This window comes from Pelodiscus sinensis, chromosome 1 (genome assembly GCF_052426305.1).
Source record: "Pelodiscus sinensis isolate ZL-2025 chromosome 1, ASM5242630v1, whole genome shotgun sequence".
Classification (NCBI taxonomy): Eukaryota; Metazoa; Chordata; order Testudines; family Trionychidae; genus Pelodiscus; species Pelodiscus sinensis.
Window position 1 is genome coordinate 328028790 of NC_143052.1, and position 143473 is coordinate 328172262.

The 143473-nt window shown below is 47.8% G+C and overlaps 2 protein-coding genes, 1 long non-coding RNA gene and 1 other non-coding gene across 9 annotated transcripts; 1 reads left to right on the forward strand and 3 right to left on the reverse strand.

The window, feature by feature from the left end:
- Positions 1 to 459: 459 nt before the first annotated feature.
- On the reverse strand, positions 460 to 71968 carry CEP295 (centrosomal protein 295). Of its 6 annotated transcripts, none has more exons than XM_075919300.2 (30): positions 71833 to 71968; positions 71489 to 71533; positions 69720 to 69875; positions 66406 to 66606; positions 63259 to 63383; positions 61141 to 61234; positions 58162 to 58275; positions 55091 to 55231; positions 51975 to 52158; positions 50763 to 50936; positions 49194 to 49418; positions 44319 to 44422; positions 40509 to 40718; positions 38260 to 38357; positions 37029 to 38145; positions 34985 to 35165; positions 34706 to 34858; positions 33052 to 33270; positions 25172 to 25281; positions 23744 to 23882; positions 21807 to 22046; positions 21085 to 21239; positions 20641 to 20803; positions 18242 to 18921; positions 16543 to 16716; positions 14004 to 14121; positions 12288 to 12491; positions 11702 to 11801; positions 4978 to 5077; positions 460 to 888 (listed from the first exon to the last, which is right to left on the reverse strand). In XM_075919300.2, exons 3-30 carry the CDS (start codon positions 69825 to 69827, stop codon positions 850 to 852), a joined length of 5670 nt encoding a protein of 1889 aa, XP_075775415.2. In that variant the 5' UTR covers positions 69828 to 69875; positions 71489 to 71533; positions 71833 to 71968; the 3' UTR covers positions 460 to 849. The 6 variants fall into 6 exon arrangements, with proteins under 6 accessions (XP_075775415.2, XP_075775416.2, XP_089631878.1 ...); XM_075919301.2 differs by having other exon boundaries at positions 18242 to 18918; positions 71833 to 71967; XM_089775752.1 differs by having other exon boundaries at positions 71837 to 71879.
- On the reverse strand, positions 24126 to 24208 carry LOC112544604 (small nucleolar RNA U2-19). The gene has a single exon (XR_003087945.1). It is a non-coding gene; the product is annotated as a small nucleolar RNA U2-19 (small nucleolar RNA).
- A 9212-nt stretch (positions 71969 to 81180) lies between the features above and the next one.
- LOC142826544 (uncharacterized) lies at positions 81181 to 84842 on the reverse strand. The gene is made up of 3 exons (XR_012900744.2): positions 84715 to 84842; positions 83677 to 83742; positions 81181 to 81582 (listed from the first exon to the last, which is right to left on the reverse strand). It is a non-coding gene; the product is annotated as an uncharacterized LOC142826544 (long non-coding RNA).
- Positions 84843 to 122847: 38005 nt separating this feature from the next.
- On the forward strand, positions 122848 to 126173 carry LOC149525969 (uncharacterized). Its single transcript, XM_089778405.1, has 3 exons — positions 122848 to 123004; positions 124337 to 124819; positions 125633 to 126173. Exons 1-3 carry the CDS (start codon positions 122848 to 122850, stop codon positions 126145 to 126147), a joined length of 1155 nt encoding a protein of 384 aa, XP_089634531.1. The 3' UTR covers positions 126148 to 126173.
- The last annotated feature ends 17300 nt before the right edge of the window (positions 126174 to 143473 follow it).

The window sequence follows — 143473 nt, forward strand, 5'->3', positions numbered from 1 at the left end:
CTGGCAGTTTTCTTAGAAAGTTTGTTCCTGTAGTTAGTCATCTAAAAATCTAAGTTAACTTTGAATGTCTGGCTTCATCAAGACAGTCCTATAGTACTTGTTGTTTTCTTTTCAGGGAAGTGTGGTTAAGCATAGCTCCCCTACAGCCTTTCCAGAGTATACTGTTTACCATTCTGTATCACAGGACTCAAGTTTCAGTAAAACACAGTTGGTAAGATTTTCAAAACCAAGAGGCATTAAAGAGTCTAAGTTGAAAATTTCAAAGATAAAAATGGCAGCTTAATTCCCATTGAAATTAACAGTAATAGGCCTAACCACCATTTCCATTTTTGAAATATTCTCCCCTGAAGTGTCATTGAAAGGGTGTTTGCATCCATCATTTTAAATCAATAGGGACTACGCAAATGCGAAAATTGCATCCTTTGATTTTCCAATAAAATAGACACTTGCACATAAATCCCAGGTTTCATTACAAAACTTTATTAAAAAGATTCACCTTACTCTTCACTTTTAAGTGCAGACCTTCCTCAATTAAAAAAGCTTTTGTACAATAATCTAGAGCTGGTTAATCTGAGTCATAATACAAGTAGAAATGGAGTTTAAACTGGCAGACTAAATCTGCAATTAGGGAAGCTTGGGTAGTGGTTATCACTCAAATCTTGGGAATACACTCTAGGTTGCTACATTATTTAAATTATCAATTTTTCACCTATATAAAAACTCAGTACATTAGTTACATAATGGTATTGCTTAATGTGACTCTGGCCTTCTGATACGTTTCTTGGATTGACCTGAGAAAGGAGTCAAGCACTTCTTTTATTCCCAGAAGTCTCTTAAAGGATCTGGTGTTCAAGGAGTCTTTTTGGCTCGTAGTTTTTCCAATGTTTTCTGTAAGCAAAAACAGATGCTTAAGTATCTAGCAAATCGATTTAGATTTGAAGTTCCTAAATAACAGTTGTATGAATAAGTTAAAAGCTTAATAGGGAAGGCATTAAGATTCAATGCAGTATTGAATACATGCCACTACAGCAGATTGGATTAGGCAGACAATGAGATATTTAAAAAATGGTATTCAGAATGCTCAAATACATCAGTGTATATTGGCACCAGGCAATATTATGTAAATAATGGAACAAGCACAGTAAATATTATTATTATTCCCCATTCCAGAAAGTCAGGAAGTACATGCTCTAATTCAGGGGTGGGCAATAATTTTCATTGGGGGCCACTCTAAGATTTTGATAAGTGATCAAGGGCTGCAGTTCTATGGAGGACATGGGGGTCAGGGATGGTGGATGGGGTGCAGGAGAGGGAGTTATGATTAAAGATAGAATCATAGAATAATAGGACTGGAAGGGACCTCAAGAGGTCATCGAGTCCAGCCCCCCGCCCTCAAGGCAGGGCCAAGCTCCGTCTACACCATCCCTGACAGATGTCTATCCAACCTGTTCTTAAATATCTCCAGAGAGGGAGATTCCACCACCTCCCTTGGCAATTTATTCCAATATTTGACCACCCTGACAGTTAGGATTTTTTTCCTAATGTCCAATCTAAACCTCCCCTGCTGCACTTTAAGCCCATTACTCCTTGTCCTGTCCTCAGAAACCAAGAGGAACAAATTTTCGCCTTCCTCCTTGTGACACCCTTTTAGATATTTGAAAACCGCTATCATGTCCCCCCTTAATCTTCTTTTTTCCAAACTAAACAAGCCCAGTTCATGAAGCCTGGCTTCATAGGTCATGTTCTCTAAACCTTTAATCATTCTTGTCGCTCTTCTCTGCACCCTTTCCAATTTCTCCACATCTTTCTTGAAATGTGACGCCCGGAACTGGACACAGTACTCCAGCTGAGGCCTTACTAGTGCAGAGTAGAGCAGCAGAATGACTTCACGAGTTTTGCTTACAACACACCTGTTGATACAACCTAGAATCATATTTGCTTTTTTTGCAACAGCATCACACTGTTGACTCATATTCAACTTGTGGTCCACTATGACCCCTAGATCCCTTTCCGCCATGCTCCTTCCTAGACAGTCGCTTCCCATCTTGTATGTATGGAACTGATTGTTCCTTCCTAAGTGGAGCACTTTGCATTTCTCTTTATTAAACCTCATCCTGTTTACCTCTGACCATTTCTCTAACTTGCTAAGGTCATTTTGAATTATGTCCCTATCCTCCAAAGAAGTTGCATCCCCACCCAGTTTGGTATCATCTGCAAACTTAATAAGCGTACTCTCTATCCCAATATCTACATCATTGATGAAGATATTGAACAGTACGGGTCCCAAAACAGACCCTTGAGGAACTCCACTTGTTATCCCTTTCCAGCAGGATTTAGAACCGTTAACAACAACTCTCTGACTACCGTTATCCAGCCAATTATGCACCCACCTTATCGTGGCCCTATCTTAGTTATATTTGCCTAGTTTATCAATAAGAATATCATGCGAGACCGTATCAAATGCCTTAGTAAAGTCTAGGTATATGACATCCACCGCTTCTCCCTTATCCACAAGGCTCGTTATCCTATCAAAGAAAGCTATCAGATTAGTTTGGCATGACTTGTTCTTCACAAACCCATGCTGGCTATTCCCTATCACTTTATTACCTTCCAAGTGTTTGCATATGATTTCCTTAATTACCTGCTCCATTATCTTCCCTGGGACAGAAGTTAAACTGACAGGTCTGTAGTTTCCTGGGTTGGTTTTATTCCCCTTTTTATAGATGGGCACAATATTTGCCCTTTTCCAGTCTTCCATGATTTTTCAAAGATCATAGCTAAAGGCTCAGATACCTCCTATCAGCTCCTTGAGTATCCTGGGATGCATTTAATCAGGACCTGGTGACTTGCTGACATCTAACTTTCCTAAGTGATTTTTAACTTGTTCTTTGTGTATCCTATCTTCTAAACTTACCCTCTCTCTGCTTGTATTCACTACGTTAGGCACACCTCCAGACTTCTCGGTGAAGACCGAAACAGATGTTAAAGACTAGTCGACTATCTGATAAGCAAATGCTTATCGGATAGTCAGTCAACTAATTAACCCCCCAGCAACAAAGGAGGGGGGAAGAGTGGGCACTTCAAAGGGCAGCGCCACACAGCTGCAGCACTGCCCCCTGGTTCAGCTGTGAGGTGCTGCCCCTTTTTGCATTTTGAAGAGGCAGCGCCACCTGGAGCCAGGGGTCAGCTGGTCTGTTGTGCATAGTATCCCTGAGCTGTCCAAATCAAAAACCACAACACATCACTTTACACTTGCAATTCTATTTTTTACTTTTGTTAAGAAAAAATAACATGATTACATGGTCTGGTCTCAGCCTGGACTAAAGCCAATTAATAGTAAGGCCAGTGCCAGAAAACATGTTCTGAAGGCACAGAGGTTCCTGGAATGCACAGGTTACTCTTTGCTAGTTTTCATGCCTTGGAAAACGTGGGGCATTCATCTTCCACCATTTCAGTGGACTGCATTCCAATGAAGGGCAAAGCTCCCTGAAGTAATTATCTAGTTCATTTTCCACAGTATTGTCCTCATCAGGATCCTTTTCAGTGTAACCTTCACCTAGAAAAGTGGTTCCCAAACTTTTCGGCATCACGCCCCCTTTTTGAAAAACCCTCAGACACCCCCCACCCCCCCAGCAAAGCAAAACTTGCTGGGGGGGGGGGGGGGGGAGGAGAGGGAGAAAAAAAAGGAACTGACTGGGGCAGCAAAACTTGATGGGGGAGGGTGGGCTGGGTTGCATTGCCCCTCCCCCCAGGGGGGCACGCCCCTCAGTTTGGGAACCCATGACTTAGAAGCATCAGCATGCCACTTGTCTTTTTCTTTGGCGCTGGCTTTGTTGGCTGATCTGGCTCAGCACCTCTCAGTTCAGCCCCAACACTTGGAAGTTCCTCTGTTTCCAGTCCTAATGCAAGTTCAAACTTTGCCTTGGTAGCATCCTCGACAGCAGATGAAAGAAACTGCATGTACTTATGGCATGGTCCTAACAAGGAGGCAATAAGTACCAGTTAGGCAGTTATGTTAGGGTCACTGGGTGTCATGCAAAGCTCCAGAGAGGGACCAACATCATTTCTGAAGGTATTGACAATTTTATTCTCAGAAACAGAATCACTTTTCAGGTGAGTGTGGAGAAGACTGTTGCAAATTGTGTAAATATTTGAAATTGACTCTGTTCAGCAGACATGACAGTCATGTAGTAAGATGAAGGCCTAAAACAAAGCAGGCTGGCCCCTGCTTATAGAACGTAGCATGAACAGGGCTGAGAGCAAAACACCAATTGGTCCAGGTATAGAACAGGAATTGGTACTGGTCATAACTTGAAAGTACATGGTACCACCAGCTCATTAAAAAAGACCTTGGTAAACACTCCCCACAGATTATCAAGTTTGGTACTTATCAAACAACTTATCAAACTTGGCTACTTTTGGGTGACCTTTCACTAGAATGACAATTGGCTAACTCAAAAACCATGCTCCTACCAAATTGAGTCCCTACTCTAAAATCACGAAGCTACTCGAACTTCTTAAAGAAAAGGTAACTAGGGTTTTAACATGTCAAAATGATATTTTCCTCTAGTCTCATTCTCAGAAACAGCTGAAAGGTTTTGACTGACAAGTTAATTTTTTTTTTGTTTAGCAAGAGGGTTACACCAGAAAATGAACAATTTCAGCCAAACAGTTATTATAAGCAATTGAAAATGGGTGTCTTATAATAGAAAATCTCAGACAACCTTAACTGATGGTACTACCAACTATGCTTACAATATTTTCAAAAGTTGCTGCAAGTAGTTATTCAAAACGTAAGATCCAAATCTTCAGATGAACTCCAGTTTTTAGCAATACTATGTAGATAGCAGGCTCATCAAAAAAAGGGACTGCACAGATTAGATTGTTCAGTACAATTAGAACTGCTCAAAACAACAGGCATTAAAATAGGGAAATGCTAGGCCAAGAGGTTGAAGATACTTTACCACATGCAGTTACCTTTTGAAACTCTTTGGCCTTTTCCCTGTTTTTAGCATAGGTTTCTTGTCTTGATTTCTCTTCCTTTCTGCTTTTCACTTCAGCTAGTTGATTATAAAGTCTGCCAAACAATAAAAAATGTGTTTATTTCAATTGTAACAACTCAAACAGACCACAGAAAGGGAAAAAGAGTTTGACACTGACTATGTCAAAACTCTTTTCACTAACTTTAACAGAAATAATTTATAATTACGGATAGCGAATGAGCTCAGATGCAGCAACAGTTAGGTCTTGGCCTAACTTTCCCTAGCACGAGAGTTGTTTTGCCATTTTTTTCCCTCTTACATAGGTCAGATTAAATAAAGCTACTGCTAGCTAGATAAAAGGTTATGTTTTGTTCATGGAATATGTTGCATTAGATTTTTGGTACAAGGAAAAGTTAGTGTAATAAACGTACAGCCTTGTAATGCTAAAAGTAATGTTTACTGGGAAAATTAAGGACCACATGACAACTGTATAAACAGAAAAAGTTGTGTAAATTGAAGCTTACACATGCATACTGTGTGCATTACAGAACAGTGGCATAGCCAGATTGGGACAGGTAGGTGGGCAATGATGTCGGGGGGAGGGAGGGGGGGGAGAGGGAGGGAGGAAATAAGAGTGATGCCGCCCTCCCCCAAGCTGGCCTTGGAAGAGGGGGAGGGATAGATGATCTGCCCTGGGGTGCTATAAGAATGTGCCCCTCCCAATCCCCACCCATTTTGCCCTCCTTGCTCCGCCTCCCTGACAGGAGGGCCTGGCAGGCAGGGTCAGTACATTGGGACTTGCCCTGATCTGCATGCTGGCGGGAGGGAGGTTAGGTTCCAGGAGTTTGCCCTGGTCTGTGCACCTGGTGCTCCTACTTGGGAGCGGGGTCAGGGCATGGAGGCTTGCAAGCCCACAACCCCGCTTCCTAGCAGGAGCATGAGGTGAGTGGAACAAGGCAAGCCCCCAAGCCGTCTCCCCTGGTCCAGCTGGAGCACCAGCTGGAGAAGGGCAAGCCCCTGCGCGCCAGTGGGAGCAGACAGAGGACTAGGGGCAGCTGGGCCTGTATGTTAAGTGGGTGGGCCCTGACCCATTCCTGGGTATATCCCTGTTACATAAGAACACTTAGTGCTGACTGGAGAATAATTAAATTCATATATATGTAACAAAGACAAGTATAAGAGTGCAAGTGAAGGGATAGAGGTAGCACCAAACTGGAGAAATACTTGAGCGGAAACTGGAGGGAGGAAGTAGCCTGACAGATCAGACCAGGGATTGGAGGTGGCGATGTAACCTATAGAACTAACCTGCTTCCTTGCCTATAGATATATACATTTATTATTGCCTTATGGTTTTGATTATAGGTTTATTATAATCAGGGCTTGCTGAGCTGCAGCGAGACCCGCTTGCCAGCCGCGCTGTCCGGCGATCTGCACATGCGCAGATCGTCCGAACCTGGCTCTTCCGAGTTGTAATCTACTCGCCATGGGCAAGTAGATTACATAGATTGTCGAGCCCTGATTATAATGAGTTACAGTAGGTTTATACTGGCAGCTTGGCTGTAACACAAGAGACTTACAGGCCACTTCCTAAAAACTGAGTTAAGGCAAAGTTAGTATTTTTGTCTGGGAGCTTTCATCCAGATAGTACAGTTAACTCACATATATTCGGGGTCTTTCACCTAGATAGATGGCGGTAAGATAGAGCAGTGTTTCTCAACTTTTTAAAATAAAGTACCCCCCTTTTAAAAACAAAATTATAAGTACCTCCAGAGCCAGGCACGCTCAGGTCCCCCGCTCTAACCCACTGCCCCTTCCCCAGAGCCAGGCACAGGAAATACGGTAACCCTACCTTTGAAGGCCCTGCTTCCGCCGCCCGGCCCTGCCTTGGTGGCTTTCTGCAGGGAGCAAGTGGCCCACCAGTGCCAGGCTCACTGTGTATGGCTGTGCACTCCCATCCCATCCCAGCGCCCCTCTAGCATGGCGCTCGGGGGCAACCCTCCCCCCCGCCACTACATCACTGATCCGGGGGGGCAGGGGCGGTTCTTTTTGTGCAAAGCTTATTGTGCCACTTCACCGCCTTTTAGCTCCTCTCCGCAGAGCCACGGCAAGGGGCAACGGGGATAAGTTGTACTGAGCTGCTGGCGGGGGTGGGAGTAATGCATGTCTCCAGGTTCAGTCACCCTCCCTGCTGAAGCACCTCGGGGAGGCTGCCGGAGAGGAAACGAACTAGGAGAGGTGGCCGTGGAAGTGATTTTTTTTCCTCCCCACTCAAACCTGCCCCTCAATTTGGAACTGCCCTGGGTCTCACAGGAGCCGCCCCAGCCTGTGAGTCTGATGTTATAGATTCCCACTGTGGAAGGAAAAGCAGTAAACTGTGGGTTAAAAAGGTGGCCATGTTGTGTTGTTGCTAGATCATGAGGGAGGTCTTGCAGACCCTCAACCACATCTTCAAATTTGCTGCTTAGAGGATTGAGTAGTTGGTGGGTGGCCCTGGTTACGGCACCTCCTCCGAAGTCGTTGTTTCAGCCTGGTGTCTTCATAGGGCCTCTCTGGTCGGTTGTATTGTCCATATGTGTTATATGGGATGTACCATCTGCCTTTGTAATGCGTGTGTACAGCCCAACATGTGAAGTGTGGTTTTTGAATTCTTACTGTTGTGGAGCATTTCATCTGTAGAAGCGGCAAATAATTTTTGCTTGTCAAATGGCAAGTCTTCTACTTCGGGCTGAAGTTCTCTGGGGAACTCCGGATAACTGTAGCCAGAAGTTATGCACATCACTACCACCATAGCTGTAGTTCTGGCTGCAGTGTCAGCAACATCCACTGGAGTCTGAAGAGTGGTGCGAGCCATCGCCTGGCTTCATGGACTTTCGCTTTCAAGATAGGTCTTTTGGACTCAGGAAGATGTGGTATCAGTTCTAACTTCAAATAACTGTCGAAATCATGATTTGCTATGAGAGCAGAATAATTTGATACTCTTAGTTGTAGGGTGGAAGAGGAGTATATTTTCTTGCCAAATAAGTCTAGCTTTTTAAGGTCCTTGTCTGTGTTGCCAGTCCTTTGCTCTTTGCTGTGCCGATTCGACAACTAAAGAGTTTGCTTGTGGATGTGTAAACAGAAAGTCAAGTTTGCTTGTGGATGTGTAAACATTGTCTTTTGGTGGAACGAAGTACTTTGTCAATCTTCTTATTAGTTGGTTGAATGGATGTGGGTGTCTTCCACAGATCCTCTGAAGTTTCCATGATTGCCTCGTCTATTAGTAGGGCAATCTTGCTATGTAATGTAGGATGCAGGTTCTTTAGCAGGTGGTGTTGTTTCTTTTGTACTTCTTGGAGGGAGACATGTTGACTTGTTGCTACTCTTTTGAATAATTCTTGAAATTGTTTGAGGTCATCAATCGCTAGGGTATCTGATGGTATAATCAAGTTGTCTTGTTGGGCACTTAGATTGTCAGAGTGTGTGATATTTATTGAGTGAATGTCTGATTTGTTGTCTGAAATTTGTTCCTCCTCCTCTGCGTGTGTTCCAGGAGGTAGGGCCCTGTGGCTGAGGCAGGCTCCTTCAGGATGGTGTGGAGTGGACTGAGGACCAGTGTCTATATGGGTCCCAGCAATCCCAGGCCCCCATTGTGGTGGGTAAGGTGGGGGTAGATAAGGCCAGTAGGAGTGCCATGGGCTTTGTTGTGGTCCAGCCCTATAGTAGTAAGAGCGAGACCTCCTTGGCGATGCGTACCTCAAAGAATATATCACGTGCCGGTAATCATCAGGTAAGGAAGCGCATTGAAAGGACATTGGAGATATAGACCTGGGAGGGGACTCTCTTGCTAAAGACCTCCCAGGTGAGCAGTCAGTGGGAGGCAGGCATGAATGCTGTTGCCGGCTGCGAGTGTCAGATGCTGCCTGGGGCTGTTCTGTAGCAGCCTCATCAGGATGTTTCTCACTGTCTGCTGCCGGTGGCAGTGTGGAGATCTGGGGCACAGTTGTAGCCAGTGCCGGCTTAGATGTATGGGGTTTCTTGTGTTGTGGTGCTGAGGCTTTAAGCGGTGCCGCCGCTTTCAGTGGTGCCAGAGCTTTCAATAGTGCCACAGTTTGAAGCAGTGCCAGCCGGGTGTTTAGAGTGTTCCTGGGACCGCTTGGAAGCAGTGCACACTGGTCCCGGTGCGGAATGCGAGGATCTTCCCACTGCTTTATTAGCAGGGGTCCTCGTACTTCCATGTGTCTCTCCCCTGCTTTTCAGGGAGGAGGAAGTAGGAGAGAGAGTGAAGGTGAGGCTCTCTGCCTTGTTACAGCTTTGGGTGGCAGGGGGGAGGGTGTGCGTGTTCCTGCTGCGGTTTCCCGTGTTCCTCTGTAGGCTGTAGAGTCTTTTCAAACAAAATCATCCTCAGGCGGAGGTATGCCTGGAATGAGGCATACCTGGGAGGTTGACAAATGCCTTTGATGTTGACTGCAGAGCATCCAGACTACTGAGCTGAGCCGACAAACAGCGGATTGGCTCAGTACGGCAGCCATGTAAATTTAAATGAAGCGGCGATTAATTAAATTGCCACTTCATTTTCCTATGCCGGGTAGTCTAATCTACATGCCTCTGTCACTAGAGGCATGTAGTCTAGACGTACCCCTAGTGTGGAGCACCCACGGGGACACTACACAAAGAACAACTTAGCAGGTACATTGTTATTTAGAAAAACCCAAAATAACTGGTTGAGACCAGACTGAATAACTGAGTAGGACAGAAACAATAAATGTGATAGACAACCACAAAAGGCCCATGGTAACAAACTGACATATATAATAAGTTGAGATCAATGATATACAGACCTATTGGAAAAAGATACTTTATTAGTAAGGGGAGGAAATACAAATAAAGAAAAAAGAACACACCCCCTACAGAATATACATCAAACATAGCATCAGAGTAACATATGATAAAAGTGGCATCCCAGCCTAGGTATTGTAGTAGGAGATGCAGTCCTTAGGGAAGTGCCAGAATGATGGCCGCAGGTGATGATGAAGATGATGGCTAACACTTCAGGTTATTCTAGAAGGAATAATGTGAGTATATGTATAGAAATATAGATGTACATTCCCTATTTATCTTAGGGAATTGGGTGGTTTGTGACTGTGCTAAATGTATGAAGAGACTATATTTGAAAATATAGAATAGTTCCTATAGTGCAGTGTTTACCAACCAGCAGATCGGGATCTACTGGTAGATCTTGAAGCCTCTGACAGCTGATCCTGACTGGTTTGGCCAAGAGGCTATCGAGGTGCTGGCACTTCAACTGCCTCTCCCGCCTATTTCTGTGCACCTCCTGCCCTTTGCCTTGGAGCTGCCTCCCCCCACCTCCGAGAGCCTCCTGCTCGCTGTGCAGGGCAGGGGAGGAAGAAAAGGGGTGCTGATGTCAAGATGCCCCCTCTTCCACCCTGTATCCTATCTCCACAGAGCAGGACAAGGGGGACTAGGATTTGGGAGGGAGTTTGCTGGCTGCTTTTGGGATGGTACCACAATCCAGGAGCTACCTGAGGTAAGAGGTGCCCAGTTGGAGCCCACATCTTGAAACCCTACCCGTGTCACGATCCCCCTTCTGCACCCCCAGTCCCTACCCTAGCCCTAAGTTCCCAGTATCCAAACATTCTCCCAGAGCCTGCACCTAGAACGCCCCCTGACATCCCAACTGCCTGCCCCAAGCTCAGCTCAGAGCCCCCTCTCACACTCCAAATCCTTTAATCCAAGACCAGAGAATGCAACCCAATCCGCTATCCCAGCCTGGTGAAAGGGAGGGAGGGAAGATGGAGTGAGCAGGGGCAGGGCCTTGGAGAAGGGGCATGAAGGAGGCAGTGTAAGGGGGTATTTGGGTTTGAGGTAGATCTTGGCTTGCACTTAAATTCAAAAGTGATCTCATGCTTGAAAAGGCTGGAGACAACTGCTATAGTGTGTGTGTTCCATTTGTACACTTCAGGGTTCCCAACCATAGAAAAACTGCATACCGGGCCTGATCCTGGGACAAAGGACCTGTCAACCCTAAAGGTGGTAACTGGAAATTCATAAGCAATCTTTGATCAGGCAACAGTGATGATCACCATAAAATACAGGAGAACTTCTTGGTAGCTCAGAATTTGGTAACTTGGGTCTCTATTTTATCTTACTCATCATCTATACCTGAAGTTTTATAAATAAAGGTGAAAATGATTAAGCCTGAATTGGATAGATTCAGACTCAGATTTTAAGGTCAGAAGAGACCAGCATGATCTTCTAGTCAGAACTACTGAGCCATTAGAAGCCACAAAACCGTGCCCCCTTTCCCCTGTAATAGGCCCATGACTGAGTTACTGAAGTCCTCAAAACCTGATGTCAAGACTTCCAGTTACGGGGAAGCTACCATTTACTCTAGGTCATTTGCTGGTTTGAACTATGTCCCACATTGCGGAAGGCAGCAAAAAAATCCCAGTGTCTCTGGCAATCAGGCACAAAGACAAATTCCTTCTTTATACCAGTTTCCTACCACGCAACTCCCAACAACAAAAAGCACAAAACCTTTTTCTCATGAGTCTCCATGAGAATTCATTTAATTTTTGTCTACGGGTCTGGGAAATAAATAAGAGATTAATCTAGATAACCACTGCTAAAATTAAGGCTCTATATTACTGCAAGTAGTATTACTTCAGAAACAGAAGTAGTTTACATTAGTCTAATTTATCCTAACTATATTCACACAATACCTTAAAGTGCGCTGCTGTATTTCAACATCATCAGACCTTTTCTCCTCTGGAGAGCAAACTTTCACTTCCCCCACTTTCTTCAACTGATTGACAACTGTACCTTTGTATTAAACAAAATAGTCTTTAAAACTTTAAAAATGAAACTAGGAGGCCAAAGATCAGATCATACAGATCAGTGACAATGAAGTAAATAGTGGAAGTATGCACTATATAATTTTTAGCAGGACAAGTTTATGCCTTCTACAAAATTGTTTTTCATGATTGACAGATATCAGTTTAAAAAAAAAAAGCCCAATGAACACTAGTCTCAAAAGGTAGTAAGATCTGAAACAAAAACAACAGAGATTAAATCACATTTCCTATTTCAGAGAAAACAAGTTTGAAAAACAAAAGGCTGGCAGAATGGATTCTATGGGGCAGACTTTCTTCTTTTGAGATCCAGGCAGGGAAAAAATGTGAAAACCCTGTGACAGAATATCCTAATCTTCAAGAGCAAAGATCCAAGAACAACAGAATCCATCCTGTTTTACAGAATAATTACAGGAAGAATCCATAATGCTTTATTCTACTTCCAAATGAAACGTACCAGAAGTAGGAGAATGCTCCTTCAGCATATGAAATCTTTTAGCCTTTTCCCTTTGAAACAACATAGCTTGAGGTTTTTCAGAATGTCTCTCTTTATTTTTTATTTCTTCCACTCTTTTAGAGGACTTCTGGATAAAGTTTTTTTTTCTCTTTAAAAACGATTCTTGTAAAGTACACGGTGTGGATGTGAACTCTAACAACATGACTGTGAAGGAGGAGGAAAGGTCAGTCTCAGCACTTCTGATTTTATCACTGATAAGATAATCACCTGCAGAAACCTATTAATATAGATAACCATCCAAAAAATGAGCTTTACTATTTTCATGGATTGAACCAGGTTGGAGAATTAAGAAATTTACTAAAACAGTAATTCAGATGTACAGTTCCTACATTTATAATAAAGCTAACCATCACGTATATATAATTGTATATTTTCTACATCTGTTATTACATCTTATTATAAACACTAGGGTCCAAACTACAAACACTCAAAAGCACCAGGCAGAGTTTGTCCAATTCCGTCTTTCATACTGCTTATAGTTCTAATACCTAGCTTGTCAGAGGATACTTATTTTAATAATTACCCAAAGTGTACTAGACACCCTTCATTAGAGGACTACACGATTAACTGATAAACCTGGGATTATTAGCTAATCCTGCTTACTACACACATTCCCACCCTCTCTCTCGTTGCCTCTGTGCCCCCTCTTTGCTGCTGTCCATGTGCTGGCTCTGTGAACCCACCTGCTTCCACTTGCAGCCTCCTACAGAGGGTGAAGGGGGCAGGAGGGGAGGCTGCCTATTAGAGGCAGCAGCATGCGGGTAGAGTCGGGGCGGTGGCAGGGGAGGCTGCTCTGGCATCCCATGGAGAGAGCTCCCCATGGACAGGGGCTGCTGCTGTGCAAAAGCTTCTGTCCATGGGGCACTTGGACACCTCCCCCTCAAGACAGAGGTTGCTGCCACCCTGCGCTGCTGTCTCTATATCAGAAGCAGCAGTGCGGGGCAGCAGCCAGTCTGTGCAGGAAGCCGATTTTTAAACCAGCTCCCCTTGCAGACCATCTCCCGCCTGCTACTCTGTGCTACTGCCTCTGACAGAGAGGCAGTAGTGCGAGGTGGCAGGGGACTCCCCGGGAGTGGAGCTGGAAGCGGAGCAAGGAGTGCACTGACTGCCAGTCCTGCTTCCAGGGACTATCTAATAGTTCTGTAACTGCTAAAATTTGATGCAGTTACACAACTAGGGATGTAAAAGAGTAGTCAAATACTCTTATTGGGTAGTAAAAGCCCAGGCTTATCACGTAGTCGAGTTGACTATATCAGAGGCATCAAGGGGGGCAGGGAAGCAGGAGCTGGTGCTGGGGGAGCCAGCTTAAAAGCTGGTTCTCCACAGCATCGTCCCCGTGGTATGGGGAAGAAAGGGGCATGGGAGGCAGAGCCACAGCATGGGAGCTAGTGCGAGTCAGGACTGAAACTCGCGCCAGGTGCAAACCTACTCTCACTCTGCAGTTTAATGAGTAGGAGCTGGACTGCCTGCATGCCCAGCTCCTACTACGTTTAAACTGCAGAGCTGCAGTAGCCCTTTACTGACTAATCATGTGCTGGATACAAATTATATCAAGTAAACGATTACTCATTTACTTGATACTTGACATCCTTGTACATGAAAGGTAGGGATGTTAGATAGTGTGTGATTGAATGTACAGAAGTTACACACGAGTACCTGCAGATTGGTGTAACAGAGACTGATCCTCATTAGGAGTCTGAGCTATTGCAGAGCAGTCAGGAAGCATGGAAACCGAGTAATCTGCTTCTGGGTTTAAAGGCAAAAATTCTCTCCCCTGTTCCAAGACAGAAGAATGGATTGGTAAAATGTACTTAGAACACGCATCTATTTTAGTGAAGTAATATTAATGCAGCTCTATTTTTGTCAAAGAGCAAACAATTAAGGAGTGAATGGAATTACATCTTTCATTATTAGCACAGATGCAAGAAAAATTATTTAGCACACAACAGCCAGGCTCTTGGCACTAAAAGCCATTTTATTAAATAAAATTAACAAAAAAGCTGTGCCTTCCCCACGAAGTTCAAATTTCTTATTTTTGCTTTTAGGACTCTGCAGTTTCCCCTCATTTACTTTGCTTTTCTTCCTGTTTGCTTTTCTTCCTGTTCCATCTCTAGCTCCCTTATGCTATCTCAGAGTATGTCTAGACTACATCCCTCTGTCGCCAGAGGGATGTAAATTAGACATACCAACATTGAAAATGAAGCGGGGATTTAAATATCCTGCGCTTCATTTGAATAAAAATGGCCGCCACATTTTGCCAAGTCAGCATTTTGTCTGCAAAAAGCAGCTGTCAAGACAGGGATTGGGCGACAAAGAAAGCCTTTGTTGGCCGATCCTGTAAACCTCGTTTTATGAGGCATAAGGGATCAGTTAACAAAGGCTTTCTTTGTCGCCCGATCCGTCTTGACAGCCGCTTTTTGCAGACAAAATGCTGACCCGGCAAAACGCGGCGACCATTTTTATTCAAATCAAGCCTGGAATATTTAAATCCCCGCTTCATTTGCAATGTCGGTATGTCTAATTTACATCCCTCTGGCGACAGAGGGATGTAGTCTAGACATACCCTCACACAGTTTTTTCTCCTTCTATTCTCAGATGTTATTTCACAATGCTGCCACAACTGTCTATTTCTCAAACTCTTCCAGAATCTAATTGCTTCTTGAAAGCCACCTTCATGACCCAGGAGCTATGCCCTTTGTAACTGAATTATTGTCACAATTCCTGGAATAAGGATATTAATTTGAATGTAGGTGACCTTCTATACAAGTGCTCCTTTATAATACTAGCTGGCACCAACTATACTGCCATCATCCACATAGTCTTGAGACAAGGTATCTTCTTTGAATAAATTACCTTCTTATCATCCACTGTCAGAATGGTTTAATCCTAACTGGCATTATTTGTCGAGTTTGGCAATGGCAAGGGACAATTTGTGGGCAACATATGAGCATCTGATAAGGACAGAATGATGTAGGTCAAAGAAAACCCAACTTTATCATTAGCATCCTCATGGACATTTTGAGAGCTATTGAAAAATCCTGAGGGTAGAACAGTTGCTACAGTAGCTCAAATCATTTTGTTTCCTACATTAGACTAAGACAGCCTGAAGTCAGAACTGAAACAGCATACTCACGCCAATTGGTTTAATCATTCACTACCCACAGGCATTTGAGGACCTCATTCATTTAATCTGAGCAAAAAAGAGACACCAAAGGATACTACAAGTTCAAATATCAGAGGGGTAGCCGTGTTAGTCTGCACGCATCTGATGAAGTGGGTCTTTGCCCACAAAAGCTTATGCTCCAACACTTCAGTTAGTCTATAAGGTGCCACAGGACTCCTCGCCACTTTTACAGGTTCAAACACTCTTAACTGGGATTCTCTGGTCCAGCAACGTTTTCGGCATGGATGCTGCAAGACCAGAGAGTCCCGGTGAAGGGCCAGCAGTAAGGATCCCTGTGGGGCCGACAGTGCAGTGGGCTGTCTAGCGCATGGCACTGCCTGGGGGAGCCCCAGTGCCAGTCTGCCTGGCAGAGTCAAGACAGCGAAGGCTGCCCAGCAGGTCGACAGGGCCAGCAGGATGTGGGGAGCTGGCTGGGAGGCCAGCGGCCAGTGGCAGGAATCCAAAAATGACCTCTTCTGGTACAGCAAAATCCCTTATCTGGGACCAGTCGGGTCCCGAGGGTGCCAGAGACAGGAAGGTACAACCTATATAATAGAAGACTACAGCAGTAATGCAATTCGCCCACCTTCTTTTGTCTACCTGAGAACTGCAGATAACTCTGAAGCATGCATCTATCCAATACCGGGATTCCCTTTCTCTAGTAAGATAAAAGGATTTTTGCTTTTCCCATCAAGTCGTCCAGGAATGGGTTACTGCTTAGCCTTAATATTAATGTCAGGACATTTCTGTTCCCCTGACAATTTGAACTTTGGAGTACTCCATCTCAACTGAGCTACAGAGGTCTAAGTGAAGGAAACGAAATGAGTTTCAGTTCTCTGCATTAGTCCAATCTACCAGCTTTGGCATTACCACTGAAGGGCTCAAACATCTGCAAATCAGAAAAACTCAAAACATGCTAAAGATCTGAAATACTATTATATCCTTTAAAATGTTTAAGTTTCTTCTTATACTTACTAAATCAAAAAATATCAGCAGTACCAGGCTCAAAATGATTAGAGAATCAAGATTTACCTCAGAACAACTTTTAAGTTCAGTCTGACCAGAATATGCCAGACTATCCAACTTTTTTTTTCTTTTTTTCTCTTGGCTAATGTGTTCACAGTCTGATTCTGCAATACTGACGTCATTTGAGCTTAACAGCGTCAGTTCAGGTTCTTCCATAATACCTTGCCCTGACTCTGTCTCCTAGAAAACACAGAAGACAGCATCAAGGTAAAAATCAGTATTTCTTGAACAGCAACATTTGTTAGCCTGCCAAAAGAAAAGGGCTGTTCAACATATAGATAAGAAAATCTGCTCCACGCAGTGAAAGAAATACCTCAGACAAAATGGTCTCCCCACTTTTTTAAATATAGTCAGAACTCCAAAGGAAACCAATCCAACTTAAATATTTATTTGCCATTGTACAAAGCCTCCCTTCCACACCTCTCCTAAACTGGAACGTAAGTTACATAAGAACGGCCTTACTGAGTCAGACAAAGTTTCATCTTCTGATAGTGGCCAATGCCAGGTGCCTCAGAGAGAATGAACAGAACAGGTAATGATTAAGTAATCCATTACCAGCCCTGATAAGCAGTGGCTAGAGATCCCATCCCTGCCCATCCTGGCTAATATCTATTGATGGGATGATTCTTCATGAATGTATCTAGTTCTTTTTTAACCTGTTAAAGTTTTTGCCTTTACAACCTTCTTTGGCAGGAAGTTCTACAGGTTGACTGTGTGTTGTGTGAAGAAATACTTCCTTTGTTTGTTTTAAACATGCTGTTTATTAATTTGTTTTTGATGACCTCTAGTTCTTGTGTTATAAAGACTAAATAACATTTCCTTATTTACTTTCTCTGAATCAGTCATGATTTTATAGACCTCTATCATATCTCTCCTTAGTTGTTTCTTTTCCAAACTGAAAAGTCCCCGTTTTATTAATCTCTCCTCATAAGGCAGCTGTCATTACCCCCTAATAATTTTGTTGCCCTTTTCTGAACCTTTTCCAAGTCCACTATTCGTTTTTGAGATGAGGGGACCACATTTATACAGTATTCAAGATGTGGGCGTGCTATGGATAAGATGCAATAAGATATTTTCTGTATTATGTATCCCTTTCTTAAAGATTCCTAACACTGTTTGTTTTGACTGCCATTGTACATTGAGTGGATGTTTTCAGAGAAATATCCACAATAACCCCAAGATCTGTCTCTTGAGTGTGGTAATAGCTAATTCAGATATCATTTTATTATATATTTGGGATTATGTTTTCCAATATATATTTGCATTTATCAACACTGAATTGTATCTGCCACTTCGTTGCCTAATCACTCAGTTTTGTGAGATCCCTTTGAAGCTCTTTGTTTCAGTCACATCCCGAAAGCTAGTTTTTGGAAAACAAAAGTAGTTTTTGTTTGATCCTTATGGGAACAACATTTATAGCACAGCTTTGTTATTTTCTTACAATACTAAATTAAACATTTTAACTGTATCACCCTTTACCATAATTGCTAATCCCTTCTCAATTAAAATCTAGATCTAAAATGACTAGGATCAGTATAATTTCAGATTAAATTATACAAGTTTTGAGAAGTCAAACACTAAAACTGTAAAGTGAACTTTGTAAAATTTTCAAATGACAGTCTAAAGAAGTTTGAAACAACTGGCTGAAATCTGCATGGCATTTAACTTGCTAACAATTACTTTGTGAAATCTTTACTTTACTCACCCAGACTGGCACACGACTTTGTGAAGTATGAGAGCCTGAACTTATTGTAATCACTGAATGAGAATTTTGATTTTGGGGTGTTTCTGGCAAACAATTTTGCAGTACAGCTACTTGCGAAGGGCTGCCCAAAATTTTTGACTCCATTTCTGTAGGCATTCTAGAGGATATCTGTACTTCTAGAATGCTTTGCTCTTCATTCAATATATTTATACTGCATTGCGAATGGTCCCCTTCTACAATCCTATTTGCTTCATTTCTAAGAACTGGGGTTTCAGTAAGCTGAGTGTGCTTAGTGGATGCCACAACAGGTAATTCTTCAAAGCACAAGTTCTTTTCTCTCAGTTCCACAACTTCTTTTACTGAACGTTCAGTCAAGAGAATCTCATTTTCTGTAGCCTGTGTTGTAATTAGTTGGTGAAATGAATCCTGTTCTGCCAGTGAACTTGAAGTTGGACTCTGCAGATTTTCTACTGAAGACTGAAGATTAGTGTTCTCTATATTTCTCATTAGCTCCTCATACTGGTCTCCAACAAGTGAAATGTAGGCCCCATTCTGTGATTTTTTAATTTTAGAATTTTGTTCAGATACAATGCAAAGACCTGTGGGTTGTTCAGTACTCTGGCTGTGCTCATTCAGGGTAGATTCCAAGTGAAGAGGGTGAAAAGATTCTTCAGAACCTGCTAGAAAAACCAGACTATCAGAAAAGTCTAACTACACACTATTTTCAAAAAGAAGCCATAGTGTAGAAAGTAGCTATTTATGCATTTCAACAGAGAGTTAAGACAAGCATAGTAAAATAGCCATAATGTTTTAAATACAGTAATTTAATTCCAGTACATAATGTTCACATGTATTAATATATTATGGTGTTTTATGTCAATATGGTGTATCAGAATTAAATTCTTTCTACATAGCCAAATATCCAAATAGTATTAAACATGAAAGTACAATTTAAAAATACTTGTTACATAAGTATGTTATACAGAAGAATTTTGGTTTCTTTTAAACACTATCTCTAATAGCTTTATATATTTCTTGACATAGTAACATGTCTTTTTCCCTGAATGTTTAGAACCATACCCTCCACTGGTATAAACTGGCACAGCACCACTGAAGTCAAGGAAGCTGCACTGATTTATACCAAGCAGAGAATTTGGCCTTTGGAGGCCATTATTAATGAGAAATCCTTAGCATTTAGGCCTCTCAAAAGAAAAAAAATATTGGTGCTGTATACATTAACAGATGAAAGCATCCAAATCAGAACAGGGCCTGAAGTTTTCCATAAAGACCAATTACAGCAGGTGGGTTACTCCCATTTCAATTTCCCTTAAGATCTGTACACACAAAACAGATTATATTTAGGGGGCATTTAGATATTACAACAATGGAATTATGTCTCATAAGGGTTTTTTATTCTATTTTTTTTAACTGAGAATATTTGGAAGTTAACAGAAACATTCTTTCAAATCCGTGTCTCAAAGTGGTAACGTTAAGACATAACTGATAAACAGATTCACATCATACAAACAGATTTTGTGATACGCAGATGACGTTCAAAATATTTCCTTATAGCCAAATCCTGCAAGCCTTTACACAAGCAAAATATCTATAGTTTTACTTGTACAAGGAGTCATCTCACAGTGAACAGAAATAGCAAAAAAACTGAAGGTCACAGGAAAAACTAATACTTTCAGATTAGTCATTGATTAAAAAGAGACTTCAGATAATAGATTAAAAATTGATCAGCTTTAAAAATGGCCACAGTAATGCAGGTCACAATTTTATTTGTTGTATTTTCAGTACTTTGAAATAATTGGTTTTGGAGAGAGAGACTTTATTAGAATTAAACAAAATTAATGATTTAAGCTAAAATTACAAAATTTAAATTCAATCCTTCAATAATTTCATTATGTCTAGCTATTGAGCATCATACATTCTGCATCTGGAGCTCTGTAATACCTAAAGACAGCAAGGTTAGACAGACAGTATGGATGTCCACAGCTTTTAAAGTGAACAGTATATTTTTCCTATTGTTTGAGAGCACTGTATCAGTAAATAAGCAATGCACATTACAGAGTGGCCTGAATATAAAAATTACATATTTCCTTTGAGAACATATGTACCAAAGTCAGTGAATTTTAATCACTGGGAAGGCAAAGAACTGAACTGTGCAATTCCTGGGAATATTACCCAAAGCAGAAAAACTGAAAAAACTCATCTGTGGACCCTCTGCTGTTTAACAATACTATGTGGGCACAGAATAAACAACTGAGCTATGACATTATAAAAAGATGGCGTATATAACTAACAGCTAGCACTGTCACACTAACTTCAAAAGAACAATTGCAGGTGACCAAACTACAAATATTAGTGTTTAGACATTAAAAACAGATCCATACCTAGAGTAACATGTTCCTTAATTGATTCCTCTGCTTGTGATGTAGTATTGTTTAGCTTGTTTCTATTGAGACAAGAATGCAGATTGTAACTTGTTTTCAAGCTAGAGGTTGTGGCTTGAGGAAATTCAGGCGTGTCTTGACTTTGAGTTGAGATGGCTAAACTCTTGTGGCATAAGAATCACAGTAAAGAGTTTTGTTATTGATCATGATTAAATATTCTCAGAAATAAGAGAAAAATTGCAACAGTAATTTTTAACTTTTCTTTCCATCACAAATAGCAAATTATTTAGCTATGAACTGCACTGTCAATTTTAGATAAAAACACAAACTGCCCATTATATATCCTATAAATGTCAAAAGATTAAGTTTCTAATCACAAAACACTGTAACCTTATATAAACCGCATGGCAAAACATTCCCATATTTCAAAACTTTGTGTAATACCTTGCTGAAGTCTCTGCTGTCTTGAGAAATCCTATGCTGAAAAAGGGATGAGGTGGTACCATAGTCAGGACTTGGTTCCAAAGGCTGAAAAAGCTGACGTTGAAAGTTAGGGAAATGTCTTTCCATATCAGAAAAACTGAGTCCAACTGCGGGAGCTTTTAAAAAAAAAAAAAAAAGTGGAAAATTTATTATTTAAAAAAAAATCAAACCTGGCATCTATACCTCAGGTGCTATAAAGGTAATGCATAAAACTTAAATGTATAAGTATATAAATAGTTTTTGCAAAGTATTTTGTGTTAAAACAGGCTGCGTATATCACTGTCTCTCTGAAGTGATGCATGTACATACCATATCAATAGAAACTGTGCTGAGTCAACTGAAAGTAAAAACTTAGATTGTTTTCAAGTACTCCAGGACGGTGACAAACTAAAATGCTGAAGTTAAACACTTGGTAGTAATGAGGGATGTAAGCAACTAGTCAACTACCCGATAAGCAAATGCTTATCGAGTAGTAGAGTGGCTAGTTGCTCCCCTTTCACTCTCCCTGCTGCCTCCATCAGAGAGAAGGATCAGGGGGATGGAGAGAGTGGGAAGGAGCACAAGCCAGTGGAGGGGAAAGCCAGTTTAAAAGCCACTAAAGGCATGTTCTTGTTAAACTCCTTTGCACGGTATATTTTTAGGTCTTGTATTCAGTCTCCATATTCTAAACAGGTTATTATTACCATGGAAAGATGTACTCTTTTCAGGTAACCAGTTCCAATCTTTTGTGTATTTGTCTATGATCTGCTGAATTTGACTTCTGTTAGAGATAAAATTCTCTTCTGCAGACAGATGACATTCAGAAACTTCAGAAGAATTCTCATGCCTCTGCTGAGCAGTGGTAGGTGTTGAAGCTGAAGAGTCCCAAGGGCTGCTTGCTGTTTCTCTCAATATCCTATCCTCTGCACTATTGGAAGACAATCCTGGAAGATAATTCATAAGTCTATAACACCCAGTTTTGAAAATAAGCTAATGAAGTGAACTTGTCTGAAAAAATTTGTGAGACAGCATAAAACCCTGAAACAATGTAAACTGAAGATTTTTTTTAAAACAATTGTCTGCTATCACAATTCTTTCACATGCAAAACTTAATCAGCAATTTATATTAATCTACATAATGCTTGATGAAGCTTGGTAACTTTAAAGAACCAAACACACTCTCTCAGGTACATAGATGCTGTGGCACTGTGGGCCATCTGAGAGACTCTCAGTTTTTTAATGTATCCTTTATGTAGTGGTGTCAGTTTGCTATTTAAAAAAAAAACCACAAACGTCAAATATTTTGAACAATTTTAATCAGAAAACTATATTCAAAAAGAGTAAAAGAATGCTATGTCTCATAATGCTAACTCAATAGTCACATCCATATCCCTGTTTTGTATTTACTAACCTATCATATCCTGAATATTCAGGAAAATATCTGAAGTATATTGTTCACATTCACATTAACTCAAGACTGTGAAATTTCTTCCCCAAAAGAGATTTCCTCAGAAAATTATGTACATACTTACTGTGTGCTGATTAGCAACATCTGAAATGTTAAACATTTTTGTTCTGAATAAACATCAGTTGCCATTTGCCAAAACTACCATTGCTGTAGTTAACATACTACAGTAAAACTCCATTAGTCCGGCATCCAATGCTCCAGGACTCCTGATGGTCCAGCACCATCAGGAACCCGGAAGTGCTGGGGCAGCCGGACAGGCTTCCCCCATTCAGCTGCTGCTGAAACTGACCAGCAGCTCAATCGGGGAAGCCGGGAGCAGAGCAGCTGGGGTGCTGCAGGGTTGGTCTCATAGCGCTGCCCCTTGGGGCTGCGGGACCAACCCGGCAGCACCCCAGCTGCTCTGCCCCAGGGGTCCTCGATTCAGCTGCTGCTGAAACAGATCAGCAGCTGATTCCAGGAAGCCCAGGGCAGAGCAGCTCTGCCCCGGGCTTCCTGGAATCAGCCGCTGATCTGTTTCAGCAGCGGCTGAATCGGGGACCGCTGGGGCAGAGCAGCTGGGGTCCTGCCGGGTTGGTCCCGCAGCCCCGAGGGGCAGCGCTATGGGATCAACCGGGCGGTACCCCAGCTGCTCTGTCCCAGACGTCCCCAAGAGCAGCTGGAATGCTGCTGGGTTGGTGCCATAGCGCCGCCCCTTGACACTGCGGGACCAACCCGCAGCTGCTCTATTGCAGGCATCTGCGATTCAGCTGCTGCTGAAACTCACCAGCAGCAGCTGAATCAGGGGCGCCTGAGGCAGAGCCAGACTATCGTAAGGGGGGGCTATGAGGGGTCTGGGGTGGCATCCCCTCCCACCCCACTCCAGACCCCTCATAGCCCCCCCTTCTGATAGTCCGGCATATCTGATAATCCGGCACCCCCTGGGTCCTAAAGGTGCCGGATTATCGGAAGTTTACTGTAATATGTTTAGCTTACTAGATTTGAAAACAAAATAAAGCGACAGCCTTAGAACAGGCATTATGAGTGTTTATGCTCTATTTCAGAGGGCAAAACTAACAAGGCTTAAGTCAAGTTTCACATTAATCTTCTTTTAAAAGACCTCACTAATGTTAGAGTATTAGATTCATTTTCCTTTACAACATTGTAAATAAAATCCAGTTAATCAAAAATATTTACCAGTATTAGCAGGGCTTAAATCTAACTTTTCACTGGGTAAAAAACTGCCACTAGAAATTGTTGTTGAAGACAAATAACCAACGACTGCCTCTCGTTCCTGCAGAGCAAAGCTGGTTGACCATCCTTTAGAAAGTGTTACCTAGGGTCAAGAAAATATGTCTGTATGCAGTGCTACAGTCCAGACAAACAAAAATTAAAATACAAACACTTAATTTTGAGCTCAGTTCAAGTGTAGAAACCTTCATGATTTGAACAGTCAGGCAAAACGAAGGTTCATCATTGCTCAGTAGAAAAATCTCACACACACGCTCAGTAGAAAAATCACACACACACACACACACACACACACACACACACACCCCCCCCTCTACCCCATATTGCTTCCCAGAACTGTACGGAGATCATACACCATGTAAATCAGGTAATCTACTGGTGCTCAGATTTGGCTATTTCTCATCATAGATCTGCTTGAGTAACAACAGTGCAGATCTCAGAGGAATGTAAGTGCAGTATAGGAAAGCATGTTTATTTTATAGATGACTTGCAGAGTTAGACTCATGGGTTTGAGCCTTTTTTGGTTCTGTGTTTCATATACATGAATTAAAAGGGACAAATTATTTGAATAGTTCAAAGACTTTGCTGCTGTCTTTTTAAAGTGTTAAAAAAACAGGTTTCAATGACAAAATTAGGGCTGTCAAGAAATTAAAAAAATTAATTGCGCGATTAATTGTGTGTGCTGCCCTTTTGAAGCGCTGCCACAACGTTCCAAAGGGGCAGTGCTGAAGAAGCCTGGGATCAGCTGGAGTCCTCAGCTGACCCCAGGCCACGTTGTGCTGCCCCTTTGAAATGCCTGAGTGGCACTTCAAAGGGGCAGTGCCACACAGCTGACCCCAAGCACTGCCCCTTTGAAATGCTGCGGTGCATCAAAGGGGCAGCTCTGCTCAGAGCCCGGGGTCAGATGGGGACTCCAGCTGATCCCAGGCTCCTATTGTGCTGCCCCTTGGAAACGCCCTGGCAGCGCTTCAAAGAGGGCAGCGCTGCTGAAACACCTGCAATTAACGAATTACAAAAATTAACATGTTAACTGTGTTCTCTGTTAACTGTAGGTGTTAATGCGTGTTGACAGCCCTACTAAAAATCCTCTATATTCACACTACTTCTCCAGTAGTCTATGAAAACTTTCAGAAAATAAATAATAAACAAGACCTGAAATTCTACTGAAAAAGGAGCAAAAATGTATGCATGTTTTATACATCATAAAGCAACAAAATTATGGCATAAATAACTCCTTCCTTGCACATAACACTTTGTACCTTCAATTTCATATTTAAAATTAATAAGAAAGGTTTAAGAAATAATAAGTCAATAGAATTTAAGTTAGTATAGTTATTTTAAAGACATGATACATGAATTTCTAATATAACTAACCGTACTATCAGGTATACATGATGGCCCAGAATCTGTAATTACTCCCCTTCCACCATCAGCAGCACAAACTGGTAAATCTTGACTCATGACAACAGACTCCTTGGGGAAGGCTAAATACAAAAAATATTGCAAAAGTAAATCAAGACCAGGGAACAGCTACAAATCCAATATTACCAAATTTTAACACTAGATGGCTACAATACATTAGTCTTGCTGCCACAGTTCCTATAGAACAAGGCTATTCAACTATGGAAGCCCTGGGAGCCACAATGATACTTACAGCACATGCGGAGGGTGACAACTTAAGTGTGGTTGCATGTACATGCAAATATATATATATGGATATATATGTGCAAAAACCTTTTCACACTGATAGGCATGAACACACAACATACAGGCCCCAGTTAAGTCAGTTCTGCTGATAATAAAATGCAATATTTACTCATTTCCACCCATGTGACAGCACTTTTGATGAGCAATGACAGTCCAGGAATTTAACTACTAAAACACATATCAACCCAAATTGCACCATAAATCCAAACTGCATCGTGGGCCGCAAACAAACAGGCTGCAGGCCGCATGTGGCCTATAGGCCACATTTTGAATAGCCCTGCTATAGAACTTGTTTATTTGTGTCCATGTCTACTACTTCTTTATCACTTTTAAAAGACTATCTGCTCTACTGTGTTACTTTCAAGAACAGTAACTGCACTGATAAATACAGGGTGGGTTTTCTTAGCTGGCTTTTTCACCGGTTGCTAGGGATATGTTCTCTTCTGCAAAATATTATCTGAAGAACTTAATCAGCGGGGGAATCAGCAGGGGAAGTGTACCATCAAGAGTGAGAAGAAAAAAACCGTTACCCCCTTGGGGTATGTAGAGGTCTTCCAGGGAGTACCTCAACTCATCTAGAGATTTGTCTAGTTTCAGAAAAGGCGACATGAAAAATATTAGCAAAGTTAGTACAAACTAAAATTTCATTTTTTTATTAAATGGTAAAAATAAGAAAGGAAGCAACTTTTCAACAACAGTGTACTGTGACACTTCCATGTTTATGTCTGATTTTGTAAGCTAGTAGCTTTACGTGAAGCAAAATGTGGGGGGATATACATGACAAATAAGCCTCTTGAAAAAGATGGCAGGCTGGAAAGGTTGATAACCACTGAATTAAAAGATCAAGAGCTCTCCATTTAAGGCCTACTAGTGAACAGACTCTCAGCTCACCTCCTATATCTCTACAGTAAGAAGCGGATGATAAATGTTGGTGGAGTAATAAATAATAGGGAAAAGGCAGTAATACAAAGTCATCTGAAACGCCTGGTAATCTGGGCTCATTTAAAAAAAATGTGATAATGTAGCCAAATGCAAAGTTCTACATGTAGGAACAAGGCGTGCATGCAAGATCTATAGAATGAAGGAATATATTCTAAAAAAGCAGTGACTCTGAAACAGGATTTAGGGGTCAATAGGAGTTCCCAGTGTGATGCTGTAGCAGAAAGGACTAATGCAATTCTTTGATAATTAAACAGAGAAACAGTAATGAGATGATTTTACCTCTGTTTATAGCACTGAGGAGACAGATACTGAAAGACAGTGTACAATTTTCATGTCCATATTTTCAACTAGATGTTGAAAAATTGAACAGGGTACAGAAATGAGCCACAAAAATTATTCAATGTGCCTTACAGTGAGATATGAGTTCAAACTACTTAGTTCATGAAAAAGAGAGACATGATTTGATCACAGTGTATCTGTGCCCTTTACAAAGAGAAAACACCAGGTGCTGAAGAGTTCTTCAATCTAGCAAAGAAATGCATAATAAAAAAAAGGCTTAGAGCCAAAGCCAGACAAATTCAAACTAGGAGCCAGGCAAAAACAATTTTAACAGTGATGGCAATTATCCATAGGAACAAACACCAAGGAAAAGGATAGGAGTCTTCCTCTTGAGATCTTCAAATTAAGACAGGATGCTTTTATAGATAGCATGCTTTAACTAAACACAAGTTATGCTCTGCCCCCTACTCAATGTGCTCTTGTGGGGGCTAGGCTCCCAAAACTGGAATTTTCTGGTCCAGCAACATCCATGGTACAGCAGGACCACAGATGTTCCTTCATCAGAGAACCCCAGTAGCTTATTGGCAGGAAGGCAATTCAGGAGGGGCCACGCTGAAGCAGTGGGAGGGGGCAGGAGCTGGCAGCAGCCCCCGACAGCCTGCAGCACTGGGACCGGGTCAGGGCAGTCCCTGACAGTGCAGGATCAGGCCGGCGACAACTTGTGGAAACGGGACCAAGGCTGGGTCTGGCAGTAGCCCCCAGTAGCGTGGGGCTAGAGCCCTGGACAGCCCACAGAAGCGAGGCCATAGTCTGTGGGCTGCCACAGGGCAGGAGCCAAGGCTCTCGGCAGCCCGCAGCAGAGGGTCCCTGTCTGGGGCTGGAGGAAGCCCCAAGAGCATGGGGCCTGAGCCCTGGACAACCCATGGAAGTGGGGCCAGAGCCCGCAGGCTGCTGCGGGGCTGGATCTGGAGCCCGAGCCCTTGGCAGTCTGACCAGAGCCAGCCCCCGGCAGACTGTGATACCATGGGGCGGGAGCCCCATATGGCAGCGTGGGCTTCTGGAGCTTGGTAGGTGGTCCAGCTGGTGCAGCACAAGCGGGGTCAGCGATACAGCAAGGATTGGAGGGAGTCCTTCCTCCCATATCTGGCAAAGTTGGTGCCTGGGGGCTATGGCCAGGACCCATCTCTACTCCAGCAAATTCCCTGGAGGGTGCTGGATCAGAGATGCCCAACCTGAAGTAATGTTAATATCACAAGAATAAGCATGCATAACAATGAATAAATCTTTCACATACTGAGCAAAATTAATTGCTGATCTCAGAGTCAAAGAGAAATTTATCTTGAACTCATTGCTTAGTTATAGTACTAGAATTAAGAACAGTATGTAGAAGATGGCAACAGAAATTTTAAGAGCACTAGTTTAATTGATTTAACTCACTCAAGAACCAATGGTCTCCCACACCCTCTGGCATCTTCAAAGGATTCTTATATTCCAATATGCTGACTATTTCACTGTAGCAATGAATTCAAGTACTTTTGCAAAATTAAAGCTAGATTACATCTTATTTATTTACTGGAAGTACTGCTGACATGAACTAGGGCAGGGACCCATTTTAGGTCAGGGGCCTTTGAAGCAAAGACAACCAACCAACCAACCAACCAACCCGTGGCCCCAGACTGAGAAAGAGAAAAACATTCCCCACTGGAGATGTTAAATTGAGGTTCATTGACTAGTCAAGTAGTCAATGGAACTTCCATGGTGCTTCAGCATTTTAAAGGGGCAAGTGCCGCACATGGATCAGCTGTGCAGTGGCTGTCCCGGGGTTTCAAAGAAGCAGCACCGCACAGCTGATCCAGGCTCAGCTGTGTGGCTCTGCCGCTTTGAAGTACCACTCCCCACCCCTTTGTTGTCTCTATCTCAGAGGTGTGGAAGCAGGCTCTTTGCTGGCCAGGCCTCTTGTGCGTATTGCCATCCAAGCAAAAGGTCAACTTCCCCTTGATGAAAACCCTTACACTATGTAACTTAAGGGTCAGCGACGAACAGGAACCAAAACCAGACATAAAAAGTTCATGTAAAGTTCATGCTGGTTGTGCTGACTGTGCCATGCCCGATAAGGCAGAAAAGGAAAAACAGGAAACCATCTCACCCCCTTACTCCTGTCACTTATCAGACAGGGTCTGCTAGCCTATCACAAAAAGCGCGCAAAAGCTCTCTATAAAACAGCTTCCCCTCCTGTATCAAATTGAGGAATCCCGAATAAACATTGGATGGCGGAATATGAGCCAGGTCCGAGGACTGATCACCCGAGGGCCACCTCCCGCTCACCGAACCAAACGAGTTCCTGTAGAGCGTAACGTATACCAAACATAACGAATACCAAATATGTTGTTGTTGTAGTTTGTGTGTCTGTTAAATGTAAGTATTGTTATCTGAAATTGTTTAGAGGTATTGTTAAGTAGTAGTGTTAAAAGTTTTAGATAAATGATTAGTCTTATAAGTAAGACTGATGTAAATGTAAGTGTTAATAAACCCTAGTCCCTTGTTAACAACTATTGGGATTTAGAGAAACCTCAAGGAATTTTCTTCACTGTATTGCATTTTGCTTATTGGACATTCTAATAATTATTTGGTGCCTACGTATGTAAGAAATTGATAAAATCATAATTTATACGTAGAAGTCCTTTAATAAAAGTTTAAAAGATATTTAGTAATAGTTTGCCTGTTCCTGCGCCTTCCTGGGACTAGCCACATTTCCGAGCCTTTTACTTTAAACCACAAGAGGCAGCAAGGGGGGGGAAGAGGAGAGAATCGACTAGTCAACATCCCTATTCCCCACATTCCCCTCACACATCAGAGCCTAGAGCGGCCTAGGCTAGTAGATTGTGTGCCCCAACCCCAGAGAGGGAAATAGGGGAGGCTGCCAAGGGGCTGCAGTGCCATTTGCAGGGTCCCCAATGCTTGGGGACCAGATTCAGGCAAGCCAGGGGGCACAACACCTTTCATAAACTAATAATAAGAATTTGAATTAACATTTCCAAGACAATACCATGTTTCAAGCAAGGTTCCTAAACTGAACACCAATGTGACAATGCAACCTGCAATAATGCCTCTCTGTGCAGGTATTTCGGATTAAAGTGGATAGCTAAGCAAAATTGGTCCCTGACAAGAAACAATGTTCGGTTAGCAGCTCTGATAGGAATGTGAATGTGGATGTAAAATAATCACATCTGGAACAACGTTAACAGAATTGTTTGGAATTGGGAGGTGACCAGAAGAATATGGAATGGTGCTTAATGCTGAAAAATTTAAGACATTTTTATATAAAATCTAGTTACTACTTTAAATCAAAATACTTTACAAAAACACAACTATTTATAAATATCTATACCATAAAAACACAGAATTGGATGACCTCTCAAGGTTCCTTTAAGTCCCTGCAGTCATGGCGGGGCTGAGCACCCTCTAGTCAGACCATTCCTGACAAGTGTTAGTCTAACAGTACTTGCTCTTAAAATCTCCAAAGATGGAGATTCAACAACCTACCGAGGCAATTTATCAGGCTTACCTACCCTGACAAAGTTTTTCCTAATGTACACCTTAAACCTGCTTTGCTACAATTTAAGTCCATTGCTTCTTGCCTTACCAGGAGTTAAGGAGGATAATTATTCCTCCCTCATCCTTGTAACACCCTTTTAGGATACGTGAAAGCTGTTAAGTCCCCTCTTAGTCTACTAGTCTTCTCTTTTCCAGGCTAAAACCCCCCAATTCTTTCAATCTTGCCTCAGAAGTCATGTTTTCTATACCTGTAGTCATTTTTGTTGCTATTCTCTGGATCTTCTCCAATTTCTCCACATCTTTCCTGACATGTGGTGCCCAGAACTGGACACAATATGCCATGAGAAGCCCAATTAGAGCAGAGAGGAAGAATTGCTTCTCATGTCTTGCTTATAAGCACTCTTGCAAATGAAACCCAGAATTATGTTTGCTTTTTCTGCAAGTGTCACACTGTTGACTGATATTTACTTCTGGTCCACTATGTTCCCTAAATCCCCTTCTGCAATACTCCCTCCTAGATAGCCACTTACCATTTTGTACGTGTTAAACTGATTATTCCTTCCTAAATGGAGTATTTTGCATTTGTCCTTACTGAATTTCATCCTACTTATCTTCAAGCATTTCTCTAGTTTGTCCACATCATTTTTTAATTTTAATCTTATCCTCCCAAAGCACCAGAACCTCCCTCTCCAGCATAGTATCATCCATAAAACTTAGTAAGTGTACTTTCTATGCCATTACTGAAATCACTGATGAAGATACTGAACAGAACTGAACCCAGAACAGTTCAGGCAACAGTTATCCAACGCGTTATGCACCCACTTTATAACAGCACCATGTAGGTTGCCTAGCCTAGTTTGTTAAGGAAGTCATGCAAGACTGTATCAAAAGCCTTAATAAAGTCTAGATATACCACATCTACTGTTTTCCCTTTATACACAAGGCTTGTTACCCTGCCAAAGAAAACTACAGTAAAACTCCAATTGTCCGGCATCCAGTGGTCCGGCACTCCTGATAGTCCAGCACCAACTGGAACCAGGAAGTGCTATGGCCAGCCTGACAACTGGAGCTGCTCTGCCTCTGGCTTCCCCAAGTCTGGTCAGTTTCAGCAGCGGCTGACCTGGGAAAGCCGGGGGCAGAGCAGCTGGAGTGCTGCCGCGTTGGTCCCACAGCGCCGACCCTCACCTGAGCGGCGCTGTGGGACAAACCTGGCAGCACTCCAGCTGCTCTGCCTCCGGCTTCCCCAAGTCAGCCGCTGCTGAAACTGACCAGCGGCTAACTTGGGAAAGCCGGGGGCAGAGCAGCTGGGGTGCTGCCAGGTTGGTCCCGCAGCACCGCCCTCTCCCATGCTGCTCAGTTCCCTGACAACCCCTTCCTGCTGCCGATCTCTCATAGCCCCCCTTCCGGTACTCCGGCGTATCTGATAATCCGGCACCCCTTGGGTCCTAAAGGTGCCGGATTATTGAAAGTTTACTGTATCAAATTGGTTTAACTGTTACAATTTGTTCTTTAAAAGTGGATGTTGACTAATACTTATCTTATTACCGCCTACATATTTGCAAATGGATTCTTTAATTATTTGCTCCATTATCTTTCCAGGTATCAAATTTAAACTTACGGGTATATAACTTCCTGGGTTGGCTTTATTTCCCTTTTTATAGATGAACACTATTGATATGTCTACACTACGGGATAAGATCGAATTTAGATATGCAACTTCAGGTACGCAATTGATGTAGCTGAAGTTGAAGTACCTTAATTCGACTTTTGGCACTGTCCACGCTACTGGAAATCAAAGAGAGCCCTTTGACAGCCCTTACTCCTTGTGGAAGCAGGACTACCGGCATCAACTTGAGTGCTAGTCTCAGTTTGAATTAGCGGGTCTTCACTAGACCCGCTAATTCAAACCCTGGAAGATAGACAGCAGCAGCTTCAATCTTCTCTGTAGTGTAGACGTAACTTATATTTGACCTTCTGGAATCTTTCCTGGGTTCCATGATTTTGCAGAGATAATACCCAATGGCTCAGACACCTCCTTAGTCAACTCTTTGAGTGTTGTAGGATGCATTTCATCAGGCTCTGGTGACTCAGATACCTAACTTGTTCTTTCCCTACTTTAGCTTCTGAACCTAACCCATTTTCATTGGCATATACTATATTAGTTGTTCCCTCATCACCAACCTCCTTGATAAAAACAAACAAGTTATTAAGCATGTCTGTCATTTCCACATTTTCTGTTGTTGTTTTTTTCTCTTCATTGACTAACCACGTACAAATTCAGATTTTTATGTAAAGTGACTATAGTCAAAATCTAAATAAAACCAGAGTTATTCAAAGGAAAATATTATATGGCTGGCCAGGATACCAAACTCAGTTTTGAAATTCAGGACCAAAAGGATGAAAGCATCTAAGACTACAATTAAAAGAGGCGCAGAGGGGAAAAAGCTGCACAATATATTGTTCTTCAATAATTACCACCCATTCCACAAGTTGTTTAGTTTTGTGAGACATCACCATAATATAGGGGAATAAATAAGAAAAGCTCTCAAATATAATCTGTAAGAGTGATTATTCCATTTACATATATGTGGAATTAAGCTTCAGTGGCTTTATATTTACACATGCAATGTGTGTATATGAAACCTCTGATAATTGCATCAGACCCACTGTACATCTTCTAACAAATCAGTTCAGACATAGTTCAAGTGCTGTATATTTCACATATTAAAATGATAATTGCATATACCTTTAAAAAAGATGGAGTGTCTTACCTGGGCCATGTGAACTACCTGCATCCACCATCAGTCCTTCATGCCATGAATTAATTAGCCCAGTATTGTATTTTGGGTTATCATTAGAACCTTGTTCTTTGCAATTTGTGATGGGTAAGTCTCTTTCTTCATGAACAGATTCATTGTTGCACACGCCAGACACTAGCTCTTCCGCAGATGAAATGAGAGAAGCTTCTTCACCAACTGAATCTGTTTTATCTGAATTTGTAAATGTTTTTATTTACTAATGGTAAGAGGTAATGTTTCAGCTTTCATAAAAAGACATGCTGCATTGAATTGTGCATATTGTACTACAGAAATACAGTAATGAATTTATAAACTGTTCCATTTCAATTGAACTGTACAAGCACACGCTAAAATGCATTTAATTTAAAATGATACTGTGAACTTGAACGCAAGTCAGTTTAAAAAAAAATAAAACTAATTTACTGAGTCCCTCTGTCCATTTGTGGGGTTTTAGAACCAGGTTTCCATACTTTTGAAAGACGTAAGCAATTAAGGACGCTCTCTCACTTTCAAGGGAAACAACAGTGAAATGGACTTGTCTACAATGTGCTGTCAAATGTTCAAAATATTATTTCCTATCAAAAACGTATGACTGGAAAGGACCTTGAGAGATCATCAGCCTAGTTCCCTACACTGTGGAAAGACCAGGCATTACATGTGTCAAAAGATGATTCTAGGTTTATTTAACTTGTTCTTAAAAAGCTCAATGATGGAAATTCCACAACATCCAAAGGTGAATTGTTCCACTGTACCCCTACAGTTTTTCCTAAGGTCTAACCTAACTCTACCCTACTGCAAAAGTAAAGCCTATTTGTCCAGTAGGCTAGGCTGGGGAAGGGACAGCCTTTCCAAACTGCCAGGCATGACCCTGGGAGGGGTATACAAATAACCAAGTCCTTGAAATTAAACTGCATGCAATTTGCCTTTTAAGTCTGTATGTAGATTGTAATTGATTCAAGGAAGGGAATAGTTAACTAGTTATAAATACTACAGCATATTTTTTGCTACTATATAAATAATAATATCTGAACCTCCAAGCTACAGCTGAGACCACTAATTCATCCTCAACTATCTCAAAGTCTTATAGGAAAGCAATGTCTAGGCTGCATGCTTCTTGCGCAAGAAGCTTTTTGCAGAAGAGACCTCCTGCAAAAACTTCTTGCGCAAGAGTGTGTCCACACTGCAAAAGCTCATCAGAAAGGGATATGCTTTTGTGCAAGAGAGCGTGCAGACTGCATGGATACTCTCTCGCAAGAAAGATCTAATTGCCATTAACAGAATGGCCACTAGGGCACCGGTGCGTCTTTCGATAGGCTGTTTTTGCGCAAAAAACCTGTTTCCTGTCCCCACACACCTTTTTGCGCAAGAACTCTTACACAAAAAGGAGTTATTTCCTCATAGAAAGAGGAATACTTATGTCACAAAACCCCTCTGTTCTACTGATTAACTGTAAATTTTCTTGCATAAAAACGCGCTTGAAGAGTGGACACTCCGTGAGTTTTTGTGCAAAATCTCTGCAGTGTAGACATAGCCAAAAATGCTAATTTCTTACTTCAAAAATTGTATTTCAGGCAAAACAGAATATCTAGTTAGGGATGGTTTTTTTTTTTTTTTTTTTTTTTTATACCTGTAAAAGAAATTTTGCCACTCGTTGGTGTATCTAGCTCTGGTATTACACTTAGTTCATGTTGTTCCAAATCTAGCCCTAACTTGATTTTAGCTGGAGGTGGTTTTGAAGTTTGCCATCGCTGTTCTCTTCTCAGAATTCTTTGAGACTCTTCTGTAATATAAAAAGAATGTTCTGCAGTTTATATTTTTGCAACATACTCTAAGCAGTTAAAGATTCAATTTAAGGGAAAGGAAAAAAAAATAGTGAGCAGCAGTATTATAATATAAATGTCCTCACCAATTTGCTCAGCTTGATTGATGCTTTGCGAAAGCAATCTATTTTTGACATAGTTGTTCATATCACAACAATTAACTTCTTGAGATTTACTTTCTGCATCTTTGAAAGGGTAAGTCGTCAGACTGAAATGGTCAGAATTATGTGTTTCTGTCATCTTTCTGTATGTGACAGATTCTTCTGTCTTAAAAAAAGAAGTAACAGTGGCTAAAGATTATTTTCACACCCATTTTACTAAAATTCTATTTTTCCTATGTGTCTCATACACTATACATGAGCTCTTTCCAGAAGAACCAAAAGCGCAAATCAGCAAAACACCTAAACACGTGAATACTTGTTAGCAGTTAATTAGTTGCATATTTAAATATTTCGTTCACTTGGGCCAGAATATTCTGTTTCTTGCTGGATCAAGTCCTGAAATGATATTTCTATTTACTTCTCAGTTACTAATGGTAGGAATTTTAGTTCTCTAAAGACTGCAAAAATGAAAGGCAGAGAGCCAAAGCAGCATGAAGGGAATCTTTGCGATGCCTACTATTCTCGACCAGTTGAAATAAAACAAGGCAAAGATGTTTTGGTATATCCAGCTTCCATAGAGAGACTCGCTTAACCCAATGATACTGTGGACTATACTGGACAGAGCTGAGCAAACAACAAAGTTTTGGTTCACTGTCTGAACCAAAACATGTAGAAAAAGAGTTCATTTGGAAACCAAAACTGAATTTATTTTAGATTCTTTCTTAAACAAAACGGCTATGTCTAGACTGGCATGATTTTCTGCAAATGCTTTTAACGGAAAAGTTTTTCCGTTAAAAGCATTTGTGGAAAAGAGCGTCTAGATTGGCACGGACGCTTTTGTGCAAAAGCACTTTTTGCAGAAAAGCGTCCGTGCTAATCTAGACGCTGTTTTTTTGCGCAAGAAAGCCCCGATCGTCATTTTCACCATCGGGGCTTTTTTGCGCAAAACAGTTTTTAGCTGTCTACACCGGCCCTCTTGCGCAAAAGCATTTGCGCAAGAGGGTTTTTTCCCCGAGCAGGGGCAGCATAGTATTTGCGGAAGAACACTGACAATCTTACATTAGATCGTTAGTGTTCTTGTGGAAATTCATTCATAATTGGAAAGCACGACTGCTGTTCAGAAATAATTTAACAAAACAAAAATCAGATAAGAAATTTAAAAATCAATTTTCCCTGTTTACAGATTTAAAACCAATCTGTGCTTTTTATGAGTTAGTTATCTGACAGAAGTGTTTATTAGACCTTTGGGCTACGTCTAGACTGGCATGATTTTCCGCAAATGCTTTTAACGGAAAAGTTTTCTGTTAAAAGCATTTGCGGAAAAGAGCGTCTAGATTGGCATAGACCCTTTTCCGCAAAAGCACTTTTTGCGGAAAAGTGTCCGTGCCAATCTAGACGCTGTTTTTTTGCGCAAGAAAGCCCCGATGGTCATTTTCGCGATCGGGGTTTTTTTTGCGCAAAACAGTTTTTAGCTGTCTACACTGGCCCTCTTGCGCAAAAGCATTTGCGCAAGAGGGCTTTTGCCCGAACGGGAGCAGCATAGCATTTCCTCAAGAAGCACTGATTTCAGACAGAAGGAAGTCAGTGTTCTTGCAGAAATTCAAGCGGCCAGTGTAGATAGCTGGCCAGTGTAGACTGTTGCTTTTGCAGAAAAACTTGCCAGTCTAGACGCAGCCTTAATGCTAGAGCCACCATTTAAAGACGGTAAAGATAAACAAAAATGCCTGTAAATATTCCAAAAACTAACTCCTTCCATGAATACAACATTCAGAGTTCCGGCTAGAGACAAGATTAGCACAATTTCTGTGCTATTTGACAGGGAGAGGCTCTTGTGGCTCATCTAAGAGAACCAATGATTGCAGATCACAAAAGGTCACAGTTCTCTAGTTTGAACGTCAGTTTCCGGAAAGGACAAATGCGTACCCTCAAAGTCTGCATACTACATGGTGAAATCTGCTAACTGACAAAGTTCACTCTCTAGCCTGGACACCTACTAGCGGACAACTCATATTACATTTACAAAACATACCCGCTTACTAAGAAAATCCTGCAAAGCTTCCTGTTGTTTCTGCATCTGTTCCTTTAATTTAGCCTGCTTATGTAAAAGCAATTCTTCCTGCAGTCTCTGCCTAGAAAGAAGAGCATCTCTTTGTACATCCAGTTGTTCTTGCAGTTCTTTCAAATGATCTTGCTGAGCTTGGATGCTCTCTGAAGAAGCCAGTACTTTTGCTCTCAACTTTAATATATTGGAATAATTTAACAAAGATGCACCTCCACTTTTGGGCGCAAAAGACTCTTGGCTTGCCCCAGTCTCAGATTCATCAGGAGATAATGAAGTAAGGTGTTGAAAAAATTGGGGGATAGACTGTTCAAAGGTTGTCTTTATGCTGCTCTTTGCAGGTACCTGCCGGTATTCTGAAGAATCAAATGAGGCAGTCTGAGCTATTGGAGGCCCCTCTGCTGCTAGCATATCAAGTGTGGTAAGATGAGACTGTTTTTGTGTTTCCCTCTCTCTTGGTGAGTTTAGCATTTCTTGAGACATTACTGACTTTTTATCAAGGTACAGGGTTCCTGAAGGCTCAGATGGCTCTTCTGTGGGCAAAGCTGATGTGACCTGTTTTATCTGTGCCTCTGTTTTCATCATACCTGAAGTATCTTGTGAGGTCATCATGACTGACCCTGGAAGTTCTCTCATCTGATTATTAGAAGTACCCAACATTTCCATCTGTTCTTGGGAAGGGTAACTCTGTTGGGGCAACTGAAATTGCCTTTGATCCAACTGAGACACATCTATAGGTCGTAACTGTCCAGGAGAGCCCATAATATGCCTTTGCTCATCATCTCTCTGTTCAAATGGTTTTTCTAACACAAAATGTGTTCTTGGATGTGTGGTTAATGGCTGAGCATATTCTTGTACTTGAACTTGTACAGATGACTGACTAGCTGATGGATGATCTTTATGAAGTACTGCAGGGCCATGCATTTGTAAAACTGATTCATGGGTAGTAGGTTTTAAGTTAACAAATCTTGACTGCAATGTAACTGCAGAGCTTAATGGCATAGAAATAGACGGATATCTTTGCTTCAACTTATTCTGATATTCCTGCAACTGTTTTCTGGCTTCTTCAACTGACTGTTTGTGCAATCTAAACAGAACAAAAACATTTATTCCCTGTGTAGCATGAAGACAGTTTTCATTATTCAAACAGCCTTCAATTACACAATCCACCCAAGATGCTAATGTTACATGCGGAAGATACCTGTTTTGCTGTAGAAGACATCGTTGATAGTTATGAATCATCTGTATATGATTTTCCTCTTTAAAACTGCTAGTTTCAGGCACCACAGTAGTTTCAGTCTAACAGGAAAAAAATCGTTTAAGTGGGAAAATTCAAACATGTATAAACATGTTAAATAAGATGAATACTAAGCAGCAAGTTCTCACTCTCTCTCAAAGCAGCAGAAGCCATTCTGTACTAGTGTACGTTTGGAATCTATAAAATTTTAGCCTGAGGCTGCGGAGATGGAGTGCAGTTCCGAGAACAGTTGGCCTAAGGCTACATTTTCTCCTGCCAGACTGATATTATATTCTAGCGCATACTGTAGATTTCAGATTTAATGATGCCAACAGTGATCTGCAGCTTATTTCAGAGAGGTACAAGAATCCAGCCACAGACTAGGGGACCAATCATCCAAGATGGCTCCATGTAAAAGGAGACTAGGGGCCTAGAAAGATGGCGCCTCAAGATAAGTTATGAGCAACAATTAAACCATACACTCTCCATATTCTCACTTATGTAACTGTCCTTCAGAAGTGATGCTAGGGGCTTCTGTGTAATCAAAAAGGCAGGGTTTTTGTAAAGAACAGTTTCCCTTTCCCCATGCATTAATGATATGGCTCACAGCACAAATCATAGAATCATAGGCTGGACGAGATCTCAGGAGGTCGAGTCCAACTCCCTGCCCAAAGCAGGACCAATCCTAACTAATTCATCCCAGCCAAAGCTTTGTTAAGCTTGGACTTAGAAACCTCTAGGGATGGAGATTCTACCACCTCCCCAGGTAACCCACTCCAGTATTTCACCATCCTCCTTGTTAAATGGTTTTTCCTAGTGCTTTTTTTGTGATGGTACTGCCCACGCAGTACCAGCACCTCCAGTCAGAGCTTACTTGGAAAGAACGGAACGTGTTTGGGTTTTTTTTGCTCAACCTTTCCCCTAGAGTACCAGCACCTTTTTTAACAAAACAAAACAAGCACTGTTTTTTCCCCTAATATCCAATCTAGACTGCCCCCCCACACTGCAACTTGAAACCATTGCTCCTCATTCTGTCATGTCACTACTGAGAACAGACTCTCCCCATCCTCTTTGGAACCTTCCTTCAGGTAGCAAAAGATTGCTATCAAATCCCCCATACTCTTCTCTTCTGCAGACTAAACAAACCCAAATCCCTCAGCCTCTCCTCATAGGCAGGGCTCGACGATTGCAGCGAAAGCCACTCGCCAGCCCCGCACTGCGTATGCCCCGCATTGTGCATGCGCGTGCTGGCGGCGGCGAACGGGGCACAGGGCTGAAATCTACTCGCCCATAGTGAGTAGATTCAATACTTTGTCGAGCTATGCTCAGAGGTCATGCACTTTAACCCCCTAATTTTCATTGCCCTTCACTGGACTCTCCAATGCACCCACATCCTTTCTGTAATGGGGGCCTGAAATTGGACACAATACTCCAAATGTGGCCTCACCAGTGCTGAATCAAGGGGAATAATCACTTCTCTAGATATGCTGGCAATGGCCCTCCTAATGCTCCCTAATATGCCACTATCCCTCTTGGTCACAAGGGCATACTGTTGACTCATATCCAGCTTCTCATTTACTGTAATCCCTAGGACCTTTTTTGCCGAACTGCTGTTTAGCCAGTCGGACCCCAGCCTGTAACAGTGCTTTGGATTCCTCTGTCCCAAGTGCAGGACTCTGAACTTGTCCTTTTTGAACCTCATTAGATTTCTTTTGGCTCAATCCTCCAATTTGTCTAGGTCACGCTGGACCCTACTCCTACTCTCCAACATACGTACCTCTCCCCCTAGCTTAGTGTCATCTGCAAACTTGGTGAGGGTGCAATCCATCCCCTCATCCAGGTCATTAATAAAGATGTTGAATAAAACCCTAGAACCCACCCTTGGGGCACACTGCTTAATACCGACTGCCAACCAGACATTGAGCTGTTGATTATTACCCATTGAGTCAAACAATCAGCTATATGACCTGAGGTTTTGTGCATAATTTTTTTCTAGACCATATGATAAATGTCCTAAAATCCCAAAGAAATAATCTAATACCCAAAGTCTGTGCATGTCAAGTAAATCACTGTTTACACATTAGCACAATTGCATTTTGGAGCTAGGAAACCGTGCCTCCTGGCACACAACTTGAAAATAAAGTTTAAACAATTACTTCAGTTTAGTAATGGCAATCAGCTCTCTGAATTTTGATAAAGTGTTCTTACTTTACCTTGTGTTCCATTTGCCTATGTTGATTCACAAGCAGATCAGGACTCAGCTGTGAGTCTTGAGCTATCGCCTCTTGTTCTTTTTTCTTTATTTCCTCCTGGTGAGCCTGCATTTGGACCTTCAGAAACTCTGCCTCCAACTGTATTCTCTTTTCTTCAATTTGTTTCAGCAAAATTAGCTGCTGCTGTTTTTGTTGCTCTATTTGCTGTAGCTATCAGAGACATACTACAGTGATTTTCCAGAATTAAATGACAGAACCATAAGACAGTTAATTCTTACATCCTAAATAGGCAATCTCTATTGCACAAGACCTCTAAAAGTAGCCTCAAAGTTTACAGTATAGTTTTACTTGATTTTGACTAGAGAACAGATTCTTGTGTGTGGTGGTTGCTTACATAAAATTTCACTGCACAGAACTATATTACATATTGCTTACAACAGTTGCTATTAAATTAATACAATTAATAAAATATAAGTGTTTTATTCATTTCAGTTCTATTGGCGATTTGGGAGAGGGCAGTGTCCCCATTGCGGAACTAAATTCAGAACAAGTACTTTGCTGTTGTATAGTGCTTTTCATCAAAGATTGTCTACACCCTGCTAACATTAGTTTAAGTCTCATAATACCTTTGAAGTAGCTAAATGGTGCACAGCATAAATTGCACTTCAAATTCCTAGAGAGGAAAAATAAGCTACTAGGAGGGATTTGTGTTATGCACCAGTCACTGTAGTACCTAAGCATGATAACGGTTCAAAATCCTTTGGAATAGGTAATGAAGAATACAGGATCTATTTGAAATTGTTGCCAGGCCACAAGATTTTTAATGACCACTGTCACATTCTAGACCAGTGAAGGGCTGCATCACCATCAACTGCTCTGCAAGTGTAGGCACCTCACAATGCTTTGCTGTTATAGCTCACAAACAACATAGAAATCACACCCTGAATATCTGTGTATAGCTGCAGTTCCAGTCCAGCGATTCTGACCCCTGCAGTCTATCAGCAAAATACATGGCATGTTCAGACTTCAGCAGCCTTGGTTACTACTGACAGGATGGCTCCAATACACTCCCCATTCTGAATTTTCCAAGCATGTGTAATCTGCACTTCTGAGTCCTCTCTTTGGCAGTTTAGATATTTCCCTATCAGGGGTCAATATGCAAGAATTCACTACTCTAACAGTTCAATTCAAACACAACAATGGATTTGTTCTGATTAAAAAAATAAAATAAGATTATGTAACTACAAAGAGAGATTTTTAAAGGAGTACAAGTATAGGGTATTCAAGTCATCAATTGTTACAAAAGAACTAAAGATAAATCTGTTTAAAGATATGAAATCTTAAATAACACTTGGTTCTAGGTAAAACTCTTATCACGTGTTGTTACTGCTGACCAAATTCTTAGGTCAGGACTGCCCCCTTCCCTAAGACAAAAGGAAAAAATATGTAGCACTTTAAAGACTAACAAGATCGTTTATTAGGTGATTCTGTCTGTGAAAGTTTTTTCATATGGCTGATGGATTTCCATTCCAAATGGCTAAATGTAGTTGCATGTTGAAAAGTAATAGAGAGGTAGCTGTATCAGTCTGATCTTGGTAAAACAAAAGGAAAAAATATGTAGCACTTGAAAGACTAACAATATAGTTTTTTAGGTGATCACCTAAAAAACTATATTGTTAGTCTTTCAAGTGCTACATATTTTTCCCTTTCGTTTTACCAAAATCAGATGGACATGGCTACCTCTCTATTACCCTTCTCTAATGGCTGGCTTCTTTGTCACCTTAGGTGAAAGAGATAGACACAGAGAGATAACCTTGTGTGCTTTTGCCTCTCACCACTTAGTAGTCCAATCACCCTTTGAAATCAATTTTCAAGAGTGTTACACCTCTAAATAAAATTCCTTCTAGCTATGGAATCTCCTGATGAAAGATATTCCATGTTGTTGTTTGCTAGAATGGAGATTGATATGTTCCTGCTCTTCTTGCTTGACAAAGAATGTTCACTTGATCAATGACTGCCCATCAATTTTGATGACTCCTGGCAGCAGGAGTCAGTTTTTCCTTTGTCTTTTAGAAACCAGTTCACATATAAGGTGAACACACATTCCTTTGTTTAGAACAGGCATGTTTAACAATTTTTGCCTACTCAAGGCTGTATGGGTTTGAACATGTACAGTCATCATCACATGGGGGAATTCCTAACTTTACATGTAACATTGTTAATACCTCCCAAGGCATGTTTTGAACAAAGATTATTACTAGTGTATATGATGTGAATACAGGGACACTTTCCAGACCGACAGAATGTGGTATATAAGTTATACCTATCACATTTATCAGCTTCTGTACCAGATACCTGGAAGATAGCTAACGTGACAAATTTCTGAACTAGGATCTGGAGGGGATTGTGGCAATTACAGGTGAACAGGTTGAAACCATAGTAAAAAACAGAATAAATCAGACAAACAATGTTAGGGAAGAGTTGACAGTTTTTTGTAAGGGGATATCAGGCCTCACAAATCTCTTAAAATTCTTTGAGAGGGCAAATAAACGTGTGGACAAGGATGATCCAGTAGATACAGCAACTTAAGATTTTCAAAAATCATTTACAAGATCCCTCTCCTGAAGCCTCTTCAGCAAAGTAAGCAGCCATGGGATAAGAGGGAAGGTTTTAGGTACCCAATGAATCAGTCACTGATTAAAAGACAAGAAGCAAAGGGTAGTTTTCTAGAGTGGAGGTAAATACTGGTGTTCTCCAGGGATCTGTATTGGGACTGTGTTGTTTAACATCTTCATAAATGATCTGGAAAAGGGCTAATCAGTGAGGTGGCACAGTTGGCAGATCGAAAATTACTCTAGATTTTTAAGTTCAAAACATTACAAAGGGATTTCATAAAACGTGGTGACTGGGCAACAAATTAGCAGATGTAATCCAATGTTGATAAATGCAAAGTAACGTACACTAGAAAACAATCACAATTTTCAGAGGCTGTCAAAAAAGCTGACAATGTAAGGAACCATTAGGAAATGGACAGATAAAATGACAGAAAATATAATGGCAAACTATGAATCCATAGTACATCCACACCCTGAATACTGCATGTAGTTCTGGTCGATCCAGCTCACAAAAGATATATTACAACAGGAAGAGGTTTAAAAAAAAGGGGGGGGGGCAACAAAAATGAGTGGGAATATGAACCACTTCCATATGAGTAGAGATTAAAAGGACTGAAACTGTTCATCTTAGAAAAAAGATGAAAAAGAGGGATGGAGAATATGAGAGGGATCTGTAAAACCATGAATGGTGTGAAGAAAGGGACTAAGTGTTATTTACCCTTTCATATTACACCAGAAGCAAGGGTCATCCAATGAATTATGTAGCAGGTTTAAAAGCCAAACATAAGCAAGTGCTTTTTCACATAACACACATTCAACCTACAGAACTTGCTGCCAGAGGATGTTGAAGTCCAAAAGTTTAACTGGATTAAAAAGAATCAGATAAGCTCACAGCAGATAGATCAATCAATGTCTGTTAATCAAGATGGCCACAGAAAATCCTATGCCCTGGGCATCCCAAAACCTTGGACTGCAAGAAGCTGGGACTAAACAACAAGGGGACAATATTGCTTGATAAATTGTTCTGTTCCTTGCATTTCCTCTGAAACTTTTAGCACTGGCCACCAGTGTTCCCTCTAATCTACGTGGGAGCACAGCCCCACCTAGTCAGAGGCTCAGGGCTGCATGCATGGAGCTGACTGACTGGGCAGGGCTGATTAGTAAAAGCACATTTTAAAAGATCCGGAAAAAATACCTGTTTTTGTCTCTCTACTTCCATTCTTGATTTGGTTGCTTGTTCCTGAGGATGGATTAGGACTGAATTTCCAGCTATAACAGTATGCTTCATTTCTAGAGATTCTGAAAAATACATACAGTAAAACTCCAATACAGGCAGTCCCCAGGTAACGTACAAGATAGGGACTGTAGTTTGTTCTTAAGTTGAATTTGTATGTAAGTTGGAACTGGTACATATTGTAGGGGAAACTCTAGCCAAACATTTCTCCAGAGCTCAGTTTTATTCTCCCACACCTCACTCCCCTCAGTCCTTTATTCTCAAGCTGAGGTGTCTGCTGAGAAAAGCCGCTCTGCGTCTCCCTGGTCTGCTGGGGGCGGCGCTAGCTTTGCGTCTCCCTCATCTGCTGGGGGGAAGCAGCTAGTGTGGTGTTGCCTCACTCCGTTTGTGAGTAGGGATCCGATGTAAGTCGGATCCATGTAACCCGGGGACTGCCTGTAGTTCGGCACCTCCGATACGCCAGCATCAAAATGGCAAGCGCTCCCGGCCAGCTGACTGAAAAGCTAGATGTTCAGCGCACATGCAGTCTGTACCAGAGCATAATGTTGGGGTGGAGGGGCTGGGGGGGCGGCAGGGGGATCAGGTTACAGTAGGGAGAAGTTTTGCTAGAGGGAAGGGGAAAGGGGGAGGGGGGGATTAGGTCCTGGCCAGATGACTGAAAAGCCATGCAGCTGTACCGGGACCTCCTAATATTCTGGCATATCCAATAATCCGGCACCACCTAGGTCTCAAAGTGAGTGTGTGAGAGTGTGTGAGTGTGTACGCGCAACAGGTAGCATTCATGAATAATACTCCTATCAGAACTTGCCAGTACACTGTACTGGCCAGAACACCGAACTCATAACTAAATTAGTACTTACAAATATGATAGGATCAACCCAATGTGTTAAGCCAAGGGCAACTTTCCCTAATTGAGTCTAAGGAAAACACCCTCGAGCCTCACTGGCTCTTGAGAAGGTGGGAAGCAGTACTTCCCACCCAGATATCCCTGGATCTTGTGGAGGGTCCCACTTTTATACTGGTTGTAGTTTAAACAGCAATCTCTAAGATGAAGAGCGGTTCCCCTCTCCCCTTTCCCCCAAATGTGCAAACATGCAACCACTGACATTTTCAGAAGTTACATAATTACGTGAATAAATGCATTTAACTAAGGATGTGATAGTGTATATGACTAAACGATTAACCAATGAACCTGGGCTCATCAGTTAACCGTCAGTTACATGCAAGGCCTTCCCCCCCACCCTGTAGCTGACTCTCTATCAGAGGCAGCAGCATGGGGGGAGGAAGAGCAAATGGGAGCTGGCACTCGCGGGGAGCTGGCTTTTAGCAGGGGAAGAGGGGAGGAGGCTTTGTGGGAGCCAGTGTCAGTGGGGAGATGGCTTAAAACCCAGCTCCTATGGAGTCGCCTCCCCCTGTGAATAAACATGTAACAGCTGTGACATTTTCAGCAGTTACACGTTTACAAAAAATTAAAAAGTTTTAAAACACCCCTAATTTTAACATTCCTAAGTACCACTAACTCTCAGTATTAATGAGTAAGTTTCCTGTCCCCTTCTAGCAACTGTATTGCTCACAACTCACAAATAAAGTAATAAATCACCACACACAGATATGCCTTAATAATAAAGCCATCCCCAGAATGTTAACAATGGCATTACAGCAAATGCATTCACAAGTATAATTAAAATTTATTATGTTAAAAGTTACTTAATACATTAAATAATTCAAATACTTGTGACTGAACTGCCTAATAGTTAGACTCTTAAGAACCAATCACATGCACTATTCCAGTGACATCCCAGAAGCAAAAAGGAGATAAACAAATGGCTACAAAATAATTACAAAACAAGCAATAATCCCAATCTGTTTCATGTTAAAGGTAATTCAAAAGATATTGAATCCAGATTCAGGAACAGGTGTCCTTTTTATTTATTGGTACTTAGTATACAGCATGTCAAGATACAAGGAGTCCTGTGGCACCTTATAGACTAACTGAAGTGTAGGAGCATAAGCTTTCGTGGGCAAGACCCACTTCCTCAGATGCAGGTAGTGGAAATTTCCAGAGGCAGGAATAAATATGCAGGCCAGGATCAGGCTGGAGATGACGAGGTGGATCCAATCAAGGAGGATGAGGCCCACTTCTAGCAGCTGATCTGGAGGTGTGAATTCCAAGAGAGCAGAAGCTGCTTTTGTAGTTAGCAAGCCATTCACAGTCTTTGTTTAATCCAGAGTTGATTGTGTCAAACTTAAAGATGAACTGTAGCTCAGCAGTTTCTCTTTGAAGTCTGGTCCTGAAGTTTTTTTGCTGCAGGATGGCTACTTTTAGATCTGCAATTGTGTGTCCAGGAAGACTGAAGTGTTCCCCTACAGGTTTTTGTATGTTGCCATTCCTAATATCAGATTTGTGTCCATTGATTCTTTTACGTAGGGACTGTCCAGTTTGGCCGATGTATATAGCAGTGGGGCATTGTTGGCACATGATGGCATATATTACGTTGGTAGATGTGCAGGAGAATGTACCAGTGACGGTATGGCTGATCTGGTTAGGTCCTGTGATGGTGTTGCTGGTGTATATATGTGGGCAGACTTGGCACCGAGGTTTGTTGCAAGGATTGGTTCCTGAGTTCGAGTTATTATGGTGCGGTGTGTAGTTGCTGGTGAGAATATGCTTCAGGTTGGCGGGTTGTCTGTGGGCAAGGACCGGCCTACCTCCCAAGGCCTGTGAAAGCGAGGGATCATTGTCCAGGATGGGTTGTAGATCACTAATGATGCGTTGGAGAGGTTTTAGCTGGGGACTGTAAGTGATGGCCAGTGGTGTTCTGTTGGTTTCTTTCTTGGGCTTGTCCCGTAGCAGGAGGCTTCTGGGTACATGTCTGGCTCTGTCGATCTGTCTCCTCACTTCCTCGTGTGGGTATCGCAGTTTACAGAATGCTTGTTGAAGGTCTTGTAGGTGTAGGTCTCTGTCTGAGGGGTTGGAGCATATGCGGTTGTACCTCAGTGCTTGGCTGTAAACAATGGATCGTGTGGTATGTCCGGGATGGAAACTGGAGGCATGCAGGTAAGTATAGCGGTCGGTAGGTTTTCGGTATAGGGTGGTATTGATATGACCGTCACTTATTTGTATCGTGGTGTCCAGGAAATGGACCTCCCGGGTAGATTGGTCCATGCTGAGGTTGATGGTGGGGTGGAAGCTGTTGAAATCATGGTGAAATTCTTCCAGAGTCTCCTTCCCGTGGGTCCAGATGATGATGTCATCGATGTAGCGTAGGTAGAGAAGGGGTGTAAGTGGACGAGAGCTGAGGAAGCGTTGTTCTAGGTCAGCCATAAAAATGTTGGCGTATTGTGGGGCCATGTGGGTGCCCATAGCAGTGCCACTGGTCTGGAGGTATGTGTTGTCACCAAATCTGAAATAGTTGTGTGTGAGGATAAATTCACAGAGTTCAGCCACCAGTTGTGCTGTGGCATCATCAGGAATGCTGTTCCTGACAGCTTGTACTCCATCTGCATGTGGGATGTTTGTGTAGAGAGCCTCTAGATCCATGGTGGCGAGGATGGTGTTTTCTGGAAGATCACCTATGCATTGTAGTTTTCTCAGGAAATCCGTAGTGTCACGAAGGTAACTGGGAGTGCTGGTGGCGTAGGGTCTGAGCAGAGAGTCCACATAGCCAAACAGTCCTTCAGTAAGAGTGCCAATGCCCGAGATGATGGGGCGTCCGGGATTTCCAGGTTTGTGGATCTTGGGTAATAGATAGAACAACCCTGGTCGGGGCTTTAAAGGTGTGTCGATTTGTTCCTGTGTTTGTTTAGGGAGTGTCCTGAGCAGATGGTGCAGTTTCTTAGTGTATTCCTTAGTGGGATCTGAGGAAAGAGGCCTGTAGAATTTGGTATTGGAGAGTTGTCTGGCAGCCTCCTTTAGGTAGTCAGGCCTGTTCATGATGACAACAGCACCTCCTTTGTCAGCCTCTTTGATTATAATGTCAGAGTTGTTCCGGAGGCTGTGTGTTCCGGATGGCATTGCATTCTGCACAACTGAGGTTACCAGGCAAGCGATGCTGTTTTGGCAACATACAAAAACCTGTAGGGGAACACTTCAATCTTCCTGGACACACAATTGCAGATCTAAAAGTAGCCATCCTGCAGCAAAAAAACTTCAGGACCAGACTTCAAAGAGAAACTGCTGAGCTACAGTTCATCTTTAAGTTTGACACAATCAACTCTGGATTAAACAAAGACTGTGAATGGCTTGCTAACTACAAAAGCAGCTTCTGCTCTCTTGGAATTCACACCTCCAGATCAGCTGCTAGAAGTGGGCCTCATCCTCCTTGATTGGATCCACCTCGTCATCTCCAGCCTGATCCTGGCCTGCATATTTATTCCTGCCTCTGGAAATTTCCACTACCTGCATCTGACGAAGTGGGTCTTTGCCCACGAAAGCTTATGCTCCTGCACTTCAGTTAGTCTATAAGGTGCCACAGGACTCCTTGTCGCTTTTGCAGATTCAGACTAACACGGCTACCCCTCTGATACATGTCAAGATACTGTGTTTAGCCTCCAAGGAACTTTTTTTTTTAAATTCAGAAATAGATCAGTGGTGACATATTCAAAAAATGTAAGTCTCATCAAAAATCAAAAGCCATAAGCCAATCAAAAAATCTTAAGCCAATTCACTTACCTATTTTTTACCCCAAACCCCTCAAAAAGCAACAGAACAAAGCAACATTTTATGCCGTTCAATAACTTTTTATGGGAAAATCAAAATTCACAGGTTTGCCCAGCCAGGCTCTCTTTGCTCTAAAAGTACATTTAATTTTAATTGTGAAGCTACACAATACTTACCCATGTCTTGAGAAACTGAATCAGCATGTTGTTCATGACCAGGTTCTGAATCACATAATCGTCTCTCTTCACTAGCAAGTGTTCCTGATTCAATTGTCTCAATTTCACTTTGAACCTCTGCTTCACATTTTGAAGTCCACTGGTCTTTTTGGCTCCGGATCTTATTTAGCAATTTTTTTAAGACCAGTTTTGATTGTGTTTGAGACACCATTCCTACTTCATGATCTAGGAGGAACACAGACCCCAAACACTTATAGGTATAAAAATAAGACAAAACAAGGTACATATTGAATTCTGTTACTTCTCACATTACAAAGTCATTGACCTTAAGGAAAATCATTCTAGTAAGACAATTGGCCAAATCTGTCTTTTACAAATGGATTCAGTAGACACAATAACTCACCTTCCTGACAGGTAATAAAGACAGGTTCTCAAAATAGATATCTTAAAGCACTGTTTCAAAATAGTTATAATGTGCATGTATTACAGTCAACATGCAATTTCACTAGTTAGATTTACAAATCCTGCAACTGCTTAGGATAGGCCTCAGAGCAATGGTGGACAACCTGCGCCCCATCAGGATTCTGTGTGGCCAATGAGACCATTGCCCACATGCAGGGTGGCCATATTCTGCTGATTGCCGTCCATATTTTTTTTTCCGGTACTGGTATTACTAAAGTGAAAGAAAGCAAGGTGTGTGCTGATTGCACACAACATGAACTGTGAGAGCCGTGCCCTCCCTTTGCAACCAAAGTGTTGCTACAGTTCAATTGGCACACCCCACAAATTCTAGATATGCAAGCACAGTTAGTGAAACTATCCTATCCCAGGAGACTGTCTTGGTTATGACAATCTTGCAGCTCACTGAGATGACAACCTATTCCCTAACCTAGGTTGCCCATTATTGCCTCAGAATAAAGTATTGCTCAACACAATTCACAGTACTGAAACACAAAAATAGAAACTTCACTTTTTCATTTGAAGTTTATATTTATTATATGACAATCCATGGAATAGAAAGTATCAAAAACTGCTAATGACGTAAATATTTCATATCTATAATATTAAATATCTGTAAGCTACAAAAAATACTTGAATTTAATAAATAGTTAACATACATTCAAATTACTAAAAGCTATGGTTCCAAAGCAATTCTAACTCATGCCATTTCCATATATATACAGGTTGGACCTCTCTGGTCTGGCACCCTCAAGACCTGACCAGTCCCAAACAAGGGAATTTGCCAGCCCCAATGGGCCCCGAGTCCAATAGGGCTCCCAGATGCTAGCCTTCCTGCCACTGGGCTCTCAGCCAGGACTCCCTGGTCCAGGAACATCAGTGATTTGGACCAAAAGTCCCAGGTTTGGAAAAATCAGTATTTCTAGGACTTAAAATTAATTAAAAAGATATGACGAAATCATGGTCTCTGGTATTTAATGTACTTTAAACTCACTACTACATATTCCCAAATTTCTGTACAAAAACAATACCTCTCCTTTTCCTGTACAGCCAAAAGATTTAAGTAATTAAGTATATCCAATACAAGAGTTAAACTTGGAAGTTTCTTACTCTCCGATTCACTAAAGTGCTGGTCTTCCTTTTCCGCTACCTCATCCAATTTTGATTGAGTCTCACATGCAGAATCTGGCTCCAGTGAGATATTCAGGTCCTCATCTTGAGACCGATCAGAGGGAATTGGCAAAGGCTGTGGCTCTAGGTGCAAAATCATGTCCCCTTTCATTTCTAAAAAAAGAAATAAAGCAATGTGAAAGAGAGTCATCTATTCCATCTGTAATCTAAATAAAACCACTTTAATACTTATGATTCAGATCACCACATGAGAAACTCCTGCAGAATTCCAAATTAAATGGTTTAAAAAAAAAAAAAAACCCACACAACCACCCAACGAAACTAAGGGCTTATCTAGACCCGTGGTCCCCAACGCGGTACCCGCGGGCGCCATGGCACCCGCCGGGGGAGTTCTGGGCGCCCGCTGAAACATCTGGGCTGGCCCCGCCCCCGGTGCGCGGCACATGCATGGTGCCAGCTCCAGGCGCGGGACACACGGGCGGCCCCTCCCCTGGGCGCGCGGCACATGCGCAGGGCCGGCCCGGGGCACGTGGACAGCCCCGGGGAACATGTGCGGTGCCGGCCTGGGGCGCGAGGCTCGTGGGCGGCCCCGGGTGCGCGGCCCATGCGGGGTGCGTTGCCGGCCCCTGCCCCGCGGCACATGCGCAGTGCTGCCCCCGGGCACGCGGCTCGTGGGTGGCCCCGCCCCCGGGCGCACAGCTCGTGCGTGGCCCCGCCCCCGCGCGCCCGGCAGCCATGCAACGTTGGGGACCACTGATCTAGACTATGCTGGAGTGTCGAAAGAGGATATGCAAATTCCCCAGGAATTTGCATATCTTCTTTCAATCTCACTTTTGAAAGCAGTTTAGCTGTGGCTTTTTCGGCGATCCCCGCCCCCTTTGCTGAAAAGCCACTCTCTCAAAAAATGAGGCTTACAAGGCTTTTCGAGGGGGGTGAGGGTGGGGGGGTCACTGAAAAAGCCGCATCTAAACTACTTTCACTTTCGAAAGCTTTGCTTTCTAAAGTGAGATTTAAGAAGATATGCAAATTCCCACCGAATTTGCATATCCTCTTTTGACACTCTAGCATAGTCTAGATTAGCCCCAGGAATTCTGTTTGATTCTGTCAAGACACCTAATTTGCACCTCCCACTACAAAGATGTTTTAATAATGTATGCTGACAGTGGCTAACGATCTTTCAAAATAGCTTACTCCTGTCTCCAGTATACATATCTTCAAAGGCAAACTCCAGCTCCCTCTGCCAGTCTTCTTTAATTTCCATGCGTCTGTATGCAGGTTCAAACAGCTGTGGTGGCATCTTTGCCACAATGTGTCTTCTGCGTGCCAGGTCCATATTCTGCCTCTGTTCAAGTTCTTTCATTAATGTTTCTCGCTCCTTTAAGTAACAAAGTCATCAATTAACAGTTTAGCATTCACATCCAGTCTGACATTAAAACTAATAAAACACTTTCATTTAGCTACCGCAAGATTTTTTTAATATTTCATACTAGAATACAAAATTCCTGAGTTTAAATATATGCACATATACACCTCTTAAAGTAGATCACTAAATATCTTACACTTATTTATTAATGACTCTCTTCATGCCAACAACACTGAAAGGTCAGCTATAATGTTCATAAAATGTACGCGTAGACCTACTTTCCCTACTTAAGTTTTCTATTCTGCAGAACAAAACACAGGGCCCTTATTAAATTGCTGACCTGCAAAGGCTTTTTATAAAGACCGGGCTAGTAGTCTCTTTGCAATGTCATAATGTATAAAAGTTCTGAAAATCTGTTATTTTAAACGTTTTCAGTCTATTTTATAACTCAGAAATACCAGCAAAATCAATTCTGGTCTTCCCTAGTTTTTCTTGATGACATGTTGGAGTCTTAGACGAGATGTTATATACATTATTAGTTCACACACCATGTCTGAGAGATTGGATGTACTGAATTACCCCTCCCCCAAAAAACGCTAGTTATGTTAACCAAGTGTTAAACAAAAACCAGGGAGTTACAGTGACTAAAATCCATTCCTTTCTTAAAAACTCAAATTTCACTTCTGTCCTGTCATGTAACTTTTCTAATTATCGAGTCACCATCAAGATCTTTATACTAAGCAGAACCAAAATTGCTAATCCAAAATAGAGAAAAAGGTTTTAAGAAAACTTTTCATCCTTTTTAAATTATGAAAAAACAAGAGTACTGAGTCAATAAAAGATGTAGCTACACAGAATCTAAGAAAAAGATGAAGTCTTTTATGACTCAAATTGGGTAGCCAATCGCAGTGGCTCCAAAAAATTAGTGGACACTTGCAAATGTTGGGCTTAATTTGTGTCTGCCTTCACTCATCATTAGTAAAATGAAGATAAGATCCACCCGTCCTAGAACTGTTACAAACATAACTTGTTTAATCTTTCTTAAGAGCTCAGATACTTTGGTAATAAGCATCACAAAACAGCTGTGAGGCAATTAACAATTCTGTATTCACTGCAACAGTGGATTATACAATAAATAAGGCATGGGTCCATTTACTGAAAGGTGATAATAAAAATATCGAATTTCTGCTTCATCCCTGTGTACTTAAGGAGGAACAGAGGTTCTGTGGGGGAAAAAGTAGTATGTAATTGGGCATTCTGTAACAAGGGAGAACTGAATTACAAACTCATAGGATTCTCAGTGGAAAACACCCAGCCAACAGAACTTTTTCAAAAAACACACTTCTCAGGACCAAATAGGGCAGTAGTGCTCAATTTAAAATACATGGTGGGGATGCTTATTTTTAGTGTGAGAATATTACTCTATTTTTAAAGGTTGGGTTCCCCCCCCCCCTTCCCCAGTTTGATGTTTGTTCCTTGTCAAGTTCTCTGACTTCACTTGGACTGGCCATGAATTTTTTGTGACTGGGACTTTATTGTATTTTGTCTGAAATGTCCTGTAATGTTATTTTTATCACTACATTTTGTGTACTATATCTATCTATCTAGGTAAAAATAAATATATAATACATGGCTCTTTACACTCTACCCACAGCTATTTTGGCTCTTAGTCTCTAACTGGTTGGCCACCCCTGACTTAGGCACTTTTGAAAACATTACCCTTCATTAAAACTCAATCCAGAGTTGCAGAAAATCAGTATAACAATTTTATGAAAATTAAATTCAAAAAGTTAAAAAATGTTAATGTCACTAAATGAACCAGAATAGCTCTTAAGAGCATGATGAGAAATGTGGGTTCTGAAATGCTTAAGCTTTGCATCTGCAAAATTGTACCTGATCGCTCTATTAACTTAGAGCCCTTTAAGCAGTTTATTCTCACAGAAGGACTTGAATTAAAAAACCCTTAACTTAAAGAAGCAGCAGTTCTCACAATCAAGCCAAGTAGTTTTGGAGCAAAGAACTTAAAAAGCATATCAGCAGAATTTGTAAGCTTTGCAAAATTAATGGCTCGAATTCTCTTCACTTTTTTTTTAAAAAAAAAAATCAATCTCAGACACTATTTGCTATGTATATGTTTGTATGTGCGCAATGTTGGGGGAAAAAAAGGCAATTTAAAAATAAAATTTCCATTTCTACTTCTTATACACTCATAGTGGTTTCAACATTCCTTTTCCAGTGTTTGCAATTGAAGACCTCCCATATAACTGCAAATGTTTTTACTGTTTCCCAGGGCTTGTTTTCCAGTGTTGAAAACTTGCTATATTGGGTTTTGTAAAATGTGGGCTTTATTTACAAAACCTGAACTATCTGCAGCATCCTTTTAATTCTCAAATCCCTGTGAGATCTGCTGTTTTACCTTTTGAACTTTCTACTTGCAAGGCTGAGCAACATGAGAACAATTGTATTTTAAGGATATTCCTTTTGAAAACATCCATTATTTCAAGGTATTTCGGGAAGTCCGCATGTTTTAATTCAAGTCAATTAATTTAGATTTCAGTTTACGATACAGGTTGAACCTCTCTAGTCTGGCAGCCTTGCAACCTAATTGGTACTAAACCAGAGAATTTGCTGAACCATTAGAGGTCAATATTATCTAGTATCATTACCAACACTTCCACAGCTTACGGGGCTCCTAGAAGACATTCAGGAGTACATTAGAACTAAACAATAGCACAGTACTGTGGCTGTAAACAAACTTTATGGGACTGTGGAGAACTTGGCCACACCCTCAATAAGTCAACGTCCGCTAACTAAAAATCATGCCAGGTCACGGATATTGCTGGACCAGACAGCACTAAACTAGAAAGTTTCATCCAGTAGTCAGTTCATTTTTATTGCTGGTGATTTTGACATTTATGAAGAATCATATTTCTATTTTGCTTACTTGTACCAAATGGACCATCTTCAAGGCATGACTTCCTCTCAGATGTGCTTTTTCAAGTTGTTCTCGCCTCTCTCGCTCTTCCTCTTTTTGTAGCTCATCCAACCACTTTGCTTTCTCTTCAGCTACTAATCGAGCATCTGGCTGGTAGTCAATTAGTAACAATTCAAACACCATAAATAATTGTGAAGACTCAAATGCAGCTGACAAATTAGTAATTCTGTAGTCAATTCTGTAGTTATTCAGCCAGACTACTTTAAAAAGTAGTTATGAATGGCTATTCACAATTTAAAACGTATACAGCTCTCAACTGAAGCAGTTCAAAATTGTTCTTATAAGTCTGAAAAAGGCACCTGTATGTAGTGACATCAATAATTCTTTCATTTTGAGATGTCAAGTTGTTCTAGTATCAAGTACAGGTTGTACCTCTCTTAACCAAGATTTTCTGGTCTGGAAACCACAGAGGTCTGTTTCCTGGACCACAGAAACTCAGCTGAGAGCCAGGGAGCAGAGGTGTGAGTGGCACAGCAGGGACCTCTGGCCCCTGTGGCCAAGTGGTAGTTGGGGCCCAGCAGTGGTAGCCGTGGAACTCTGGCCCCGGTGTTCGGGGACTGCAGTAGCAGCCACAGAGCTCAGGGATGGCAGCGGCAGTGCTCCGACGGTGAGCTCCAGCAGCCGTCGCACTCCAGCACTTGCTAAAGAGCTCTGATGGCAACCAGAGAGCTCTATCCCCAGCTGTGGAGCTCCAACTCCAGTGGCAGTCATGGCCAAGCAGGCAGCAATGGGGCTAGGCTGGAGCCCTAGATTGAGGCAGCAGGACAACACAGGCCATGTTGGGAGGGATCTCTCCTGGTCTGGCAAATCCCCTCATTCGGGACTGGTCAGGGTCCTGCCTGGACGAAGGAGGTCAAACCTGCACTACAAATTGTACCTCTCTTTTCTGGCACCCTCGGGACCTGACCCGTCCTGAACAAGGGGATTTGCCAAATGAGGAAAGGTCCTTCCCAACATGGCCCATGCTGCCCCCGGCTAGGACCCCAGCCAAACCCCGTTGCTCCCTACCAGCCACAGCTCCCCAGGCTAGAGCTCTGTGGCAGCAGCAGATTTTAGGACCCCTTGCTACCGCTGAGCAGAAGGGGCCAGAACTCCCTGCTGTGCTCCCCCCTTCCCTCAACGTGGGGATACTGGTTGAGTTGCCCATTCTTCCCCACTCCTGCCCTGAGGTCTGACCTCCTTATGCCTGGACCCTGTGGTCCAAGAATATCCATGGTCCTGCTGGACCAGAGCTGGCCCTACCATGAGGCGAACTGAAGCAACTACCTCAATGCCAGACTGTGGGGAGCGCCACTGGGACCAAGAGTGTAGAAAACTGTGTCTGCTGCTGGTGCATATGTAGGTAGCAGAGCAGTACCATGAGAGGAGTAGAACAGGAAGAAGGCAGAATTGAAACCTTTCAAAGTTTTGGCCCAAGTGAGGAAGTATGGGGATATCATTTGAGCTCCCCGCCTCAGGTGCAAAAATGTTGTGGGCCGGCCCTGAATGGTGCTGGACCACAGAGTCCTGGTTAAGGAAGGTACAAAGGTACAACCTGGTAAGGGAGGTACAATTCCTTATACAATGTTTAAGGTAGATTGATAACACCAAAAAACAACCAGGATTTTTCATTCAATGCAAGATATAAAACTGAATGTAATGACATACATTTGATGTTATTCTAGACTGCTTATTTTTTCTGTTGTAAAATACAAAACTACGTTTTTACAGAAACATATGGAAAATATATCCTTGTGAGTTTTGCTAAGCAAGAACCTTCTGAAATCTGGCTGCTAAAAGCTGAAGAAAGTTACAGGCAGTCCCCGGGTTACGTACAAGATAGGGACTATAGGTTTGTTCTTAAGTTGAATTTGTACGTAACTCGGAACTAGCTCCAGATTCAGCCACTGCTGCTGAAACTGACCAGGGGCTGACTACAGGAAGCCGGAGGCAGAGTTGCTCTGCCCCCAGCTTCCTGGAATCAGCCACTGATCAGTTTCAACAGCAGCTGACTCTGGAGCCTCGGACAGAACAACTGGGGCGCTGCCGGGTAGGTCCCCCCAGGACCAACCCGGAAACACCCCAGCTGCTCTACCCCAGGCGTTCACAACAAAAGCCTGGTCTGCTGGGGGGGGGGGGGGGGGGGGGGGAAGGAGGGAAGGGCGCACTAGCTGCGCCCCCCTCCCCCTCCAAGCAGACCAGGGAGACCCGGAGCAAAGCCTTGGAGGCGGGGACTCCACCGCCTCTGCGGCTTTGCTCCGGGTCTCCCTGGTCTGCTCGGGGTGTCCCTGGTCTGCTGGGAGGGGTCCCCAGCAGACCAGGTACACCCCGAGCAAAGCCTTGGAGGCGGTGCGGTCCCGCGCCTCCAAAGCTTTGTTCCGGAGCAAAGCCTTGGAGGCGGGGACCCCGCCGCCTCTGCGGCTTTGCTCCGGGTGTCCCTGGTCTGCTGGGAGGGGTCCCCAGCAGAACAGGGACACCCGGAGCAGCTTTTCTCGCCCCGGAGGACGCGGTGGCGGGACCATTGCGCGTCTGGGTGGTCCCGCCGCCTGCGAGTTCCGGGGCGAGAAAAACCCCGTTCGTAAGTGCGGATCCGACTTATACAGGCAGTCCCCGAGTTACATATGACTACTCGTGGCCCATAAACAAGGATACATAGGTAGCAACAAATGGAGGAACATTAGCAACAAATGGAGGAATAAGTTTCACACATGAAACAAACTCTGATGAATCTGCTCTTAGTCTTCAGGACATTATCCTTCATACATTTAACAATCCTGGGTAATTTTAGATAAGCAAGTAGTCCTACCAAACATAATAGGCTATTCAAGTGAGTAAGTATTTGCAGAATTGGAGCCTGAATACAAACACATAATTAGTATGCATGTCTTTCTTTTAATTATGCTATACTAATTCTTAGATTTTTTTAAACTTAGATTTTTGTGAAACTAATATCCGTTGCTGCCGATTTCAAATCCATAGATACAATGCAACGAAACTGCTATAGGCAAGTGTATACCATAGACATATTTGACATCAGTCACCTGTGTTGTGTCCATTTCTCTATCCACATAAGGTTCAAAAAGATGGTGATGAGTAACAGAAAAACTGTCAGCATTATAGACTTTTACTGTAGGCATTCTTTTCACTTCAAAGTCCTAAAAAGCAGAAAGTACAAATAACCAGTTACTTTACAGTAGCACTGTTTTCCATTGAGTTAAATGGAGCATAAATAAACAATTTGCAGAGATCTCCCAACTTTTATTATTAACTAACAAACCACATTCAACAAGAGGCATAACAGGAGGGCTTAGTGACTGAGAGCAAACTCCTCACCAAATGTCATTAATCTTAAGGTACGGCTCCAATTTTCAATAGTGTTACCTTAAAAAGTGTTTTGTTTTTATGTACCAACAGAGACCCGATTTACAGCAGCTGCCAAAATGATGGACAACCATACCTTCAACAAAGAGCAAAAAGTAAAATCTCAACCACACTCTTTAAAAATGGCAAAATATCTTTTGATGGTAGCAGAAGTTCTAGAAGTTCTGTTCAAGAAGAGACATTACTTATATTAGCAAATGTCTATGCTGCTCCTGCAAAATATGTGCAAAGTGGTGGTGGAGGAGGAGCGCTGTGTTAGCAAGACTTTACTGAAACAAATCTTCAAACTTTGTTTCAGAACTTCTCTGAGCTTTTTAAAACAAGTGCCTAATGAACATACATGTAACCAGGGCTTGACGAACCACGGCAAAAGCCACTCGCCAGCCCCACACTGCACATGCGCAAGAGCTGCATTGAGCATGCACATGCCGCCGGTAAACGAGGTGCCGGGCTGAAATCTACTTGCCAAAGGCGAGTAGATTCAACAGACTGTCAAGTCCTGCATATAACTTAAGAACGGCCATAGTGGGTCAAACCAAAGGTCCATCTAGTCCACTATCCTGTCTGCTGTCAGTGGCCAATACCAGATGCCCCAGAGGATGGGATCACAACAGGTAATCATCATGTGATCCCTCTCCTGTCATCCATTTCCAGGCAAACAGAGGCTAGGATGGGTAGGAATGGTGTCCCTAGCCAATAGCCATTGATGGACCTAACCTCTATGAATTTATCTAGCACTTTTCTGAAGTGCATTAAAGTCCTAGTCTTTACAATATCCTCTGGAGAGCAGTTCCACAGGTTGACTATGTGCTGTGTGAAAACTTTGTTTTAAATCTGCAGCCTATTAATTTCATTTGCTCACCCTTAGTTCTTATATTATGAGAATAAGTAAATAACTTTTCCTTAGTCACTTTTTCCAAAACAGTCGTGATTTTATAGACCCTATCATATCCCTTCTTTCTAAGCTGAAAAGTCCAAGTCTTTTTAAGCTCTCTTCATATAGGACCCGTTCCAAACCCCAATCACTTTTGTTACCCTTTTTTGAACCTTTTCCAATGCCAATATATCTTTTTTGAGATGAGGTGACCACATCTGTTTGCAGTATTCAAGATGTGGGCATACCATGGTTTTATGTAGAGGCAATAAGATATTCTGTCTTATTCTCTGTCCCATTTTTTATTATTTCTAACAGTCTATTTGCTTTTTTTGTCTGCTGCTGAACATTGAGTGGATGTTTTCAGAGAACTATCCACAATGATTCCAAGATCTCTCTCGAGTAGTTGTAGCTCAATTAGTCCCCATTATATTGTATGTATAATTGGAATTGTTGTTTCCAATGTGCATTACTTTACATTTATCAACATTAATTATCATTTGCCATTTTGTTGCCCAATCACTTAGTTTGGTAATGGATTGGTGTATAACGTGAAGAAAGTGGCATCAGCCCACCAAAGCAAGATTTCCCTCCTGCAGATGTTAGTGTCCCATAGATGTTATGTAAGAGGATGGGAGTCATGCTTCTAAGATATGACAAACAAATGCAGCAGAGGTAAAGACTGGCCTTTATCCCCATTGAAAACTTCAACACATTCAACTCATATCTCATCCATATATACCCTATAACTCTGCTCTTGGGGTCCTTTTTACGCCTCAGCGCCACTCTTGCCCCACAAATGTACTGTCTGCTCCATATGCATCTAACTCATGTCTCCTTCAGAGTTCCCCATTCCAAAACCAGGAAGTCAGATGCCATGCCACCTCTACATAGGATTTCTCCAGTCCTCTATACCCATCTCTATATCTTTTTAGATTTTCTCTGCGCCTCAATCCATGGTTCTCCATTTTGGCACAGCCCAGCAATTTGAACAGCAAGATAGCCAACATATATTGCATTATAAGTGTTGCCCTTGTAATCCTATCTTTTACCTCCCCACAGCTCCACGAAGTGTCCTCCCACCACCAAGGGCTCAGGGGTAGACTTAGCATACTCCCCAATCAGGGTCCATGGGTGGGGAAGCACGGAAGTATCCTGGCCCTGCCCCTTCTGCCCAAAGCTCCACCCCTTCTGGGGAGGCCCAGGGCCACTTCAAAAATTTCTGGTCACAAATTATTGCCCACTCCTGCTGTAAGATTAGGGTTCTAGTTTTTACTCACTTGTCTAAAGCACCAGTTTTAACAGAATGAATGGTACTAGCATATATTCTGTACTCTACATTTCACAAATTTAACACAGAAAATAAGAAAACCGCTGAAAAAAAAAATCTAACAGACTCCTCAAGCTCTGAGTTATAGGCTCAAAATAAAGTACCCCACTGGGACGGTGTATGAATTTGAAAGAAGAGCATTAAAACTCTGACTTATATTGTCTTAGTAGTAGTAAAGATTGACAGAGCTCATTAATTAAGAAAACCACATCACCTAAAAACAAATTAAAAAAGAAAACCTAGAGACAAGGAATATGTTTGTACATTAAATTAATTCTTTAATTTCCCCTCTGAATAGTCTTTGGTGCACTGCTGCAACTTACAACGTGCAAATAGTGAATTCAGATGTTATGCTTCCAGGAGACAGTCTAAAGCCACAGTAATGCTTATATTTTACTCTGAAATTATTGCCATCCCTGCATATTGGATGCTCACCTCAAAAGGATGAGGTGGAGGTGGTGGTAGGCTTGCAATTTTGGCAGCTCTCTCTTTTTCCATGTACAATGCATGCTTACGTGCATTTGTTCGCCTTAGGAGAGAAGAGAATGGTTGGATGAAAAAAAGCATTCTAACAGGAATATTAGCACTGTGTAAAAATCAAAGGTAAACCTAAAAACATATTTTAATTAATATTTGTATGTATCCTTACTCTCAAGGGGCTAGTGAACAGAAGAAATAATTTTATCACAGTGAACGGGAAACTAAAAATGAAAGAAAGCACTGACTAATCAATTTCTTGAATTAATGCAGATATTCAAAAAGGGATCAGAATCGCAGAGAGCACAACCTTCCGAACAAAATCAACTTCCCACCTGCCTTTCAAATAGTTTTCCTGAATATCACAGGGTTGCACGTGTCACTACAGTCATCCCACTTTCACTTTTCACATGTACACAAACTTACCTACAATGCTTTCTCTCTCCTCCAGTAGTACTATCTTCTAAAGTAGGGCTGGGTAAAATATGGCCGGGGGCTGGATCCGGCCCACAGACCACCTGCTGGGACCCTCAGATACATGGTGGGTTTAAAGCACAGTGCAGCAGCTCTCTGCTCTGGAAAAAGGAGGAGGCTGTGTGTGATCTCCATGCGCTAGCTCAGTCTTCAGCTCCTTCTGGCCAGAAACAGCTAGCCAATAGGAACTGACCCCAGCCAATCTCTTAGCTCTTATTGTTTGCAAACAATCAGCTAATAGGAGCTGAGAGATTGGCCTGGGTGATGGGGGCAGCACAAGACTCTTCCCCCTTCAGGAGCTGAGAGCCACAGAGGGAACAGCCTGCGGCTCTAAGGCTATGTCTAGACTACATCCCTCTTTTGAAAGAGGGATGAAAATCAGACATATCGAAATTGCAAATGAAGCCAGGATTTGAATTTCCTGCATTCCATTTGCATAATCGTGTCACAGCGTTTTTTCAGAAAAATGAAGTTTACAGGATCTTTCAAAAAAGGCTTTTCTTTTCAAAAGAACTGCATCTAGACTGCGGTTTCACTTTCAAAATAGCATTTTTCGAAAAAACGCCGTGATGCGATTATGCAAATGAAGCACAGGAAAGTCAAATCCTGGCTTCATTTGCAATTTCGATATCTCTAATTTACATCCCTCTCTCAAAAGAGGGATGTAGTTGAGATGTACCCTGAGTGATCTGGGGTTGCAGCAGGCAGGGATCCCAGCCTGGCTTGGGGGTGCTGGCCAGGAGATGCTTAGGTAAGCGCCTCCTAGCCAGAGCCTGCCTCTGACACCCATGCCACTCCCAGACCCCAATTCTTTCCCCTTAGTCACCATCCAAACCTTCTGCACTCCCCTGCCCTAGGTCACAACTCCCTCCCAGGCTCTGTATCCCCTCCTATACCCCTCCTCCAGGCCAGAATCCTCTCCTGCACCGAAAAACACTCCCAGACCCTGTACTCCAACCACCTGACCAGGGTCATAACTCCTTCTTTCACCCAAACTCCCTCTCAAACCTCACACTGTCTCCTGCACCCTAGTCCCTTACCCCATGCATCCTTCTGTACCCAGCCTCCATCCTAGACCCCACATCTCCTCCACAGAAAAGTGCAGCCCTTGACCACTTTCCAAAACCTTAGAGTGGCCTCCCACCAAAAATTATTGCCCATATCTGTTCTAAAGCATATTATTTATTTTTTCATATCCAACCAAGTTTGAACTCATCCTTTGAGAACACAAAGCATGACAGCTAGTGACATACATAGTGGTGGATTTTATGAAATAGGTATGTGTCCCTCATGAACTGAACCAAGATCAATTAATTTAATATATGTCCCTGAATTGCTGTCAGCTACTCAAGTAGGTGGAAATCAGTGAGAAGAGTACAAGGCCCTTCATCCCACAGATAGTCTCTTGAGCCATTTAGTGCTTTTGACCATTTTATTCCTCTGTTTCTCAAGCTACAATTCTTACCAAACTCCATAACATCAGCTAGCACTACATGGAATTCCTAAACTACAAACAAATCCAAACAAGAAGTCTCAGTGTTCCAGCATTTCACTCTTTATGCACTATAGTCTGTACTTTTAAGAAAAATTACAACTAAATACCATGTTTGCTCTTTCAACAATTTTTCTTTTTGAGTTTTCTGTTGTTTCAGGGCTTCTTTATGTCTCTTCTCTGCTCTTTGTTTCCTTTCCTCTGCTTGCTTTGCCAGAGCCACCAAATCAGGTTCCTTTACAATAAAATGTAATGAATGTTATAATAAACACTTTGCCCAGATTCTAATTACTTATAATACTATTAACATGATAATTCAAGTATTGCTGCTGACAAACAGCAACTTATATGACTGCATTAAACACAATGACAAATTTCCATGCTACAAGAATCAAAATCCTCAGGATAATCATTTCCCCTTATACCAGGCGTTCCCAAACTTTTTGACATGGGGACCAGTAAATCCATTCACGAGCTTTTGGAGGACTGGTAACATTCATATGCATATTCATTAAGCAAATGATAAATATGCAAATAAGTTATATCTGGTCCTCCGAAAGCCCCCAGTCCCAGCTTTAGCAAAGCTTTTGATACGGTCACCCACAATATTCTTGCCAGCAAGTTAAGGGAATATGGATTGGATAAATGGACTGTAAGATGGTTAGAAAGCTGGCTAGACCAGGGTTTCCCAAACTTTTTATTTTAGTTGGAACCCTTTTTTCAGTACTCGTTTTTGCAGCCCAAAAATATAAATGCATATTAAAAAAAAAGAATGAAAAATGAATAAATTTCACTATTTCACCCGGCTACATCCTCCACCCAGCCTGGGCCAGGGCTTGGGGTACCCGGCGCCGCATGAGCACTCCGGGAGCCTGGAACATTCGGCTGCATCTTTCGCCCAGCCCAGGCCTAGAGGACTTGATGCTGCATGGGCACTCCGGGAGGCGGGAGCAGGACCAAATTGGGGGCAGAGTATCTAGCTAGGAGGGAGCATGCAAGGAGGGCACTTGGGTAGGAGTTGGACATCCCTGGTCTGGCACCCTCTGGACCGGATTCATCCCAGATGAGGGATTTTAGGGACCAGGGCAGATCATTTCAGGGCTCCTGGTTCCCCCCTACCCCACTAGGCTTCTTTGTGCCTCCCTCCCCTGCAACCCAACTGAGCTGCCCACCCCTGCTGGTTCCCTGCACATCCCCCAAAACCATCCCCACAATCCAAGGGAGTGCAGCACCACTTCTCTGCAGCTCAGCTGAGCTGCCCTTCTGTTCCCTATGCCTTCCTCCATCCACCTCAGCCCAGTTGAGCCCCGTACTGGTTCTCTACATGCCTCCCCCACAGCACAGCTGAGCCCCGTTTCCCTGCACCTTCCCCCAAACCGCACAGACATGCTGAGGCCAGCACTGATTCCCTGCCCCTCCCTCCCTTGAGTCCAGTGCTGGGTTTCCAGCACCTCCCACCGCCGCAGCCCAGCCTGGCGTCATCCCCCCCCCCCCCCACTGTTGTGCCCGGGAGCAACTGGCCCCCCGCTCTCCCCTCACTATGCCTCTGCCGGGATCCCGGAACAGCCGGCTGCATCCTCCGCCCAGTGTGGCGCCCCCCCCCCCCCCCCCCGCACTGTGGTGCCCGGGGGCAATTGCCCCCCCGCTCTCCTCTCACTATGCATATGCCGGGATCCCGGAACAGCCGGCTGCATCCTCCGCCCAGCGGGGCCCAGGGGTTGGGGGACCTGGCGCTGCACAGGCACTCCGGGAGCCTGGAACACCCTGGCAGTCATGCTAAGGCCCGGTATTTTTTCCCGGCAGACCGGTACTGGGCTGCGGCCCATAGTTTGGGAAACGCTGCCTTACACTCTTCATTATACAAATAAAGAAGGAAGACAGTAAATACTAACAAATTTGCCATGCATTCCCTCCCTCTATTCCATGAAACAGTTTGAAAAGTTAAGCATTCCTCTGCATTTATTCTCTGACTGCTAGCTTCATATATTGGAAGCAAGAATTGTTCAAAGTACTAATTTCATAGTAGTGTACAAACATTTCAAAGAAACATCACCATGATTTATCAACAATATTTTGGCAAAAGCTCATTATAATACCACATCCTTTTTGTGCTGTTGCCAGTTACTAGGATATATCAAATGTAACTCTACCCTTTGCAATTAGTTGCCTCCTCTTATTACAGTACTATGCATTTCCACAGTACATTCCACCTATGATATTAAAACACTTCAGAGTCATAATTATGTCTCAACACCAGGTGAAGTAGCATGATCCCCTTTCTATAGGTGGAGAAACTGAGGCAAAGGTCATGCAGGAAATCTGTAGCAGAGCTAGGTCTCCTGACTTACTTATTATACGCCAACACAGAAACTAGACATTTGCAGCTGACATGTACTAGCTGACTTGGGCCCAGAGAGTTTCCCTGCGGAGTTGGTTAGGGTATAGAAGTCTATCTATATATTTTAGAAATGTGCACCTGTGTATCTGTCTGTTCATCTGAGAGTCCATTTGTTCAAGAACTCCTCTTACCATTTAGCTAGAACCAGCAATTTAGTATGCAGCTTTCTTTTCTCCTAACTTAAATCAAGGTCAGCACTGAATTTTTGTAAAAATGTTCATACACATTCACATGCCTGTTTCAAAAAACATGTGACAGTGTATAACCATTTTTTTGGTATGTGTTTAGAATGACTGCCTTTACACAAGAAGCAAACAAGTTATCCCAAATGCATACCAATAAAACTTTTACACTGCCATTCACTATCATGTATCTCGTTCATAGCATGTTTTAGGCAAACTTCAGAAGAAATGTGTCTTACAGATGACATTTCTGAGTCAAACCAGTTGTCCATTTTGTCTGACAGTGACCTACACCAGGTCACAAGAAAACATTATTGGTCTACAGGGTAAAACCTGCCAATAAGAGAAATTACTTCCTAAAACGCATCTATTAGTGGCTGTTTTGAGCTCTCAGGACTGATGATTTTTACCCCTTATAAAACAATGTAGTTGTAAATAAATGCCCATAAAAACTTTTATGATTTCACACACCATGGCTTATCTCATGAATACATATTTGTTAAAAAGGTGTATGTCAATATTTTTGCAAAGTTTTCAAGTGACTTTTTTTAATGTATTACTTCAGGCACTAAAAGTGTAAGGTCAGAAGTGTCAGGGAAGCAATAATATTGATAATTTTAGTTCAATACTTTCTAAGAACCTCGATTGTGACAATATTACATGATCTATTTACTTACGTTTTCCTTTGCCTGTCTATGTCCTTCTCCCACAGCCCTTAAACTTGATAGATACAGTTTTTCCAAGGCTTTAATCTTCTGATTTTGTGCTTTCCACCACTCTGCTTTGAGTTCCTCTGCCAACTGATGTAGCTGCTCATCTCTCCTCTGTTTCACTTCTTGTCTTATCTGCAATGCAATGTGCCTCTCCTGCTCTCTCACCTGAGCAAGTAAATTATATTTTACAAGTGATTTATCTGTTTATTTTTTAGCAGACCTTTAATCAACTTGCTAGTGACTCTTTCAGTCTCAACCAATATATTGATTATTCAGATCAATCTCATTGGATTCTGAGTATAATTTATGTGTAAGTTTCTATATTCTCCTTCTTCCAAAGTAAAAATCTTAAATAAAGGTTTAAGACTATTCATATACTACAGTTGAACAATCATTAACAGCCATAATTCAATTATGCATTTAATATCCTTCTCTTGATACCAGAAAAAAGTCACCTCAGTCAACAGAGAATTAGGAAGAGGAAAGCAAACAAATCTCACAAGTTATTACAACATATCCCTGCCAAATCAGTGAGTTCTGACGAATGTATATTTGAAAGATTACTATTTGTAAACAGGAAAAAGTCTCTGCCCAAAGACCATACAATCTAAATAGTGAATGTACAAGGAAATAGGAAATGCAGCATTTTTACCCCAGAAAGTTAGGGGGGTGTAAAGGTAATTAGAAGGCAGGTTGTGAAGAACTTTAAAAAGCGAGATGCTCACATTTCCTATCAAAAGGAACCAATAATGCCATTTAAAGAGGCGCCAAGCACAGCAGAAGCTGAAGTAGACAATTAAATAGTATTGAATGCAGGAAGCCAATGGGAATCCAGGAAGCCAATGACAGGAAGATTGCAGTAGTTGAAGGGCATAAATACAAGTAGGACTGCAGTAGGTATGGAGAAAGAGGTAGATTTTAAATATCTTACCTAGGCAAGAATTATAGGATTTATCAACCACATGGATGGAAAGAGAAGAGTCCACAATTTCATATTAAGGCACAAAGCTATGTATATGAAGAATCATAGAAACCCCACCCCTCACAAGGTGACCAAAGAAAAAAAGAAGTTTAAGTGGAAAGTGAAGTTCAGTTTAATCATGTTTAGTTCGATTTTTCTGTCCACTGACCCAAAAAAGGTTCCCCGCTCCTTTTCTAGATGATGCACTGCTAAATCAGTCAGGAGCCACACACAAGGGGGTGGGGACCCTCACTGACGTGGCCCCCAACTGAGGAGAAAGACCCTACCCAGATTCCCCTTGTCCACCTGAGCTAAGGGGGCCCAGCCTAATAGATCTTGTGTGCTCCAGCCTTGCGTTGGGGCAGCAGGGGAGCTGGAGCACCAGTGCAACCTTGCCAATGCTGGGGAGGTTCTGAACCTCGGGGGCCAGACCTAGGCAAGTAGGGGGCCGCAACCAGCCTCCAGGCCTGAGGTTCCCTACCCCTGATCTAGAAGGAATGTCTAAAAGGCAGTCAAGGATGTATGTTTGCATGGAAGTAATACCTCAAGAGCAAAGAGACATATGAAGAGATTAGGGATGTTAACTACTGGTTATTTAGTCGAGTAGGCACTTCTGCATTCCTCCAGCGAGGGCTCTTGTACATTTCAAAGGAGGAATGCGGAACTCAGCATGCAGCCCAGTGGCAGCGGGAAGTCAAGCTGGCGAGTCAGCTTAGAAGGATACAAAAGTCCCCAGAGGGGGTTCTTGTGCATTTAAAAGTGGAAGCGCAGCACGGAGTCTGGGGTCAGCGGGCTCAAGGCTCAGAGCCACACCAGCACTGGAGAGCTTACGCTGGCACTCCAGCTCCTCTGCTGCGCCACTTCAGGGCTAACCCCGGGCTCCATGTTGTGCTGCCGATTTGAAATGCCACACAATGCCTGGGGTCAGCGGGGGACCACGGGTTCCTTGCGCCATTTCCCCAGAATCCATGGGTAGCTAGGGAATCTCCAGCTGATCTCAGGTTCTGTGGAAATGCCGCACGGAGCCCAGGATCAGCTGGGGAGTCCCCAGCTGAGCCCGGGCTCCACATGGCGCTGCCGCCTTGAAGTACCCCTTCTTCGCTGCCTCTATCTGATAGAGGCAGCAGGGGGGAGGGGAACAACTAGCCAGCTGCCTATCCAATAAATATTTGCTTGTCAACTAGTCCTTAAGATCCTTACAAGAGATGCCCCTGAACAATCACATCTGAAAATAGATGTGTAGAAGATGGGGATGTGAAAGTGTAACCATGCTCACTGATAACCGATGTGCTTGAGCTCATCTATTAACCTTCAGAGATACATGCAAATTCCCAGTCTGCCTGCCCTCCTGCCCCATGCTGCTGCCTCCGTATCAGAGGCAGCAGCGCGGGAACACCGGATCCCCATGTGCTCCGGCTCCTGGGCAGTTGAGTGTCACCCCACATGTAATAGGGATGTTATAGCTGTTAAAACTATTAACCAATAAGACCGGGCTTACACCCCCTCCTGATTGCTGCTTCTGTATCAGGGGAGGAAAAGCTGGGAGGCGGTGCCTGTGAGAAGCCAGCTTTCAAGCCAGCTCTCCACACATGCTGGTTCCCGCAGAGCCACTTGCCCACCCCTACTGCCTCCCACAGAGGCAGCAGTGAGGGCTAGTTCTTGGGAGGAGCTGGCTGAATAGCCCGTTTCCCATGAGCTTGGGTCCCACACGAACAGAGCGGCTGCAACCCCACACTGCTGCCTCTGTATCAAAGAGCGGTGCGGGGTGGCATGCAGGATCTGGTCTGCATGGGGAGTCAGTTTTTAAACAGGATCCCCTCCTGGACTATCTCCACCTGTCATCCCATGCTGCTGCCTGTGACACAGAGGCAGCAGTACTGGGTGGCAGGGGGCTCCCTGGGAGTGGGGTTGAAAGTGCACTGGCTGCCAGCCCTGCCCCCTCCCTGGGGGCAGGTATTTTAGTAACTATGTAATGGTTAAAAATTATTGCAGCTACACGATTTTTAAAATAATTGATATCTAACTTCCCTAACGTGTAACTGCTGAAAAATATCAACAGTTAAACATTTTAACATCCCTAGTAGAGGAAAGAAAGGATCAAGGATAAAACCCCAAGGAGCATGAACAGAGCACTAAAGAGAGAAACCACTGCAAAACATGGAAGGAATTGATAATGAACGCATTTGACAAACTTACTCCGCAAAACAAAGACAATGTGTTACCAAACTACAAATTTTGCTGTTTAATAGTACATTTAAAGAAGTAGAATGTAGATTGTTTTTCTAAACAAAAAGTATAGCTGACAATGCAGACATACCTGTTGCAACCTTAATCTTCGTCGTCTTTCATATTCTTCTTTCAAAAGTAAAGCTTCTTCGTTAGGACTAAGCCTCAGTCTCCCACCTTTTGCCACTTTTCTTTTCATTTTTGCATACACTGAATATTTGTCTTCTATATCACTAAGCTGCTCAAGCTAAGTAAGAGCAAAGGAGATGATTCAACAACAAAATGGCAAATGAAATTTAATATTGATAAATGCAAAGTAACATACACTGGAAAAATACACTGTACATACAAAATGATGGGGACAAATTTAGTTATAATCACTCAAGAGAGTGATCTTGGAGTCATTATGGATATTTCTCTGAAAACATCCACTCAATGTGCAATGGCAGTCAAAAAAAAAACTAACAGAATATAAGGAATCATTAAAAAAGGGACTGAATATCTTTATTGCCTCTGCATAATACAAGGTACACCCACATCTTGAATACTGCATACAGATGTGGTCGCCTTATTCCAAAAATATGTATTGTCATACAATGGTAAGAGTTCAGAAAGGGGCAATAAAAATTATAAGTAGTATGGAAAACCTGTCAAATGGGGAGAGATTAATGTGACTTTACAGCATAGAAAAGAGGAGGCTAAGGGGGATATGATAGAGGTCTATAAAATCATGGCTAGTGTGAAGAAAGTACATAAAAAAGGTATTTACTTGTTCCCATAACATAAGAATTAAGGGGGTCACCAAATGAAATTAACAAGTGGAAGCTTTAAAAGAAACAAATGGCAGTTTTTCTTCACATAGCACATAGTGGAACATGTGAAGTTTTTCTTCACATAGCACATAATCTGTGGAACTTCTTGCCAGAGGATACTGTAAAGACCAGGATCCTGAACAAGGTTCCCAAAAAAATTAGATAAACTCATGGGCTATGTCTAGATTGCATCCCTTTTTCGTAAAAGGGATGCAAATTAGACGTATCACAATTGCTAATGAGGTGGGGATTTAATCTCCCCAACTTCATTAGCATAAAAATGGCTGCCGCTTTTTTCAGCACGGAGCTTTGCTGGAAAAAAGTGCCAGTTTAGACACGGATCTTTCAGAAAATAAAGCCTTTTCCGAAAGATCCCTTATCCCTCTTAAAATATCACTAAAGGCTTTCTTTTCCAAAAGATCCACGTCTAGACTGGCGCTTTTTTCCAGCAAAGTTCCGTGCCCAAAAAAAGCGGCAGCCATTTTTATGCTAATGAAGCAGGGGAGATTTAAATCCCCGCTTCATTAATAACTGTGATAAGTTTAATTTGCATCCCTTTTACGAAAAAGGGATGCAATCGAGACGTAGCCATGGAGGTTAAGTCCATCAATGCTTGCTAGCCTGGATGGGTAGAAACACTGTCCCTAGCCTCTGTTTGTCAGAGGCTGGAAATAAATGACAGGAGAGTGATCACTTGATGACTGTTTTTGTTCACTCTCCCTGGCATTTGGCATTGGCAATTCTCAGAAGACAGGATACTGGGCTAGATGGACCTTTGATCTGACCCAGTATAGCCATGCTTATGTATGCCCTCATTGATAGTACAATTAATTTTGATTCGTTTTTTAATTGCTTGACAGCCCTATTTATCACTCAAGCCACTAAACCTGCCACTCTACACTGGCCTTTTTGACTCTGAGGTCACTAGTGGACAAGGAGTGCAAGGTAGTTAGGGCAGGTAGGAAGGTATGGAGGGGAGCACTCCCAAACGTTTGTTACAGACTAGCAGCCACACACAGCTTTACCCCATGACTCCGCCTCCACCTACCTCTCCGTCTCCTCTCAGGATCAGGGCTCAAAGGACAAGCAGACTCTGCAAATGGAGGGACGTGGAGGAGTTAGCGCCTTGCCTTCCCGTCAAGCGGGCTTCACACAGAGCAGCCCCTCGACAGAGGGCGCCGGGCACGCGGCACAGCCGCCCCCAGCCCCGGGCACACGCATAAAGCTTTCAAGGGGAGAGGGGATCCAGGGCGGCGGCACCGCGCCAAGCCAAACGGGACGTCCCACGCCCGCCTGCCGCCGCAACAGCACCAGGGAGCCGGGCACGGCTGGGCGAATCTGCGGGGAGCTAACACGCGCCACTCCCTGCCGCAACCCTGCTACCAACCTCACCTACCCGCCGCGCACCAGCCTCCGTCGTTTCAAACGGCTTCTTCCGGCCACTGGGCCGAGGCCTATGTCGTCACATCCGCTATAGCTCGAATCGCCCGCCAGTGACTAAGGGAAACGCGCGAAGCCAACCGCCTGCGGGTTTAGAACAGATAACTTACAATACGCATGCGCCAGGAAGGAGCTCAGCGACTGGTTCAACACACGAACCAGTGATTGGGCGCGAGCCAATGAGAAGGTTTGCAGGTGGGAACGCCCCTATGGTGGCATCGCCGTGCCTATTGGCCAATGGTAACTAAGACGGGCCGTGATTGGCCGGTGTAGTGTCAGGGGCTGGTAGCTGTAGGAATTAGCTGCGCGCGCTAGTTACTTACGCAGTGTCTGTGGGAGGGGAGATAAAAACGCGCCTCTGGACTGCGGGCGGGAAGGAATGAAGCGCCATTTTGTGTGGGGCTAGGAGGGGGACTAGTACTGGGAGCTCGCTCGCAGGGGAGCGCCTTGGCGGTTACGGGTGGCGGTGCCAGAGCTAGAACAGAGACAGTGGGCGGGAGAGAGTGAAGGGAAAACGCGGATATAATGAAATTATTAGTCAAGGCGCTTAGGCTCTGGAGACGGGGGACTCTAAATAGGCTTGTCCTGGCCTTCCAGATGGGGAAAATAAATCTCCCAGGATAGCTTCAGTCACAGGGGGCAACCCTCACAGACGATATTTAAAAAACAAAGCCTTTTAACATTCTTCCAAGCCTGCCAACTGGGTAGCTGTCCCTGGTTGTGCTAGTTCGTGCAAGGGCTAGAGCTGAGGGTGGCGCCCATATGAGCTACCCTGGAGTATTGCAGAAAGTAAAGGGGAAATAAAAGCTTTAATTGAAGGAAGAGTGGACCCTTAGCAGAAATATTCTACAATGTTAGCTATGGTGAAATCTAATAATATAGAAGTCTCTGAGAACTAGAAAAGGTGGGAGGAAGATGGGGATTTGACATTAACTGAAACCTGTACAAAGAAACTTCAAAAAGTTATAGCTAAAAGCAAAAACTCTGCATTGGACTAGGATGACATATGTAATGAAATGTTAAAACATCTGAAAATACTTCCAAAACTGTACAACAGTATACAGGGAAAAGGTGAGCTGCCAGTGGAGTGAAAACATGATTTGTAGGACCACTGTGGAAACCCCATATGCTGCGCATAAAACATGATGCTGATGGGTTAATTGTCCTTACAGCATATCTGGATGAAACCATGGAAAGAATGTTGACCCAAAGATTAGTAACAGAGGGAAATGTACTTGTAGAGAACATGGAAAGCGAAGAGAGGAAGGAGTACAGTTGATTAGATATTAAAGATGGGGGGAAAAGCATGAGAAATACCTAGCTTTCCTAGATATTGAAAAAGCATGTGATGTGCCCTAGTGAGAAGGCTTATTGTATAAAATAGCATCCATTGACCTAAAGAGAGCACTATGTAGGTTAAAAAAGGATTTTGAAAGTAAAAACTATGCATATTATAGTAGAGGAAAATCTACCATAGCATAGAGAAATAAACAATACTCCATAAAGCAGTGTAATTAGCCTTACCGTATTGACCTCCAGAAAAGGAGTACAGGAATAGGCATTTCCTTGTTTGACAGTGACCATACTATATGGGCAAAAAACACAAACCAGGCCCTGACTGAGGAGAGAATAAAAGCCGCTCTTAGGAAAAGTGGAGAATGAGGAAATGTAGGGCTTTACATTTTGAGTTCACAAAAGTAAAGGATTGATAGTCACTGAAAGAAAGATTACTCTGTATGAACCACAAATAGTAATAGTTAAAAGCTACTCATTCTTGGCTGTGACATTTAATATCAAACTACCATTGATTTTTTTCCATTCCCTTTATCTACAATATTTTCGATTTACTTAAAAGTGTTTCTGGAATCACCAGGGGCTCAGATAAGAGTAATGCAGAGTAGAGAGCTAGTGATAGAATGTACAGATAAGAATTTTCTAGCTTGCTTCTTAACTGTAATTTTAGGGAAATGGGAGTTACTTGTCAAGTGTCTAAATTCCTGATAGAAGGAAGAGATGTTACATGTGGATTGTAGCTAGGATTGAGGATGATGTCAAAAATATACTTGGTTAAATAACTATTCAGTAGGAAAAGGGGTGTGGGAAACCAGCCATTTACAACTATACAGACAACACTTAAAGGTGGGACACTTCCAGATGTAATCAAAATGGGCTGGCAATCTTCATTAAACTATAAATTTATCTCCCTATTGGTGCTATGATTGTCAAAGGTTTGGAAATGGAGCAGCTACTTGTAAGGAAATAGTACATGTAGATAGGAATGTTAAATCTAAAATAAACAGCTAATCGAGTAGCTGATGGAATTTCCATTGACTACTCCATTAGTTGTGGGATGGGGTGCTCGCAATGTCATCTGCGCCTCTGCATTTTAAATGTAGTAAGAGCCATCCAAGGCAGAGGTGCAGTGGGGAACTCAGGGTGAGTGGGGACTGCTTGAGTCCCTTTCTGCTTGCCCTGGGTTCCTGCTGCACCACCTCTGCTTTTGAAATGTAGCACAAGCCCAAGCTTTTAAGCCAGCTCCCCCTAGCACCAGCTCCTGCTCCTGCCCTTGCCTCCTCTGTTGAGGTCCCGTCTCCCCCCTCCCCCCATGAAGGGGAGGACACGGGGCAGTGCACCACCACCATGTAGGAAGGAATAGGGTGCGTGGCCCCAGCCTCTCCAACCCTGGAGTATAGAGAAGGCAGGTGCTGGGGGCAACAATACGCTGCCCCCAGAACACCTACAGCAGGTGTTTTGGGTGTGGAGTGTGGGCAGGGCCATGCCTGATGGTTTGGGAAGACTATGCCTTCCCCCGCCTATACTACCAGATGCCCAAGATTGCTTTTGCCAACTCAGGGTATGTCTACACTACAGAGTTTTGTCGGAAAAATGGTCTCAAATATGCCAAGAGCCACCCCCTATGAGGCCACCCTCTGCCCCAACAGCAGGACTGTGTGAGGGTGGGATGGCACAACTCCCCAGGGATGGGGCTTCTCCCCCACCCCCAGCGCCCAACTCCCCTTTCCTGAGGAACCCCCTGTTCCAGGACTCCCCTCACCCCCGACTCGCCATGCAGGGACTGCAGCCCCAGAGTGTCTTATCTCCATAAGGAGGGGTCCGATGGTGGATTTCCTTGTGCCAAACTGGTTGCCCACCAACGGGTAGCTGTCTGTGGTGGCGAGCTTCCAGAGGGCTATTGTGACCCGCTTCTCTGGGGAATGGTAGGCCACAGGTGGGTGTTTTGTCCCTGGAGGGTGGGGGTGAGCCAGGGTCACAGGTCCAAAAAGGTGGTCTGCATGTGGAAGTTTTGGAGCCACTGCTAGTCATCCCACCACTCCATGCTGTCTGAACTGGTGTCGAGCCTCCAAAAATGCTTTGCCACGGTGGTTTGTGGTTGCCAGAGTATAGCTCCCGCACTCATGGAGAGGGTCCCCAAAATGAGCTCAGTCAGGACCAGGAAGGCAGCTGGCACAAACTGCTGCAAAAACACAGCATGGCCATATGGAGCCGTCGCATGCCCAGGGGCAGCTTTGGCTCCATGGCACAAAGAACAAAGCTGTGGTGTCCAAAAAATAACAGGGCAACCACAACAGGCACTTGTATTAAATGTGTTGGTGTGAATGTGTTCCTTCCATACTTACAATTGCAGAAAAGGGGTGTTTCCACCTCGTATCCATTTTTCAAAAGCCGTAGGGCTGGGTTTTAAACCCTTCTCCTAGGACCCTCTTGTTATAAATGACTTTGTGTTTTTTTAAGGGTTTTTGTCTCTATTTGCCACTGATTTTTGTTTCTTGCAATCGAGGGCTGTTGCACCTCTATCTTTTTTGAGGTGTTTTCTTGCAGACCCGTGCAATAGTCCAGGACTAGATCTTTCAAACTGTCAAAGTTGATCTTTTCACAGTTTGCTACGTTTAGGGTAATTCCTTTGACTTTCATACAGGCCTTTCCTCCCGACAGCTTATACCCGTAGGTTTTCGGGCCTGCCGACACAAACTCAGTGATGTGTTGATCTGACGGGATCTCGCTCGTGAGGTCCCCTAAATAATCCCCCAGAGGGGGATTCCGGTCACCTTCCCTTTTCACAAATATCACTGAGTCAGTGTCGTGGTATAGGCACCGCTCTTGCAACCCATCTAGGAGACTATATAATTCTAAGCGGGCATAAGCGGTGGTGAAACAGGCTATGAAAACATTGGTATTGCCAGAGACAGAGTACCGGTCTTTTGCGTGCTTCCAAGACACGGATGCTGTTTCATCGTCGATAAACTCGCAGGATGAAACCTTGTAATTGGGGGAAAACAGGTACCGAAAGAGTTCGTCAGGGTCTCTTACGATGCTGGTGTTGGGTAGGTTTGTTCTTTGGCTGAATTTACCCCACAGAGAATTTAAAAACAGTTTAGCAATTTGGCGTTTAGCTGGGTTCGACCTGATCTCGTGTTGGCGTAAACGCACGCCTTCTTTTTGGTAAAAATCGTTAACGTACTTATTTTGTTTTTGTTAGTCTGTGCACCAGCTGGGATACCTTGAAGCCTCTTGTTTCTGACGGAGGTGTAATTTTATATACTCTGAAAAGAGTTTGTCAGATTTGTCACTGAAATGCCAGATTTCACAGATTTTAGCCACTGTATACCCCTTTGCTATGGCCACAGTCAATTCCACCGTGCACCATGTCCCCAGGATAGCTCTCTCCTCATCAGTATGGGTGCACGTCTCCCGCTGCTCGGTTTCCGCACATGTTTGGCATAGCGGGAACATAAGCTTGCCACCCACTCTGACAGGTAACAATGGGAAAAAGAGTCCTCGCGGGGGGTACACCTTAACTTTTGCAATTCCAAAATAATTTGCAAGGGGTCCAAAGTTGTCATAAACTATATCGGGGTGTCCAATAGGGTATTCTTTGGTTTTGTTTACGAAAGGGTACAGGCTGGTAAAATCATAATAGGGGATTTCTTCCCCGGGGTTAGGCTTGTAATATAGGCGGATAGCGTTTGTCCTCCCCCCGAAAAGAGCATCCCAAGGCCTGAGAGGCTGGGGTAACTGGGCTCGGTTTAAAAAGCCTGCAAGCTCCCTGTCTGTTTCTTTCATCACTTCCCACTTGTGCTCCCAGAGAGTCCTCACTACAAAACCAAGTCGTTTTAGATAGTCAGTCTTAAGCTGCGTCTTTGTCAGCCGACGGGCAGGGCAGTGTGTGTGTGTATGCTTCCGAGAAAAGGTTTAACGTCCGTGTCTTTACTGCTAGGACCGGGGTCCCGTCGCAGAGGGTGGCCAGCAGGCCAACAGACGCCCCGTTATATAGGAAGAGCTTATTACACCTTAGATTTTAACTGCTAGAACACAAAGTTCCTTCGCAGCGGGCAGCCTGGGAAAGGCTGGAAAGGTGCCCCAACGGATCTTGTCACCTGGGAGTGACACAGATCCAAACGCCCAAGCTCTCCCTATGTCTGTCCCTTTATGACCGGCTGAAGTTCTTTTAAATTGTGCTTGGTTCTGTTACAGCAACTGAAGGAGTCAGGTTAAAACTTAAACAGTTACAGGTTTATTAAAAGACTTATAAAAGGATATGGTTACAATGGCTATTGCTCTATTTGTTAAATGCTAACAAATACAGATTTTAAAAATGATCACAGGAAAAAGGTAAAGATAGAAAATAGAAATAATGGTACCAAGTGACAGCTTAATCTTTAAAGAGCTCTAAGTCTATGTATATATATACTTAAGCAAAGGACCACATCCAGGTACAATTTTTACCCCTTTCTGTGCCTGTCGACTCCAGCGTGTCAGGCCAGGGCCGGTCTCTCAATTCCTAGGAAAGACGAATACGAGGTGGGCGTCCCCTTGGAACCTCGGGAGATCAAACATCTAACCCGACCAGCAGATAGATGGTAGATTGACACTCAGAGAAAATGCGCTGCTGGACCTATCTTTATACCCCTGGGGGCCCGTATTCTCTTTCTTATCTAAGATGCCGAATTGTACTGGTCCGTTTTGTGGCACCAGTTCTTACAAGCAAGTTTCAAGTTAATTTACACTTGCAAGAGAGATAACGAAATTGTGAGCACTAGACATTTTTTTTTTACTGGGCGAGAGATTCCTCCCCCCTGCGGATGGATGTGTGTTCATATCAATATGGGTTTCAGTCAAGGGCACTCCTTGGCAGCCTCTTGGTCAGCAATTGGCATATCTCTGTTTACAGCCATTCACGGTCACACAGCCTGGGCTTTCTGCTCTGTGTGCCCTGTATGCTCCAGGCAAGCAAAAATGGATGTTACAAGGGGGTTCCTGTCTGGCTACAGTCTTGTAATAAAGAAACCCAAAAGTTGTCGCTGTCATAGGGTTTTGTGCTTTTTCACAATAACAGGTGACACAGCCATGGAAAAAACACCCGTTAAACTCAAAGGCCGTGCGTACCCCGTCAACATTGGCATAACCGTCTAAAAAGTAGGGGCCTACCTGTAGTTCCCCACCCTGTAAAGCATGCCGTATTTGTATATTTTCTTTGTAAGAGGTATACAGCAGCCACTGAATAGATGGGGTCGAATATCTCTTTTTCTGCCGGTGGTAATTGTCTGGAGGGAGAAGAGCTACCGTGTTAGGCTCCAAAAGCATAAACCTGTACATCGCCATGCAGACGGAGGCCAGCGTGATGTACTGGAAAGGATCGATATACAGGTTTATCTCAGTGAATTTACCAGGGCCTCTCTCTGCTACATCCCCCATCTTTGTCATGTTCATAATCTCTTTTCTATATAGAATACAAGCCTGTCTCAAAATGTTAACATCCTGTTGACAGTAATACGCGAGCTCTTTCTGCAAGTCAAACGTCTCATAGCTGTGGTCCCGATACCAGTCGAGAAACTCTGCTTTTTCCCTGGGCATCATACTGTCTACACCATAGTGTCCCACACCGGGCATAGGCCCCACGTAATTTTGGTTTTCTAAAGTGTTAAAAAAATGTGGAAAATACCCTTTGCACCCTTCAAACCCCATCGCCTGCAGTAGCTTGCTAAGCTTCATGGGCAAGAAGTTTAAAGAGTCTATAAAACGAATGTCTAGGGCCTTAACTTTCACACACATTAGTTTACTACCCTGAGTGATCAGTTCTAGGCACATCTTTTCCTTCAGTAGCTGTCTCACGACAAAGTACGCATCGTAACCTTTGGAATTGTGCGCTATGAATGTGTAGTCACGGAACTCTTTGCCAATAAAGGTCTTAACGAACATAGAAAGACACTCGCTACCCTTAAATTCCCAGGATTTTTCTGGCTTTAGGGCCATAGCAAAAATGTAATTGGGAGTGTGCAACCCCGTCTCCTGCGTGCATTCAAAATCATAAAAAAAATATACTTTTCTGAGGCTTCGGGCTTTCTAAGGCTGTCCATAAAACAGAAATGATTGTCAATGTTGCCAACAAGCAAGCCCTTACACTGCTTACAGCGCCGCCCTTTACAGCGGTGCCGCTTGTCCACGTAAGACTGACACACATCACACAAAGTTTTAGACAGGCATTCAACTTGTTTTTTCGATGCGCAGTGTATGTGTCTGACTAAGCACTCTTTGGCTCGACAAAATAGTCTACAGCTAGGACACCGCAGCGGCACGCCCACGCTGTCTGAGCACGTTCCGCTCAAGCAGAGGCGGCAACAATACCTGCAAGAGTGGTCATGAGTGTACACTGTGTGGCAAAACTCACAATAATTTTTCGCTCTGAACAACTTTTTCACATCCAGAACTCCATAGTAATGCTCATCTCCGCCAAGCGCCACGCGCCTGGCGCTCCCCCCGCCAAGCGCCGCGCGCCATGTGCCCGGGGCCAGGTCAGCCCTGAGCACCTGGCGGGGCATGCAAATGCCCCCGCGGGCGACATGGCGCCCACGGGCACCATGTTGGGGACCACGGACCTACAGCAATAACAGTATTTAATAAGCTTTCCAAACACAGTTCAGCACGTAGGCCCCGGAGCTTGCAGTTTATACCCTCTGGAGTCTAAGTCAAACAGTCATGGTGCCGCTGGGCTGGCGCATCTATGACACAACCCTCACAGTCCTCAAAAAGCTTTTCCCTAAGACAGTGACTAAGGACGGTATAAACACCAACGCGTACAATAGAGCGCATAACTTTTTTACGCTTATGATGTGGCACTGGCTCAACTAGGTCAATGCACAGCCACCTCCTGAATTCTTCCTGGCCGTCATCCTTGGCATTCTCTTCAATGCTTTGTATCGGTGTTGAGCAAAAACAAGGTGGGCCGGTTCGTCTTCCTCGTCCGATGCAATGCTGTCCCGGGTCTGACGGTCAGCTAGAAAGGCATCGTCAAGCTGTCAAAAGATTTCCAGAAAGAAATAATGTAAGACGCTCTGGTCATTTTTTTTTTTTAAAGTTTACAAAATCCCGGTTTCCTAACCCCATGATGCCCCAACTTCGATCTTTCATTTACCTGTTTGGCTTCTTTTCCATGCGTCTTGTCCGAGTCCTGGGAGCCATGGCCCATGCACCTTCTTCCTCCAGGCCATCTAGCTTGTCGGGCTGCATCGTGAGCGGTTGGGTTTCGGCGTCAGATATTGGTGTATCCATCAGCGGCTGGGCCAAAGGGCTCCCTTCAACTTCTCCTTCCTCCTCGGAACTGTCGCTGATGTAGCGCTTTCTTCTCGGCACCAAAACAGAGTTGGTGAAAGAAGCCATGTTTCCACTCAGCGTTTGCACGCTCTCTGAAACACTCACTCCTGGAAGAAGATGGCCTCTTTTGTGTGGCGCTAGAACTTATGGGGAAGTGCTATGCTCTGATTGGTAAAGGGTGTCACGGGAAGCTCTTAGAGGGGTCACACGATCCGCCTCCGGTCTGGTCAACGGGTCCCAGAACTGCACCCCCCCGATTGGTCAAAGCGATTCGAGGGGCGGTCCTACAGGGAAAAAAACCCTCCTGATTGATAGAGGGAGGAGGGGCAAGTTCTTAGAGGGGTCACATGACCCACTGCTGGGCGGGTCATCCGGTCCCAGAACTGCCCCCCGATTGGTCAAAGGGGTTCGCGGGGCGGTCCTACAGGGGAAAAACCCTTCCTGATTGGTTGAGGGAGGCGGGGCGAGTCCTTAGAGGGGTCACACGACACCCCTTACTTCTGGTCACCTGCCCCTCTTGACCCCGGATGTATTACCCCCAAGGGTGGGACTTCCGGTGACAGGGGACAGGCCTAACGGGGGTCACATGACACCCGGTCACCTGTCCCTCTTGACCCGGATGTACTACTCTCCAGGGGCGGGACTTCCAGTGACAGGGGAGACGGGACTTCCGGGGCCAGGGGCGGGGCTAACGTTTGATTGATGGTAGGGCCCTTATACTACTCCCCTACCCCATAGAGAGCTAGCATATATAGCGTTCAGTCACTGTAGCTGGCCGCATACTACCAATGTCTAGCTTCCCAGCCAGGTATATGAGGTGCAAGCTGGAAACAGAAGCTGGCACAGACAGAGCACATTGTGCTCCAGCAATCCCCAGTGAAGCAATGGATGTGATAATTTAGAGCTCATACTGGCCAGTATTACAGTTGGCTCTCTCCCCCTCTCTTGTTCCCATTCAAGGTAGCAGGAGCTCTTTGTTCTATTTCTCTGTGCTTCATTCCCCGAGCACTCATCCAGGTCAGATGTCTCTTAGGACCTGAGTTGCCACCAGCTGGACAATGGGACTTGGGTCATTCTGTAGGACCTGGAGAGCTGGAATTACAGAGAATATGACTCACTTTTCATATAGTCACCTATGCCTGCAGTAGCTGGAGATTTAGTACCAGTGAGTACCAAGCTACAGAAGCTCTCTGTACAAACAAAGCTTTAGGTTCCTCCATTGGGATCCTTCCAAGCTCCAAACTGAGATGGAGGACGGGGGAGAGGGGAGACCCTGACCCTACCAGAAACTCATTCAATTGGAAGGTGCTCCATTGACTCAATAGCTTCTGCTTTTAAGTTATTTTACATCTCCTGACAGAAATAAATCTGATGGTGTGGAGTTTGGGGTAGCAAAAAGTGGCTCCCAGGGAGCCGATGGAGCCCAAAGAGTGGATCACACAAGTTGGGAAGAGGCATTGCCAGGATAGCCAGGAGATGCACTGACTTCTATCACACTGGCTGCAGTTTCCTCCAGGTACGTCTACACCGCAAAGTTAATTCAAAATAACAGCTGTTATTTTGAATTAACTTTAATAGCATCTATACGTGCAAACCGCTATTTCAAAATTAATTCAAAATAGCAGAGCGCTTAATTCAAATTTGGTAAACCTCATTCTACGAGGAGTAACACCAAATTTGAAATAGCTATTTCAAATTAAGTGCTGTGTAGACAATTCAAAATAGGGGGCCTCCAGCCCTTCCCAGGGAGCCCTGGTGGCCACTCTGGGCACAACAAGGAAAACTTACTCTCCTCTCCCCCTGACCCCAGAGCCATTAAAGGGATAGACCCTGGCCTGTGCCAGATCCAAGCCTACCAGCCAAGAGCCAGCAGTGGCCACCGGGGCCCCTGAGCCAGTAGCCACAAAACGTGAGCCAGCAAGGCACTGGCAGCCAACCCTCCACTGCTCCTCAGGAGCAGTCTGCCAGCACCCAGGAGCCTGACAGGGGCTGGAGAAGGCGGGTGCCTTCCAGGTCCAGGGTGGAGATCATGGACCTTATTCAGGTTTGGGAGGGATGCCCCAACATCCATGATCTCCGCACTAGACAGAGGAACACGGCCGTCAATGGCAGGATAGCTGCCACCCTGGCCACCAAAGGCCACATGCGAACCCAGGAGAAGGTTTGCATGACAATCAAGTTGGTGCGGTGAGACCCCCAACCTTGGGCCCTGATCTTCCCTTCCCCCTTCTTCCCTTTGCTTCTCCCTACCAACTTCCTCCTCCCAGGTTTCACCCTCCCCTCTGCCAGGCACTCTATTCCTCTCTCCCACCTCCTTTTCCCAGTCTCCCCAGAGGTTCACCCTGTTGTTCAATAAACCCAGTTTCTATTTTTGAACATACATGTCTTTTATTTGACATCAGGAAGGGAGGCTAGGGAGGAGTAAGAAGATGGACGTGAGGGAGGAATGGGGCACGAGCCCCCGGTGGGGAGGACCGGGGTGGCTCTGAGGGCTCCTCGGGGTGGACACTCTCCTGCAGGGCCTCCTGGATCCTGACAGCCCCCCGATGGACTCCCCGGACGGTAGCCTGCAGCAAGTGCAGCTGGGCTGATGGCAACAACCCTACGAGACGCACCGGTGTGCCCAGGGGCAGCTCTGGCTCCATGTGACCGAGTGCTGTGGTGTCCCGAGTGCAGGCACTCAAGGCACTCCCAAGACAGGACTGCTTTGCTGTCTCTCATCGGGGTAGACAAGCGAGCGGGGAACCCTGAGAACTGTCTGTTCGGGGTGGGGGTAGGGTCCCGTGAAGCACGGAGCTCAGTTAGCCTGAGGCAGCAGCCCCACACACTATGTCCTAACCTGATGCCCTGCCAGCACTGGTTCCGGCCAGCCTGAACTTCGGTTCAGGGTCCACTCAGTGTGGACGCGCTATTTCAAAATAAGAAAATGCTATTTTGAAATAGATTTTGTGTATAGATGTGTTAATTCGAATTAGCTTAATTCAAGTTAACTTAATTTGAAATAGTTAACTTGAATTAATGCTGTAGTGTAGACGTACCCTCTTTCAGAGCAGACTAAAGCTGAATCTGTCCTTTGATGTGTGGCTGATGCACTTCACACCTGTGGTATCAGTTACTGCTTGCTTGTCAGCTAAATTTCTTTATAACTCACTAATGAATAGGATTTCACCTGTATTTGTTACTTACAGGTCAACAGATGTTCCATGTCCAGCCATTTCATATTCTTGGTGTCCGTATGTTCCAGGATGATGCCTAAATAAGCAGTGTAAAATAAACATCAATAAAAAACCTTCTCTTGTTAAGTGCAAGGTGATAACATTGGCCCTTTGGCTTCTATTGTGGGTCTAAGGTGAGCTGTAGGCAAGAAAATACTAGAAAAGTTTAGCGTCCACACTGAAGAGAATAAGAGAAAAAAATTAAGAATGTTTACATAAAACCTCATTTGCTTTAAACAATCTATATTCCTCTTGCCACTGCTGTCAGTTATTGGAGATATACTAGGATAGTGTATTAATCTAGTGGTGTGAACAAAGGGCTGAGGCCAGGAATAAGTGCGTACTAAGCAAGGATCTCACATGGATAAATTAATTAGGCCACAATGCTTGCCTGGCTTGCATAGGTGTGCTAAGGAAAGGATGGCACAGGGCCAAAGGGGAGGAATCTAGTGCTTCCTGGGCAAGGCAATCAGGAACCTGCAACAGCAGGCACTGTGTGGCGGTGGGCTGCCTACCTCCCAGTGATGAAGCACCAGTAAGGAACAGTGAACAACACTGAGCTTAGGTCTATAGTTTGAGTCCACACTAACTCTGACTACTAAAAATAGAGTGCAGGTAAGATGACAGAAGCAGTCGGAAGAGCTAGCCACCTTGAGAACAGACTTTTGGGTTTGGATGGGATCATCCTTGGAATAGTTAACCCCTCCTGCTACTCCTGCCACAGCTACTCTATTTTTAGCACACTAGTTTGATCGGAGAATAAACATACCCTACGTGACAGTGTGCCAGCCTCTGCTACTAAATGACTGCGCCATCTCAAAGCATTCTATTGCAACTTACAAATTCCTCCTAACACCACACTGGAGAAGTAGGAGAACATTAACATCTCCATTTATGCATGAGAAGTCACAGCATGGAGAGATTAATAGTAGCTCAGTGCTACACACTGGGACTTTTTCTGTCTACCTCAAAGGGAATACCAAAAGGGACACGGCACACTTTCTCTCACCAGCTAACTTGGCTGCAACTGCCCGGATCTCTTCCCAGCTGCTGCAGAAGTATGTGATAGTGGTTTTGTACAAGTTCTCCAGTAGCTCAGCATTCTCCTTGGCCTAGAGAAAATCAGGGACACATGAGCTCTCTCTGGCTAGAAATGCCCTTTGACTGCCAACACATGCCTTTACGAACCACAAGTAAACAGTCTGTGTTCCTCTTGCCACTGCTGTCAGTTATTTGACTCACTCAGACTTTTTTTTTAATTTAAACAAGTAAATAAAAGAAAGGACAGGAGGCTGTGTAGAAGTGGGGAAAGTGGGAATCTATGGTAGATTTACATTCCTCTCACCCTCAGTCCTGTATCCCACTCTAATAGATACTTACATTGCCCATCACACATTCCCCCTGCTTCTACACCACAAGCCTATGCTGTCAATAATCTCTTATAATTCTATAGGTCACTCACAAGGTGTCTGCAGATATCCATCTGGAGCTCCTCAGGGTTCAGCTCGGTTGTACAACTAAGATCTAGGGCTTCCGGGCACAGGGGAGAGGAACGCGCCTCACCCTGCTTGTTGATATAGAACATGGCCATAGTGTTGTCTGTCAGCACCGCCACCACTCTGTTCTGTAAGTGGGGAAGGAATGCCCTGCAGGCCAACCTGACCGCCCGCAGCTCCTTGATATTTATATGGAGGTGAGCCTCCTCTATTGACCACGTACCTTGCGTCCTGAGGTTGCCCAGGTGAGCGCCCCATCCCACGTCCGAAGCGTCCGTGACCAGCTGCACTGACGGGGATGGCTTGGTGAATCGGACCCCCGCACACACCGTGCCCTCGTCCTTCCACCAGTCCAGCGAGCGCAGAATGTCCTGAGGGATAGTTACCACCGCATCCAGCGGCGACCTCAAGGGGTTGTGCGCTACCTTGAGCCACCCCTGGAATGGGCGCATGCGTAGCCTGGCGTGTTGGACCATGTAAGTGCCCGCCACCATGTGGCCTAGCAGCCTCATGCAGGTCCTCGCCGTCGTAGTCGGGAACTCCGGCAGCCCCACTACCAGCGATTGAATGGTCGAAAATCTGTCTTTTGGTAGGGACGCCTTGCCTACAGGCGAGTCCAGATGGGCCCCCACAAAGTCTATGACTTGCGTGGGCTCTAGCAGTGATTTGGCCTCGTTTATGAGGAGGCCGAGACCCTCGAACAGAGCCCTGGCCCTCAAGACATGGTCCAGTACTTGTTCTCGAGACTTGCCCTTTATGAGCCAGTCGTCCAGGTATGGGAACACTTGGACCCTGTGCCGCCTCAGGAACGCGGCTATCACCGTCATACATTTGGTAAAGACTCTCGGGGCTGTACACAGTCCAAAGGGGAGGACCGTAAACTGGAAGTGGTCCTGTCCCACCGTGAACCGGAGGAATTTTCTGTGACTTGGAAAAATTGAAATGTGGAAGTACGCATCCTTTAAATCGAGAGCAGCATACCAGTCCCCCTTTCTGAGCGATAGGATGATGCAGGCTAGCGTCACCATCCTGAACTTTGTCTTCCTTATAAAGGTGTTCAGGTTTCGGAGGTCTAGTATGGGACGCATACCCCCTTTCGCTTTGGGTACTAGGAAGTAGCGGGAGTAGAAACCCTTTCCCCTTACGTCTGGAGGCACCCTTTCTATGGCCCCTAGCCTCAACAGGTTGGACACCTCCTGCCGAAGGAGCATCTCGTGAGAGGGGTCCCTGAAAAGGGACGAGGTTGGGGGATGGGAGGCAGGGTAGGAAAGGAAGGGGATAGTATATCCCTGCTTCACCAGGTCTAGGACCCAACGGTCCGACGTGATCTTTAACCATCCCTGGTAAAAAAGGGAAAGACGGTCCCCAAAGGGTGGACAGATAGGCGCTACTGGTACTCTGCTCTCTGGCGTACCTTCAAAATGAGGGCTTAATTTGGTGACCAGGAGACGGCCCTGAGCTTCTCTCGGAGTCTGACCGAGGTCCCCTACGCCTGCCTCTGAAGAGGTCAGGGCGGCTATTGTTGCGGCCTCTCCTGCAACCCCTATCGTTGTTCTGCCCCGTTCTAGGGTAGGGTCTAGCCTGGAAAGAGCGCCTCTGAGGCGCCGGGGTATGTATCCCTAGCGACTTCAGGGTTGCCCTTGATTCCTTCAGGCTATGCAGCTTGGAGTCAGTCTGCTCTGAAAATAAGGATGGCCCCTCAAAGGGCAGGTCCTGGATAGTGGTCTGCACCTCGGGTGGGATGCCAGACACCTGCAGCCAAGCACTACGTCTCATCACCACCCTTGTGGCCATAGTGCGGGCTGCCGAATCGGCTGCGTCCAAGGCCGCCTGGAGAGAGGTACACGCCACTGCTTGTCCCTCTTCCGTCAAGGCCCCGAATTCCTGACGGGACTCGGGAGGAAGCTGGCTGGCAAATTTCTGCATAGACGCCCATGTGTTAAAAGCATAACGCCCCAACATCAGTTGCTGGTTAGCTATACGTAGCTGGAGGTCCCCCGTGGCATAGGCCTTCCGTCCAAGCAGGTCCAATCTCCTAGGCTCCTTTGCCTTTGGGGTGGGGCGTGGAGGCCCTTGGCGCTCCTTTTGCCCAGCGGCCTGAACCACTATGGATCCCGGAGCCGGGTGGGTAAAGATATACTCATGCCCCTCCTGGGGTACATATTATCTTCTCTCGACCCCCTTCTGGGTCGGTGCAATAGAGACCGGCGTCTGCCACAGGGTTTTAGATAGCTTGTCCACCGTTTTATTCAGTGGGAGCGCCACTCGACCAGGGCCCGCTGCCGCTATGATGTCCACCATCGGATCTAAGTCCTCGTGAACCTCCTCGTGCTAGACCGCAAGATTGACCGCCAGCCTTCGAAGCAGCTCCTGGTGCGCCCTGGAGTCCATAGACGGGGGCTGAGGTGCGGGGTCGGCCAGGGCCTCGTCTGGTGAGGACGACGAGAAGTCCCTTGAGGGGATTGCCTCCTCGGTCATCTGTGCCCCTGGTTCCCCCTGGCCAATAACCGGGGGTCTCGGCCCCGACACCATGGGCGAGCCACCTCCAGGCGGGGGGGGGCTGTCAAGGGGGTGGCAGACGGGGTGCTACTTCTTCGAGATGACCCCGCTGCTGGCTCTGTAGGGGGATGCCCCTGGGCCTGATGGTATGCCCAGGGCATCCAGAAAGCCCACTGGGGTTGCCCCTGCGACTGCTGCTGGGCCATCGGCTCCCAGTGAGATGATCTGACCGACGAGCGGGACCTATGGCGGGGCCGCGACCTATATGAGGGCCCAGTTGAAGCCACCGACTCAGCCTCCGACTCCGAAGAGTACTGTGATGCTGACCAGGGAGGGGCCGATGAAGCCTGCACTCTACGTTGTTCTGCCATGGCCGATGGCTTGCCCCTGTGCACCACTTGCGGTGCCGGTGGTGGCATGAGTGGAGGCCTTTGCTGCGGCGGTACCGCGCCCAGATGCATCTGATAAACCGGTGCATACCCCTCCGGTGCCGTCACGTGGATCTGTGTGGTGAGGTCTCTGAAGGAAGAACCTATGTCCTTCCCTTTCAGCTCCTTCAGGACTTTGGCCAGTGCCTTCATGCTTTCAACAATGATTTCAGAACGTGTCTTCTAAAGTCCTGATCAATGCCTCCCTTGCCAAAGGAGGGGGTTGAGACCCCTTAACCCTCAATTCACGGGGTCCGCGGCCCTGCCTTAGGCCTTCTCTCCCCGGTTCGGGTCAGTCAACCCCCCATCGCGGCGAGAGACTCACCGCACGCTGCCACCTCCGAGCCTCCACAGAGGTTTTCGGCTTCTCCGGTTCTCCCTCTGACTCCTGTCCCTCCTGGCCCTTTTGAAAGGGCCGCCATTCCGCGTCCCCTCTAGGCTCCGCCCCCGGCTGCGTCACCCGGCTCCCTGGGAGTCCCGGGGTGACGTCACGGGTGACGTCATCTGAGTGTGCCGGCCTGGGCTGCGGCCCCACTGCCACGGCCGTATCCGCAGCGGGCGGAGCGGTCTCGGGCTCCCCCGCGGCTCCCCCGCCGCTCCAGACAGTGCAGAGCAGCGGGATGAGACCGGCTGCCTCGTCACACACCTCCCCCCTTAAATCTTTTCTTAGCCCCGCCGCCCCCTCCCTCGCCCGTTCCGGTACCCGCGATAAACAGTCTACATTCGCATTAGCGGTGCCAGATGGGTGTTTTACTGTGAATTGATATGGTTGCAGACTTAGATACCATCTTAATATCCGAGGGTTCGTATCCTTCATACTTCGGATCCATTGCAGGGGCGCGTGGTCCGTTACCAAGGTGAATTCGCCGCCTAGAAGGAAATAGCGTAACGAGTCAATGGCCCACTTAAGGGCTAAGGCCTCTTTTTCTATTGTTGCGTATCCCCTTTCTCGGGGGAATAGCTTACGGCTCAAGTATAATATTGGGTGTTCCTCCCCTTCCTCCTCTTGGGCTAGCACTGCTCCCACCCCGAGGTCGGATGCGTCTGTTTGCAGAATAAGCGGTTTGTTAAAATCAGGCTGGATTAGTACCGGGGCGTGAGTTAGTGCGTATTTCAGTTTTTTAAAGGCCGCGTCACAGTGCTCCGTCCACCTTACACGTTGTGGTTGCCCATTGCCTGTCAGATCGGTCAGGGGGGCAGCTATTGAAGCAAAATTGTCCACGAACCGCCGATAGTAGCCGGCCAGCCCTAAGAATTGGCGTACTTGCTTTTTTGTGGTCGGGACGGGGTATTCCCGTACTGCTTGGACTTTACCCAGTAGGGGCTTAAGCTGCCCTCGTTCCACCGTATATCCCAGATACGATACTTCTGTTTTCCCAAAGTGGCACTTTTTTGGGTTGGCTGTCAAGTTCGCTTGTTGGAGCGCCCCCAATACGGCTGTTATGTGGCCCAAGTGCTGCTCCCAGGATCCTCTAAAGATAATAATGTCATCTATGTAAGCCGCAGCATACTCTTGATGGTCCCTCAGGATATGGTCCATCAGCCTTTGAAAGGTGGCCGCGGCCCCATGTAAGCTGAAGGGCATATTCACGAACTGATACAGCCCGAACGGAGTGGCGAAAGCCGTCTTGGCTTGGGCCCCGGAGGACAGGGGGATCTGCCAGTATCCCTTCGTAAGGTCTGTGGTTGAAAGGTAGCGGGCCCTTCCCAATTGGTCTAGCAACTCATCTATGCGGGGCATGGGGTACGCGTCGAACCTGGCGATCGCGTTTACCTTGCGAAAGTCAATGCAGAATCAGGTGGATCCGTCCGCCTTCGGTACCAACACTATTGGGCTTCGCCATTCGCTTCGCGACTCCTGGATCACCCCCCACTTCAACATCGCTTGGAGCCCCTCCTTCACCACACCCCATAGCTTACGCGGGAACTGTCACAGGTGGTCGCGTACCACCTTACCTGGTTCGGTTATGATGTCGTGGCATATCCCCTGGGCTCGTCCCGGCCGGTTGGTCAATATCCCCTGGAATTGTTGCAGCGTGTGTTTCACCTGCTCCCGCTGGGTCTCCGAAAGCGTCTCCTCAATCCTGGCCTGATCGCCGGCTATCTCGGGCTCTCCCCAGGGCCCGAATTCGATGTCTATGGGCCGCGGGTCGATCAGGAGGGCTTCCCGGGGGTTCCACTTTTTTAGCAGATTTACATGATACACCTGCGTTTCCTTCCGGTTGCTATTGATTAAGACTTCGTAGTCGGCAGGACCTACTTGCTGCACTATTTTGAAAGGTCCCTGCCACCGGGCCAGTAATTTGGACTCCCCCTTTGGGAGTAATAGTAACACGGGGTCCCCTGGTGCGAATGTCCGGGCCTGGGCTCTACGGTTGTAATGGGCCCGCTGCCCCTCCTGGGCTTTCAGGAGATTTTCGCGTGCCCCTTCTGCCAGACCCCAAAGGTTCTTTCGTAATTTCTCTACATACTGCGCTACCCCAAGGGCCGGGGTTACTTGTTCTTCCCACCCCTCTCTTACCAGGTCAAGGATCCCCTGTAGGCGTCACCCGTACAGTAGCTCAAAGGGGGAAAACCCGAGTGACATTTGGGGTACCTCTCGGACCGCGAACATTAAAGCGGGCAACAGCTTATCCCCCCTTAACCCGGGGATCGTCTGCGACGAACTTACGTAACATCCCTTTTAGTGTCCGGTTGAAACGTTCCACGAACCCGTCCGTCTGAGGATGGTAAACGGATGTTCGGAGCTTCCGCACCTGGAGGAGTCTACATAGTTCCGTCATTACTTTGGACGTTAGGTTAGTCCCCTGGTCAGTCAACAACTCTTTTGGCAACCCCACTCGGGAGAATACCCTTTCCAGTTCCTCTGCTATCGCGGTGGCCGTAGCCTTCCTCAGGGGGACCGCTTCGGGGTACCTGGTTGCGTAATCAATGATGACTAAAATATATGCATGCCCCCGGCTCGACTTCTCTAGCGGCCCTACCAAATCCAACGTGATGCGCTCGAATGGGGTCCCCACGATGGGGAGGGGGATGAGGGGGGCAGGAGGTACCTTGGACGTGGAAGTTTGCTGGCACTAGGGACAAGAGGCACAGAAGTCTTTAACGTCTTGGTAGACCCCCGGCCAATAAAATCGCTGGAGGATTCGTTGCTGCGATTTTTCAATCCCCAAGTGGCCCGCCCAGGCGTGGTCGTGGGCTAACTCCATTACTTTCCACCTGTATGGCCGGGGTACGATCAGCTGCCGCCTTTCCTCCCCTCCTGCTTCCCCGGGGGTGACGCGGAACAGGCGGTCCTGGTGTACCTCAAAGCGGGGCCCTGGGGTCTTCTGCCTTCCCCTTCCCTCCGCCGCCCCTATCTGTGTCCACGCGTTCCGGAGGGTCGGGTCTTCCCGCTGTAGAGACACAAAGTCCCCGTCATCTAATCCTAGGTGGGGTGTCGTTGCCTGCGTGTCTGGCTGGGGTCCGGTCCTGGCCGATGGTCCCGCCATCTCCTCTCTGTGGGCCACTAGAACCTGCCCATCGTGTACCTTCCCCTTCGGGTTCCCCGGCGTCCGCCCCCAGTCACTCAGTAAGCGGGCTAACCCTGGCCAGTCTCTTCCTAGTAATGCGGGGTAGGCTAGTTTGGGTGCGATTGCCACCTCACAAGTGCCTTTCACCTGACCATCGTCGATCACCGCCCGTGTTGTGGGGTAAGAGTGGATGTCCCCGTGGACACACCTCATGTACACCCGGGGGCCCTGAGGTTTACGGGGTTTAAGGACGTCGGCCCTTATTATCGTTTGGCCGCATCCTGAGTCTAGCACCGCTCTCACCCGCTGTCCGTCCACCCGTATCCCATGTGTTATTTGTGCTCTATCCCAGTTACCCCCCTTTACCTTCCCTGCGGGTCCTTGTCCGAACATGCAGTCCATGAGTGGGCAGTCCTTCTTGTAGTGCCCTTCCTGACCGCACTGGAAACACGTCCCGCGGGTTCCGGTCTCGGGCCTTGGGTTCCGCTCTGGCTCGGGGTGAGGTCTTTCTGTACTGGGCATCGGCCCGTCCGGGTGGTTCCACCGAGGGGCTAGTCTCCTTTCCGGGCCAAGGCTTAAGGAGGTCCTGTGGCCAGAGACGGGTTGGGATTTCGCTCCCGCTCGCGGCGGTGGAGGCCCCCCCTGGGTGTCTCTCGCTGTAGCCTTGGGCCGGGCCCCTTCGGACCCTGCTGTGGCGAGGAAACGCTCCCTCAGGGTTATGGCTTCTTCCAGCGTCTCGGGGAGGTGCCGCCGCACCCACTGCTGGCCTTCGGACGGGAGAATCTTTATATATTGTTCCAGTATCACCGTCTCGGCCACTTGTACCCCGGATTTATTTTCAGGATCGAGCCATCTCATCCCCGCCTCTCTAACCCGCTGGGCCACCACCCTGGGGCGTTCCCGTGGCTTGTAACGAGCCTCCCGGAATCTTTGGCGATACGTCTCGGGCGAGACTCCGAGCTGATCCAGGATGGCCTCCTTCACTTTGTAGTAACACAAGGCCTCCCGGGCTGCCATTCCCGGATAGGCTAGTTGCGCCGGCACAGACAGATAGGGAGCTAGGAGGGTCGCCCAGTGCTCCTGCAGCCACTTGGCGGCTGTGGCCACCCATTCAAATGTCACGAGGAAGGCCTCGGGGTCGTCCTCCGGCCCCAATTTGGCCAGCCGAATTGGCAGCTGCATGCCCACCATACCTTCTGCGCTCCCCATTCCGGGGGGTCCACTGCCCATGGCGCCCGTACCGGCCGGGGCCTCTCGCAGCCCTTGGACCATTCGTCCCTGCTGCTCCTGAAATTTGTCCAGGGTTTGCTGCAACGCCTGGGATTGCTGTTGCTGCATTTGCTACTGGTTTTCCACCAGCCACTCGAGGATTTTGTTCACCTCCATGTTTCTGCTCAGGGAATTAACGATTTGTAAATGTGATCGGGCCCAGCCCGTTTTTTTTTCTTTTTTTTTTTTTCTGGCCTTCTACTGAGGCACCCTACGCCCCTTACCTGAGGGGTGGGGTCGTGCCCACATTCTCCACCACGTGTAATGGACTGGTCTCTTGCACCCCGCCCAAGTTCGGGGGGGGGGCAATAAAGTCCCCTCGTACCGTGGGACCACTGACCCGCCTTTTGGTATAGCGGCAGGGGCCAGTCGTAAGGTGGGTCGCATGGGGGGACCGGGGAGGGGACTCGGGCCCTCTCTCTCTCCAAGTCCCAGCCCAGGGCCCTAAGGCAGGGGAAGGTCTCCCTTGCCAATGGAGGGGGTTGAGACCCCTTAACCCTCCATTCACAGGATCCACAGCCCTGCCCTGGGCCTTCTCTCCCCGGTTCGGGTCAGTCAACCCCCCATCGCGGCGAGAGACTCACCGCACGCTGCCACCTCCAAGCCTCCACAGGGGTTTTCGGCTTCTCCGGTTCTCCCTTCGACTCCTGTCCCTCCTGGCCCTTTTGAAAGGGCCGCCATTCCGCGTCCCCTCTAGGCTCCGCCCCCGGCTGCGTCACCCGGCTCCCTGGGAGTCCCGGGGTGACGTCATGGGTGACGTCATCTGAGTGCGCCGGCCTGGGCTGCGGCCCCACCGCCATGGCCGTATCCGCAGCGGGCGGAGCGGTCTCGGGCTCCCCCGCGGCTCCCCCGCCGCTCCTGACAGTGCGGGGCAGCGGGATGAGACCGGCTGCCTCGTCACACTTACTATCAATCTGAATTAGTTTAGCTTCATTCCCCCCCCCCCCATTGAATCTAAAGGCACATTTTCTAGCCCTTTGAAAATTCTTGTGACTCTTCTCCAATTTATCAGCATCCTTCTTGAATTGCAGGCATGATCCTGACATAGTATTCTAGCAGTTCTCACACCAGTGCCATAAGCAGAGGTAAAATAACTTCTTTATTCTTATTCAGAATCCCTCTGTCTATGCCTCCGAGGATCACCTCAGCTCTTTTGGTTACAGCTTTGTACTGGGCGCTTACGTTCAGCTGATTATCTATCATGATTTGAGTTTTTTAGTGTCTCTGTTTCCTGGAATAGAATCTCTCATCTTGGAAGTATGGCCTACACTCTTCATTCCTAGGAGTATACATTTACATATGATCATATTAAGTACATATTGTTTCCTTATGCCCAGCTTACCAAGGGAACCAACCTGCTGTGTATTGACTGCAAAGAGGTTACAAGGGTATGAGAGAGCAGAAGTTGGCCTAGTGATTTGTGCATGGCCTCTGTAAATCCTGAGCAATTGTTTCCTTTAGTTTCTCTAGTTATGCTGCATTGTATTCAGTATTCTATCTTACCTTCTCAGGTGCCCCATAAACTAAATTTCCTAGGCCTCTTACAGCCATTTGACGGACAATGCTGTTATTGTCACGTGACCTTTCTTCTAAGATATGTAAGACAGACTTAAGGATCTTCTTCTCTCTGAGTATGGGATCTGTGACCGTGCCCCCCACCCTTGGTCCGTCTCGGTTGGGGGGAGAAGTGGTCACCTGTCTCTTCGGGGAATTTGTTTAGCCTTGGGTGATGAGCCTGTTTATGATTAGGGTTCCCTCGGCGGGGGGGAGAGAAGGAAGGGGGGCCCGGGCCCGCCCTCACTCCCGGGCCCCAGCCCAGGGCCCTGAGGACAGAGACTATCCGTAAGTCTCTGTCCAATTGGTGGGGGGGGGGGTGCCCCTAAACACACCAGCCCACAGGCTAACTCGCCGCTCTGCCCTGGGCTGCTTCCTTCCTCTCTCCTACCCCGGCTCCAGGGTGTCGGTCCTCCACTGCCGGTTCCTCCTGCCGGGGCCATCGGCGTTTCCGCGACTCCTCTGCCGTCCGGAGTGGGGGGACTCCCGCGCCCTCCTCGTGCTCCACCCTTCCTTGGCAGCCAGCCAGCTTTTAAAGATCCCTGCCGGCCCGGGGGGGAGGGTTGATGCGCCCCGCCCCCCTCTTGCGTCCGCCGCCGCGCGCGCTCTTTCCTCCCCTCCTTCCTGGCAAGGCCGCGCCCCGCTCAGCTGTGCCGCCGCCCTTCTCCAGCTGGGCGGCGGCGCCAATCAGCTGAGTCACGGCTTTGCTCAGCCGCGCTGCGGTGCCGCCCAGCTGAGCCGCGGCGCGTGAGCAGCCGGCACAGCGGCGGTAGGTGCTCTGCTGCCCTTTTCCCAGGGCACAGAGACTTGGGGGTTGGGTGCGGGGTCTCGGCAGCCCGTCACAGGATCATTCATTAGCTGAAATAAAATCAACATGTCCATTAGCTCTAATATGTTCATTAAGATAGCGAATATAATTTGAGGAGACACATAATACACTGTAATTTATTATTCTATATGAATGAGTACTGTGTTAAAAACATGGATTTTTCCTTTTAGGCACTATAATGGGTGATTGCTCATCCCTTGAGAGCCTCTCAGTGACTGCATTTGATACCACAGTCCTTTTCTCACCCAGGTGCATCCTGCCAGCCGATCTAAGTGAGTCTTCCATGGCTCAGCCCTCTGGCCAAGTCCCAAAGTCCAAACAAATGCCTTTTAGGTCCTGTTGCCCTCACTAGGGTCTTCAGCCCCAACTCTGGACCCTTTATATTCTGTTCTTTGTTCAACCTCTCCATAAGCCCTGTCCCCTTCATCAGGTTTATGCCACTGGGGAACCTGGGCCTGCCCACTACTCTTGGTTCCAACCTAGAAATAGCAGCGAGTCATTGCTTCATTTCAGTTTATTGCTACTTTTTCCTTGGGTTCTTCCTATGGGGCCACTTTCAGTTTCTCCCTCAAATTATATGTTTAAGGCTTGTAAGGACTCTCTCTCTGCAAATTCAGCCTCAGAAAATGCTGCCTGAAATAAACCCCTGTGAATTGGTTTGGCCAGAGAATAGCATCCTTTCTTGGCCCTCCACTTCCTGAAAGGAACTGACCTAATAAAGCCCTGTAGCTCCATATATCTGAGCCAGCTGGGCTCTGATTGGCAGCTTTCATGAGGCCTCTCTAGGCAGACCTTGAAAACCCATGTTTGTGACTCCTTTCCTAGGTGGGGTGTAGAAAGATTTTGGGGCACAAACAGATTCCTAGACCCACCAGATGAGCCTCTAAAATAGCAACTTAGCGTAAATGTGAAATATGACACAGATGTTATAGCAAGGCTGTGGAGAGGGAGGATGCTCCAGTAGTTAGCAGCCTAGGACTTAGGAGGTTCCAGTTCAATTTCCTGCACCCTCAAAGACTTCCTAGATGATGTTAGGCAAGTCACTTAGGCCTTCTGTGCATCAGTTTCCTGTTTGCAAAATGGGACTAATAGTGTTTCCCTGCCTCACAGGGGTGTTGTAGGGATACATACTTTTAAAGAGTTTTGAGGCACTCAGATACTACATTATCATTTTGAAGTACTCAGATAATACAAGTTTCTAAAAGGATGTTTTAAGGAAGATGGAGAAAAATTGTTCTCCTTGGCCTCTAAGGATAGGATAAGAAGCAATGAGCTTAAATTACATCAAGGGAGGTTTAGGTTGGACAGCAGGAAAAACGTCCTGCATGTCAGGGTGGTTAAACCCTGCAGTAAATTGCCTCAGGAGGTTGTGGAATCTGCATCACTAGAAATATTTAAGAGCAGGTTAGACAAACACCTCTCAGGGATGATCTAGACTGTGCTTGGTCCTGCCGTGATGGCTGGGGATTGGACTCGAAGACCTCTCAAGATCCCTTCCAGTTCTAATGTTCTATGAATCTATTATTCTACATTAATGAGAATCTAAGATAGATGTTAATGTATTTGTCTGTTGCTTATTTTATAGTATTAGGACACTAGATTCATTTAGAAGATTTGCTGAGCTAGGCCAGCTAGGAGCTGTTGGTTAGTATTAGCCCTAGGAATTGTCAGAAAAGGTCTAGTAATTCAAATTCTATGGCTACATCTACATTGGCATGATTTTGTGCAAAAGCAGCTGCCTGTCTACACTGGCGGGGAGTTCTTGCGCAAGAACACTGACATTCTAATGTATAAAATCAGTGCTTCTTGCGCTCCCGCTCAGGAAAAAGCCCTCCTGTGCAACTGTTCTTGCGCAAGAGGCCAGTGTAGACAGGCCACATTAATTTCTTGTGCAAGAAAGCCCAATGGATAAAATGGCCATCGGAGCTTTCTTGTGCAAGAGAGCGTCTACACTGGCACGGATGATTTTGCACAAAAGCGCCTCTTAGCGCAACAGCACGTGCCAGTGTAGACGCTCTCTTGTGCAAATATTCTAACGCAAAAACTCTTGCGTTAAAAGTATGGGTATGTCTACATTACAAAGTTAATTCGAACTAACAGCCATTAGTTCGAATTAACTTTAATAGCGGCTATACATACAAACTGCTAGTTCGAATTTAAATCGAACTAGTGGAGCGCTTAATTCGAACTAGGTAAACCTCATTCTACGAGGAGTAACGCCTCGTTCGAATTAAGTAGTTCAAATTAAGGGCTGTGTAGCCACTTAATTCGAACTAGTTGGAGGCTAACCCTAATCAGGTTGCCCTGATGGCCACTCTGGGCCAAACCAGGGAAACTTTTCTGCCCCTCTCCCAGCCCCAGAGCCCTTAAAGGGGCACGGTCTGGCTACAGTGCCTGTGCCAGTTGCAAGCCTGCCAGTACCCAGCAAGCAGACCCTGCACCTGGAATGGCATGAGCCAGCCACCCGCTGCCACCCAGCCCTCCGCCTCTTCCCAGGACCAGGTTGGCGGCTCCTAGGAGCCTGCCCAGGGCCGCAAGAGGCAGGCGCCCGCCTGCTCTAGTGCGGAGATCGTGGACATTATCGAGGTTTGGGGGGGAGGCCTCCAGCGTCCACGACCTCCACACTAGGCACAGGAATGCAGCCGTCTAGGGCAGGATAGCTGCCAGCCTGGCCATCAAAGGCCACATCCAAACCCAGGAGCAGGTTTGCATGAAAATCAAGTTGTTCCAGTGAGACCCCCGATCCTGAGCCCTGCGCTTAGAACATAAGAATGGCCGTACTGGGTCAGACCAAAGGTCCATCTAGTCCAGTAGCCTGTCTGCCGACAGCGGCCAACACCAGATACCCCGGAGGGGATGGACCAAAAACAATGACCAAGCGATTTGTCTCGTGCCATCCATCTTCAGCCTTCCACAAACAGAGGCCAGAGACACCATTCCTACCCCCTAGCTAATAGCACTCCATGGACCCAACCTCCATGAATTTATCTAACTTCTCTTTAAACTCTGTTATAGTTCTAGCTTCACAGCCTCCTGTGGCAAGGAGTTCCACAGGTTGACTATAAGAAGAACTTTGTGTGAAGAAGAACTTTCTTTTATTAGTTTTAAACCTGATGTCCATTCATTTCATTTGGTGTCCTCTAGTCCTTATATTATGGGAACTAATGAAGAACTTTTCTTTATGCACCCTCTCCACACCACTCATGATTTTATAGACCTCTATCATATCCCCCCTCAGCCTCCTCTTTTCTAAGCTGAAAAGTCCCAGTCTCTTTAGCCTCTCTTCATATGGGACCTGTTCCAAACCCCTAATCATTGTACTTGCCCTTTTCTGAACCCTTTCCAAGGCCATATCTTTTTTGAGGTGAGAAGACCACATCTGTATACAGTTCTGAAGATATGGCGTACCATAGTTTTATACTTCCCCTCCTCCTTCTTCCCCTGGCTTCCCCCTTCCAGCTCCTTCCTCCCAGGTTTCCACCTCCCCTCTCCCACCTCCTTTTCCCAGTCCCCCAGAGGTTAACCTCCCCCGCCCCCAGTTTTGTTAAATAAAGAGAGTTTCTATTTTTGAACACGTATCCTTTATTTTTTACATCAGGAAGAGGGGGCTCGGGAAGGGTAAGTGGAAGGAGGTGAGGGAGGAATGGGGCATGAGCCCCCGATGGGGAGGACGGGGGTGGCTCTGTGGGCTCCTCGGGGTGGAAGCTTTCCTGTTGAGCTTCCTGGATCCTGACAGCCCCCTGATTGACCTCCCCCGGATGGCAGCCTGCGGCAAGTGCAGCCGGGCTGATGGTCGAGTGCTGTAATGTGCCGAGTGTGGGCATTCAGGGCACTCCAAGACAGGACTGCTTTGCTGTCCCCATCGAGTTAGACAAGCAAGCGGGGAATCCTAAGAACTGTCTGTCCGGGGTGGGGGTCGGGTCCTTTTAAGCACAGCCCTCGGCTAGCCTGAGGAAGCAGCTCCACACCTTAAGTCCTAACCTGATGCCCTGACGGCACTGGTTCTGGCCAGCCTTATCTTCGGTTCAGGGTCCACTCAATGTGGACATGCTATTTCGAATTAGCAAAATGCTAATTCGAATTAGTTTTTAGGTCTAGATGCACTCATTCAAATTAGCTTATTTTGAATTAACTAATTCGAATTAACTTAATTTGAATTAGTGCTGTAGTGTAGACATACCCTATTTGCGCAAAATCTTGCCAGTGTAGACGAAGCCTATCTATATCTTTCTCACTCTCTCTTAACCAGCAACTAGAATAGGCAGCTAGGCTAGGCTAGTATAGGTCCCAAAAATAACAAAGAGAAAATGATTAAGAAAGGTGTAATGAAGTTCCTTGTGAGATTTCCTTATAAAGGACACATTCTACTATCTAAAATGAATTCCTGTGAACTGAACTGTACAATTCCTCAGAGAAAGGTAAACAACAGATAACAGCCTAATGGTGGAACTGCTCATACCTGAGCAAAGAAAGTTGTGCTGGTGACTCGCTGGTTTTCTGATGGGGAATTTACCCAGGGAAGGAGGCTCTGTATGATCTCCACTGTTATTAGTCCAGATCTTTGCAGAACCCTGGAAGACAAAAGGAACCACTTATGGGGCAGACTGTGCACTTCAAAAGCTTAGCTGCTATGACCATACAACTCTAAAACCTACGCATGGAAGCTCTGTGTTTCTCACCCAGGGCACCCCGCACAAAGCTATACCTGAAAGTTCCCTGTTAGTCATTCTATTTGTTGCCGATCCCTGAGGATGAAGTGCTGTCTCCTAGATCTCTTACCTCACCAGCAAACACACCCCCTCGTGGTGAGTCTGCGGATTTTCAAGAAGCATCCAAGTTTTCTGCTTCCAGAGAGTTCTTATCAGCTTCTCATTCACAGCCTTGAAAAGCACAGCCTCTAATGCTTCAATAGAAAGCCTGGGGGAAAAGAGGCACAGAACTGTAGTAGCCAATAGAAAGGCACAGCCTAAGCAGTCAGGAAACCCCAGTTACTTGTCAGGTCTGTTGTTCATTGACAGTTCATCCATTGACAGTGTCCTGGGGACCACTGTTTTTGGAAGGACTTAATTCCAGGAGGTATTTCAGTCTCATACATCTCATATTACTAGTGTTGCTATGGACAACATTTTGCAGTCACTTTCTCCTATCAGCAAGGCATATGGGCACTAGCACAGTACAGTAATATGGAAAAAATACCCAATCAGACCCCAAAAGCTGGGACACAGAGAGATTAGTGATCACTAATGGATATTTTGGGGCCCTATGTCCAGCGAGATGTGACAGGGTGCTGAGAGCTTGTACTTGGGGTCAGCACTCTGGTAACTACTAGTACTAATTAGCTTCCCCAGAGAAAGCCTAATTGGATAGAAATGTACCTGATTGCCTGGCTAGAGTGGGGCTATAGAATCAACAAACCTATTATCCCATTAATAAGGAATCTGCCTAAAGGAACACCCACAGGAGTGTTTGAGGGAAACAGAGCAAAAGAGACAAAATGCTAGAGGCATCTAGATAGACTTATGTGTAGTGCTGTGGAGGAGCCGGTGGTCGTGGTACATGTAGGTCTCAATGACATAGGGAAGGGTAGGAGAGATGTCCTGGTGGCCAAATTTAGGTTGCAAGGAAAGAGACTGAAATCCAGGACCTCTATGGTGGCATTCTTGGAAATGCTTCCAGTTCCACGCGCAGGACCAGGTAGCCAGGCAAAGCTTCAGAGTCTCAATGCGTGGATGAGACGATGGTGTAGGGAAGAGGGGTTTGGATTTATCAAGAACTGGGGACACTTTTGGGAGAGGGGGAGCCTATACAGGAAGGATGGGCTCCACCTAAACCAGGGTGGAACCAGACTACTGGCACTAAACATTAAAAAGGCCGTACAGCAGTTTTTAAACTAAGACAGGGGTCTCCAAACTTTTCAGCCCGAGGGCCGCATTAACTATCAAACAGCAGTTCGGGGGCCGACTACACACTTGAGGGCCAAATAAAAAACAATCAAAACATGGATGTTGTTTTTAATTATTTAATATTATTTTATTCAGTTATTATTTAATAACACATTGATACACTACACATGAACACCTGTATTAGTGTGAATGGTGAAATTGTTTCCTGGATGCCAAAATAGCAGACATTTCTGGCTTTAGATTTGTTGTCCCTAACATCAACAGTGACCTGAGATTATCATCGGACAAGTTTGTTCTCAAATTGTTCTTCACGTATTTCATCTTGAAAATGTTTGTTCACACAGGTATGTTGTTCCAAAGATTGAAAGGTACCTTGATGCAAAAGTTTTGACATTAGGAAAGTCTTCCTTGGGCAAAAACTGGTAAAAACCCACCAGTCCTATTTTGAACTTGTCCCTAAGGAGGTCATTTGCTTGCAACTCAATGACTTCCAGCTGCAGTTCATCTGGGCAACTGGCCACATCTGCTTCAAATGGGTTTTGAAACAATCTCACTTCTTCTGCCTTTGAATCCAAAAAGGTCTCCACGGGCCGGATGAGAGGGCCTCGCGGGCCGCATCCGGCCCCCGGGCCGTAGTTTGGAGACCCCTGAACTAAGAGATGGGGGAAAGCCGATTGGTGCGGAGATGCACGTAAATCGCAGGGAGACTTCTCTTAGAAGAGAATCCGTTGATAGAGATTCTCTAAACTGTAGTCAGAAAGAGAGGACAAAGAGACTGAGGCCTGAGGAGGCCTAGATAGTAGTGTTTGTGTTGCCAGAGGTTGGTGGTTTCAGGGAACTGACCTATAGCAAGCACAAACAAGACTTTCTCATATTAAAAGCAGGTGATGGTAAGGTGCCTCATAACCCTGAGAACTCCTGGGGAGTGTCACACAAATGTACTGGGATTCTCTTTGTTTTGCTCCCTTTCTTCTAATTACCTGCAAGGGTTGCCCTCACATAGTTGTTGTCCTTTTCTGAATAACCTCCTTCGGCTGCTCATCCTGGGCAAAGGCATCTTTTGTCCTAGGGTTTGGCTGATCTGCTGCAGGAGAACAGTAAACAACTCCGGGAACAGCTCCTGCACTGTTTTGCTCAACTGCAATGCTGACACCACTTCAAAGATGGCACATGTTGCCTGAAAGGAGAGCGTGGTAAAAGAAGAGGTCTCTTCCTAACACTATCACACTCTCTCCCCTTCTGATACCTGCTGGACTAAATTCTCACTCCTGTCACTAACTTGATGAATGACCGAGAGCAATTCACTCCATGTGTGCCTTAGCGTCCCATATCTGTAAAAATGTGTACGACCTATCAAGGCATGTTGTGAGTTGTACAAAACATTTGCAAAGCACTGTAAGAAATCTGATTCAAAGACTTTCTAATTGCCAGATATTATTAAGTGAATCAGCCACATACTCTAAATCTTCCATCTGTTGTTCCACAGAAAGCACAGCTGGAATCCAGGAAACAGTCTACTTCAGAAAAGAAGTGCCCATATGGCAATATTATACCACTCATCTAGCTTTCCATCAGCATGTTTGTCACAAGGCAGAGAAATACATGTCTGTCGTCTAACTTACTGTGAGAGGTTCAGCAGCTGCTAAATGCAGGTCAGTTTCTGTCTCTGAGGTCATGCTTCCTTCTTGGCTTGTTGGAGTCTTTATTTTTTCTATTAGGACCTTCAGGACTTGAGGGGCGAGCAAGGGATCTGTCCCCAGAGATCTCCACAGCTCAGTGGTGTCACTGCAATTTAACATAAGTTATATGTGACCCCTGGAGACTTTTGTGGCTCTGACTATATGCATCATATTTAAGTAAAGAACAAATGTTCTCCTTGACTATGATCAGGGCTCACCAGCCGCGCTGTCCGGCGATCTGCGCATGCACAGATCGCCCGAACCCAGCTCTTCCAGGTTACAATCTACACGCCATGGGTGAGTAGATTGTATTATTTGTCAAGCCCTGCCAGAGTGCTGTCCTCCTTATATGGTCCTCATGTTTTACATATTGAGTTTCTAGTTACAGAACTAAGTTAAGTTACATTTCAGGTTACATTTCTACAGTGCATGACTATTTGGGGATCCTGGAGGTATCCCGAAATAGCTACCCCACATTTACACAAGCAGCCCGTTATTTTGAAATATTTTTCAAAATAATGGGCACACGATTTAGCCATCCCAATAAACTTTGTTGCATGAGGGATGGCTTGAAATAGCACATTATTTCGACATTTGGTGCTGTGTAGAAGCGCCACATTTCAAAATAGGCTATGCAAAATATGATACGCAATTTGCGGAGTGCAAATTGTGCATCTTATTTCAAGTTTAGGGTGCTGTATAGACACAATCCTAGTCTTACTGCATCATAACCATTAATGCTAGACTTCAGAAGGAAAGGACACAGAGCTCTAATCACAGTTCCTGTTTTCCTACTTCTCAGTAGATATGGAATCATGAGCATGTGATGCCCAAAGATCTACGGCCTGGGAGACAAGTTGAAGAAAGAAAAATGATCTTCCTACTAACTGGATGTACAACTATGAGAACAAATATTTGTGGCTAGCCCATGACCTCTTCACAAATGGCATTCCCTGGCCTCTATTTGCCAGAATGGGCATGTTCTGTTCACTCCCTATGGGGCACCTGGCATTGGGCACTGTCTGAAGACAGGATCCTGGGCTAGATGGACATTTGGTCTGACCCACTACAGCCGTTCTTATGTTCTTAGATTCCAGCACAGATGACTGATAATTCAGCTAGGGATGTTTGAATGAAATGATAGATATGCTTACCGCCCTGTCTTTAAGTACCAAGAATGACAATTCCATTCCAGCAGCCATACTCTTGCTGATACCAAAAGCCTGGTGCAAAAATCCACTCCAGTGATGCCAGTAAAGGGAAGTCTTTAGGATGCCAAAGCAACTATTAATTAATGGAAACAGAATGACACTTAATTTCTCCCTGCACCCACCTTGACATGGTCTTGGACCTTTCTGCAGAAAGACCCAAGCTATTATCCTTTAGGAATGATCTCAAACTGTCTGTGGCTTAAATGAAGCCTTACATCTTCCAGTGAAGCCGTGGGATCCATGGTTATCAATATGAACACTGTAAGGAGCAGTATATACCTGTCTGTAACGATGTCCCGGAGCCGTCCCAAGGAAAGGGGGGGGACCCCCCCTTTTTTCCGCCTTGACTCCGACGCACTCCCCCTATCTCCCTTTGGCCCACAACGGCTACCTGCCTTTCACAATACTCAGGGTTCCCTCCTCCCAATGGCCGCTTTCGTGAGCGTGTAACCAGAGGAGGGGGAAAGGGGGTCCGGGCCCGCCCTCGCTCCGGACCCCGCCCCAGGGCCCTAGAGTCAGGACACTTGTCCTCACTCACAACGGGGGGGGTCTGTGGACCCTAAACGCCCCCGCTCTCGGGTTCCACGGCCCCGCCCTGGGCCGCTTCTTTCCCCCTTAGTCCCGGCCCCCTGGGTTAAACCGCACCCAGGCCCGCCAGTACCCGCTCGGTTCCGCCTCTCCCGGGGCTGCCTCCTCCGTCTGCCGGCTCCCCCCTTCTGCCGCCTCTGGCGCTCATTTTAAATCGCCCGCCGGGCGCCTCGTGCTGACGTCACGGCCCCCGTCATCAGGCCGCGTCTCGCCCCCGGGGCCTGCCGCTGACGCCAGCCCCAGCGCGGCCCCGCGCGGGTGTCTGTCCTCCCCGGCGCTCACGCGTCCGAGCGCTTCCGCCGTCCCTCCGGACCTGGGGGACCTTCGGGCTGCCGCCGATCCCGGGAGTGGCGGGGCGGCCCCGCCACACTGTCCATCGGCAGACGTTTGATGAGGAGGCTGAAGATCACTGCCTCTAGGTGATGGTGAGCTAGAATGGACACTGCCTCCACCAGGAACTGCCTCAAGCTACCCTGCTTGATGGTAGGCATATGAATATATAGTCTACTCAGGATATCTGGCACCTGCTTTAGATGTTCTTCCCACGTCTGGCTATAGACGACGATGTCGTCTATATAGGCGGCGGAGTACTCTTGGTGGGGGGTCAGCATGCGGTCCATCACCCTCTGGAAGGTGGCCGCCGCTCCGTGTAGCCCGAAAGGCATGGTTATAAAGTGGAATAGCCCCACTGGGGTCGAAAAGGCCGTCTTTTCCCTGGCTTCGGGGTCTAGCGGGATCTGCCAGTACCCCTTGGAGAGGTCTAACGTCGATATGTACGCGGCTTGGCCTAGTCGCTCGAGGAGTTCGTCCACCCGTGGCATAGGGTACGCGTCGAAGCGGGAGATGGCGTTGACCTTTCTGAAGTCGATACAGAACCTGGTCGACCCGTCTGGCTTCGGGACCAGGACAATCGGGCTCCGCCACTCGCTCCTGGACTCCTCTATCACGCCCCACTGCAGCATCTGCTGGATTTCCCGGGCAACGGTGTCCCATACCTTCCGGGGCAACGGACGGAGGGATTCTCGGACGACCTTCCCGCCTTCGGTTTCTATCCGATGTGTCCCTAGGGTCGTGCGTCCGGGTCGGGTGGTGAGTGTTTTTTGGTGTCTCCGGAGGACGTCACGTAGTTGTTCCCGCTGAGGGTTCGTCAACTCCGCTCCTATCGCGCCCTCTCCTTCCAGTTCTTCCTCGCCGCCCCAAGGCCCGAGGTCTTCTCCTTCGGATGGCGTGGCAATCATCTGAATTCTCTGTTTTTCCGAATTGGCATTTTTTTGGGTTGGCGGTTAGCCCTGCCTGCTTTAATGTTCGCAGTATCGCCGCCAGGTGCTCCATGTGTTCTTCCCAGGATTTGCTGAAAATTATAATGTCATCAATGTAGGCCGCCGCGTAATTCTGATGGTCTCTCAAAATGCGGTTCATAAGCCTCTGGAAGGTTGCGGCGGCTCCGTACAGTCCGAACGGCATATTTCTAAACTGGTATAACCCGAAGGGGGTGGCGAACGCCGTCTTTGCCTGTGCCTCTGCCAATAAAGGGATTTGCCAATAGCCCTTTGTCAGGTCTAGGGTCGATAGGTAGGCGGATCCTCCGAGCCGGTCCAACAGTTCGTCTATTCGGGGCCTAGGGTAGGCATCAAAACGGGATATCGCGTTCACCTTCCTAAAGTCTATGCAAAATCTAGTAGACCCGTCCGGTTTGGGTACCAGGACAATCGGGCTCCGCCATTCACTGTGGGACTCTTGTATTACTCCCCACTCCAGCATCGCTTGGAGCTCCTCTTTTACGGTACCCCACAGCTTCCGGGGGAGTGGGCGCATATTATCGCGTACTACTTTGCCCGTTTCTGTCTTAATATCGTGTTGCACCAGGGAGGTTTGCCCGGGGCGGCTCGTCAACACCTCTGGAAACCCTCCCAGAAGGCGCGTTAACTGATCTCGCTGTACATGAGAGAGGTCTTCTCCGACCTTTATCCCTTCGACCCTGACCTCTGGCTCCCCCCATGGACCGAACTCTATATCGGTTGGCCGGGGGTCGACTAAGAGGACTTCCCGAGGGTTCCACTTCTTTAATAAGTTAATGTGATAAATTTGCGTCTCCCCCCTGTTCCTATTTACTCGTACCTCGTAGTCTACGGGCCCCACCTTCCTCAATATCCGGAAAGGGCCTTGCCAGTGTGCCAGCAGTTTCGAGTCTCCGCTGGGTAGTAGCAGGAGGACCTGATCGCCTGGCTCAAATTCCCGCACCTGGGCCTTCCTGTCATAAGACTCCTTCTGCCGGTCCTGTGCCTTCTTCAGGTTCCCTTGGGCCCATCCCGCTAACTCATGTAAGGTTTTCTTTAGCTTACTCACGTACTGAGCGGTCCCCAGTGCGGAGGAGGTAGCGGCCTCCCATCCTTCTCTCACCAGGTCCAGAATGCCGCGGGGTCGCCGCCCATATAGTAGCTCGAACGGTGAGTATCCTAAGGACGCCTGGGGGACTTCTCGCACCGCGAACATCAAGGCCGGGAGTAACTTGTCCCACTCGCGGGGGTCATCTTGCACGAACTTCCGCAACATCCCCTTGAGGGTACGATTAAAGCGTTCGACGAGGCCGTCTGTTTGCGGGTGGTACACCGATGTTCGGATTTTCCGGATCTGTAACACTTTACACAGGTCCACCATTATTTTGGACGTTAAATTCGTCCCTTGATCTGTTAATAACTCTTTGGGTAACCCGACCCAGGAGAACAATTTTACCAATGCCTCTGCTATTATCGGGGCCGTGGCCTTCTTTAAAGGGATGGCCTCGGGCCAGCGCGTAGCATAGTCCACAATAACGAGAATATAGCTATGCCCCCGTGCGGATTTGTCCAGGGGTCCCACCAGGTCCAGCGCGACCCGTTCAAAGGGGGTCCCGACCACAGGGAGGGGGACCAACGGGGCCGGAGGTGCCCTGTTTGTCGAGGTCTTTTGGCACTGCGGGCAGGAGGTGCAGAAGTTCTTAATCTCCTGGTACACCCCCGGCCAGTAAAAGCGTTGCAGCACCTTCTGCTGGGTCTTCTCCGTCCCCAAGTGCCCGGACCACGGATGTTCATGGGCTAACTCTAGGACCTTCCATCGGTAGGGTCGGGGGACTAAAAGCTGCCATCGTTCCTCCCCATGAAGGTCTCCCTCGGCCACCCGATACAGGCGATCCCCCTTTACCTCAAACCGGGGTCCGCTGGGTTGACCTGCTGGGCTCCCGGACTGGGGGTCATTTGTTGTCCGAATCTGGGCCCAGGCGGCTTGCAGGGTGGGGTCCTCCCGCTGCTGCGTGAGGAAGTCGCCCTCTTCCACCTCGAGGCGTGTCGTCACCGGGGTCCCCTCTGCCCTCTGTAGGGGCCCGGGCTGTCCTTGCGCCTCCTCCCCCTGAGCCACCAGTGTCCCTTGTTCGGTGTCCCCTCCCTTCCCGATGGGTCGTCCCTCACCCCATTGGCTTAAAAGTCTCTTTAGCCCCGGCCAATCCCGCCCCACTAAGAGTGGGTACGCCAACTTGGGGCCTACCGCCACTATACATTCCTCTTCTAGCTCCCCATCCCTAATCCACACCCGCGTCGTGGGGTAGTGGTGGACATCTCCATGGACGCACCGTAGGGCTATGGTGGGGCCTTTTGCTTGCTGCGGGTGTATTACATCCCGCCTAACGATAGTCTGCCCGCACCCTGAGTCTAGTATCGCCTCCGCGGGGTGCCCATTAACCCACAGTTTTCGCGTTACCTGCGCGGTGCTCGCTGCTCCCCATCTCTGGCCGAAGGTGCAGTCCATCATCGTGCAGTCTCGTTTGTAGTGTCCTTCCTGTCCACATTGGTAGCACACTACCTTGGGCGCCCCTTCCTGAGTGGACGTCCCTGGTCCGGTTTCAGTCGCGCGGTCCACCCTCGCTTCGGTTGGTGGTCGGCTCCACCGGGGCGCCAGCCTCCTCTCGGGGAGGGGACCTAAGAGGCCTCTCCGTCCCTCCCCGCTGCGCGGAGGTCCGGCGGGTTTTGGTAGGGTCGGCTCGCCCTTCCTGGTCTCTCGTTGGGGCCCCCCGGCCGGTTTACTATCCACCCCTTCCGCGGCTAGAAAGTGTTCCATTAAGGTTACGGCCTCATCTAAGGTTTCTGGCAGGTGACGGCGTACCCACAGCTGCCCTTCCGTGGGGAGGATACGGATATACTGCTCCAGGATAACCATATCGGCTACCTGGGCCCCCGTCTTGTTTTCGGGCTCTAGCCATCGCGTACCTGCCTCCTTCACCCGTTGCGCCACGGCCCGCGGTCGTTCTTGAGGATCATACCTGGCCTCGCGAAACCTCCGCCGATGGGTCTCCGGGGTAACCCCCAGCTGATCGAGGACCGCTTCCTTCACTTTATAGTAGCACAATGCGTCTCGCGTCGACATCCCCCGGTAGGCCAGCTGGGCGGGTCCTGAGAGATATGGGGCGAGTAGGGTCGCCCAATGTTCCTGGGGCCACCTAGCCGCGGTGGCCACGCGCTCAAACGTGACCAAAAAGGCCTCCGGGTCATCATCCGGCCCTAACTTAGTCAGGCGTATGGGTAGCCGGGCCCCGCTCTCCTCGTCGGTCCCTGGCGTCCCGGTCACGACTCCGACGGCGGCGCCCCGTGACTCCCTCGCCGCCTGCTCCTGCCGTTCTTGAATCTGTGTCAGCAGCTGTTGTAAGGCCTGCATTTGTTGTTGCTGCTGCACCTTCTGTGTTTCCGTCCACCACTCTATAATCCGGTTAGGTTCCATCCTGTCTGCAAATGAACTCCGCATTACCGCTTACTCCCCCCCTTTACGAACCCCCGTGTCGGGGTTGATCGCCTACCCACATTCTCCACCACGTGTAACGATGTCCCGGAGCCGTCCCAAGGAAAGGGGGGGGGAACCCCCCTTTTTTCCGCCTTGACTCCGACGCACTCCCCCTATCTCCCTTTGGCCCACAACGGCTACCTGCCTTTCACAATACTCGGGGTTCCCTCCTCCCAATGGCCGCTTTCGTGAGCGTGTAACCAGAGGAGGGGGAAAGGGGGTCCGGGCCCGCCCTCGCTCCGGACCCCCGACCCAGGGCCCTAGAGTCAGGACACTTGTCCTCACTCACAACGGGGGGGGTCTGTGGACCCTAAACGCCCCCGCTCTCGGGTTCCACGGCCCCGCCCTGGGCCGCTTCTTTCCCCCTTAGTCCCGGCCCCCTGGGTTAAACCGCACCCAGGCCCGCCAGTACCCGCTCGGTTCCGCCTCTCCCGGGGCTGCCTCCTCCGTCTGCCGGCTCCCCCCTTCTGCCGCCTCTGGCGCTCATTTTAAATCGCCCGCCGGGCGCCTCGTGCTGACGTCACGGCCCCCGTCATCAGGCCGCGTCTCGCCCCCGGGGCCTGCCGCTGACGCCAGCCCCAGCGCGGCCCCGCGCGGGTGTCTGTCCTCCCCGGCGCTCACGCGTCCGAGCGCTTCCGCCGTCCCTCCGGACCTGGGGGACCTTCGGGCTGCCGCCGATCCCGGGAGTGGCGGGGCGGCCCCGCCACACTGTCCATCGGCAGACGTTTGATGAGGAGGCTGAAGATCACTGCCTCTAGGTGATGGTGAGCTAGAATGGACACTGCCTCCACCAGGAACTGCCTCAAGCTACCCTGCTTGATGGTAGGCATATGAATATATAGTCTACTCAGGATATCTGGCACCTGCTTTAGATGTTCTTCCCACGTCTGGCTATAGACGACGATGTCGTCTATATAGGCAGCGGAGTACTCTTGGTGGGGGGTCAGCATGCGGTCCATCACCCTCTGGAAGGTGGCCGCCGCTCCGTGTAGCCCGAAAGGCATGGTTATAAAAGTGGAATAGCCCCACTGGGGTCGAAAAGGCCGTCTTTTCCTTGGCTTCGGGGTCTAGCGGGATCTGCCAGTACCCCTTGGAGAGGTCTAACGTCGATATGTACGCGGCTTGGCCTAGTCGCTCGAGGAGTTCGTCCACCCGTGGCATAGGGTACGCGTCGAAGCGGGAGATGGCGTTGACCTTTCTGAAGTCGATACAGAACCTGGTCGACCCGTCTGGCTTCGGGACCAGGACAATCGGGCTCCGCCACTCGCTCCTGGACTCCTCTATCACGCCCCACAGCAGCATCTGCTGGATTTCCCGGGCAACGGTGTCCCATACCTTCCGGGGCAACGGACGGAGGGATTCTCGGACGACCTTCCCGCCTTCGGTTTCTATCCGATGTGTCCCTAGGGTCGTGCGTCCGGGTCGGGTGGTGAGTGTTTTTTGGTGTCTCCGGAGGACGTCACGTAGTTGTTCCCGCTGAGGGTTCGTCAACTCCGCTCCTATCGCGCCCTCTCCTTCCAGTTCTTCCTCGCTGCCCCAAGGCCCGAGGTCTTCTCCTTCGGATGGCGTGGCAATCATCAGGGCCTCGCGGGGGACCCACTTTTTCAACAGGTTCACGTGGAAGACCTGGGTGCCCCGCCGGCTCCCCGCCAATCTGATCTCGTAATCCACTTCTCCCACTCTTTTCACTACCTCGAAGGGTCCCTGCCACTGGGCCAGTAATTTGGATTCCTTTGTCGGCAGTAGGAGCATCACCCGGTCCCCCGGTTGGAACTTCCTCAGCCGCGCCTTGGCATCATAATACCGGGTCTGCCGCCCCTGGGCGTCTTCTAGGTTTAATCGGGCATATTCTCCGAGTCGGCTTAGTCTTTCGCGCAGTTCGGTAATGTACTGGACAGTCCCCCTTCCCGAGGTGACCTGGCTCTCCCATCCCTCGCGCAGCAAGTCTAGGATCCCCCGGGGTGACGCCCATAGAGGAGCTCGAAGGGTGAGAAGCCCGTTGACGACTGGGGGACTTCCCGGACCGCGAACAGGAGGCCCGGGAGCAGCTGGTCCCATCCTCGGGGTTCGTCCTGCACGAATCGTCGTAGCATCCCTTTTAACGTTTGGTTAAATCTTTCGACCAATCCGTCTGTCTGAGGGTAGTAGACGGAGGTCTGTAGTCGTCGAATCTTCAACAGTCGGCAAAGTTCCCGGATGATCCAGGAGGTGACGTTCGGGCCTTGGTCCGTGAGGATCGCCTGGGGGAGGCCCACCCTCGAGAAAATCTTCATTAATTCCCGGGCCAAGGTAAGGGCCTTAGTGTTCCTGAGTGGGACGGCCTCGGGGTAGCGGGTCGCATAGTCTATCACGACCATAATGTACCGGTGTCCCGTCCCCGACGGCTCGAGGGGTCCCACCAAGTCCATCTCTATGCGTTCGAACGGCACCGTCACTATGGGGAGGGGCACCAATGGTGCCTTCGGTACGCGAGCCGGGGTCGTGCGCTGGCACTCGGGGCATGACTTGCAAAAGTCCCTTACGGCTCGGAACACCCCGGGCCAAGAAAACCTCTGGAGCACTCGTGCCAGGGTTTTCTCCCGCCCCAGATGGCCCGCCCACGGGTTAGCGTGACCTAACTCTAGGACCTCCCGTCGAAACCGCACCGGGACTATTAGTTGTCTGAGTTCCCCCCCCTCTCCCTCTTTGGTCACTCGATACAGGCAGTCATTTAGTACCTGGAAGCTCGGTCCTTGGGTTGGGGTTTCCAATTCCCCGTCCGTCTCCTTTGTGCCGGCGGCCTGCTCCCAGGCATGCTGGAGTGAGGGGTCTTGTCTCTGTTCCACCACGAAATCAGGGGCCTCCTCCACCTGCAGGCAGGTGTCTCCGTTGATGTCTTCCCGGGGTTGTGGCTCGTCGCTCCGGGCTCCTTGGTCCTGTAGCAGCCGTCCGAATTCGGGCCAGTCTCGCCCGATTAATACGGGGTAGGGTAGGTGCGGGGCCTTCCCCACCCTCCAGACCCGTTCTTGTCCGCTTCCGGTTAGGCGGACCCAGACGGTGGGGTAGGCTTTTACGTCGCCGTGCACGCATTTCATCCATACGGGGTCTCCACCGGGCCGCCCCGGGGGGATCAGGTCCGCCCGTACCAACGTCATCGTAGCGCCTGAGTCCACCAGGGCCTTCACGCGCCGGTCCCCGACCCTCATATCCGTGAGGACCCTCCGTCGCCCGTCCTGCCTCCCTCCTATGGCTCCCGCTCGCTCCTCTTGGGCCAGGGTGCAGTCCATGAGCGGGCAGTCTCTTTTAAAATGCCCCTCTTGCCCGCACTGGAAGCAGGGTCCTTTCGGGCTGGCCCGGGGTTCCCCGGGGGGCCTCTCGGGGGTATCTTCCCCCTCCGATCTCTCCACTGTCTTGGTTGGCCACACGGGGGCCAGTCGGGGTATGTTGTCCCTCCCTCGCCGGTTCCCCCCAGCCTGGGCCTTCTCGGTGGGCTTACCTTGTGGTCGCGTGCCCGCCGTCTTCGGGCCCGGTAGCGCCTCTCGTCGGGCGCTGCCTTCTTCTGTCTCCGCCAAGAGATGGGCCTCCATTAAGCCCACCGCCTCGTTCACCATCGTGGGTCGGTTTCTCCGCACCCACCGTTGTCCGTCCCGGGGCAAGATGTGGATGAACTGCTCCAGAACGATCAGCTCCAGGACCTGGGCGCCCGTTTTGTGTTCTGGCTCCAACCACCGGGTCGCCCACTCTCGGAGGCGCTGGGCCACCGCCCTAGGCCGGTCCCCAGCTTTCAGTGCCTCCTGTCGGAACTTCTGGCGGCAGGTTTCGGGAGAGTGTCCTATTTGGTCCAAGATGGCCTCTCGGACCTTGGGGTAGTTTAGGGCGTCGTTGACGGATAGGCTCCGATAGGCCAGTTGGGCGGGCCCTGTAAGATACGGGGCCAGCAGGGTGGCCCATTGCTCTGGCGCCCACCTGGCTGCGGTAGCCACCCGTTCAAAGGTAGTTGTTGCCTCCGCTGCGTCTCCCCGAGCCAATCCAGTAGCTGGCGTGGCTCCATCGCGAGTGTCGCGTCGTCGGCGTCGTCGATGGCCCTCCGTGGACGCCAACCGCTTGGGCGCCTAGCGTCTGCGTGACAGGGGGGGTGCAATCACAATGCCCACATTCTCCACCACTGTGACGGCCCTTGTGGGTGCGAGCGCCCCCTTCCGGCAGGGAAAGGGGGGTTCAGCGGACCCGCCGTCTGGCTGTTCGAGTGCGATCACCCGGCCGCGAGTCCGGGCCGGGGATCAGCGAACTCGGGGTTCCTTTCCCTCGGGGCTGGCCCGGGGTACCAGTCTGCCCAGGGTCCGGGCGGGGGGACGGGGTCGCCTCCGGCGGCCTGCCGGTAAGTCGGGTCCCCGTCGGGACAGTCGAATTGACCGGGTCTTCGCCCTTTTATCTATTCACCCCAGCGGGGTTACGTGGGTTGGGGTCTCGTGGTAGGGAGGGGGGATGTGGGGGACCCGGGCCCACCCTCTCCACCGGGTCCCAGCCCGGGGCCCTAAGTGGGGGGAGAACGAAACGTACGTTCCTCCCACGACAGGCGGGGTTTATCCCCGTAACGCGCCTGTCCACGGGCGCCAGAAGGCCCCCGCCCCGGGCTGCTTCCACTCCCCGTTCTCCTCCTCCCCGACTGGGAAGGTCCCGCAGTCACTTACCCCGCCCGAGGCGCCGGTCTCGTCCCGCGGCCGTCGTGAGGGTTCGGGGTCGTTCCCTCTCCTCCTCCAACGCGGGGGGGGTTCCCCTTGGCGGCTGGGGCGGCGGTGGTGGCGGCAGCTCCCCTGAGTGCCGCCACGTCCTGCTCCCCCGGGCCGCTTTTCAAACGGCCCGGGTGATGACGTCAGGGGCGTCCGTTCCGTCCCCCGGGCGTCCTGGCGTCCGCTGACGTCACGGCCGGGGCGTCCCGGCCTGACGCTGGTTCCGCGCGGCTCTGGCCGTGCGGAACGCCGTTCGGGCTCCTCGCCCCTCAGCTGGGGCTGTCCCTGGCCCCTCCTTCCACGCTGGGGAGTTAGCCGCCCCTCCCCCTGCGGGGTTTCCTCCCTGGCCTGCTCTCCCCTGCTCTCAGGGCTGCCTGCCGGTCCATCCGGCGGCCTCCAGGGGGCGTTGGCGGCCCCCGCTCTAGTGCGGACCTGCAGCGGTCCGTCACAGAGGCCTCATTGCATTTCCAAAAAAACATGTATTATTCTAACAGAAAGGACAATGAAAATAGAAATAATCAAGTTATCTATCTATCTATCTATCTATCTATCTATCTATCTATCTATCTATCTATCTATGTGTACATAGGCAAAGAGGCAAGTAAAAACTAGTAATTTTGGGGTATTTTTAGAGACCCCTCATAATCTGAGGCCCTAAGATGTAGTTCACTTAGCTTGTCTCTTGGGGCCGGATATTCTCTTTTTGCATTTTACTCGGAGTCTAATTTTTCCAGGCCTTTCATGGCTGGAAACTGTGACAACAAGATAGACAAATAATCAAGCATCTTCCTTTTCACTTGGGGTACGGCTACACTAGCTCGTTAGTTCGAGCTAGGTAGGGTAATGAGGGCAAGCAGAGTTGCAAATGAAGCCCAGGATTTAAATATCCCGGGCTTCATTTGCATGTTCCCGGGTGCTGCCATTTTAAAATCCCCCTTAATCCGAACTCCGTGCCCGCGGCTACATGCGGCATGGAGTAGGTAGTTCTAATTAAAGATCCTAATTCCATGAGGAGTAACGGTAGTTCAAATTAGGCTCTTTAATTTGAACTACCTAGTCCATGCCACATGTAGCCGCGGGCACGGAGTTCGGACTAAGGGGGATTTAAAAATGGTGGCGCCAGAGAACATGCAAATGAAGCCTGGGATATTTAAATCTTGGGCTTCATTTGCAACTCCGCTTGCCCTCATTACCCTACCTAGCTCGAACTAACGAGCTAGTGCAGATGTACCGTTAGATTATCTCTGTCTTCTGCTGTTGATTCCCCCGTTGCCTGACTCAGGATAGGAACACAGATGGAATTACCTTCCAATCCCAGAGGGAGAAACAGCAAGACTTGTGTTCACTGCAAATGATGGCAAAGACCTGAAAGCCTGCAGGTTAGCCAGAAAAACCTCTCCAGCTTCTATTTTACCTCATCCAGCATGGCACCTCCACACTCCTTCAGGATGATCTTCATCCACAGACGGGCTGCTGTGGCACAGGAGGGGCTAGCAGACAGCATACCATCCAGTATGGCCTCAATAAAATCTGTGGCTTGTTCAGAGGGAAAGTACTTACTAACCACCTGTGGACAGATCAAAAACAGGAAAGATTGCAATGATAGTCGGCTCCAGTACTTTTAAGAAAGGAGGCCTAAGAGCTGTATAGGAAAATAATGTATTCATCAGCAAATTGCTAATTGGGCTCATATCTGGCAAGGCAGTTGCAATTAAAATTTTCTCTGTAATCTTTCTAGCTACCACATCTCTATTCTACACTAATAATATCAGGTTAGATCTTAGGTTGTACAGTTAGCACAACATTGTATGGGACAAACAGGATGTAAATTTCCAGTTTATATTCTATTATGTACACGACATCTTTTCACAAAATATAAAAATATGCAAAGAGATGCATGCACACAAATATAGGTTCAGGTAAACACACAAGGTGCCAAGACTGGTTTCTCAGCTTGATGTCCCGCTCACATATTTTCCCCCTGGATGGATGGATGGATGGCTGGATGTGCGTGCGCACATGCATGGGCATGTTCATGCAACTGTCTGGAATCTGTTTTTTACATGGCATTCATAGCATATACCTATGAAAAGCATGTTACTGATTACCCATGAATGCCTCACTCCCATAGCTCGCTCCAAGTGTGGAAAGACATCACGACAGCATAAAACAATCATAGAATCATAGAATACTAGGACTGGAAGGGACCTTGAGAGGTCATCGAGTCCAATCCCCTGCCCTCATGGCAGGATCAAATACTGTCTAGACCATCCCTGATACACATTTATCTAACCTACTCTTAAATATCTCCACAGATGGAGATTCCACAACCTCCCTGGGCAATTTATTCCAGTGTTTGACTACCCTGACAATTAGGAACTTTTTCCTAATGTCCAATCTAAATCTCCCTTGCTGCAGTTTAAGCCCATTGCTTCTTGTTCTATCCCCATAGGCCAAGATGAACAAGTTTTCTCCCTCCTCCTTATGGCACCTTTTTAGATATCTGAAAACTGCTATCATGTTCCCCCTCGATCTTCTCTTTTCTAAACTAAACAAACCTAATTCCTTCAGCCTTCCCTCATAGGTCATGTTCTCTAGACCTTTAATCATTCTCGTTGCTCTTCTCTGGACCCTCTCCAATTTCTCCACATCTTTCTTGAAATGCGGTGCTCAGAACTGAACACAATACTCCAATTGAGGCCTAACCAGCGCAGAGTAGAGCGGAAGAATGACTTCTCATGTCTTGCTCACAACACCCCTGTTAATGCATCCCAGAATCATGTTTGCTTTCTTTGCAACGGCATCACACTGCTGACTCATATTCAACTTGTGGTCCACTATAACCCCTAGATCCCTTTCTGCCGTACTCCTTCCCAGACAGTCGCTTCCCATTCTGTATGTATGAAACTGATTGTTCCTTCCTAAGTGGAGAACTTGGCATTTGTCTTAAACTTCATCCTATTTACCTCAGACCATTTCTCCAATTTGTCCAAGTCATTTTGAATTATGACCCTATCCTGCAGATTAGTCGCAACCCCTCCCAGCTTGGTATCATCTTCAAACTTAATAAGCGTACTTTCTATACCAATATCTAAATCGTTGATGAAGATATTGAACAAAGCCGGTCCCAAAACAGACTCCTGTGGAACCACACTTGTTATGCCTTTCCAGCAGGATTGTGAACCATTAATAACTACTCTCTGAGTATGGTTATCCAGCCAGTTATGCACCCACCTTATAGTAGCCCCATCTAAATTGTATTTACCTAGTTTATTGATAAGAATATCATGCGAGACTGTATCAAATGCCTTACTAAAGTCTAGGTATACCACATCCACCACTTCTCCCTTATCCACAAGACTCGTTATCCTATCAAAGAAAACTATTAGATTGGTTTGACATGATTTGTTCTTTACAAATCCAGGCTGGCTGTTCCCTATCACCTTGCCACTTTCCAAGTGTTTACAGACGATTTCCTTAATTACTTGCTCCATTATCTTCCCAGGCACAGAAGTTAAACTAACTGGTCTGTAGTTTCCTGGGTTGTTCTTATTTCCCTTTTTATAGATGGGCACTATATTTGCCCTTTTCCAGTCCTCTGGACAAGGGAAAATGAATGGTGCACAGCCACTAGGACAGTCACCCAGTGTCTGTTACCTTAGCCATTTTGCAAGATGCTTGAAACAGAGCCTCAGGGTCTGGAGTTGTTAGTGCCTCACGGAGACATCTCAGCTCCTCCTCTGCTGACCCCAGGTTTGTGCACTGACCTAGGATAGAGAAAAGGAGAAAAAGTATGGCAACATTTAATAAAACTGAACCTCTGATCCATAGATAATCATACAGGAGGATCTATGGGGTATGTTATTACCAGCTGTGTGTGAAATTTTGGCCCCACTAAAGCCAATGACGAAATTCTTGTTGACTTTAATGGAGTCAGAATTTTACCGTCAGGCTATGTCTAGACTACATCCCTTTTTCAGAAAAGGGATGTAAATTAGACGTATCGCAATTGCTAATGAAGCGGGGATTTAAATCTCCCCTGCTTCATTAGCATAAAAATGGCTACAGCTTTTTTCGGCACGGAGCTTTGCCGGAGAAAAGCACCAGTCTAGATGCTGATCTTGCAGAAAATTAAGCCTTTTCCGAAAGATCCCTTATCCCTCCGAAAAAGGGATGTAGTCTAGACGTAGCCCCTATGTCTGAAAGTTAACAGTAATGGCATGTGATTCATTGTGATTCATACAGGATTAAACAGGCACTGTATTCTGTGTGGAGCATCTTTCTCTGTATATCTGGTTTCAGTAGCCACTCTGCTCTCAGTATTTAAATCTAATCTCATAGTCAAGCACAACTCATGTAGATTGATCTGAGGTTCTGATTTGGAGGAGAATCCCTCCACTGAACTCTCATTGTAAAAGAGATGGGGCTGACCAAAAGCTTAGGTAGGAAACCCAGGATCTTCGCTCACTTCTAAATCATGAACTGTCTCTTTAAGGGAAAGCTGTCCTGCTCTGTCATCTCCCTCTCCCCACCCCACTCTGCAGAGGGGGGACATATGGGCTTATGGCGGGGGAGAGTGTGTGTGTGTGTGAGATATATATATATATATATATATATATATATATATATATATATATATATATATATATGCTGGCTGCCAGAGAAATCTTAGAAACAGTGCACTGCCTCTTTAGATAGGCACTCCGTTACTCACCTGGAGCAGCACTATTGTATGTGTCCCTCTCCCCAAACTCTGCTCTGCAGAGATGATGACAGGGGCAAAGGGGTCACCCTGACTTCTGCACATCTCCCTGCTCACCTCCCCTCCACACACCACTAGCAGCAGATAGGATGGAGCAAGGTCAGAGAGGGGCAGCTGAACACATGCTGCTGGCATGCTTGCTAATCAGCTGAGCGCTCCAGACACAAATTCTGGGGAGAAGGGCAGATCTGGCCTGTGTGCTGTATTTTGTCCACCCTCTAATATTTGCAGATTATTTATTATTTGTGCAGTTCTCTTCCAGCAATGTACTTACAAGGCCCCAATCATTCTGTTATATAAGTGTCGCTAACAAGACAGAAAGAATTACAGATGGAAAAAATGGTCATTACAACAATGAAAGAAAGTGAAGAGTTACTTACACCTGCTCATGGTCTCCTCACCTTGTATATTGAGAAGACAGTTGATACAGTCAACCACCCACTGACGCGATGTTGTAACTGAAGCACAGGTATATGGTGCTAATAGCCCAATCAGAGATTCAAACTGATGAAAAGTCTCTGGGAGCCATTTTGGGCCCAGCCTAGCCCCGCCCCGCCCCCTCACCTGACCGGAAGTCAAAGGGCGGGGCTAGGACTATAAGAAGGCTGCCGAGGAGCTCAGTCAGGGCCCAGCCTCTGACGGAGCCGGTGGCCTGTCTGGAGCTCCTGCCTGGGGAGGCTAAGACCCGGGCTAGGCCGCCCTCAGCGGCCGTCTCGGAAGCCAGCCAAGGCTTCCCTGCCAGGGCTACTGAGGCCTGGCCAAGCCAGCCAGTGGAACCTCCCGGGGACCCCGAGGACTGGACCGAGCCGCTGGACCAGCTGGAACCCCGATGGGTACTGGAACGCCGGTGCCGGGTGAGCCCGCGGGATGCTGTGGGGTTCCAACCCCTTGACCCCTGGATTGGGCCAGCCAGACCCTGCTGGGATGACAGCGCCTCGACTCCCTGCTCAGACCTGCTGGAGGTACAGGTACCAGCGAAGGGGGAGACAAGAAGCGGCCCAGGGGGTAGCATGGGCTGAGAACTGCCCTAGGCCAGCAAATTGCGGGCTGGAGCCCCTGCTGAGCCCATAGCAGCTGAACTGCTGCATTCAGGGCCCCTGGGCTGGGGCGCAGGAGAGTGGGTGGGCCTGCGCCCCCCCTGCCACCCACTAACCAGGTGGCAGTCTCCCCCCTTTGCCACTGCTGCAGGTGCACTACCTGCCCAGCTCTTGAACTAGGAGCGTCTACAAACCTGGGTGTTTGTCTGCGGCCCTACCTTGGGTTAGGGCCGGCTCAGCTTACTGTGGTTTGCTGCCATTTGTTGCCCTGCTCGAGGGCCTGGGCCTCCGTATGGTGGTCTTGGTACCTGGCCAGGATCTGGACCGGACCTTTTTAAAGGGCCAGGACTAGGACTGCTGCCCTGCCCTAACTGAGTTAAGGGACTTAAGTATACGCAGAATTTCTTCCCCCATGGCCTGGGCCTGAAGCAAGGCTGGGCCCCTGAACTATTGTCTCTCACCCCGACCTGAAGTAAGGCCGGAGATAGACTCATAGACTCGGACTGTTTTAAGGCACGGTAGGGCCATAGGGCGGACTATCCACCCATTGGGCCAGGGCGGAGGAACCGCCTCCGAAAGGCCTGCCGACCTACAACTAACAACCGCCTCCGGAAGGGGGGAAAAGCTCAGGTTATAGTGGGCATTGACGGAGGGCAGTGTCCTGAAAGACTGCGCCACCTGCCGGCCGATCTAATTCCCCGAGCAGACGGCAGGGGGCGCTGTAGCGAAGGGGGAGCCCGCTACACACCCTAGTTCGAACTAGCGGGGTAGTGTAGACATACCCTTGGAGGCCCCAGCTGCAGGCCTAGTAGAATTTCTCATGCATTCACGTTGAATGTCAGATTTGATATAAGTGGGGAAGTCAGCTGAAGGAAGAGTAGAACTATACTCACTGTGCTATTAACTATCTCCTGATAGGCAGTTAGCAGCCAGACACTGGCCTGCAAGGCCTTTTCTCTCTCCCACTCCTTCTCTGAACTGAGCCAGGTCTCTAGTAGCTGTTGGCAAAGCAGGAGAATGGACAAAGTTAGTACCAGAAAATCCCTCCCAAAGGTTTCTTTTAAATAGGTTTGATTGTCACTAAAATCCCTCTCCAAAGCATTTAACTTCCATATAGCAAAAGATTTATATGTCTCCAAAAAGAGACCCTTGTATATACAAGTCCCAGGGACCAGATTCACCTCTGGTGTACGTAACTCCATCAAAGCCAAAGGAGTTACATGAGAGATGAGTCTGGCTCTGTGTATGTGAGGGCTTCTGTAGACTGTCTGATGGCAGCTGTCTAGCACATTGCATGCAGTTTGGGGTCCGGTGCTGTGTTCTCTTTCCTGGACAGCTTCTCCCATGCTGAGTGGCAAATGACAGAGAGGAGCATTTCTTTTTATTTAGAGCAGAGAAGTCTCCCCAGCCCAGCTCCTTTTATAACTTTATTTTCATACCAACGTTGCACCTAACTCCCCTCCCCTCAGCTCTTCAAATTATTCTGTTTGTCTGAAGAGCAGGAAGTCTTTGGTGAATGAGTTTCCATACACAGAGCTTAACTCAATACTAATTCATTCCTTTTACAAGAGGTGATCAGTTCTCACTGGTCCTCTTGAATTTGGTTACTGCACTGATGATTTTCTTTCCTGTCCATGTAGTGTTAACTATACTGGAAAAACTAGATCTCAGTCCACCACTGGCATAAAATGGAACAGCTCCCATGGATTTCAATGGGACACATTCCCACTTACTTCAGGAAAAAATTGATGCTTTCTCCCTAAAATTCACCCGCTGCGGAAAATTCCTCCACAACAGAAGCTTGAGCATCATCCCTGCTATAACACAAGAAACAATTATCACCCTGGTCCTATGGGCTACTCACATGAAACATTTCCTGGAACCAGTCTGGGATTGGTTCTTCCTCAAGCAGGATCTTCATTAGTTCACCAAGGGCTTCTAAGGAGCACTCATACAGCAACTGAAACCAGAAGAGAAGGAGCGAGGCTCAACACCAGATAATTTCTGCGGGAGGTGGAGGTGAAGTTAGCCATGACTTTTCAGGGAGACCATGTGTGGCTGCTATCACCCAGTGCTTGCTGGGCAGAGATCTCAGTGGAGTCTGCCAGAGGGGAATTGGTGTCATATACCTCTATGTGCAGAGTATCCTCTAGTTTCTTGTCTTCCTCTTTCATCTTCTCCAAGGGAGGAAGGGGAAATACACTTTTGAAACACAGATCAAGGATCTCACCGTTTCCCTCTAGAGTCAGAGATGGTTTGAGTTTGCTGTCAGAAGACAGAAAGAGAAGTCACGTGTTAGATTCAACACCCCTTACTTCCGGTCACCTGCCCCTCTTGACCCTGGATGTGTTACCCCCAAGGGCTGGACTTCTGATGACAGGGGACGGGCCTAACGGGGGGTCACATGACATCCTTTTACTTCCGGTCATCTGCCCCTCTTGACCCGGATGTACTACCCTCCAGGGCCGGAACTTCCGGTGACAGGGGAGCCGGGACTTCCGGGGTCAGGGGGTGGGACTTCTGGGGTCAGGGGCGGGGCTAACGTTTGGTTGATGGTAGGGCCCTTATACTACTGCCACCTCGTTTTTCAAAGGTTCATTAAATTGTTGCTCATGTTCTCCGGCACATCTTTTGTCCACTCGATGACTAGTTTGTATTCATCAGAAGTCATCTTTGAATAGCAGTTTTGAATATATTTACATAGTTGGTGAAGCATTCGTTGTAAGTCCAAAATGATGTCTGGGTTTGTACTGGGAATGTTACTGCACCATTGATTGGTTCCTTGATTTTCATCACCCATGAAATAAATTTCAAGAAATCAATGCTCTTCATTTGCAAGTGGCAACAATGATACTATACGATGATAAACCTGGCCTTGAACTTTAAAAGTAGGATGAATCCTGGCTTACATATTTCGTTGGTTGTACCAAAAGATGTCATTGGGAAACATGAGTTGTACTTTCTGATATTTTGCAAGAAATGTTTTGATCTGGATGTTAATCCTGACATCAATGATTGTAGCGGTTCTGGAGGAGGTTGGAGTATTGGTGCACTAATTTTACTACTCAAACAGCACATGCCTGGTGTTTCTCCAATCCATTTTAGAGCACTACAATGTAAACATACTTTGTTCGTTTGCCCAATATCAAATTGAGGCCAATTTTCATAATTATCAGTCAGATTATAATGGAATGCCTTGCCTTCTAGTATTGACCAGTGTGTAGCTCTTGAAGCTGCTTGTATTACATGTTGGTTATCAAGCCAAACCTGCCTCTGTTACACACTTTCGGCTGCTCTCAATGCTGCATTTGTAAGTCGCAGATTTTCGAGCCGTGTCTGTCTCTGGTCTTGACTCTCAGATGGCCTTAATTCTGCTTGTATTGTACATTGCTTGTCTAGACGAATCTGCCTCTCTTCTACACGTTCAGCTGCTCTTGATAAAGCAATTCTTTTTGCACCTGCAGTCTTTTTTCCTACCTGCCTTTTTTTTAGTGGCATATTTTTATAAAATGGGCTAAAAATGGAATTTGTTGTATATTGATACATTTTTTTAGGAAAAATATTATAATCCGTTCAATAATTAAAGTGACTTACCGAAAAATAGTCAGTATACATTGTTGAAATATAAGTTGACAGTTAATATAACTGAGATGAGGAGCCTGAGGAAAGGGAGGGTGAAGGGATCCGTGCGCCTGCTGACGGTGCCCAAGTCCTCCCTCTGTTTCCTTGTCCCTCTGCCGGCCTTAGTGAGAGACTGTCCCCGCCGCTTCCCCCCGCACTGCCAAGCTCCGTGCAGCCCCAGGGAGAGGCGTCGGTCTCTCGTTTCTTCCCTCCCACAGTACCTTAAAACCTTCTCCTGGATAAAAGGTTATCCCATGCAGAGTTTGGTTGCAATAGCTCTTATAGGGTGCGTCTACACTGGGCCACTTATTCCGGAAAATCAGCCGCTTTTCCGGAATAAGCTGCGAGCTGTCTACACTGGCCCTTGAATTTCCGGAAAAGCAACGATGCTCTACTGTACAAATTCAGCCGCTATTCCGGAAACCGTACGCTGCTCCCGCTCGGGCATAAGTCCTTTTTCTGGAAAAGCTTTTCCGGAAAAGGGTCAGTGTAGACAGCTTTTCCGGAAAAGCAGAAAAAACGGAAAAAAGCGGTTTGGACGCTGGGAGACCCCGTAGGAGCCGCGGACTTCCTGGTAAGCCCGAGCTGTTAAAGGGCTTTCAGGCTGCTGGGCGCACGTGCCAGGAGCCTGCCTGGGTCAGCTCTGCCGCTGCTGTGCTGCCCAACACTTTTCCTTCAGGCTCACCGCTCCATGGCAGCTCCTGCTGGAGAGCCCCCTGGACTCCCAGCGGAGGAGGCCCCCAGGGGCCGCAAAAGGCGGGCCCCATCCTGGAGCCCCAGGGAGCTGGAGGCCCTCATCGAGTTATGGAAGGAGGAGGAGGGTCTCCACGACCTCCATTCCCGGCGCCGGAACGCCGATCTGTACACCCGGCTTGCGCAGAACCTGGCCCAGCAGGGACACCCCAGCCGCAACTGTGAGCAGGTCCGCTCCAAAGTCAAGGAGCTGCGGCTGGGGTATGTCAGGGCCACTGAGGGCAGGGGGGCAGGACCCGACGCCTGCCCATATTTTGCGGAGCTCCACTCCTTTCTGGGAGAGCCCGCCCCTCAAGCCCCACCGGTCCCCGTGGACACCTGCCAGCGGCCACCCATTAACCGTCCCACCGAGCCGGAGGAGGCAGACGACAGCGGCAGTGCATCTGGTGAGGAGGCCAGCGTTGCCACCCAGCAGGCCCCCTCCAGCAACTCCTCCGAGGACGGGGAGGAACCCACTGGTGAGTCTGTGCAGTTTGCACTCCCAAGGGTGGGGGGCGGAGGGCGGGAGGTGGGGAGCCAGGTGCCCGGAGGGGGGAGGGGAAGAGCATGTCACTCAGGCCACGTGAGCTGCACGCTGCATAGCATGAGGACAGCAAGCAGCAGGTGCAACCACGTGCAGCCTGGTGACCGAGCGGCACGTGACCACGGCAGGCAGCTGCAGGCCACGCCTGGGACCCTGCTGCTCACACACATTCGGCAGGACCAGGGGGAAGGGTGGATGCCGGACGGAACTGGCCAGGGCCTTGGCTGGTTCCCCAAGGGAAGTCCCCACTGGGGCCACACATGTTCCTGGGCTACCGGGCTTGCGGGAGGGATCGTGGGAGGGAGAAGGGCCCCTGAGTTGTGCTGCAAGGATGGGACATCCCCCCACCCAGTCACCCTTCTGGTTCCGTCCAGGAGATATCCCACACGAGGGGATCTTAGAGCCCAGACCGCCTCTGCCAGATGTGCTCCCAGGCACTGCGTGGGGATGCATCTCGCTCCCTGTCAAACAGCAGTGATTAACCCAAAAGCTTTTCACAGTCTCCACCGGCAGGGAGTTCCACAGGTGAACGCTGCACTAGCACCCTCCTGCCCTGCATGGGGCCAGGATACAGAGCGGTGCTTACAATACCCTGGAGGGAGGACCCTACTCCAGGGGCAGGCAGGAGGGGAACCGAGTGGGCCCAAGCCACACAACTGTGGGGTCACCTGGGCTCAGGGGTGGAGGGCATGCGGTGTGGGGACAGTGGACGGCCTGCCTGACCCATCCTTTCTTCTCTTCCTTGCAGCGGGACCCAGCACCAGACCCTCCATTGCGGCAGCAGCGCCACCCCCAGCAGGCCAACCCCGGAGGCACAGGCTCCGCCAGAGGGACCAGCTGCTTCGGCGCCACGTCCATGCTGTGGAGGCAATCCAGGCCTCCATCGAGGAGCGGGTGCAGGGGGACCTGCAGTGGCGGCAGGATGCCTGGGCTGCCTTCCTGGCCGAATGCAGAGGGATGCGCACCACCATGGACACTCTCACGGCACATATTGTGCATGCCATTCACTATGGCATGGGCGGAGCCCAGGCCCCCACCATCCCTCCCGTAGCACAGGTCATGCCCCCTCCCATCCCAGCTCCTGGCCCTGTTCCTGCCCCTCCTCCTATCCCAGCTCCTGACCCTGTTCCTGGCCCTGCCCCTGTCCCTGGCCGTGTCCATGCTCCGGGCCACCTCCGCGTGCAGCCTGCCCCGACGCGGTCTGCCCAGCGTGGGCAGGCTGGCCCCCGGAGGAGCGTTCCCAGGGGCCGCCCATCCCAGTAACTGCCTCCCCCCGTCCCAGTTGAAGGTCTCCCCCCCCTCCTGTCCCAGTTGAAGGTCTCCCCCCCCCCCTCCTGTCCCAGTTGAAGGTCTCCCCCCCCTTGTAAATAAACAGATCTCTACTTTGCTGTTCATTCGTGTGTTGGGTATTGTGTAACTCTAGGTAGTGTACGAAATGATGTGAGATGCCAAGTAGCCACTTAAATGTAATATGGTGGCAAACTGTGGAGAACGAAATCTGTACTCTATTCACTGGGGGGGGGGGGCCTTCGTAAGTGGTCAGTAGTTTGTGGTGCAGAAATAAATGATGACACTTTTCAGTAACAGGTAAACCACAAAATATTATTAACATAGATAACAAACTAGCAAGAACGGTTACAAGATGCACACAACAGATAATTAAACAAACTCTAGGCACAGGGAGGACGATTGTGGTGTTGCTGGCCACCTCGATCCTTTGGTCCTTCCGGGCCTCAGGAGAGGAACAGCCAGGAGATCCCTCGATGGACGATGACGGTGTTGCTGGCCACCTCGATCCTTTGGTCCTTCCGGGCCTCAGGAGAGGAACAGCCAGGAGATCCATCGAAGATGTCACTGATGTGAGCCTTCTGCACAAGTCCCAAATCCTGTTGGCTGTTCTTCAGGATGGCGATGGTGGCCTAAACCATAGCCTAACTTAAAAGAAAAACCCTAACTACGCCCGACACACCCGACGAACAGACTCGATGACGGCCGCGATGTGCTGTGACCCGACGCTTTACTATACTATTGGGGGGGGGGGGGTAGGAGGTGGGGAAGGGTAGGAGCTGGGACGGAGTACTCTGGGGTGACCCAAGCGACCCTGCTAGGGGGCTTGGGCAAACATGTCCACCAGGGCCTCTCTAATGCGCACCGCCTCCTGGCGCGCCTGGCGGATGGCAGCTGTGGCGGGCTGGTCCAAGGTCTGTGCCTCAGCTGCCACCCATGCAGGGAGGAAGGCCTCCCCACTGCGCTCCACAATATTGTGGAGCACGCGGCCAGCACCTCCGTTGCATTCTGCTCACCCATGTCGAGACGGGTGAGCAAACAACGGAAGCGGCCTTTTAAGCGTCCAAATGCCAGCTCCACTGGGTTTCGGGCCCGGTTGAGGCGGTCGTTGAACCGGGCCCGGTTCTGGTCTGGCTGCCCCGTGTAGGGCCGCATGAGCCAGGGCATCAGGGGGTAGGCCGCGTCCCCGATGATGCAGATGGGCATCGGTACATCCCCAACAGTCAAGTCCCGCCAGGGGAAGTAGGTGCCCGCCTCCAACCTCTGAAACAGTCCAGAGTTCCGGAGGATGCGGGCGTCGTGTGCCCGGCCGGACCAGCCACCGTAGATGTCCAGGAAGTGGCCCCGGTGATCCACGAGGGCCTGCAGGACGATGGAGTAGTACCCCTTTCTGTTCATAAAGTGGGCTGCTCAATGCTCCGGAGCCCGGATGGCGATGTGGGTGGCGTCCAGGGCTCCCCCGCAGTTGGGGAACCCGAGGGCAGCGAAGCCGGCCATGGTCTCATCAACGTCGCGCAGGCGGATGATTCTCGGCAGCAGGACGTCATTGATGGCGTGGACAACCTGCAGAAGGGTGCAGAGAAACACAAGGGAACACATTACATACAGCCAGGGGTGAGTGTGTGTTCCCTTGGGTCCCCCCCCCTTGATTCCCTCTGTCCACACACACACACACACACACACACACCAGGGCCCCCCATGTAACCCCCCCAACAGGGGGCCTGTGCAAGGGAGGGATGGCCGAAACCCCTGGGCGACCCAGCCTGGAGTCTTGGATGTCCCTGGGCCTGGAGTGGAGCACCCTCCCCCCATCCCACTCCCCCTGGGACTTACCTGGTTGACGATCACTCCAACGGTGTATCTTCCCACCCCGAACTGGTGTGCCACCGAGCGGTAGCTGTCCGGTGTGGCCAGCTTCCACAGCGCGATGGCAACCCTCTTGTTGACGGGGATGGGTGCCCGCAGCCGGGTGGCGGTTCTCTGCAGCGCGGGGGTGAGCCAGGTGCACAGGGTCAAGAAGGTCCGCTTTCGCATCCGAAAATTCCGGACCCACTGGTGGTCGTCCCATAGTCCGAGGACCACACGGTCCCACCAGTCGGTGCTGATGTCCAAACTCCAGAGTGGCTGGTATACGGTGGGGTGCTGATGAGACAGAGTTGCCAGGGCCCCCCGGGTGAGGGCGTCCAAGGCGATCTCTGCCTCCTGGTCCATGAACAGCAGGGCACCGGCCTGGAGCACGAGCTGCAGCCAGCGGAACAGCCCCAAGAGGGGCCCGACCAGGCACATGGCCACCCGTGGCTCCATAGTAGACAGAGCTGGGCAAAAAAAAAAACCGCAGGGAAAAGCAGTTGGGGGCCAAAGGGTGGTGTCCCCAAAAGTCAAAGGACACCCACAGACCTGCGAAGGGTGTCAGTCCCTGGAAGAGGCCCCAAGGCACGGGAGCAGGAGACCAACGGCTGCCCGGCGAGACCCCTTTAAGCACGTGTCTGAACGGCGCTCTGGCCCTGCCCCCGGAAAGGGCTGGTGGCCTTTGCCCTCTTCAAAATGGCTCCGGGCTTCTGTTTTCCCGAAAAGCGCGCCGCCAATGTAGACGCGCTTTTCCGGAAAAGCGCTTCGTTATGACGATAACTCCGGGGCCAATGTAGACGCTCTTTTCCGGAAAAACTGAAAACAGATTAGTATTCCGTTTTAAGCATTTCCGGAAAATCATGCCAGTGTAGACGTAGCCATAGTGTCCAAGTTGTTAGTGCACAAACTTACAAACATTCTCCTTTATATATAAGATTACCTCTAAATCTACTGTATTCATTATCCCTGTTCCAACACCAACTCCTCCTAATAGGGTATCTGCTAAATCTCGCTTGGTTAGACCGTAGGGGCTTTGGTGTGTCTTTATCATTAAAGTCCATTTTCCTTTATTCCAAAAAGGAGCAGCCTGACATGCCCAATAAAAAGGGGATACCATGCCTGTAGAATTCAGGGGAATCCAGAGGGTGGGTAAAATTCTCATCCAATGCCCTTTCTGCATATTGGTTCCTATAAATATAGTTAAAGTGCTTATTAATTCTTTTCTGGCTAATGCAGAATTCCCCCTTTCCCAACATAATTATTAACAATGCTAGCAATAAGACAGACATTACAAGACAAGACATAAAAATACAAAACACAATTTGTCGCAACAATAAATCCATGTTATTTTAGTTGCTTTTCAGCTGGTACCAGCTCTTCTGATGTTCTGAAAGATAAAAGAAAACATTTTCTACTCTTGTGAGGGTGGCAAATCCTATTTTAAAATGCTTCTTTCTGTTACAAGTATTCTTGCTGATTTTCTTATCAGCCTGCTGTTACCCAATAATTACTTAGGCTTTTGTTTTGTAAACCAGCCAAGCCTCAGTAATGTCCACTCTTTGTGGGTTCCAGGTAAATCATTTCACTGCTCATTTATTAAATTAATGCCTTAGTTTCCCTCTTATTCAGCAGACCAGGTCTTTAATAGTTTGTCTGTGAAACTCCACATTTATTTACAGGTAGTAACTGAGAAACTTTACTATTATAGTGATTTTCCTTTACTTAGCACTAAGAATTTGCCAATTACCATTTCAGCAAACCCCAAAAGTTTTCTTTTTCTGAAAGAGAATCCTATATATATATATATGTAACCCTGCAACACTTACATTTATATTTATAAACACTAAATTTATTCATATATTAAACAGTAGCATTGACATCAAATCTCTTGGAAGTAGGTGCTTATGAATCTCTGGTTTTATACCATTCCTTTTATTTGGACAATTTACTTTAGAAGATGGTGCGTATGTTATACTTTTTTGAAATTTTTAATAGCAGGCCCTTCTAACACATTACAACAATTGCTTAATTCCTTCCACACTCCCACGGAGTCAGAGTCAATTTCTTACCGTCTCATATGCTTAATTACTTGCTATGTTCCTCAAATGAAAACTTTCCTCATTCCCAGTAATTTAACTTTCCAATGCCTGTATTACTGCTTTCCCTTATTCCTTCTACTATACCCTCACAGGGCTCCAAAATCTCTTACCCACTTTCACATGCTTCTTTCCTCCTTATGGTCTGTACCTGATTCTGCTTTTCTGCTACATGGACCTCTGGGCTGATGAGGAGGTCCTCCATGACCCCCGTGCCCGTCAGCGGAACGCGGACATATTCCGCCGCATGGCCCAGGCGCTCTACCTGCAGAGACATCCAGCCCGGACCCTCGAACAGGTCCAGGCCAAAGTAAAGGAGCTGCGCAGGGGCTATGTCCGGGCCACCAAGGGCCAGAGGGCAGGAGCCGTCACTTGCCCCCATTACGACCGCCTCCATGCCATCCTGGGCGAGGTGGCACTCCAGGGATCCTCAGTGCCCGTGGACACCAGCAGGCGCCCCCCCGCTCCTGTCACCAGGCACATTGAGGCGGGGGACGAGGCGGAGCTGCCCACTGGTGCCAGGTCGGAGGAGGACAAGGATGACCAGGGAAGCACCGTCACCCTGCACCTGGAAACGTTGTCAGGCAGCCTGGACATCTCCTGGGCGTCGTCAGAGGTCGGGGAAGGATCCTCTGATGAGTGTTGCACTTTGCACTCTCAAGGGCGGGGGGGGGGAGCCAGGTGCCCGGGGGAGGGAGCATCACTCAGGCAGCGCGAGCTGCACGCCGTGTACCAGTATGCAGCACGTGCAGCCTGATTACTGTGTGGCATGTGGATGCGGCAGGCAGCTCCAGGGCATGCCTGGGACCACGCTGCTTGCACACATCTGGACTGGGGGGGAAGGAGAGTGCCGGTTGGAAGCAGCCAAGTCTCCAGGGGCTCAGACCAGACCCCACACCTCCCAAAGGGTGCAACACACAGACAGCACACTGTTATACCTGGTTGTGCGACACAGCGAGCTCCTCCTGGGAAAACTGCAGCCTCACAGCCCTGTGAGCACAGCCCCTATTGAGCCCCTTGCCTGCTCCCAGCGCCTCAGCACTGTGGCCACACAAGTCCCCGGGCTATGTGTGCGAGGGCTAGTGGGAGGGGGCGGGAGAAGCAATCAGCCTGGCCCTAGGCCACCTGAGTTTTACTGCAAGGATGGTACACTCCCCAGTCACCCCTGGTTCCGTCCCCGAGAACATCCTCGTGCTGAGGATCTGAGAGCCTGGACCACGTCTGCCATACTCGCTCCCAGGCACTGTGGGGATTCATCTTGCTCCCCATTAAACTCCATTGAATAATCCAAAGCCTTCACAGCCTCCCGGCAGGGAGTTCCACAGGTTAACACAACACATGCCAAGGGGCCAAGACACAGACCGGTGGTTACAATACATGGAGGAGCACTCTACTCCCGCATAAATGTCCATGAAGTGGCCACAGTGATCCACGAGGGCCTGAAGCACGATGGAAAAGTACCCCTTGTCTTTGATGAAATGGGCTGCTCGATGCTCCAGGGCACGGACGGGGATGTGGGTCACATCCATGGCTCCCCTGCAGTTGGGGAACCCTAGGGCAGTGAAGCCGGCCACAGTTGCATCCATGTCCTGCAGGCGGATGACTCGCTGGAGCAGGATGTCGTTGGTGGTGTGAACTACCTGCAGAAGGGTGCACAGAAACACAGGGGAACGCATCACATAAGGCAGGCTGAGTGCATGCTCCCTTGGGGGGTACCCACCCCCCCTGTGATGCCCTCTATCCTCTCACACACCAGGGCCCCCTTGCCCAAAGCCCCCCCCCCCCCCAACCAGCAGGCCTGTGCAAGGAAGGGATGGCCCAAACCCCTGGGTGATGGGGCATCCCCCACTCTCCCCATCCCCCCAGACTGGAGTCTTCCCTTCCCCCCGGTCATGGAGTGCAGCACCTTCCTCCCCCTCAGGACTAACCTGCATCATGATGGCACCGATGGTGGATCTGCCCACCCCGAACTGGTGTGCCACCAATTGGTAGCTGTCTGGGGTGGCCAGCTTCCAGATGCTGATGGGGGCCCGCAGCCGGGTGATGTGTCTCTGGAGCGCAGGGGCGAGCCAAGCACATAGCTCCAGGAACATCTGCTTTTGCATGCGAAAGTTCCGGAGCCATTGCTGGTTGTCCCATTGCCCCAGGACCAGCTGGTCCCACCAGTCGGTACTGGTGTCCAGTCTCCACAATGGCCTCTCCACGGTGGGGTAGGGATGCCACAGGGACGCCAGCACATTTGTGGTGAGGGAGTCCAGAGTGACCTCCATCTCGAGGTCCTGAAGGAGGAGTGCAGCAGCATGGAGCAGCAGCTGCAGGCACTCCAAGATGGCCGGAAGGGGCGAGAGTAGGCACAAAACCAATCCCTGGCTCCATGGCACAGCAAAAGAGGTGACGGCAAAAAATGAGTAGAAAGCACTAAGGCATAAGTTATGGTGTCCAAGAAGGCAGAGGGCAACCACAACTGGAAACTGCTACGGATGTCAGTCCCTGCAAGAGGTCCTAAAGCTCGCAGCAGGAGAGAAACAGCTGTTCAGGGAGATGCCTTTAAGCATGTGGCTCAAAGGAACTCCAGCCCCCACCCCCGGAAAGTCCTGGTGCCCTTTTGCCCTCTGCCAAGCAGTTCCGGGCTCATGCTTTTGCACAAGAGCGTCCCGCCAATGTAGACGCTCTCTTGCGCAAAAGAGATGTGCCGTGGCCAATGTAGACGTTCTCTTGCGTAAGTACTTTAACGCAAGAACTCTTGTGCAAAACTGTACTTGCGCAAAAGTGCGCCAGTGTAGACGTAGCCTTTCTGTCCCCACTTTTCAGGCCCTGTGACACTGTGTCTAGACTACAGAGTTTTGTTGACAAAAGTGGACTTTTGTCGACAAAACTATACCTGCGTCCACACTACCGCTGAGTTCTGTCGACATAACGTCGACAGAACTCAGCAGTTTTGTCAACGTATGTGTAACCCCCAAGGAGATTGCTTGGATTCCCGGGGCTTTGTCTGCTGGCAGCTCAGGGAGAGGCACTCTGAGTTTGCCTTGGCTCCCCCTCCCTGCCAGGGACAGAGTCTGCCCGGCAACCCATGGGGAGTGAGATGCCCCTCCCAGGGGGAAGGAGAGACCATTGTTGAGGGGAGTCTGGAGCCAGCCAGGAAAAGGGGAGGACTGAGTGTGTGGGAGCTAGTAAGCCCCAGGCCTGCATGCAGGGTTCCCCCTGAGAACTAGCCTCTAGGGACCTGAAGGCAGGATCCCTCAGCTGGGTTTATGTCTCCACTGTTGATTCCCAGTTGTGGAGTTTGCTGGGAGGCTTCCCCAGCCAGGCTGAGTTGGCTCTCCAGCTCCCTGGGTGAGAGAGTGCACTGCATGGTCAGCTGGGCTCTAGCAGCAAGTTCAGGGCTGCTGCCTGCTGTGTGGGTCTGGAGGCTGGGCTGGGAGGCTATAGTTTTGAATTTTGGTGCAGTTGTGTGGTCTGCATCTTGAGCCCTGCACCCCTTCGTGGTGAGGGGAAATTCTGGGACCGAAGCAGCCTGGTTCCTGCTTAAAGAGGACCCCTGTGAGAAGAGAGCAACCCTTTGCAGAGACTGAGTCATCTCTCAACCTGAGGTCATTCATGGAGTGTGTGAGTGCACCAATTTTTAGTTAGTCAGGCAGGGAATTTGTTTGGGGATTTTATTACCTGCAGCATATTAAACTGTGGAGGGATTTACTGCCTTCTCCCATTTGTGAGTCCTTTGGGCTGTACTGGACCTAGTCAGCTCCACTGCTAAACCACTGCAGAGAAGGATTGTGTGGTCAACAGTCATCAAGTGCCCCAACAAAGTACGCGTACCAACGGAACACTAACCTCACAGTTGCTGGGCACCGGTGACCCTAAAAATAGTGTTTTACCCTGTTCTGCTATAATTGTCTCTTGTTCAATATAATTGTGTTTATTATAGTGTATGTGTTTGTGTTATTTTCTGGGAGTCTCCAACTATCTGGCAAATACGTGGGGATTATCCTGGGCTAGAATTTTCCTCCCAAGCTGCCCTGGTGACCCTATTGGAAGGAGTGAGGGGGGTGGAGGCACCGCCAAGTACATCAATCAAAAAGAATAAAATTAAGTAGGTGGCGGGATCCAAAAGAACCCAAACCTATCCATCCGAACCTAAAAGGAGATTGGCTTTAAAAGAAGGTAACCAGGTGGAGAGGGGGCGCTACATATGTAAACCTCATTCTACGAGGAATAACTACTTTGTCTACGTAGTTCTGTCGACAAAACAGCAGTGTGGACGCAGGGGAAAAGTTATGTCGACATAAAAGGCCTCCAGGGAGAACCCCTGGTGGACACTCCTGCCACAGCTTGCAACTCTATTGTTCCTGCCGGTAGCCATCTTTAAAAGGCACAGGCACCCAGGAGCAGCACTCTGGCAGCAAGCGAGCTTCAGAGCAGACCAGGGCTGTACTGCTCAGTTCAGGTCGAGCTATGTCGCAGGGACAAGCCCCCCCAAACTCCCCCGGCCCTTCCAGGGAATCATCCCCCCGGGAACCCCGGGGCTCGAAGCGCCGGGCACCCTCCTGGTCAGGGCCGGAGATAAAAGCCCTCCTGGGCCTCTGGGCTGAGGAGGAGTCCCTCCAGGCCATGCAGTGCAGCAAGAGGCGGAATGCCGACATCTTTGCCAGAATGGCAGAAGCCCTGGCCAAACAAGGCCACCATCCCCGCACACTGGAGCAGGTTAGGGCGAAAGTGAAGGAGCTGAGGCAGGGGTATGTCCGGGCCCGTGAGCAGAGCTCCCGCTCTGGGGAAAAGCCGTACTCCAGTGACTATTACAAGGACCTGGACAGGATCCTGGGGGCAGAGGATCCTCTGCCTCCTGAGAGACTGGTGGAGTCTGGGCTCGAGACCCCCGTTGTACAGCAGCTGGAACACCTGCTGGGGGACCAGGAGCTCCAGGAGGAGGCAGACGAGGAGGAGGACGGCACCCAGGAGCCAGGCCTCGAGATACAGGAGGCCTCCCAGACCACCTCGGACCCTGGGGAGGGAACATCAGGTGAGTGCTGTGAGGGTCCAACACACACAGGGCAGGGCAGGCGGGAGCAAAGGGGACGGTGCAGTGCTCTAACATGTCATGCTGAGCAAGGGCCGGGGGGAGGGAGAGGGCACACCCATGGCTGCCCTCAGGGTGGACCGTGCTACCCCCCTGCACCCACACGGCTGCTAGGCACCGCTTGTTCCTGCAGGCAGGGATGCCACATGCAGGCATGGGCTGGAGACGCTGGGACAGCCTCACAGCTGCAGGCCTCTCAGCACTCTGTGGGAACCCCGACCGTGGCCCAACACTCATCCGTGTTGCTCAGCCATGGGGGATGCATGGGGATGGGGGGGGGGGGGGGGTATGACGGTGGCCTGCACACCGCCTGGGCCAGGCCGCACCATGCCTTACTGAGACACACATGAGCAGCCTCTGACCCTAGCACAGGCACTGCCTGCTGAGAAGAAGGAGGGCAGGCCCTCTCAGGGAAAGGGTGAGCATGCATGACTGACGACTTTTCCCTCTTGTCCTCCACAGCCGGACCAGCTGACCAAGAGGGGGATGCCCCACCTGCCCGACCACCCAGACGGCCGCAGGGCACCCGTAGGCACTGGCGCAGCTACTTAGAGCTGGTGCGCAGCACGTTGGAGTCTTTCACGAGATGAAGGACTCCATGGAAAGAAGGCTGGAGGCAGAGGCCGAGTGGCGCCGCCAGTTGCTGTGCGAATTTAGCCAGCAGCGCAGGGACATCTGCGCAGTGATCCGGGAGACCATGGCCTTCCCCGGTCCTTTGCCTGCTCTTGCCCCTCCTCCTCAGCCTGCCCCCTCCTCTGCCCCTGCCATCCCAGCCCCAGCCCCACCTCCTGCTCAGCCCCCTTCTGTGGCATCCCGCACATGCAGCCGGGCGCGACAAGGCCGCCAGAGCCAAAGCAGCAGGAGCTCGGCCTCCAGGCAGCCCCCTCAGCCCTGAGCCTCTCTCCCCTCTTCCACGTTCACATTCCCCCTTCCCACCAGTGACACAAACTGAGGGAAGCATTTTTTTTAAGCACTTTATTTTCTAAAACAAACATTTTTATTTTTATTTTTTCTCTGAATCCAAGAGTTATTTATTTTCATTTGTTAAAAAAAACAGTTAAAGTATACTCTATTTTTCACCATCACCTGTCTCCATTCTCAGTGAGTGGGGACTGAGTAGAATGGGTGAATGTGGGGCTGGGAGGGGTTGCAGGGAGGAAGGCACCGGGGGTATGGGGCAATCCCACATGTGGAAGGCCCTGGGGACAATCAGGGGCCTCCCTGTGAGAATTGCTCCCTCAGGGCTTCCCGAATGCGCAGGCCCAGCTGGTGGGCTTGCTGGGTGGCAGCTGTCCGGGGCTGCCCGAACTGCCTCCCCTCCATCTCCGTCTTTCCTCTCTACGAGGTTGTGCAGCACACAGCATGCTGCAACCACATCAGGGATGTTGTGTTCCCCCATGTCCAGCCGCGTCAGCAGGCACCTAAACCTGCCCTTCAAACGGCCGAAGGTGCACTCCACCTGGAAGCGAGCCCTATTGAGGCGGGAGTTGAACAGTTCCCTGCTCGCGTCCAGGTGGCCGGTGTAGGGCTTCATGAGCCAGGGCATGAGAGGATAGGCCTCATCGGCCACAATGCACGTAGGCATCTGCACATCCCCGACTGCCAGGTTCCTCTCTGGGAAGAATGCCCCAGTCTGCAGCCTGCGGTACAGGTAGGAGTTCCTGAACACACGGGCATCGTGTGCCCAGCCTGACCACCCGACACAAACATCCATGAACTGTCCCCTGTGGTCGACCAGAGCCTGCAGCACCATAGAGAAGGAGCCCTTCCTATTGATGTACTGTGCCGCTCGATGGGGCGGGGTACGGATGGGGATGTGGGTCCCGTCCAGTGCTCCACCGCAGTTTGGGAACCCCAGCCCTGCAAATCCAGCCAGGATGGTCTGCAGGTCTCCGAGGCGAACGGTCCTGTGGAGCAGCTCCGCATTGATGGCTGTCACCACCTGCAGAATGGGGCAAATAGAAACACACAGCACAGGACTTTAGAGGGATTGGCTCACCTGATGAGAAGTGCTCCCCTCTTTGTCCCCCAGACAATCCCTTCCCTGGCCCTGCACCATGGCAGGGGGAGGCTGAGAGGGCTTCTACCTCTGCCACCCTATCCCCAATTCCCTGTGCCTGGTCCTGACTGCCCCTCTGGACTGTCCCCTGAGAGTGACTTACCTCCATCAAGACGGCCCCAACAGTAGACTTCCCCACACCAAACTGATGCCCCACAGAGCGGTAGCTGTCGGGGGTGGCCAGCTTTCAGAGCGCAATGGCAACGCGCTTCTCCAGGGGGATGGCAGGCCACAAGTGGGTGTCCTGGTGTTGCAGGGCAGGGGCGAGCCAGGTACAGAGCTCCCGGAAGGTGGCCTTCTGCATCCAGAAGTTTCTGAGCCACTGATTGTCGTCCCACTGCTGCAGCACTAGCCGGTCCCACCAGTCCGAACTGGTGTCCAGCCTCCAAACCCGCCTCTCCAGGAAAAAGTTGGGGGGCAAGGGCAGCAGGGCTGCAGCCTGAGCGAGGGGCTCAAAGCTGGGCTCAGGATCCAGCTCTGCTGCCAAGGTCATCATGCTCTCCTGAGCATGAAGCAGAGCTTCCAGTAGCACGGTGTGAGGCCATCGCCTGCCCAGGGGCAGCTCAGGCTCCATGGCCAAAAAAGCCAAAATAACACACAAACAAAAGAACCAACCAAACAAACAAAAAACCAAAGAAGTCAAAACACAAGCAAACAAACAAGCAAACACACAAACAAACAGACAGACCAGATAATACACAGCTGTGGTGTCCGACAAAGCAAGGCAACTAGAGCCAGGAAAACTGCAGCAGCTTTGCTTTCCCTGTAAAGGTTGCCAAGCTAGAAGCATGAGCAGAGGAACGGCTATCCAGGAGTATCCCTTTAAGCACGCGTCTCTGCAGAGAGCATGCAGCAGTGCCAGGGCTTTATGGCTGCCCCTGTGACCTTTCAGAAGCACTTCCGGGTGCCTTCTTCTATCGACAGAGCGTCCTGCAGTCTGGACGCTCTTATGTCAACAAAGCTGATCACTTTGTCAACAAAGCGATGTAGTCTGGACGCTCTATGTCGACATACGTTTTGTCGACAGATTCTGTCGACAAAACTTATGTCGACAAAACTCTGTAGTCTAGACATACCCAGGGAGTCTGGGTGCTCCAGTACGGCCATTCTTATGTTCTTATGTTCTCCAGGCTCCTCTCTAACCCTGGGCAGCTCCGTGCACTGGGGCTTCCTGAGCAGTTGTGTGAGCTGCACCAGGGCTCTGTGAGCAGCTGCACGTCACTGTCTCCCCCAGCCCCTCTGGGCAGCCACACACTGAATCTCCCAACTCTACTGGGCAGGCCTGCTTCCAACTGGTGCAGAAAGTAGGGGCCTGTAAAGATCTTAAATACCTTTCCTTTATAGGCTCTACTTATAAAAAAAACTCCCCAGAGTCACATATGCACTGGCTCTGAGGAAAAAAAAACAACAACCCAAAAGCTGCCACCATCAAGTGATTTCACCCCAAAAAGCAGGAGGGAACACTTGAATTCCTTCCGCAGGGGATACGCTAAGTTCTTCTTCACCGAAAGAGCTTGAAAAAAGAAAAAGAGGGAAACAAGCTGCAGTCTCTGGTAGCTGATTTCCCAGTCTTAGGCAGACAAATACACACACAAGACCCCCTGTTATTTTCCAGAACACAAGAATCAAATCATCTTAAAAAAGTGATTTGTTAACAAAACAAAAAGATATTCTTGATAAAGCATATTTAATTGCTAAGTGTACAGAGCAACTAAGTAAAACAAATTAAAACAGAGAAACTCTATGGCTACATCTAGACTGGCATGATTTTGCGGAAATACTTTTAACGGAAAAGTTTTTCTGTTAAAAGTATTTGCGCAAAAGCGCGTCTAGATTGGCACAGAGTTATCGTTATGACAATGCGCTTTTGCACAAAAGCACGTCTACATTGGTGGCACGCTTTTGCGCAAAAGCAGAAGCCCGGAACCATTTTGCAGAGGGCAAAAGGGCACCAGCCCTTTCCGGGGGCGGGGGCTGGAGCTCCTTTGAGACACGTGCTTAAAGGGATCTCCCCAGACAGCCGTTTTTCTCCTTCTCCGTGCTTTAGTACCTATTGCAGGGACTGACAGCCGTAGCAGTTTTGGTGGTTGCCCTCTGCCTTTTGGACAAAACTGCCTTTTGCCACCTAGTGCTTTTGCCTGTTTTTTTTTCTTTTGCCTTGTTTTGTCTGCCATGGAGCCAGGGGTGGCCGAGTGCCTGCAGCTGGTGCTCCAGGCTGCTGCCCTCCTGTTCCAGGACCAGGAGGCACAGATCGCTTTGGACTCCCTCACCAGGGAGGCCAGGGTGTCCCTGCGGCATCCCCACCCCAGGGTGGAGAGGCCACTGTGGAGACTGGACACCAGCACCGACTGGTGGGGCTGGGCAATGGGGCGACCAGCAGTGGCTCCGGAACTTCCGCATGCGAAAGCAGATGTTCCTGGAGCTGTGTGCCTGGCTCGCCCCTGCGCTCCAGAGACACATCACCCGGCTGCGGGCCCCCATCCCCGTCGACAAGAGGGTCGCCATCGCACTTTGGAAGCTGGCCATCCCGGACAGCTACCAATTGGTAGCACACCAGTTCAGGGTGGGCAGATCCACAGTCAGTATCGTCGTTATGGAGGTAAGTCCCAGGGGGAGAGGGGTGGAGGGAGGGTGCTGCACTCCATGCCCAGGGGCAGCCAAGACTCCAGGCTGGGTCACCCAGGGGTTTGGGCCGTCCCTCTCTTGCACAGGCCTGCTGGTGGGGGTAAGGGCCTTGGGGCGAGGGGGCCCTGATGTGTGTGTGCGTATGTATGTGTGCGTGCGTGATGTTAGATTAAACTACAGATTCAGAGCAGACTATCAGGGATAGCTCTCCGGAACAGCTAGCTTATAGCTGTGCTCATCCGCTCAGGGATGGTATTTAAAGGTGCGGACGCCCCAAACAGTATCTAATCACCTGTGTGTGATCTCTCAGAGAAAGGGTCATGTAAATAAAGACTTAATATATTAAATAAGGGATAAAACCACAAGACTATATTATACTAACAACAAATTTAGATAACAAAACAGATATATATCGAATGAACATGGGAGGGCAGTCTTTTAAGGCCTTTTAAGACTACATTTGAAAGGGAATCCTTTGAACTATCATTCATGCTTAAATTCTACACTTTACACTTAAGTTTGAATACAGACTCTAATTATCTTACCCATTACAAAGATAGCTTCCCCAATTATCACCTCTAATATCATTAGCTCACAGACATTTACCTCCCCCTCCCATCCCCCTTCTGTTCTGAAATTTGATTTGTCCTTTTCATATGTGTTCATTTTTTTAATTGTTTCCTTTGGTATATATGGTTGTGACAATTTTCTTCCACTATTTGATCTGAGGAAGTGGGTCTGGCCCATGAAAGCTCGTCACCTAATAAACCATCTTGTTAGTCTTTAAAGTGCTACACAGTCCTGTTTTTTTAATTCAGCTACACCAGACTAACACAGCTACATTTCTATCCCTATTAACTAAGTGATTGTCTATGGCACAAAATGCTTTCTGTGGTTAGCACAGAAAATTAAGTACTTCACATTTCAGAGCTACTATCATTTACAAACTATAAGTAAAGATAAGACTTACCATATGTTCTCATCTTACAAGCAAGTATATATGGTAAGTCTTTTATCTTACCATAAAAGATAAAAATCCCACTGTGAAGGGGTGGGAGTGGGGGTGTCTGTTTATGAACAGGTTCTTCCGAAGCAGCATAGAGCTATGAGTACTGAAGCTGCTAAGAAAAGTCTCTCATCTGAGACTCTTAACTGATAACACGTAGCACCAGACTAACACGGCTACATTTCTATCACTATCCTTCCTGGAGTTCTGTGAGTGGCTCGCCCCTGCTATGCAGCGATGAGACACGCATGTGAGACCTGCCATTCCCCTCCAGAAGCATGTGGCCATTGCCCTATGGAAGCTCTCCACACCGGATAGCTACTGATCTGTGGCAAACCAGTTCAGTGTGGGAAGATCAGTGCAGTGATCATGCATGTATGGCAGTCTCCGGCCACTGTGCCAGGAGGAGGGGTGCAAGGAGGGAATGGGCTGCTCTAGGGAAAAGGGGGGGAGGTGGTGAAAGTCCCCTCCCCGGGGGGGTTTGTTCTGTCCCGCCCGCACTAAGGACTGCCCGCGGTGGCCAGGATTACAGGGGGGGTTGCTCCTGGGGAATGGGGGCGTGGCGTGGCAGTGGCGGGGAGGGAGCACTCTCAGCCATCTTGGCACCCCAGTGACTCTTGGTTTTGTGTGTCCCTCTGCAGGTGGTCAAAGCCATCAACAGAGTGCTGCTCTACAGTGTCATCTGCCTCATTGATGTCGACACGGTCATTGAAGGATTTGGCGCCCTGGGCTTCCCCAACTGCGGGGGAGGAGGTGGGAGGGCACTATCGACGGGACGCACATTCCCATCTGAGCCCCGGACCACCAGGTCTCCCTGTACATCAACCGCAAGGGATACTTTTCCGTAATCCTGCAGACTGTGCCTAACTGCTGGGGCCACTTTGTGGACATCAATGTGGGCTGGTCCGGCAGAGCACATGACACGCGTGTGTACCGCAACTCCTTCATGTGCCAGAGGCTGTACGCTGGGACTTCCTTCCCCGACCGCACATCAGGGTAAGAGATATGGACATGCCTGTCTGCCTGGTGGGGGATGCGGCCTATCCCCTACAACCCTGGCTCATGAAGCCCTACACGAGACACCTCAACCCTTCCCGACTGGCGTTTAATGCCAGGCTGAGCAGGGCCCACATAGTAGTGAAGGGTGCTTTTGGCTGGCTGAAGGACCAGATGCCTCCTCACCTGCCTGGATCTCTGAGTGGAATATTCCGCACGTGGTGGTGGCGTGCTGTGTGCTGCACAACATGTGTGAGCAGAAGGGGGAGGCTTTCCTGCCAGGCTGAATGGCAGAGGCCGACCATTTGGCTGGCCTGTACACGCAGCACCTCATAGCTGCCATCCAGGAGGTCCATCGGGGGGCTGTCCATATCAGGGAGGCCCTGTGGGAGAGCTTCCACCCAGAGGAGCAGTAAGAGCCTCCCTGGTGTGCCCTACTGGGGGCTTGTGCCTCATTCCTCCCTCATGTCCTTCCACTTACCCCTCCCTAACGTAAAATAAAAGACACATGTTCATGAAAACAAAGTCTCTTTATTGAACAAAACTGGGGTGGGGGGAAGGAATGAAACTCAGGTGGGGAAAGAAGGCGGGAGAGGGGAAGAGGAAGGGGAGGGAAAACCTGGGAGAAGGGAGCTAGGAGGTGGGAGGAGAAGCTCAGGGTTGGAAGTCTCACCGGCCCACCTGTCTCCCAGCACCATGGCTGTGGGTGCCTTGGCGTCCCCGGGGGTGTGGAGGGAGAAGCAGGAGGGGGTGAAGGAGCGGTAGCTGGGGAGGCAGCAGGGACTGGAGCAGCAGCAGGCAGCAATCTCTGCACCAGGGTCTGCAGGTGCTTCCACCAGCTCTCCCGCTGGACCTGCAGGTCTTCTTGCACCCAGTGGTTGAGGGTGCGGTGCAGGACTCGCAGTGCCCCCAAGTGCTGCCGCTGGTAGTATTCTTGTGCATGAGTCACCCTGCAGCGGGCTCTGGTGTGGGAGACTGTCCTGGGTGGGAGATGTCCTGGGTGGGAGGGTGTCCTGCTGTGTCTCACCCCAGCTTCAGGAGAATGTCATGTCTCTTCACACATGCGTGTGGCTAACAGGCTAAGGCCCCTGTGTGGCAGCCAGTTGGGGCCACATGCCTGGGAGTGGGACGGCACATGCTCGCACATACACAGGTTGCTGCATGATCTGTGGTCAGCAAGGCCCACGCGCACAGTCCCTGGTTCCCTCCCCCCCCCATAAGGGGACAGTGATGGCACTCACATGTTGTTGCCTCACCGGCCTCGGACGACACCAGCTGTTGGGACGGCTCGAGGGTCCTTGCTGTGCGGCGCTCTCCTGAGGCTCCTCCCCCTCCTCCTCCTCCTCCTCGATGCCCTAGTCAGGGCCCTCTGCCCCAGGGTCGATGACCACCTGGGGGGACACAAACCATCCTGCCCCCTAGGGTGTCCAAATAGGGGCAGCTCTCTGGGTCTGCCCCCGGTTGGGAGCTGCCCCCTGTGGCCCTGGCATACGCCTGCCACAGCTCCTTTATTTTCATGCAAACCTGCTCCTGGGTTCGCATGTGGCCTTTGGTGGCAGCCATCCACCTGTAGACGGTTGTGTTCCTCCGTTTCG

Bases quoted from the DNA above. Each gene is read 5' to 3' on its own strand.
- LOC149525969 (XM_089778405.1), top strand. From the start codon at position 122,848: ATGATAAACCTGGCCTTGAACTTTAAAAGTAGGATGAATCCTGGCTTA. The intron at 123,005-124,336 runs GTAGCGGTTCTG...CTGGACTCCCAG, and splicing joins TAATCCTGACATCAATGATT to CGGAGGAGGCCCCCAGGGGC. The intron at 124,820-125,632 runs GTGAGTCTGTGC...TCTTCCTTGCAG, and splicing joins GGACGGGGAGGAACCCACTG to CGGGACCCAGCACCAGACCC.
- CEP295 (XM_075919300.2), bottom strand. From the start codon at position 69,827: ATGAAAAGAAAAGTGGCAAAAGGTGGGAGACTGAGGCTTAGTCCTAAC. The intron at 33,271-34,705 runs GTATAAAAAAAA...TTACAAATTCAG, and splicing joins TGGCAAAATTTCTTTTACAG to ATAAAACAGATTCAGTTGGT. The intron at 20,804-21,084 runs GTATTACACAAA...TTATGCCACAAG, and splicing joins ACAGCAGAGACTTCAGCAAG to AGTTTAGCCATCTCAACTCA.